The sequence below is a fragment of the Mercenaria mercenaria genome, chromosome 11, assembly GCF_021730395.1.
Source record: "Mercenaria mercenaria strain notata chromosome 11, MADL_Memer_1, whole genome shotgun sequence".
NCBI lineage: Eukaryota > Metazoa > Mollusca > Bivalvia > Venerida > Veneridae > Mercenaria > Mercenaria mercenaria.
The window spans coordinates 67,787,403-67,931,581 of record NC_069371.1 but is presented as its reverse complement, the minus strand read 5'-3'; the positions used below and the strand labels follow the sequence as shown (position 1 = coordinate 67,931,581).

Genomic DNA, 144,179 nt, shown 5'->3' with positions numbered 1-144,179 from the left:
ATTGACGTCCGGGACCAGAGTAACTTAACGGGGAATAGAAACGTGTATGTAATAATCAACATTATTGTCTCAATGTTAATGAAACTCTGATATATCGACGATCTCTTTTTCGTAATTCTATCATAGCCTAATGTATGCCTCATTACCTGAAGGCCGCAGGTATATTGGAATGCAAAAAGTAGTATAGCACATGGGGACTGGGTGATTTCACGTGACTTTTTACCGATATGCGATAGGCTTATCGCATTTATGGAACGCCGTTTTTGCAATATAGCTAGCACTCTTTATGATATATAGAGAAATGTTTGTGACCGGAATTCCTCATTCATTATTTCATATAATTTATTCAATCTTTCAGCAATGATTAATATTGCTACCATGTTGTGCATAAGGGTTTTTATGTTAATTGCTCTTTAATTTCCTGGATCATTATGGCTATGTCAAGCAAGTCCATGTGAAGGCATGAATCACATTTATGAAAGCTAGTAAAGTATTTCAATAGTCAAGGAATGCGACCAGCTGAGCTATTTAAAAGTTATGTTATACATGAAAGGGAAATATAGTTATTTTTCCTCAAAACAATAACTTTCAGAATTAAGAAATACATAGTTCATATCTACTTGTAAATCATGTAGAATGGAGTAATATTTCTTCCATTAAAGCGTAATGGAATAATAAAAAACATAAAACAAGTACGTTATTCACCCATAAGTTACTATAAAGAAATTCTGGTCTGTATAACTTCTGGCCGCAGGAAATCTTTCGACTTGCTTCCATCTAATATATGACATTACAATATGAAAACTGTACAATCAAAGTGTCAAAAACGAGTCCGCTCATCTATCTCCAAGACGTAGGTTAGTTATACGTGTAGAACAACTGTTGTAAACATTAGGAGCCAGGTCATTTTCATTTTGATTTGTAGCGATTACTGCAATAATTATTAGTGCAAAAGAAAAATATTTGGATATTAGCTTCAATCTGCTTAATTTTGACTGATATCAGCGGTGACTTGGAGCCGGATATTAAAATAAACAGAAATTACCAACAACCGCGCCGACAGCAGCTGTTTCTTCTGTGAATGATGATAAAGTTCCCGAGGTAAAGTCCGAGCAAGTCTCTGAGATGCCGGAAATGGATCAAACACTGAGTTGTGCCACGTAACGATTATATGAATGATGCGTTAGTGATTTATGTGTAAAGAATCTAGTCATTATTACAAAAAATAATTTCAAACACTTTGCAGGTTACAGTTTATTAGTACTCATTTACCAAATTGAATTAGTCGCGCGGCAGTGCCGCGCTAGACTAAATTAATTTGATAATTACTTATTAATTAACACTAACCTTTACGAAAAGTGGATTCAAAACTGCAGTAATAACATATAAACTGGTCCGTGACTGTTACGAGAACGAAAAAAATTATAACTGTTACTTTTTAACTGTTGGTTATCATATAACACAAAGTCAAATTATTGAAATATATGAATGAAAAGAAGTTTTGAATAGGCGTACAGTTTTTCGACTAAGCGTTCAGTCCGGATTTTAGAAACTGCGATTAGTGGGCCAGTAATGTATCGACTAGTGGGACAGTGTAATCGGCATATATGTCTAAGAAAAACACATTTTCCTAAAAACACATTCGTTAAAATAGAGCCATGCTATTATTTATCGATGCGTAAGATATTTATCTACGAAGTAGCAAAGATTTCAATTCTTTGCAAAAACTCAAGATACATGCATTTCAAAGAATTGATAGTTTTATTACAAAATCCAAAGTGCTATAAAAATAAATAGATTGGCAACTTGAAAGGCATATAGAGCAAATCTCGCCAAACTCCCGTGACAAAAAATCGGGATCTCGTTTACCGGAAGTTGCGCTTTCTCCACGCGCCATTTTGTATCAAAAGCAATTATTCATCGGTAAAATAATTATCACCGTATGACCACGCTTCTTTCGATGGCATAAAAAAACGTGTACTTCGTGTCTTAAGACCATTTCAAATTAAACTGATTTTGTTTTAAAAGCTAACATATATTTTAAATGTAGTTTTAAAGGTACAAATTGTAACTCCATGCTCGCCGATGTTTGTTTTTAGTAAGATAACGCCGAATCACGCTCTGACACGAGCTCACGCGAGATTACAGCCAGTTGCCATTCTGTGTATTTTATACTTCTTTGTTCCCGCCAAGCTCTGTTTTCGCGATTCATCTACATATTTTTTATGCCTAATTATACTGACGTTTGTTTGGTAGAAGTTTATCAAGTTTATTTTTCACAGGTAATCATATAAGTATAATAATTGTGGAAATCCTTCCGCATGGTTACTTGTTTACATTTTCACTTGCGGGGCTTCCGTTTTTATTGCGCATGCGCAACAAAGTCCTGTCTGGAGTGTTTTAAAATTAAGGTTACATGTCTTTACTTCACAACTGGCGGACGTTACACACACTTTCAACAAGAAAACTTATTTTCTTTGTGACAACATTGAGCAATACTAATTAATAAGCCAAAATATTTCATAATTTGTTCCATTCGCCAGTTATTGTCCATGACTTAAACATAATTATTCTATTTTCTGTCGTCGCAGTTTTCCGTGTGGCTGGGACAAATAAATTTGACGCAAACGTTCGATCTTTTTACAGTTATATGAAATATCATTTGTCATTTTCATAATTCCAGCTCATATGGGCAGTTCCCGATAAATATATTCATGAAAAAATGGTGTCCGGGCATTACTATCGATATTGTTAAAATTTGACGTTCTACATACTCCTTTTTTATGTACAGTGTATAGACTCTGTACGCCCAACCGGAAGTCGCCAAAAACTAGGCGTTCAGAAATCAAAACACAAATTTTTGCTGTCGTGGATGGCTTGGATTTTCATTGTTTACTTCGTTAATATCGCATAAAGTAAGTGTACTTTTAATCTACGTATTGTTTAAGAGCTACTGTTTACGTAGATACCAAACACGCCTATTAAAACTCTTAATATACTTCATTTCAAGTCAAAACACGTGTGGGTATTTGTTCGATTTTGCAAAGAAGTATAAAATACACAGAATGGCAACTGGCTGTAATCTCGCGTGAGCTCGTGTCAGAGCGTGATTCGGCGTTATCTTACTAAAAACAAACATCGGCGAGCATGGAGTTACAATTTGTACCTTTAAAACTACATTTAAAATATATGTTAGCTTTTAAAACAAAATCAGTTTAATTTGAAATGGTCTTAAGACACGAAGTACACGTTTTTTTATGCCATCGAAAGAAGCGTGGTCATACGGTGATAATTATTTTACCGATGAATAATTGCTTTTGATACAAAATGGCGCGTGGAGAAAGCGCAACTTCCGGTAAACGAGATCTCGATTTTTTGTCACGGGAGGTTGGCGAGATTTGCTCTATATGCCTTTCAAGTTGCCAATCTATTTATTTTTATAGCTCTTTGACGGGAACGTGTCCGGGGACTACTTCTGTCCGGGGACTACATACATGCCAGTAGTCTCTACACTTTTTCGCTGTTTTAATATTTATTACTTTTCTGAATAATGTTTTTTTATTTTATTAGATTTGTTGTTATTTCCTTTTTGCCATTAAATGAGCATTATGCTTGCAGTCATGTCTGTAAGACTAAAGTACCGCCATTACGCCGATTTTAAATCTACTAAATAGTCGTGTGACTGGATGAACCGTTAGGGCAGGTAACTTGAGTCACGAATTGGGACTTAGAGCTCAATTAAGCCGATTTTAAATAACCTGTGCTTGTCTTAACGTGACTCTGATCACGGACTAGATCTAGATCTAGTTAAATAAATTCAGCTCAGAAACTCTATGAAACAGCGCCAGTTAGGTTATGGTCAGTGGTCTGAGTGGAGAGCCTAGAGGGCCTCCATGGCCGGTTGGTTAAAGGTCCCTGACTTGAAATCACTTGCCACTCATCGATGTTGGTTCGAGCCTCACTCGGGGCGTTGAATTCTTCATTTGAGGAAGCCTTCCAGCTGGTTTACGAATGGAAGGTCGATGTTTCTACCCAGTGCCCGCTCGTGATGAAATAAAAGATGTACACGGAGGGGCACCTTGGGTCTTCCTCCACCATTAAAGCTGGAATGTCGCCATAGGACCTATCATGTGTCGGTGCGACGTTAAATCCAACCGTCAGTCGGTCAGTGGCGATAGGGCCTACTCAGTCATGGATGGGGACCAACCATCTAGAATCTATGATCCTATCTCTACCAGTCTAACAGTCTTATGCAGGTTTTAGGAGAAGAACAAGAACCAACCTGTGATAAAAGGGATGTCAATACTCAGCTCTGCATCATCACTGTCTAGAACGTGAAGATTGTCTCTGATCCTTTCTAGCTCCTTGTCAAACCTCTGCGCGGAATCCTCAAATTCCATCAACCGCCAGTCATCATCGAAGCGATGGAGCCATTCCGAAAATAAATCTCTCTGCCGATCAAAGAAGTCAAACTCTCTTCGAAATGTTGGCACTAAATTCCAATCTTGAGACATTTTTACTTTTAACTGAATTCTCTGGAAAGCATCCCTTAGATAACGCAGTTACCGATTATGACGTCATACTTCTAATGACGTCATCAAACAACAGCTATAGTATGGAAGGCCAAAGTAGGCCAACTAGGCATATTTAATATTTCAAAATTATAATATATCAATATATCTTCTGCGAAAATACGTCGTATAATTCACAAATAGATACAAAATAGAGCTAACAGAAATCAAAATTCAATTGCATTAGACTAGAGATAGACTTTGTAGATTCCGTATCTATAGAGGCTAGATTTAATGCTTTTAAACTTATACTAGTTGCATTTTTCACTTACATGTTTTATCGTTAGATAATAATTTTATATTAGATCTAGTTATCTATGTATCTAATTGCTTCATCAAATGAATAATACCCGACTAAATATTATATCTATAAATGGGGAAATTAGGGTAACTGAACCACTTAAGAACTACGAAGCATGTATCTTGCAAACAAATGGCAGCATCTCTCAAGTGTTATTATTTCAGTTGTTGGATACATGTTAATATATCACATTTCGGGCAAAATTACCCGAAACGCTACTTTGATGTTTTCGGAAAACTTGATTTGATGAATTGCCCAAAATGGCTCAGTTACCCAACATAGTTATGGTAACTGAGCCGCCTTTATCATGTGTACTATGATGAATGATAATAAACTAATTGCATTCACTTAAATACAATTTGTCGCACATCTTACAAACTGGCATGGCCCATGTGTGTGTGTTTTTTTGTTGTTGTTTTTTTTGCGCAAGCGCTTATGTGCATTTTCTTATTTTGCGTAGGACTGCGTCATCTTCTTTATGCATAATATGGAAACACATGACAAAGTGTACTTTTTGGCCTACAGTGCTACAATCATTCGAAGTGTATACATTTTTTTCAAAATAGTGTTTTTTTCTTTTATTTTGATATCCCAGTGTGTGCCTTTTTCGTATCATATAAGCTGTTCACATTTTGAAGAGTGCACCCAAATATCGTTCAATCCGTTTAAACCAAGCAACACGAGCTGTGTGCAAATTTGGTCAAAATTGAACAAGGCAGTCTGAAAAACAGTTTTTCCCCCGCCGCTGTTATGGATAGTAAAAGGGTTGATGGTAATAGGAGGAATCATTAAACATTTCAGATGTGACTTTGACCTTGAGCTAGCATGGTAGACTTTAAAGTACCCTGTCTTGATAAGGGGAATATTACGTCCAAATTATATTAAAATCCTTTAAAGTATTTAGGAAATACAAAGCGGACATAAAATGGAAGGCTCAAACCTTTGATTTTGAGTTGTGACCTTGAATCAATATGGCTGATTCCTAAGTTCTGCAAAATGTCTTGATTAGGTGATCATTTTACCCAAGTTTCATGAAAATCCTTCAAGGGATTTAGGAGATACAGGGCGGACACAAATTGGCAGGCTCAAACCTTTGACCTTGAGTTTTGACCTTGGCCCGACATGTCAGACTCATAAATTATGCACATCGTCTTGATGTTGTGATCATTTGATCCAAATTTTATAAAAATCCTTTAAGGGGTTACGAGATACAGAGAAGCACAAACTGTTACAGACGGTCGCAAGACGGAAGAACGAACAGAGACCATTCTTATAACCCACTACCACTCGTGACGGGGTATCAATGAATATTTACGCATTGATGTAATAATTGTGACCACAGAACAGTGAATTGTTGTTTGATAATTTAGTGGGCGTCCGGGTAAATTCGGACATCGGCATAATTCGTACAGTTTTAAAGTCAAATCTTTAATCGTATGTCCTCACATACGATAAGGCTAATTTATGTCTATGTTGTGAAATTGATGTCTCCGTGAAAATACAATCAAGTTATCAAACATCTTGATATCGGATATAACGTAACAACTGAAGTAATGACGTAGTACTCATTCTTTCTGCCAACAACAAAGATATATTTGAAGACGGGAATTTTTCGAAGAAGATCCAATTCATGTACATGTATCTTGCATAATATCATAATATTGCTCTTAACTTTGTATTCAGAATGGAAGATAAATATGTTAAAAACACAATAATATCTGTTGTTTTCCCCAAAACTCAAAGGATTGTCTAAAATAAGGCAAAAGTATAAGTGTCCGAGTTAAAAAGACCTGTTTTCTTATAGTAGGAAAAGTTCGAACATGCAGTTTTATGGGCCAGTGCAGACTCCCTGTACTATGTTGCTTTCTATTTTGACTAAAACAGTAACAGTCAAACCTGTGTTAAAGACCACCTCTGAACAGAGACCACCTGCCTCTAAAGACCGCATATTTTGTTTCCCATTTTAACATTTTCATTGTATTTCAACGAGTGAATATTGGCCACCTCCTAATAAAGACTCTCCCGAGGGTGGTCTTTATAGACAGGTTTGGCTGCATAGGAATAATGATGAATATCTATATTTTTCAGATGTTTGAACTTTCCTGTTTTTAAAAAACAATTTTAGTGTCCGAATTATTCCTACGTATTTTATTATGTCCGAATCATTCCTACATTGTGTCCGAATTTTCCTACCTCGGCCGAGTTATGCCGACTGAGGGCAGGGCCAATGAAATCGATTGTGTGACAACATTTTCAGATTACAAACCTAAATATGATTAGATATCGCATCTGTAGATATTCTTTTTCCTTACTACTTGGGTTTGTTAAGCAGCGAATCAAAATTAACTTCACAACAACCTGTCAAACTCGAACTGTCAAAAATCGTTCGAATTTACCCGGACGGCCCCTACTGTTTCCAGCCTTCTTTGTTTAACAGGAAAATGAATCGGATCGTGTTAGGATAAACAAAGAAGGCAGAAAACATTGAATTATTATACAACAAATCACTGTTTTGACATCACAATTATTACGTCATGGCGTCAAACGGCATAGCGGCGCGCTGAAAGAGAAACCGATTGGAAACGGACAAGTACTTAATGAATGTCATCAAGGGTGTATTTGAAAATCCTTGGTAACGTGTTAGAATCGAAATAATATATCTCATTTAGTGATTTTTTTCTTGAATAAGTCATTGTTTGTCGTTCAGATGCGTATTATTATATCACTCGGGCTGCGCCCTCGTGATATAATTCCTTCGCATCTGAACTCCAAACAATGATTTATTCAACGACAAATCGCTGGATGAGATATATTATTTCCTAAACACATTAAATATCTATAGACATTAATGTGGTCCTTTTTAACACGCAGTTGTACATAATAACACTGATAGCTCAGCAATTAAAATCGGGTCGACCAAAATACCGGTATTGCTAACAACACATTACTGATCTTGCACATACTCATTGAATATATCACCTACCCTAGTGTAGATTTTAAAATCCGGAAGTAAATCGATTTGATAATAAGAAAAAGAAAATGTTTACGGATATTTTTTGCTTTTAGATAGCTTCTATTCTGTATTTTCATTATGAGTGGATATAAGACAAAGTTGATTGTTGCTGCGATTGATTTCGGAACAACATATTCTGGTTACGCGCATTCTCTTAAAGTTGAATATCAAAAGGATCCGCTAAAGGTTGGACTTTAAAGTGTCATTTAAAAAAGCATAGGTAATAGTTATAGTATGTGTGAGAGTGTGTTACCAGGATATATCAGAGCTAGGGGTACATCGAGGATATTTTTCTCTGCACATGTCGTCGAGGCCGGTAGGCCGAGACAGATATGTGAAGAGAAAAATAACGAGATGTACCCCTAGCTCTGATATATCCTGGTAACACACGAGCATTACATATTATAACTGTTTTATCGCATAGTTTATCATTAAAATTTATATATTATTTTCATTTAAATTTGTTTATTATTATTTTTACTATTTTGATTCCCTTTCTGCGCCTCGCTGACTGAAACACTAAAACTTCTGTTTTAGAAAATGTGTTCCCCAGATAAAAGTACCCAACAAATTTCTGCATTGGTTTTAAATCTTTGCATTTCATTGGCCAGACATATTGTAAAACTTGTTGTTTTGTTTGTAAAAAAAATCAAAGAAAAAGAAACATTTGAGAAATCTCAGAATTTCATATATTTCATGTATTTCTGAATTTGGCAATAACTATCAAGTTTTTGAAATATTCTAGTTTATTTATTCTTTTACTTTATAAATGTAGGTGTTTGTGACAATTCTTTCTCTGTGAACTGTAAATTGGAGCTAAAATCATCTTTTCTTTGAAAGGAAAAAATTATACTCCCTTGATAGGACCTCAATAGAGAAAAAGTGTTCCGATATATATCGGAACAGTTTTACTGTGCTGATATATATCGGAACACTTTTTTTTCTTATGAAACTCCATAGAGATTTCCATGTTGATATATATCGCAACAGTTTTGTAAGATATCAGCACAGTTTTGTAGCAATAATGTGTGTTACTATGTATAACATGCTGCAAAGATCAAAGGAAAATTGCCGCACTATGCGATAAGCTTAGATACAGGGTGTGGTGTGGTCAGCCATATGCTATATGCTTTGTCCTGCCCTCCTCCAAACTCTTGACCCTCTGAACAATTTTATAGAGCATGTATAGTGCATATTTTCTGACCTGGCCGAGATATTTATAGAAAGGTCATCAATGGGCCATTTAGTTTAGGGTAATCGGCTACATCATTATATTTGGTTTCATTCTGTATGAATAAATCTGATATGCACCAAGTTACAGATTGATTTTAATGGTACAGCCTATGCTGAAAATATGTCCGCCAGGTCAGAAAATATGCACTTTTTTATAGATGCATTGATTTGATATGAGTACTACTGTCAACGAGGGCAAGAAAGTTTATTTGATTATTTATTTTTGTTGTCCAAATATATTAAGAGAAAATATGGGGTATGTGTAGTTGGCCGCCCCTACCTATATCCCCCGATTGCGATCCCGGACCACCTCGGTAGCTTAGTGGTACAGCGCCCGCTTTAAATGTGGGAGATCATGGGCTCGATACCTGGCCGCGTCATACCAAAGACGTTAAATAGTACTAGTAGCTGCTTCACAAGGCGCTCAATATTAAGAGGATAATACTAGGACTGGTCAGACTGGTGGCAGTATAATGTGATTGGGTGGGTATATCAGGTCAAGTGTCTACGGTGTGATATTCCATTGAGGCATCACGATAAAGTTTAACATTGTGCTCACTGCTATATATACACCGTCTTATGATTGAAAAATTGTTGAAAAAGACGTTAAATCCTAACACACACACATACATTCCCTCCCCCCTATCTCGACACTGAGGCCGCTCCCACGCAAATGAAAGAACATCAAAGTTTATGTTTATTATATTCTACATTAAGTCAATGTTTTATTAATAGTTTAAAGAAACATATCAATTTATCTACGAATATAAACTCATTCAGAATGATTTAGGTGCATTTCATGTATTAATATAAACTCATTTCTATTCCCCTTTAATTACACTGGTATCAGAAAGGTCAATAATTTTCCATACACTGACGTCTGAATTTCATATCGGGTGCCTGACGTAATACAGTGTGTGTTGTTGCACTATTTTTTCCTTTTAGTTCAGTATTGTCAATCCTATTCAGATTATTGAACAAATATTTGGTATTTACATTATATTCATACGTGTACATGCGTATGCAATAAAAACGTTATTACCTTTGCATCGGGAAATATGCACTCGTTCTTCAGCGGAAGAATATTGCGCTCCTAAAGTCGCACAATATTTCCACTGAAGAACTCGTGCATATTTATAGGTTATTAGCTTTGTATCGAGAAATATGCACGAGTTCATCAGCGAAAATATTGCGCGACTTTAGGAGCGCAATATTCTTCCGCTGAAGAGCGAGTGCATATTTCCCGATGCAAAGATAATAACCTTTTTATTATATACTCATCTACACGTATAAATATAATGTAAGTACTATAAATTTGTTCAGCAGCCTGAATAGGATTGACAATACTGAACTAAATAAAAGAAAATGGTACAACAGCACACACTAAATTACGTCACGCACCCGATATGAAATTCAGGCGTCAGTATATGGAAAAATATTGACGTTTCCAGTACCAGAGAAACTTAACTGGGAATAGAAATGAGTATGCAATACATTCCCGATACAAAGGTAATAACCTATAATTATATATAATATTATCAAAAAACAATTGTTTTTTAAAAAATCTTAAGATATGTACGAAAACCATTGATGACTATCATTTAACAAAAAATTTATGCACTGTTAATCTTTATTGACCAAATGAAGTAAAAGTAGTCATAATCTTACACCATTTATAAACATTGACTCTGTCATCAGACAGCAAGACAGCAAAGAAACCTTTTTGGTGTTTAAACATTGAATTATAGTTGTAGTTTTTATAATGTATATGAATAGATTGACATGCACACAACAATATTCACCACTTTATTATTAAATTGGACAACTGAGTATATCTTTATTAGATTAAATAGGCAGTAAAATTGCTATTGCTCAGACACTTTAAGTTTCATATATCATTTACTTTGTATTCTTTTTTATTTTCAGATTTATACTAATCAGGACTGGACAGATGGCTCCGGACTTATCACACTTAAGGCTCCTACCGTAGTACTGTTTGATCCGAAGGGGAATTTTAACTCATTCGGATATGAAGTGAGAAATGCTAATTTTAAATTACTTGGTATTTAACTTATTAGCTCGACACTTAAGTTGCACAACCGGTAATAAATACGATGTTAAAATAGAAATGTTAATGTAAATGGAGTGATGTTAACTATGAATAGAAACAGCATGACAGTTGCTTTTATTGATTTCATATTGATATTATTCAGGCAGAAACAAAGTATGCAAAGCTGTCTGAAGACGGAAATCATCACGGCTGGAAGTATTTCAGACGTTTCAAAATGATATTGCACGAAAGAGTGGTGAGGTTTATAGCTTTAGTGCAAATAATTATGTGTAAAATTGTTCATAAAAAACATTTCTAAAACTCCATATGTATAACCAGAAAAGCAAACTTTATATTAAAAAACATCTGATGTGGGACTGTTTTGAAATATGTCAACAGCAGTAACAGTGAGAATGTTTTACTGAGTACTAGCATAACATTTCTCGTCTCGTCACAAGATGAGAACCTGGTATGATGGTGTCTTAAGAACATTGCACCGTATTATTTGGATATAAATCGCACATACACACGTACATGCACGTACATGAATATGTATAGTCATATGATGCAAGAAGTTTCAAGGTTACAAATATCAAAGGAATAAAGTTTAGTATTTAAATGCTTTCTTCTTCTTATCAGAATCTTCGCCGTGACATGATGATCAAAGATGACCAGAAACAAAGAATGCCAGCAATAAATGTCTTCTCGGCAGCAATCGAGTATTTAAAGGACCATCTCATGAAGAGATTGAAAGACAGAATAAGAGACTTACATGAAACAGATATACACTGGGTTCTTACAGTGCCAGCTATATGGCATGATGGCGCGAAACAATTTATGAAAGAGGCCGCAGACAAGGTAATTTGCTACTTTTTTGTTATGAACGGTGTAGCAATTATACTTGTACGTGCAATGAGTCCCATTATTACATTTCCTTGGTGTCACAATGTTGACTTTATTTGGCTATGTTTTACACACTTGTTTATACAAATTATGGTTCAACATGGTGAAAATCGGCTTGAGTTATTCATTTTTACATGCGTTTATTGCTGGATTGTTCTTGGGGAATTTTCTTTTATAAAACGGGCATTTTTTTTCTTCCAATGTCCGTTGGTTAAAACTTACGTTCATAACTTTTCTTAGTCAGACCGCACTTTTGAATGAAAAATCTCTCCACATACAGGCCGGTATTCCCGAGGACCAACTAACTTTGGCGTTAGAACCGGAAGCTGCTGCCATTTACTGCAAAGAATTAGTCGTATCGAAAGCGAAAGAGCAAGGGAAGGAAGCACAGTTACAATCATTTAGTCCTGGTGCACAGTTCATGGTCTTAGATTTAGGAGGTGGGTGTTGCTGAACAGAAATGTTGTTTTTTGTTTCTAAAGCTAAAAGGCCGGTTTAAAACTAATCGTATCATCTCTTTACATGTTTTTGGTTATAATTAAATCTATTAAATACATATGTGCTTATCTTTTATTCGAGTGTATTAACGACTAAGTTACCAAAAGAGCCATATCATGAAACATTTTGTTTTCAAAAGCTCGTATCTATAAGAGATTGTTCACATTCGAGGAGGTGTTATTTTCGAAACAATTTGCGAGCTGACTCATGTTATTAAGGAACAGCATCTTTACCAGTCTAATTAGTTAAAACAAAGGGACGTACGTTTTAATTTAGTTGATACATAAAAAAAACAAAATAATACCAGGCATGGATTGTCATTGGCATAACGCAATACTAGTACGGTAAAATATCATTTTATTACTTCTGATACATCTGTTGTTGTAGGTGGCACTGTTGACATAACTGTACATGAGGTACAGACAGATGGTACCCTTAAGGAACTACATCCTCCAAGTGGTGGTCCTTGGGGAGGTACAGTAGTAGACAAGGGAATTGACGAGTTTCTAGACGAATTGTTTGGACCAGCTGTAATGAGGGAATTTAGAGACGAGTGTAAGACAGACGACCTTGACCTACAGAGAACAGTTGAGCTAAAGAAGAGAACATACAAAGACGAGGATGACAAGGTGAACCTTAAATTACCGATAGCTCTTTACGAATTCTATGAAGAAAAGACAGATGAAAGTTTTGCAGCATCATTACCAAGGAGCAATTTTTCCACATCTGTAAAAAAGAGAAGGGATAGGTTACATATTGATAATGAAATATTTTTGAGAATGTTCAAAATGTCAAAGGACAATCTGGTTACCTTCGTGGAAAATCTGTTACGGAAACCAGAGCTTAGAAACGTAAAAACTTTGATGATGGTGGGTGGATTTTCTGAAGCTGATATAATGAAGAATGCTGTAAAATCTGCATTTCCCAACAGGCAGGTTATCGTTCCTGAACAAGCGGGACTAGCAGTGGTAAAAGGTACTAAATATACGTTGTTGTTTTAAAAAACAAAACTGTTTGTATCACACAATCTTTAATAACTAGGGTAAAAGGAATTAGAATAAGCGCGAAAGCTTTGAATTAATTTCTGTTTTACGCAAAACAAAAGGTTGTAATGTTTTGGAGAGAATTTGTCCGCTATCAGTGTTATAAGTTTATTTCTGAAAATCGAAGAATTCTCATTGTAATTCTTAGAACATCCAAAAGAAGTTAATGCGCTACATGAAGTAGTGCAGACTGTGGTTTCAACGCCACTGCGCATGCAAGCTCACAATTTAGATGTCAATGATAAAGTAGCCCATGGTTACATCATTGACTGTTTTCAAAATGACTATTTAGACTACATGAATTCATTATTTTTATGACGTCGAACAGAGTTTTAAACTTAGATCTGAACTATATGTATTAAAGCTTTTTGACTAATTTATGTTTATCTCATAGCAAACCTTATTGATTATTAAAAACTTCGGCTTCGGAACTGTTACAAATAGATGATAAATGCATATCTACAAGTGCAATGTTCATAAAGCGGACGTTTAGTGTGAGTTAATTTTTAGAATTTCTTTTGTATCTCAGACGTTTTTAAAGTTGGTTTGTTTCTGTTCTTGAGATAAAAAGTGTCCTCAGAATCGTTTTATTGAATTGTATTTTGTACCATGGGCTTTACAATTGTTTAAAGACAAATTGTTAATGAACTTCCACCGGGTAAAATTTTAGCATACTATAATAGGCCTATAACAGTAAAAATTCTACACAACCCTGCCCCATCCAGACCTCTCAGTGCTTCAGTTTATACATTTAATTCATGTTTCTAACTTAATAACAAAATTCAATCAATTTGAAATCCAGAATATTGTTTAACAGTAAATAATAAATGCATCCAAATATAAATGGAGTTTTCTCTGTTTACGAGACTATATTTTCTGTTTTATGATCGTAATGATTACATAACTCACAGGCTGCATGAGTGCTCGTTCTCAACAAATACAGTAGCAATGCAACTGAAAACTGCGGTTTATATTTTGCAGGCGCTGTAATGTACGGACACAATACAGACTCTATCAGCTCAAGAAAACTACCTTACACATATGGTATATTTCTTTCTCAAAGTTTAAAACAAATTAAAAAATCTATTCTGTATGACTTCCTAACAAAAAGAAAGGCTGTTAATATTCTGTACAATGTAGTTATTGTATATACCAAGGGTAAATTGATTTCCGCCGCTTCCGAATTTGTAGAGATATTGTTTATTACATTGTGAATTCCATTACTACTGAAAAAATAAGTTTTTACAATTTCAAAAATAGTTAATCTTGGAACCATAAACTACTTCGACATTTTCTCATTTTCATATCATAGGTATAAGTACAGCTGTACCATTTGATGAAAGCCGGCATCCTAGCTCGAAGAAAGTCTTTCGCGATGGAATGTACAAGTGCGAGGATGTCTTCAATGTATTTATTGAAGCCGGAACCACAGTTGTACCACATAAAACAAGTATAGAGTATTCGTTCTGCGTGCCATTCATAGATACTTCAAGAGCAACAGTGGAGGTGTACAGAACACAGTCGGAGAATCCAATATATATATCAGATGATGGATGCTATCGAGTTGGAGAGATATCAATTTCTCTTCGTGAGAGACCAAGGGAAGACAAACAACTGTTGGATGTAGTGATGATGTTTGGCGATACTGAACTACATGTGACTGCAAAAGAACATGGAACAAACAATAAAGCGTCCGCAAAATTCAATTTTCTTAGATAGAATTACATGGATGTAAACCAACACTTTTGATTAAAACAAATAATGTGCTATTGATAGTACATGCATAAAGGCCAGGAAAGTAACAGCACACAGTTGTTCTAGTCAAATGTAAAGTGTTCAATGCCAGTTTTCTGCACATTTCTATTTATAGTCTAATTGTTCCAAATTTCTGTATCAGAACTACTTTTTCCCTGAAGTACTTAACAACGTCCTTGCATGGATGATAGCACCACCGTCCGTTAAAGAGGTATTCTTAAGTTATCCTAATATAGATCAGTGGTTTTTGGCTTCGATGTGAAATAACCAAGACGTTCGGCCACTATGAGATTTATTACAATACCGTATAGCGGGTTACTTCAGCGGGTTTTTTTATTTCTGCTTAATCTGCGGGTCGAGGCTGTCACTCAGAAATAAATTCCGCACATTGAAACAATCAGCAGATTTTTTCGACGCAGAAACAAACTTTAATATTTCGCTTGATATAATGACCCGTTATCTTTATCTCACGAGTTCTTCCTCTACTGTCAAGTTATTCACAGCGTATCAGTTGTGGTTGACTGTTTTTGTTACTGAATCAATTCATTGTCCACGAATGAATGGTAACCGTTTCGGGCGTGTAATCTTTACAAGTGTATACCACAAAACACTCTTGGTTTTTGAAAAGTTAAACAAACTAATGTGTGTTGTTAATGTTGTAACTGAACGGACTGTGAAGGGGCTTTGTACTAGATTTTGCATATGTATATATTTGTAAAAAATCGTAAATTTTTCCATCAGCAGTGTTACATTTTATGAAAATGTCTTTAAAAATGATTACCGGTTCTAGACCTACAGTTTTTATTTTTAACTCTGATTTTTATCATGCACGGTAATGAAAAGAATTAAGATTTAAACATAAATCAGCTGCGCCGACTTCACTGTTCTAGATTCCGACCTAGATAATGCCACAAAGACATAGCTGACAAGAACGATATGCATTTGAGTCGTTGATTATGACTGAGTAAATGCGGTATCTGTTTCCCATGCACAGAATTTACTTCCGGTGTATGCAAACCGCAAAAATTAGTTAGTTCTTCTGGTCGGAGAAATAAAAAGCGCAAAAATAAACTAGGCCCATTTTAGGACAAAACCGCAGATTTTTTTTGTCGGCAGAATTAACCCGCTTTACGGTATATCCAGTATATCTGAGCACGAATATATCAACAATATCAAATCATTAGCAGCGCGTTCTTAATTACTGCTCATATATATAAATATGTAAACATATTTTAATTAGAATTTATGTAATCGGATTTATCTAATTGGATTTATTCATTCGATAGTGGATTTTATTCAATAAAACGATTGGATGTGCAATAAAATAGATTGCTTTTACGTGTTAAATAGTGTATATTTTTAGTGAACACAATCTCACAACATAATGTGCTTTATAAAGTATAATAGAGACCAATTATTGAAATTGGAAAACATACCCAGAAGGTTTTCACGACCAGACAAAGAAACATTGAAAATTCTAAAGGATTATGATATTTTGATTTACAGATCTGCCAGAGGTTGTAATAATTGGGATATCAATCACGGGATTAGACTGGACAATATTAAAACATTACCTGAGGCAATTTCAACTGTAATATCAACAGATAGACCAAAGCATAAGAAAAAAATCAACAAAGAAGTGCTAGATTCGAAAAGAACAATAAATTTATCCCACATAAAATATGAAACTCAAACAATAGTTAAAGGCCAGAAAAATATAAAAAATTGTTGCATTAACCCAACATCCTTGAAAAACAAAACGACAGCCTTCTGTGACCTTATTGTCTCGAATATGATCTAGATCTAATTACTGTGACTGAGACATGGTTAGGCACCTCCATCGATAAAGCATGTCTAGGTGAACTGTTACCTGATGGGTACAAAATCAAGCATGTGCCACGCCCTGGTAGTAGGCGTGGAGGTTTATAGATCGGTGATAGATGTAAAAGTGATCTCTTCAACTAGTGACAATACTTTTTCAACATTTGAACATATTGAGTGTAATGTAAGTGTCAACAACTACACATTGCTCATGGCCGTTATTTACAGACCTCCTCCATCAAAGGTAAATGGTCTGAATGCAAATGATTTTCTGGATACCGAGTGGCCAGATTTCTTATCAAAATACGCCGCAGTTGACAAGCATATCATCTTAACTGGCGATCTGAATTTTCATTTAGACATTCCTTCTGATCGTGACACCATCAGATTTAACAGTGTGTTACAATCTTCTGGCATGTATCAACATGTGGAAGGGCCAACCCACGTCCACGGTCATACCCTAGACTTGGTCATCACCAGAGACGTAGATAAAACAGTATCAGCAGTAGAAGTGACTGATCCTAGGTTATCAGATAGCTCTGGAAAAATAGCCAAGGACCATTTCGCGGTAATGTTTAATGCACTTGCCGCGAAACCCCCTCCGGTAAAGAGAACTGTGACATACAGGAAACTCCGTTCGATTGACGTTGATACTTTCAAAGCTGATATTCCGATCTTTTGAATTTGTCACAGAGTACATCAGATGCAGAAACTCTCGTCTCATTATACAACAGTGAACTTTCAGTTTTAATTGACAATCTTGCGCCTTTGTGTTCAAAAACTATCACATTAAGACCATCTTGTCCCTGGTTCTCGGAGGAGCTCCACGACGCCAAATATTTGAAACGTAAACTAGAACGTAAATGGCAGACTTCAGGACTCACCGTTTACTACTTAATGTATATGAACCAATGCGCAATCGTTAACAAAATGTTAAAAAAGGCAAGAATTGATTATTACTCAGAGAAAATAGAATCAAGTGAACGAAACCAAAAAAGCTTGTTCAAAATAACGAAACATTTATTGAACGGTCCAAGTGAAGCTGCACTTCCATCAGGCAAGAACCCAGAAGTACTAGCACAGGAGTTCAGCGATTTCTTCATAGATAAAATAGAACAAGAGGACCATGATGGTCCTGAATCGATCACCTCTTCCCACATGATCCAGTTTTGAGTATGACGTCGTTTTTTCTATTATTTGACATAGTGACCTAGTTTTTGAGCTCATGTGACCCAGATATCATCAAGATAAATATTCAGACCAACTTTCATACAGATCCCATGAAAAATATGGCCTCTAGAGAGGTCACAACGTTTTTTCATTATTTGACCTACTGACCTACTTTTTGATGGCACGTGACCCACTTTCGAACTTGACCTAGTTGTCATCAAGATGAACATTCTGACCAATTTTTATGAAGATCCATTCATAAGTATGGCCTCTAGAGAGGTCACAAGGTTTTTCTATTTTTAAACCTACATACCTAGTTTTTGACCGCACATGACCCTGTTTCGAACTTGACCTAGATATCATCAAGATGAACATTCAGACCAACTTTCATGAAGATCCATTGAAAAATATGGCCTTTAGAGAGGTCACAAGGTTTTTCTATTATTTGACCTACTGACCTAGTTTTTGACCGCACGTGACCCACTTTCAAACTTGACCTAGATATCATCAAGATGAACATTTAGACCAACTTTCATACAGATCCCATGGAAAAAATGGCCTCTAGAGAGGTCACAAGGTTTTTCTATTATTTGATCTATTGACCTAGTTTTTGACGGCACGTAATCCACTTTCGAACTTGACCTAGATATCATCAACATGAACATTCTGACCAATTTTCATGAAGATTTCATGAAATATTTGGCCTCTAGAGAGGTCACAAGGTTTTTCTTTTTTTAGACCTACTGACCTAGTTTTAAACCGCACGTGACCCACTTTCGAACTTGACCTAGATACCATCAAGGTGAACATTCAAACCAACCTTCATACAGATCCCATGAAAAATATGGCCTTTAGAGAGGTCACAAAGTTTTTCTTTTATTTGTCGTACTGACCCAGTTTTTGATGGCACGTAACCCACTTTCGAACTTGACCTAGATATCATCAAGATGAACGTTCTGACCAATTTTCATGAAGATCTTGTGAAATATATGGCCTCTAGAGAGGTCACAAGGTTTTTCTATTTTTAGACCTACTGACCTAGTTTTTGATTACACGTGACCCAGTTTCGAACTTGACCTAGATATCATCAAGGTGAACATTCTGACCAATTTTCATGAAGATCCATTGAAAAGTATGGCCTCTAGAGAGGTCACAAGGTTTTTCTATTTTTAGACCTACTGACCTAGTTTTTGAAGGCACGTGACCCAGTTTCGAACTTGACCTAGAATTTACCAAGATGAACATTCTGACACATTTTCATAAAAATCCCATCTAGAGATGTCACAAGGAAAAGTTTACGCACGCACGGACGGACGGACGGACGCACGGACGACGGACGACGGACACCGCGCGATCACAAAAGCTCACCTTGTCACTTTGTGACAGGTGAGCTAAAAAATCAGAACTAATATTGCATCCCAGGATCAGAATGAACCATTTACTCCAAAAGACGGACGCACATCACTATGTGATACCGTGCGTTTGACTAGTTTCAGTCCAGCAACAGAGGAGGTGAAAGAGCTTGTTTAAAAGTCAGCTAATAAGTCATGTGAATTAGACCCTCTTCCTACATGGCTCTTGAAATCTTGTATAAACGAACTTCTCCCAATATTGACGAAAATTGTTAACATCTCTCTAGAAAGTGCAATCGTGCCAGAAGCATTTAAAACATCACGAATAAGACCATTGTTAAAAAAGCCAAGTCTTGACCAAAACACACTCAGGAACTACAGACCTGTTTCCAATCTGCCATTCCTCTCAAAAATCCTTGAAAAAGTGGTAAACAGAAGAACTGAGGAACATCTGACGAACAATCCAATCAATTACATGAAATAAACCAGTCAGCATACAGAAAATTTCATTCAACTGAAACCGCATTGTTAAAAGTTCAGAACGACATTCTCGAATCCCTAGACAAAGGTGACGTCACAGTACTTGTGATGTTGGACCTGTCGGCTGCATTCGACACCATTGACCATAACACCCTTCTTCACAGACTCGAATTTAACTTTGGATTCGCCGATAAACCCCTTCAATAGGTGGCATCATATCTAACAGACCGCTACCAAACAGTATGCATCGATGGCAAACTCTCTAAACCAGTCCTTATGAAATTCAGTGTGCCTCAAGGATCTGTTCTAAGCCCAAAATTCTACAAGATGTACACAAAGCCGGTCGGGTCCATCTGTAGAAACCACGGTCTAAACCACCACTTTTATGCAGATGACTCCCAACTCTATCTATCGTTTAAACCAGTTGACCAAGCATCAGAGGCAGCCACAATCACACGAGTTGAAAAATGCCTAAAAGAAATCATCTCATGGATGAATTCAAACATGTTAAAATTGAATGCGGACAAAACTGAAGTAATTCTTTTTTCGAGTCAAAAACACTCCAAACATGTTGAAAATCTAGAACTGAAAGTTGGCGAATAAGACTATCAAAAACTGTTCGAAACCTTGGTGCAACGCTTGATTCGAACATGCACATGGACCATCATGTTAATTCTGTGACTCGAACATGCTACGGCCAAATACGACACATTGGTCATATTCGACCATATTTGACAACTGAAGCCACAAAAACCCTTATAAACTCGCTTGTGACCTCACAATTAGATTACTGCAATGCTCTTTCGTACGGCGTGCCAAAATCAACAACGAGCAAACTGCAAAATGTCCAAAACACAGCTGCACGTCTTATTACGAAAACAACCCGTTTTGAACATATAACACCAATCCTTAAAGATCTTCATTGGCTTCAAATACAAGATAGAATCAAATACAAAATTCTCATTCAAACATTCAAGGCCTTGCATGGACAGTCGCCGGTGTAAATGAGAGGTGTACTTGCCAACTAGAAATCTGAGGTCAGCAAGTGCAGCAACAACCCCTGTGCCAAAAAAAATCGACTGGTTACCTACGGGGATAGAAGTTTCGGGGTTGCCGCCGCAAAACTATGAAACTCTCTCCCTGACAATCTCAGACAAGATTCATCACTTAACTCATTCAAAAGAGCTCTCAAAACACACCTTTTCAAAATTTTCTACAACACATAGATACCAACTGTGACTGTTTCTACCCATAATAAATATGCCATTGTTATTTTTGTAATACAGAACTACGGCAAATCATTCGTAGCTGACGAACATCTCTTAACTGTACAATTCATCATGTAATTAACTAAATTGAGAATTCACCTATCATTTCATCATGTCACATTTTAAGGGTTATAACACTGGTATCACTCCTAAACTCACACTGTGACTGCTGTGAACAATAATGGATTGTTGGTGCTCACGATTTTGAGAGACTGTGAAACTGCTTAAACTTTCAAAAACAAAACAAGAACAAAGACAAACACGTGAAAATCATGGACTCATATTCTCTGACAATTCATCACGGACTAACACTAATGACTACTGGGTATTGTTTAATTGATAAATTTAAATTAACGGGGTCATGGAAAAGTGTTCTGTTCTGTTTTAAGACACGTCATAGTACAACACTATAAACTTTATCAAATTAGTTTCTCTATATGGTTTTTATTTGCATAATTTCGTCCTTAAGTACAATTTATCACATTTCTTTCTCATCAGCACTACCTAATGGCATGGTTTTACCTCTTTTTGCATTATGAAATGAAAGTGTCATCAATTATATACATGATATATGTATCCTCTCAATGATATACTTTTGAATTACAATGCATTCATTTTGATACATTCTGTAAATAAAATGAACAAGACAAATCATCTAGCCTGAAAATTTACCCCGTGTCATTGCATAAATTAAAAGGTAAGGCAAACTACAACCCACTTACCAATTAATAGTTTACTGTTATTTTATACCTTTAAAATGCAAGATTGTGTTACATAAAATGAAAACACTATGAAATACAGCATAGCCATATATAGCCATATATTAAATACAAAGACCTATAATTTGTTTCAATGAAGAAATAATTTTTACAAATCATTAACTTTATATTCCTCGTCTTTTAAGAGTTACATAGATAAGAATTGGTCAGATGAATCTGGACTGATCACACTGAAGGCTCCTGCCCTACCGTAGTACTGTTTGATCCGAAATGGAATTTTAATTCATTCGGATACGAAGTGAGAATTGCTAATTTTTAATAACATGATAAGATGATTCATGTTACAAATATCAAAGGAATAAACCTTCACATTTATCAACTTTCTTTTCCTTATCAGAACCTTCGCCGTGACATTATGATTTATGACGACCAGAAGCAAATAATGCTAGCAGTGAATGTCTTCTCAGCAGCAATAAAGTATTTGAAGGACCATCTCATGAAGAAGTTGCAAGACAGAATTGCATGATAGTGCGAAACAATTTATGAAAGAGGCCGCCGGCAAGGTTGCTAATTTTACTCTAAACTATATTTCATTGCAGAATCTTCGCCGTGACATGATGATCTATGACGACCAGAAGCATAGAATGCCAGCAATAAAAGTCTTTTCAGCAGCAATCAAGTGCTCATGAAGAGAGTGCATGACAGAATAGGAGAAATACTTTCAAAAGATATATACTGGATTCTTACGGTGCCATCTATATGGCATGATGGCGCGAAAGAATTAATAAAAGAGGCCGCAGACAATTTGACGAATTCTATGAAGAAAAGACAGAAGAAAGTTTGGCAGTATCATTACCCAGGAGCATATCTTCATCATCTGTAAAAAAGAAAAGGGACAGATAACATATTGAAAATAAATATTTGTGAGAATGTTCAAAATGTTAAAGGACAATTTGGTAAATCACGTGGAAAATCTGTTAAGAAACCGGGAGCTTAGAAACGTAAAAACTTTGATGATGGTAGGCGGGTTTTCAGAATCTGTTATAATGAAGAATGCTATAAAAACTGCCTTTCCAAGCAATTTGTAATGTTTGGAGGTGAATTTGCCAGCCATCAGAATTATGTTTATTTCTGAAAATCGAATAATTCTCATTGTAATGCTTAGAACATGCAAAAGAATTTAATGCGCTACATGAAGTAGTGCAGACTGTGGTTTCACCACTACCTGCATGCAACCTCACAATTTAGATGTCAATTGTAAAGTATTATTATCATTATTATAGCAAATGGTTACATCACCAACTGCTTTCAATATTCCCATTTAGACTACATGTTCATTATTAATCTTTGATCTGAATTATATAATATTAAAGCTAGTTATTTATATTTTCCTCATAGCAAACTTTGGTAATGACTGAATACGTTGTCTTCAGAACTGTTACAAATAGATCACAAATGCATATCTGTAAGTACAATGTTCACAAAGCGGACCTGTATTGTGAAGCTTTTTAAAAGTTATTTTGTGGCTCAGACGTTTTTAAAATCGGTCTGTTTTTGTAGGGATAATACACGTTTTTTTGTGTGTATTAACATCTGCAGACGCCCGCGGGATTATTTGTGACCGAGGCCGAGTAAGAACTAAATCAAGTCTTTCTAGGTGTTGCTCAAAACTGTCAGAGAATATTATCCCAAGGGCTTCTGCAGACGTTAATAAACAAAACAAACGTGTATTGTCGCTATTCTTGCATAAAAACATTACGCGACGACTGAATGCATTGTTTTCATGTGATGACTACGATTCCGGTACATTTTTAGTTACCATTCGGTTGATCTTGGACACGGTAAACATGTTTTAAATATCCGTAACCGGGACACGCATATCAACAACACTACCAAAAGCGAAATTTGAAGGTTTTGAGCATCTTATTTTTATTTCTAGTTATTACAAACGTTACATTACCCATAATTGTGCTTTTAACTTAAACACTTGATTAATAGGAACACAAATTTAAGAATAATACTTTACATTCGAATTATTTTGAGTACGTACCCGTTTAGAGTACGGATGAGTACGAACGTAGAGACAAGCTTTCAAATGTTTTATCCGAATATTTCGCGAAATTAGATAAAAACAATCCGCCTGATACTTACAAAAATCATCAAAATGATTCCTAAAAACAAACAATTGCGCAAGTTACACGCAGTTCTTATACAACAACGGTTATCAACAAAAAAATGTATCGACTCCGACTTGCAAAAGGGGGTGTAAACAAGGGTGGAGCGAGTACGTACATTTTTGAGGGTAGTGCGTTTGGGTTTGGTAACTGATACAGCAAAACATACTATGGATTAGATCTTTTATGCTACAAGAAGAGAATATTATGGAAGAATCAAGACGCAGATACCAGATGTCAATCTGCGCAGAAATACATAATATACATCCCTGACAAAGCATTTAAAAAATAAAAATCATGTATTAACAGCACGCGAATTGCCTTGTTTGCACACGATTTTTCTCCAGTTAATACATGGGCGGATCAAGTAAAAAAGTAGTTTTTATGCAAGAATTTTCTTTTGTCCTTAGAATAGTTTTATTGAATTGTATTTCGTACAAGTGTCACAACTATCCTTTACAGACAAATTGCATTTCAACGTTGATTGGGTAAAAGACAGGCATACAATAATAGGCATAGAATAGTAAAAGTAAAGAAAATCTACACAACGCTGCCCCATCCAGTTCCCTCAATGCTTTGATTAATCTATCTAATTCACGTTTGTGACTTAATAGCAGACCTGCAATCTACATGTATTTGAAATCCAAAACATTGTTTTACAGTACTTGATAAATGCATCCAGATAAACATGTAATGATTTAAAGAACTTTCGAACTGGTACTTATTTCACAAACTTTACGAGTGTCTTTCTCAATAATACAGTAACAACTGCGGTTTATATTTTGCAGGCGCTGTAATGTACGGACACAATACAGACTCTATTAGCTCAAGAAAACTACCTAACACTTACGGTATATTTCTTTCTCGGAGCTTGAAACAGATTAAAATAGCTGTTCTATTTTCTAATGAACACAATGGCTACCTTATATTACTGTTCAGTGCAATGCAAATAGTTATTATATTTAGCAAAGGTAAAGATATTTATGGTTTTAAATCATATATGGTGTCGCTTTCGTCTTTGTAGATTTAAAGATTGTTTTTTTTACAGTATTGATAACATTTCTGCAGAAAAAATGACTGTTTACAATTTCAAAAATGGTACATTTTTTAACAATAAACTCTGAACATTCTAGTAGAGACGAAACTATACAGTTCGGGGTTTCTACTACTTTTAATTTTCTATAAAATCTTCTTCTATATGTGTAACACATGTATCAATTTGTCATCATGTAAACTATGGTACAGGCTTTTTAAATGTCTCTTCACTTTACATATACATACTCTGAATGGAATATTACTGTATTATCTCTGAATGTATCTGAAAACATATCTGTTTATCATCAAACCACTCGAGACGTGTAACATGTCCGGGTCTGAAACATACATAACAACAATAGTAAAAGATAGGTATGATATCAAACGGATATCATACAGATAATCATATATCATACATATAATAGATATCATACATACTATAGATATCAATTACGCTATAAACCATACCGCTTTACTTGAACATTTACATTGTATTAAGTAGAACCATTAATCAATCTGTTGTTCATTTAGAAGTTATCGGTTATACATTAATTACACAACATATTATAAATGATTTAAAAACAATATAAAACATATATCACATCATTGTTATCTAGTGGTCCAGTGGTCTGTATAGTGGCTAATACCTAGTGTTTCAAGTAACTGGCAAACTGCACTGATCTTGACTTCAATCACTCTATTTCTTCACACTAAAACACATGTATATAAAAACAATAGAATACTGACAATATAGCATACCTTATTTGTAGAATAAACACCCACATTACATGTAACAACACTCTCCAGTCTTCTGTCTGCTCACACCTGTGCCTGTGCACCAACACCCCCAAGAGCTGTAACTGTGCTGTAATGTGAATAGTGTGATATTCATGCTAGATGTTAAAACAGAAGTAAATGGCAGTTGTAGACCTGCGATTACAGAACTTTACGCGGATTCCAGAATGACAGAAAGAACGCGTAAAATGAACGAATACAACAATATCAACCGAACCAGAAGTAATACAAATCCATCGATATAATGTAGTAACATTATACGAACCCAATTCCTATATCTAAATAGACCATACAAACTTATAAAAAGTAAAACACTTGTTAAACCACTTTGCCTTGCTAACAAGAAATTAAACATGGCGGTCTCTACCGCAAACCAAGATCACGTGACCACAAAACAAACAATACTCCAATCTTATTGAACGAAACAAAGTGAAACTAGCCAATATAAAAACAATCAGTTGCGGAAACGGTGACAACATCTCAACTTTCTATACTTTAAAGGCCCTATGTTAGATAATAAATAAAAGATTTAAAGACCCATGATGTTGACAATTCTGAAATATGAGATGAGTTAAACTATTAAATGGACAAAATAATGCAAGTGTAAAAATGACACTGCTACATTCCCCCCCCTCTCCGGAAAATGATGTCTCATCATTTAAAAAAAAATAATGCAGTCATCATCTGAAAGAAAATCTACATTAGTAATATTATGAACAGTAATCCACAAAGCAATCTATACACAAAGCAATACTTCAAACATGTCTATTAGGACTGTTAATTTTAATCACTCAGCATAAATTCAATGCTGAACAGAACTAGATCTCATTCTATACATTTAAACTAAACTTGTATATTCTTATACATTCCAAGAAAAATCTATAAGAACTGTCTTCCTCCCTGATGCAAAAATTGTGCCTCATAATTTCCATATTTGTAATCTATCTGCTTTGTGTCCTGAAATTCAATCTACCATTAATCAAGCATACACATTATTACATAAATATTAAAATAAAAACAGAACATCACATATATTCGACTACAGTATGTCATCTTTTATCCATTTCATGGCAATTTAACAATAAAATTTCACATTTCAATATCAAAATTCATTACATGATTACAATTTTACATGGATATAGTTTAAAATCACTTCATCACAGCTTCCAATAATTTGTTTGCCATGTCCTTACTAACTGAATTCAAAATACCAGAATCTAATAGTTGATTCAGAGCTTCACTTCTGTCATCTGTTGTTCTAGTTATCTGATACATGAGATAATATTCCTGCCATTTTGGTTTCTTTGTAGATCTATCCGGTCTTCTTGGAGGCGGCACAGATCTATCTGGTCTTCCTGGATGTGGCTTTGTTGGTCATTTCTTCTCATTTGTTTCCTTTCTCTGTTCCTCAAGTCCTGCTGCTTCTGTATTTAATTCTTTCTTTGCACATTCCTCTTTTCCTCCACTAGCAGTTATCTTTTTCAATTCAGTTTCATCTTGATGCATATCTGTTATTTCTTCTGTGTCTCTTTCTACTGTTTCATCTGTATGACCACCAGTATCAATCTCTTCTGTCTCTGTTGAATCTTGTTTCTCATCACTATCCATGTCGACATGTTCTACTTCCACTGTATCTTCTATCATCGCTTCACCTCCTTTCATCTTGTCTAGTTCAGAAGTGTGAGCGTCCTCACTCTGATATGTTCTCAGAACATATTCTTCTTCTGACTCATCTGAATCACTAAATTCTCTATCCTCTAACCCAGTACTGGCTTTCTTCTTCACTTCATCTCTGTCATTCTTAGCAGCTGCTGTTGCCTTAGTCCTTTTCCTTGGTTTAGGAACTGGTCTGACATTAACATCTGTCTGATCCTTTGTGTTTTCTTCTCTATTGCTATCATTGGGTCCATTGTCTATGGATTCCACTAAAAATAGATTATTTCTGTGCAAAGTTCTACAAGCTCCATCTCCATTCTTTATTTCAAACACAGGAATTTAGGAATTTCAGGGTTTGGTTGTTTTGTGACAACATATGGCTTTTCCTCAAATCTGTCTGCTATCTTGTGGCGTCCTTCAAAGGCCAGTATCTTCACCAGAACTTTGTCACCAACTTGAATCTTTGACGCCTTTGCCGTCTTATCATAATGTTTCTTCTGTCTTTGTCTTGAATTATTTGTGAAGCGATTTACAAGTTCTCTTGATGTTTGGAGACGCTGTTGTAACTGTTCAACATACTCTGTTGTTGTCTGGTTTGTTGTTGCTTCTTGTGTGGCTTCGAAAACTGAGTCAATTGGTAATTTTGGAGTCCTACCAAACATAAGTTGAAATGGAGAAAATTTTGTTGATTCATGTTTGGTACAATTGTAGGCATAAACAAGTGGTAGCAAATGTTTCTTCCAGTCTGGCTTTTTGCTTGGATCAAGAGTTCCTTACATGTTGAGTAACGTTCTATTATATCTTTCAGAAATTCCATTACCGCTTGGATGATATGGTGTTGTTCTAGACTTTTCAATGCCGAATAATTCACAAAGTTCTTTGATGAGTGTTGATTCGAAATAATCGCCTTGATCAGAGTGTATTCTGGTAGGAATGCCATAATGAACGATGAAGTTTTCATAGAATGCTTCTGCGGTAGTCTTTGCAGTCTGGTTTTTTGTAGGTACTGCTAAAGCCAGTTTTGTGAAGTGATCAGTTAGTACTAAAATGTTGGCGAATCCTCCTGTTGATGGTTCCAGCGTTAAAAAATCAATACAGACAAGTTCTAATGGACATGTTGTTTCAATATTCACAAGTGGTGCTCTAGTGTTGGTGTCTGACTTTCGTCTGCGGCATCTATCACAACTCTTAATCCAAAGTTCACAATCTGTTGCCATTCCAGGCCAAAAGAATCTTTCCCTCAGAAGTGACATAGTTCTATCTCTGCCAGGATGACTTATCTCGTTGTGCAGACCTAAAAGCGTTGCTTTCCTGTAAATTTCAGGCAGAACTAGCTGTTGTACTTTCTCGTCGTTCCATGTCACTTCTCTATAAAGTACACCTCTTATTATTTTCAAGTTTTTGAAGCTCTTTCTCATGATGCTGTCTTCCTTTGAGAAATATTTCAAATGTGGTTGTCTGTTATCAGTTACATCAGTTACCCATTTGCCAATGTGTCTGTCAGCAATCTGATTTTTGCGAATGTCTCTCATTTCAATCTGCGCCATGGGCTGACCAGGCGAATCTATTATATTAATGGCTGCTGCAGGAAGTATGTCAATGTATGGGTCGCCTTGTATTGAGCTACAAATGACTTTTACTGTGTCTTGGCTGATCTTGATCATGTCTCCATCTATGTTTGTAGACCTCTCATGTGGGTAACGAGACATTGCATCGGCGTCAGCATCTTTTCGACCAGGTCTGTAGACAATGTCAAAATCGTACGCGGTAAAGACTGATGACCACCTTTGTCCTGTCGCGTCTAACTTAGCCGATGTCAGAATATGTGTTAGCGGATTGTTATCTGTGAAGATGGTGAAATGGTTCCCTGTCAAATAATCACTGAACTTATCGGTTACCGCCCACTTTAGCGCTAAGAATTCCAGTTTAAAAGCTGGGTAGGTTTTTTCCGATTTGGTTAAACTTCTGCTTGTATAGGCAATAACTTTGTTCTCCTTTCCATGACGCTGGTAAAGGCCTGCACCTAACCCTGTACCACAAGCGTCCGTGTGTAACTCAAACGGAAAACTAAAATCAGGGTATGCAAGGATTGGAGGTGATGTCAGGTTTCTTTTAACTTGTCAAATGTCTGCTGTTCTACTTCAGTCCATTTCCACTCCTTTTTCTTACTGTTACCCTTTTTCTTAGATGTTGTTGGTGGAAGTAGATCATTCAAAGGCTTTGTTATTTCTGAGAAGTATTTTAAATATTTGCGGTAGTATCCAGCGAACGCTAAGTATGAACGAAGCTGATCGGCATCTGATGGAACTGGCCAATTTTTCACTTTCTCAATCTTTTCAGGATCTGTTTCCACACCAAATTAACTCACAATGTGACCAAGGAATTTAACACGTTTTTGAAGGAAGTAACATTTGTCAGCAGATATTTTCAAATTGTCTTCTTGTAGCCGAGTAAGATCTAAATCAAGTCTTTCTAGGTGTTGCTCAAAACTGTCAGAGAATATTACCAAGTCATCAAGGTATATGACGCAAATTTTCATATTATAGTCGCCTTAACACTCTTCCATGAGTCTCTGGTACGTTGCAGGGGAGTTACTAAGTCCAAAAGGCATCTTGTTGAAATGATATAGTCCAAGAGGTCCAACGGTGAAAGCAGTCCGCTCTTTATGTGTTTCCTCAATTGGAACTTAATGGTAGCCACTTTTCATGTCAATAACACTAAACAATTTTGAAGAACCAAGGCAATCAAAGACTTCTTCCATGCGTGGCAAGGCGTAAGCATCGCGAAATGTGCGTTTGTTGATGAATTTTTCCATTTTTTTAGCTCGACTATTCATAGAATAGTGAGCTATTGCACTCGCCCATGCGTCGGCGTCGGCGTCGGCGTCCGCGTCCGCGTCCCGATTTTGGTTAAGGTTTTGTATGTAAGCTGGTATCTCAGTAACCACTTGTGGGAATGGATTGAAACTTCACACACTAATTCACTGTGACAAACTGACTTACATTGCACAAGTTCCATAACTCTATTTTGCTTTTTTACAAAATTATGCCCCTTTTTCGACTTAGAAATTTTTGGTTAAGGTTTTGTATGTAAGCTGGTAACTCAGTAACCACTAGTGGGATTGGATTGAAACTTCACACACTTATTCACTGTGATGAACTGATCTACACTGCACAGGTTCCATAACTCTATTTTGCTTTTTTACAAAATTATGCCCATTTTTCGACTTAGAAATTTTTGGTTAAGGTTTTGTATGTAAGCTGGTATCTCAGTACTTACTAATGGGAATGGATTGAAACTTCACATACTTGTTCACTATCATGATCTGACATGCACTAAGCAAGTCCCATAACTCTACTCTCTTTTTTTTTCAAAATTATGCCCCTTTTTCGACTTAGCAGTTTTTGGTTAAATTTTTGTATGTAATCTGATATCTCAGTATCCACTAATTGGAATGGATTGAAACTTCACACACTTGTTCACTGTCATGACCTAACATGCACTGTGAAGGTCCCATAACTCTACTTGGCATTTTTACAAAATTATGCCCCTTTGACTTAGCAGTTTTTTGTTAAGTTTTTGTATGTAAGCTGGTATCTCAGTATCCACAAATTGGAAAGGATTGAAACTTCACACACTTGTTCACTGTCATGATATGACATGCAGTACAGAGGTTCAATACCTCTACTTTGCATTTTACAAAATTATGCCCCTTTTTCAACTTTTGTATTCATTCAATTGACAAGGCTGTTGAATAGTCGAGCGTTGCTGTCCTCCGACAGCTCTTGTTCTTGCGTACTAGTACTATATTTGAGCCCAGGGAGACTTTGATTTGGAAATAACACCACTGGCTAACAGCTGTTCTAAATGTGAACGTACTTCGTCTATCGTTGCAGGAGGAATACGGCGATGTCTTTGTTTAAATGGGATTTCATCGACTAAATCAATGCGATGTTATATTAAGTCACAAAAGTCGATGTCTGTGTCACTTTTAGAAAAAATATCTACATGTTTCTTCAGAAGTTCCCGTAACTTGATATTTTGATCTTCACTTAAATCTGAATTGACATGAATCTCTTGAAATATCTTTGAATCTTGTTCATTTTCTAGCTTTTGAAAGACTGATTTTTGTTTGTTTTGGGTTTAACGCCGCTTTTCAACAGTATTTCAGTGATGTAACGGCGGGCAGCTAACCTAACCAGTGTTCCTGGATTCTGTACCAGTACAAACCTGTTCTCCGCAAGTAACTGCCAACTTCCCCACATGAATCAGAGGTGGAGGACTAATGATTTCAGACACAATGTCGTTTATCAAATAGTCACGAAGAACATACGCCCCGCCCGAGGATCGAACTCACGACCCCGCGATCCGTAGACCGACGCTCTACCTACTGAGCTAAGCGGGCGGGCTCTTTAAAAGACTGATTCATCCATAGTCACAGGTTGAATTTCACAAAGGATAGCCTTTGGTGATACTGTTATAGAATTTGTTGTAGCATTAGAGATGTTGACAAAGACTTCATTGTTTTTCTTGTATGAATAGTGTATGACGGATGGAGTTATGTCAACGAAATTTTGGTAATGAAGTGTCCTCTGTTTCTTGCAGTACTGTACAAGTGTCATGGAAATTTAACTCTTTATCTGTATAACCTTTTATATCTACTGACTGGTTTTTGTCCTATGATAATCATGCTTGGTTCTGCTGACCTTACAATGGCAATTCTATCTTTATTTCTTTTAAGCACTCTTTGTTGTATTGTCAAGCATCTAAATGCAAGGTACCAAGGTGTGTGAAGACTAGCTTTTTGTAAAAATGTTTCCCCAAAGTTGCCCTTGCAGTTTGTCAGAAGTCCATTCAAGATGTTTGTTGCTTTTGCACTGTACTTTGTTTCCGGTGTAATCAAAAATAAACATTGCTGATTTGTTGATTTGGGGATCCCATCTGTAGTTAAAGTTGCCTCAATTTGCGACTCTTGAAGATGTTCTTTGTAAAAGGCTTCACTGATGCTACTAATGCAACTTCTGCTATCAAGTAATGCAGTTGTTTTAATGTTGTTTATCTTAACTGTTGCTTCTGCTGAAGTTCCAACTAACTTAGGATCTTTGTAACTTTTTTCTGAAGTGCCCCTATTCGATCCTGTAATTGAGGCACCAACTAGTTTGGGCAGTTCCTAGCAAAATGACCCTTCCTGTTGCAGTTATAGCATGTGGGCTGCATATTTGAAGATCCTGCGGGTCTAGCTGGTCTGTAATCTCCACGACCTCTGCCTCTATCTCTGGGATTTCCTCTGAAGTTTCTTCTGAAACCACGACTAATGCCTCTTTGGTATCCACCTCCATAGTATTGGTGTTGTTGATTACTTTCTTCTTTCTCTTTTTCCAAACGCTCAATCCTTGAATTCATTTCCTTTAAAAGATCTTTCACTTCTCCAAGTTCAGATTTCTCCTCTATTTCAGTCGCTGCATGGCACTTTGCTTTAGAATCATTTTCTTTTTCTTCATTCATGCTGTTTTCTATCTTTCGTAGCTCTATCTTAAATTTATCGTAATCTTTGACTGTCTCAAATTTGTAATTTGCAGCTTGTCTTAAGTTATTTCTAAGCCCTTGGTATAGAATATTCTTAAGGATTTCTTCTTGTGTAGCTGCCAAAGCTTTCAATTCCACCGCTTGGGAGAAAATGTCTTCAACACGTGCAGCATATGTCGATACAGATTCTGTTGGACCTTGAGAACATGCATAAAATTTCCTAAGAATCGACTCTCCAGTTTCCAACATTGAATATGTAGAACTAAACTTCCTCAAAATATCTGCAACACAAGCATGTATGCCCATTCTGCATAATATATTTGCTGCCTCGCCTTTACATGAACGTCTGATTCCGTATTTGTTCTTGTTCCCTCTACACAAAGACAGTTCACTTCGTATTGCCATGTTAAATAATTTACTTCACCCTTGTCAGCTTCTCCGTAGAATACCGAAATTCTGGGTACTGAAGCTGTTTTTGTCTTTTCTGTTGTGGGATTTACTTCTTTCACATAAAATTTCATGTAATGTTCAAGATCCTCTGGTTCTTCTAATTTCACTGGTGGTTTAATTTTCAATTTCTCAAACACACCAAGTAGCTTCAAATCTTCCTCTGTCACATCTTCTATCTTTTTACTAGCCATCCTTGCTATACTTAAATAATGTATTTCTTTTTCAAATGTCTACTATTCTCCATTTGTGTATCCCTCCTCCTCTCTTTCTCAAGTACTATTCAATCAAATATCTGATTTGACTTTTCCAAATTATCAAAAAGTTCATATATCACAAAGTCTATTTTCACTATTCACTTATATCACAGTCTCTATTTCACTCTAATTATTCTACGCCTTTACCTCTTATCTATATCTTGCTTTTTTTGCAAAGTCTTTACTTTCAGAATTCTTCAAATTCTTTTCTCTATCTTTAAATTTCTACATCTCTCGTCTAAACTGAACGTCTATTCCCTATTTCATTCACTTATACTGATATCCAACTACTATTCATCTACAGTAGATATCACTTGTGCTACAATTCTACAGTCCATATAAGTCTTTTGTGCATTCACTTCAACAGTCTGTATTGCACTATCATGTAAGCTTAATGACTAAGTATCAACTTTCTTTAACAAGTATTTCAATTTAATTTCATTCAAATTTTCAAATTTATTTCAAGGTTCACACCAATTTCACTTCACTATTTCATCAATTATCTCCCTTTTCTAGTAATATATTGACTATCCTTTCTCAATGACTATCCATTAATCAATCTGCAGTACAATTTCAATGTAACACCGCAAAATATTCAACTGAATTAAATTTGTTTCAAAGTATAACAGCAGTTATTTCTCTTTCAATTTACTACTGATAAGCTTTGGGCTTTATTGACTAAGGTTCCCTTTTTTGTATTGTATACTTCACTATTACAATTTATTTCATTTATTATTTCTCACGAAGTGCTTTGAAATTCAACAAAGAAGTCTATTTTTCAATTTTTCAGATTATAGTAATGCTGATGAACCAATTAGGCTTTCAATGATGCTGCCTTATTAAGGTATTCAATTCAATTCAATACCGATATATAAAAATATCCGCACGCTATGTCGACTATGTCGCGATGGCCATAAGCTATTTTAACTATATATCTAAAGCAAGTTTAGTATTGAAATAAATTTATTTATTTCAATACAAAAGCATTCTGTATCCCCAAATCAGATACTACTGAATTTCTAAATTTATTTGCCGTATTAATCAGCTGAGCTCAACTATTTTTCTCAATTTCTGAAATTAATTGAAATTTGTAATTCAAATTTATTGATCAATTTCAGAATCTATTACTATTTCTGAAAAATGAAATGTTTATTTCAAATTCAGCTACAGTGCTCATAAATTTCTCCAGTCTATATTTTATAAACCAATGTACAACAGGACTATTCTCAAATTATCAACACAATGTCATGTATTATGTTTATCAAACACAATTTTTATTTATTTGCTTTATTGTCAAATATATTTCATCACTCAAAATATCATATTTTATTTATCAAGTCTAATAACCTGAAAATAAGAATAATTTATTTCATTTATGTCTAATTATCTGTTCTGTTTCTCTTTCTTCAGTTCTGTCTACCACTGAAAAACAAATACATGTATACACAATTGACAAGATAGGTAAATATAGGTCACACCTGTCAAACTATGATTTTCAGAAAATACAACCACCTGACTAAAGTCACATGACCTGAGATCCAATGAAAATACACTAAAGGAAAGTGTCACTGATATCACAATCAATCGAAATCTACAACCAGCAAGTGTAGTAAAATTCTATGAATGAAATATCACAATGGCCAACTGAGTATCACAAAGGTCAACCAAATAACCTTCCAATGAAAAAAATATGTAAACAACAAAACCTGACTCAATTCAGCTGAAACCTTGTGAATTTAGAATTTATTTTGCACTGTAATTGCGGTCTACATGAAACTGCCGGTTTAAGAGGATTAAAAGAAAGACTAATAAAGATAGTATCAGATATATTAATCAAAAGAGGAGATTTTTCATGCAAAGAGAACCGCCACCATGTTTATTACTTGAAAATGTGATTGTGGTGAATTTCTCTCACTTTCTTTACAATTGACACACTATAAAATAATTACACCCTGGGTCACAGCCTTAACTGATTAAAATAACTTTAACGAAAAGATACTGGTTCGAAAATCACTTGGCTCGATGTAAATTATCGTTTCTAATTGACAATATTCTATCACGGCTCGTACCGAGAGTAAGTAATACTGAAACTGACAACTATATTCACTATATATTCAAATATAGGTCTATATTCTAACTCAATCACTTAATTTGGTAGAAAACTCTTCGACTGTCTATAAAACAGTTTACTTAATTACAGTTTAAGTCTGTTTTCTAATTTTTTCACTTAAAGTTGAAAAATTACAAAAATGTGACCCAGGAAAAATTTATATACCGACTCACCAACTCTTGGTACACAAAAAGATCACTAGCCACTGACTGTCCTAATAAATAAACACTGATCACAGTCTGAAATGTTCCACCGGATCTTGAATCTTGCACGGATGTTGAAGCATAACGTCTGTAGATCCTCCACCATAAACAAATAGCACGACACGTTGAAGATGTTCTAACCATACGAGACAGGATGTCGAATAACGTCTTTAGATTCTACCACATTGTACCAGGCTACGTACCAATATGCTCCACTTTATCGTCGGGGCTTCGACACAATCAATCAAACTGTTAACTTCCAGAAATAGATCTGTAAAATACTTAAAAGTTTGTTTCATACACGATTTTCACGTTGGGCGCCATTCTAGTAGAGACGAAACTATACAGTTCGGGGTTTCTACTACTTTTAATTTTCTATATAATCTTCTTCTATATGTGTAACACATGTATCAATCTGTCATCATGTAAACTATGATACAGTCTTTTTAAATGTCTCTTCTCTTTACATATACATACTATCTCTGAATGGAATATTACTGTATTATCTCTGAATGTCTCTTAACACTTAACTGTTTATCATCAAACCACTCGAGACGTGTAACATGTCCGGGTCTGAAACATACATAACAACAATAGTAAAAGATAGGTATGATATCAAACGGATATCATACAGATAATCATATATCATACATATAATAGATATCATACATACTATAGATATCAATTACGCTATAAACCATACCGTTTTACTTGAACATTTACATTATACTAAGTAGAACCATTAATCAATTTGTTGTTCATTTAAAAGTTATCGGTTATACATTAATTACACAACAGATTATAAATGATTTAAAAACAATATTAAACATATATCATTATTGTTATCTAGTGGTCCAGTGGTCTGTATAGTGGCTAATACCTAGTGTTTCAAGTAACTGGCAAACTGCACTGATCTTGACTTCAATCACTCTATTCCTTCACACTAAAACACATGTATATAAAAACAATAGAATACTGACAATATAGCATACCTTATTTGTAGAATAAACACCCACATTACATGTAACAACTCTCTCCAGTCTTCTGTCTGCTCACACCTGTGCCTGTGTACCAACACCCCCAAGAGCTGTAACTGTGCTGTAATGTGAATAGTGTGATATTCATGCTAGATGTTAAAACAGAAGTAAATGGCAGTTGTAGACCTGCGATTACAGAACTTTACGCGGATTCCAGAAAGACAGAAAGAACGCGTAAAATGAACGAATACAACAATATCAACCGAACCAGAAATAATACAAATCCATCGATATAATGTAATAACATTATACGAACCCAATTCCTATATCCAAATAGACCATACAAACTTATAAAAAGTAAAACACTTGTTAAACCACTTTGCCTTGCTAACAAGAAATTAAACATGGTGGTCTCTACCGCAAACCAATCCTGAAGATAACCAATTTCAAGTTTTTAGAGATGATAGAACTAGTGGTAAAGGGGGTGGTGTAATGTTGGCTGTTCCTAATAGATTTGTTTGTGAGGAACAACCTGACTTAAAGACTGACCCAGATTGCAACAAAGTTTGGACAAAATTAAGCATTCCAGGGGTCAAATCTATTTATCGGCATTTTACAAACCTCATGAAATTGATCAAAATAGCCCGTTGTCCTTGTGGAACTCTTTGCAGAATGTACCTAGAAATAGCATAGTTTGGCGATTTAAACATGCCTGATATAGACTGGACGTCTGTTAGGGATTCTTGTAAATCTAAATCATTATATGAACAATTCTTGGAAAATCTTACAAATTTCAACCTGGATCAGGTAGTAAAAGAACCGACAAGAGAAAACAATGTTCTTGATTTATTCTTGACACATCAACCTTCTCAAGTTCATTCCACCAAAATATTACCTAGTCTTGGATCGTCAGATCTTAATATTGTCTTTCATGAAATGAACATCAAAATTGGCAGACCTCGGCAAGTAAAACGTGAAATCAAACAATTTAAAAAAGCCAACTGGGATTCATTCAAGTCTGATCTCAATGAATACTTTAATAATGTTTTTGTTAAACTCTCATCTAATGACCCAAACATATTGTGAGAAAAATTTAAAAATAAAATCAATGAATTATCGAGCAAATATATACCAACTAAAATGACTAAACCCAGAAGTGATCTTCCCTGGGTAACAAAAAAGATCATTAAAATGATACATAAAAGAGATAAATTACATACTAAATGTAAAAATGCTAATGGAAAAGAACGATACAGCAAAATGAGACAGCGACTTACTTTTCTTAAAGCCACCATCCAAAGAGAAATACGAAAATCTTATTGGGAATATTTAGAATCGGTAATCTTTTCTAATGACTCAGAATCTGGTAAAAACAAAAAAAAATCTATTCTTTTGTAAAACATAAAAAAGCAGACAATCATGGTGTAGCACCTTTAAAATCTGAAGGTAAAACTTATACCAAACCATATGATAAAGCAACAATTCTTAACAAACAATTTGAATGTGTTTTCTCAAACCTAAACCAGTCAGTCTTCAACAACTTTGTGAATTAAACCTCTTTGAAAGTGACAAATTTCAACAAGTTAATAAAATGTCTGACACTGATATAACTGTAGAAGGTGTTTTGAAAATGCTCAAGAATCTAAATCCCAACAAGGCGTCTGGTCCGGATCCCATGGAAAATATGGCCTCTATAGAGGTCACAAGGTTTTTCTATTATTTGACCTACTGACCTAGTTTTTGATGGCACGTGACCCACTTTCTAACTTGATTGAGATATCATCAAGGTGAACATTCTGACAAATTGTCATGAAGATTTCATGAAATATATGGCCTCTAGAGAGGTCACAAGGTTTTTCTATTTTTAGACCTACTGACCTAGTTTTTGACCGCACGTGACCCAGTTTCGAACTTGACCTAGATATCATCAAGATGAACATTCAGACCAACTTTCATACAAATCCAATGAAAAATATGGCCTTTAGAGAGGTCACAAGGTTTTTCTATTATTTGACCTACTGACCTAGTTTTTGATGGCACATGACCCAGTTTCAAACCTGACCTAGATATCATCAAGGTGAACGTTCTGACCAATTTTCATGAAGATCTTGTGAAATTTATGGCCTCTAGAGAGGTCACAAGGTTTTTCTATTTTTAGACCTACTGACCTAGTTTTTGACCGCACGTGACCCAGTTTCGAACCTGACCTAGATATCATCAAGATGAACATTCAGACCAACTTTCATACAGATCCCATGAAAAATATGGCCTTCAGAGAGGTCACAAGGTTTTTCTATTATTTGACCTACTGACCTAGTTTTTGAAGGCACGTGACCCAGTTTCGAACCTGACCTAGATATCATCAAGGTGAACGTTCTGACCAAAATTCATGAAGATCTTGTGAAATATATGACCTCTACAGAGGTCACAAGGTTTTTCTATTTTTAGACCTACTGACCTAGTTTTTGACCGCACCTGACCCAGTTTCGAACTTGACCTAGACATCATCAAGTCGAACATTCTGACCAATTTTCATGAAGATCCATTAAAAATTATGGCCTCTATAGAGGTCACAAGGTTTTTCTATTTTTAGACCTACTGACCTAGTTTTTGAAGGCATGTGACCCAGTTTCGAACTTGACCTAGATATCATCAAGATGAACATACTGACCAACTTTCATAAAGATCCCATGAAAAATGTGACCTCTAGAGTGGTCACAAGCAAAAGTTTACGGACGCACGGACTGACGGACGGACGACGGACACCGCACGATCACAAAAGCTCACCTTGTCACTTTGTGACAGGTGAGCTAATAAAAACAAGAGCACCACCTTGAGGGTGCAGATGCTCATTTGATTTTTTTGTCTCTGTATAATAGAAATATAGTCCTACCCATGATTTTCTAAGTCCAAAAAGGGCCATAATTCTTGCAAAAAGCAATACAGAGTTATGGTACTTGTTGTGCAGAGTTAGCTTTTAGTGGTGAATAACTGCTCTGAGTTTTAAAACAATAGCTTTGACCGTTAAGGAGAAAGGTTGACCTAAACGCAAAACTTAATCAAGAAATCTGATTTTCTAAGTCAAAAGGGGCCATAATTCTTGCAAAAAGCATGATGGAGTTATGTTTCTTGCTGTATTGGGTCAGTTTATGATGGTGAACTAGTGTTGCAATTTCAAAGCAATAGCTTTGACAGTTTAGGAGAAAAGTTTACCTAAACATAAAACTTAACCAATAAATCTGATATTTTCTAAGGCCAAAAGGGAGCATAATTCTTGCAAAAAGCAGAAAGGAGTTATGTTTCTTGCTGTACAGGGTCAGCTTATGATGATGAACAAGTGTTGCAAGTTTTAAAGCAATAGCTTTGATAGTTTAGGAGAAAAGCTGACCTAAACACAAAACTTAACCAAGAAATTTGATTTTCTAAGTCCAAAAGCAGCCATAATTCTTGCAAAAAGCAGGATGGAGTTATGTTTCTTGTTGTACAGGGTCAGCGCTATTGATGGTGAACAAGTGTTGCAAGTTTCAAAGCAATAGCTTTGATAGTTTAGGAGAAAAGCTGACCTAAACATGAAACTTAACCAGACAACACCAATGCCTACGCCAATCAAGTGATGATAATCACTCATCATTTTTTTTTCAAAAAATCAGATGCGCTAAAAGGACTGCAAAAAGTTAAAACACAAGTTATTTATCGTTACAACAAAGGAATTAAATCTTGAAAAAAAATCTTAAGTCAAAACAAAAATCCTTACCAGTAGATATATTAGGTCAAAATACACCTCACAATTGGATGTAACATGCATGTTGTACTACAGAAAAGTGATCTTGATTTTTCCCTATGACCAGTAATGAAAACATTACAATATAAGCTATTTATAGTTACAACAAAGGGAAGTAATTCATGATTCTTGTGCATGACACTCCGTCTCATAATGGTAAACAATTATGCCAAGTTACATAAAAATCCCTCTGTGCATGAAAAAGAAATGCTACGGACAAAATCATTTTTGTATCTGACATTTGACCTCTAAGTGTGGCCTTGACATCAGACCTAGGGATCTGGTTCTAGCCCATAACACTTTGCCTCATGGTGGTGAATATTTTTGCCAAGTAACATCAAAATCCTTCCATGCATGAAGAAGAAATGCTTCGGACAAAGTTGTCATTCTTGTATCCTTTGACCTCTGTGACCTTGACCTTAGACCTAGGGACCTGGCTCTTGCACATGACACTCCGTCTCATGATGGTGAAAAATTGTTCCAAGTTACATCAAAATCCCTTCATGCATTAAGAAGAAATGCTTCAGACAAAATCATTATTAAATTTGATCTTTGGCCTCTGCGATCTTGACATTTGAGATAGGAACCTGTGGTTTGCGCATGATACTCAATCTCACTGAGGTTAACATTCATGCCAAATATAAACAAGATTGATCCAAACATGTCAAAGTTATGATTCGGACAAATAAATCCGTAGGGACGCACACAGCGATGTACAATCAAATGCACAAACACCGAACAGCCATTTGTATGACTATGTCCTCGCTTCCGCAAGCGTGCTGGACAAAAATTACCAATTAAATTTTTATGTTGAGTCATAATCCTAAATTAAAAGTTAGGAAGAGGGAAATTAAAAGAGAAACAGCCTTTATACATTTATACTTGAACTTCATAACTGTCTCAACACATTAAACATTTTCACAGAAATGAATGGGGCAGATCAACTCAATAGGCTTTTAACAAACTGTTAAAGTCAACCAGTTACCTGGAACTTCTGAATACATTTCACCCAGTACTGAAATTCTGAAGTCAAGACCGTCATTATGTAAGCGTGTCAAAACGTTGAAAAATGTCTGCGGGTCTTTGTCATGTTCCCTGTAAAATTTTTAGAACAGGACATATATCAGACATTCAGGTTCAACAACTCAATGACTAGCATTAATTCAGGTACAATCTGTCCAAGCAATTTGCCAAATCAAGTCATTCTCAAAATTTGAAATACACTTTGATAGTTTTTCATAAGGTACAGACAATATGTTCAATGTGTGTAAGATTATTTAAAGTAAAGGACCTGCACTGAAAAGGTGGCTGGACTTAGCAACAACATTTTATAGCTCTCATTCAATGCAATTTAATGTAATTAAGAAATAATTTTTAGCAAAACAGTGCTTTATCACTATTTATACACGATGGGCGGTTATACGTCGGACGTAATAATTTCACGAAGGCGCAGCCCGAGTGAAATTATTTCGGACGACGTATAACCGCCAGAGTGTATAAACAGTGATAAAGCACTGTTTTGCTATAAATTATTTCGATTCTAATATGTTCTTTATTGTAAAATTTATATCAAATATGATGGAACTGTTTCTTCACGCAAGCATGGCACCAATAGTAGGTATTTGTTAAAACACGCCAGGATCGGAAACGGTAGTACGTCTTGGGGCAGAACTCAGTTTGAGCGTAAATTATTGCGAATTATTCAGCAATGCGAATAACTAATTCAGTATGTGTACAAATTAATCAAAACATTTGTGCAATGTGACATTTTGTTTCAAACATGTTATTATATGAAATATTTCATGAAATTTGAAAGGGCTATTTCTTGATGCGTACATGTCGTTAAATATCACGTTGGCGTGACGTCAACATAACATCGTTGTGATGATTAAAGCATTGTTAGCCATATTAGAATGTACAATAAAGTGTTCATTAAAATGTTTGTAAATTTTTAGCTATACAGAATGCTTAGGTTCAACATTATCTGTAAATGCCTAAGTCACATCACTTACCATCTGTGAGGCCAAAGGATATGCAAAGGTTGTGTATGTTCCATCATTTTGCTCTTCTTTGCTGGTAATTCCTCAGCTGCATCGGAGTACTTTCTACTTTGTGCATTACAATTTTCAACTTTAGCATCAGATCTATCTTCTACCTTTTCCCCTATATCAGTTATACCTTCAACTGTTTCAGTTTTACCTTCACCTGTGTCGGTTTTAACTACAATTGTATCAGATTTATCTTTATTTGTATCTGATTTTACGGTCAAGTTAGATGCACGGCTATCCTCAATATCACAATTTAAAGATTCAGTTAACACCTTGGGAACTATTTCTTTGCTTTCTGTACCATTTACAGTATTTGGTTTCTGCAAGGAGTCTTTACTTTCCCTCTTCATCTCAACATTCATATCTGAGTTACCTTCACATATTTCCATATCATTTTGTGAACAATCATCAAAATCTTTATTTCTTGAATCATGTGGTTGAGAATTGTTATCAAGTGTTGGAAAGATGATCGGATAATGAAGAACATGACATTTTGATCTGATCTGTTCTACTATTCCCTTTGGTCGATGGTCTGGTATCAGCTTCAGGTGAGAGTTTATGTTGCTCAGGAAAGAGTCCATATTGTATTTTGAGTTGAATAAAACTGCATCTGCAACAATACTGAAAAGGAACAAAGCAAATTACATGTAGCTTGTGTGTCAACATCTATTTTGCATAAAGTTTCTTTTGGTAAAAAATATAGCACTATTAGCACAGATCTAAACTTCTAGTCACAGACGACATATATACCTTAGAATTCTAGATGTGACCTTGACCCTCAAAAGGTATGGGCCAGAGACCTTGGCATAACACATAAATTCATTACTGAAAACATTTTTATTTTTCAATTGATAAATGATAGGATTACAAACAGCGTTTGAAACAGACTCAGTGTACTTTTTTAATCTCTAAGTATGAAAATGGTAATTTCTTGTCTGGATAGTACATGTATGTCTTTACAGGCAAACAAACAAACATTCCTGTTAATTTCTGGTTATAACTAAACTGGCAATCTATCATATATATTTTCTTTACCTTGAAAGTATGTGGTTATATCCAATTTGAAAATGGATATCTATTATGTTGTTTCCTTACCCATGAAAGTATCTGGTTATATCCAAACTGGAAATCTATCATGTTGTGTTCTTACCCATGAAAGTATCTGGTTATATCCAAACTGGAAATCTATCATGTTGTTTTTTTACCCATGAAAGTATCTGGTTATATCCAAACTGGAAATCTATCATGTTGTTTTCTTACCCATGAAAGTATCTGGTTATATCCAAACTGGAAATCTATCATGTTGTTTTCTTACCCATGAAAGTATCTGGTTATATCCAAACTGGAAATCTATCATGTTGTTTTCTTACCTTGAAAGTATCTGGTTATATCCAAACTTGAAATCTATCATGTTGTTTCCTTACCTTAAAGTATCTGGTTATATCCGAACTGGAAATCTATCATGTTGTTTCTTTACCTTAAAAGTATTTGGTTATATCCAAACTGGAAATCTATCATGTTGTTTTCTTACTTTGAAAGTATCTGGTTATATCCAAACTGGAAATCTATCATGTTGTTTCCTTACCTTAAAGTATCTGGTTATATCCAAACTTGAAATCTATCATGTTGTTTTCTTACCTTGAAAGTATCTGGTTATATCCAAACTGGAAATCTATCATGTTGTTTCCTTACCTTGAAAGTATCTGGTTATATCCAAACTGGAAATCTATCATGTTGTTTCCTTACCTTAAAGTATCTGGTTATATCCAAACTGGAAATCTATCATGTTTCCTTACCTTGAAAGTATCTGGTTATATCCAAACTGAAAATCTAGCATGTTGTTTCCTTACCTTATAGTATCTGGTTATATCCATACTGGAAATCTATTATGTTGTTTTCTTACCTTGAAAGTATCTGCTTATATCCAAACTGGAAATCTATCATGTTGTTTCCTTACCTTAAAGTATCTGGTTATATCCAAACTGGAAATCTATCATGTTGTTTCTTTACCTTAAAGTATTTGGTTATATCCAAACTGGAAATCTATCATGTTGTTTTCTTACTTTGAAAGTATCTGGTTATATTCAAACTGGAAATATATCATGTTGTTTCCTTACCTTGAAAGTATCTGGTTATATCCAAACTGGAAATCTATCATGATGTTTCCTTACCCTTAAAGTATCTGGTTATATCAAAACTGGATATCTATCATGTTGTTTCTTTACCTTGAAAGTATTTGGTTATATCCAAACTGGAAATCTATCATGTTGTTTTCTTACTTTGAAAGTATCTGGTTATATTCAAACTGGAAATCTATGATGTTGTTTCCTTACCTTGAAAGTATCTGGTTATATCCAAACTGGAAATCTATCATGATGTCTCTTTACCTTGAAAGTATCTGGTTATATCCAAACTGGAAATCTATTATGTTGTTTCCTTACCTTGAAAGTATCTGGTTATATCCAAACTTGAAATCTATCATGCTGTTTCCTTACATTGAAATTATCTGGTTATATCCAAACTGGAAATCTATCATGTTGTTTTCTTACCTTAAAGTATCTGGTTATATCCAAACTGGAAATCTATCATGTTGTTTCCTTACTTTGAAAGTATCTGGTTATATCCAAACTGGAAATCTATCATGTTGTTTTCTTACCTTGAAAGTATCTGGTTATATCCAAACTGGAAATCTATCATGTTGTTTCCTTACCTTAAAGTATCTGATTATATCCAAACTGGAAATCTATCATGTTTTCTTACCTTGGAAGTATCTGATTATATCCAAACTGGAAATCTATCATGTTTTCTTACCTTGAAAGTATCTGGTTATATCCAAACTGGAAATCTCTGTTCTGTTGTTTTCTTACAGGATATACCAACTGATTCTCGTGGAAATAAATCACTTTATGTAAAGCTGCCAAATCAGGTCTCAAGGCAGTGAGTTCTGCCAAATTTAGCACAGAGCTTGTAAATAGTGTCCTGTAAAACCACAAAAATCTATAAATATATAACATCTGAAAGGCACAAAGTCAAAGGAAGTATTTAGTTTTTGATACAAAGATACAAGAATTACATCATTAAACATTATACATATAATTTTGTTTGTTTGTTTTGGGTTTACCGCCGTTATTCAACAGTATTTCAGTCATATAACAGCGGGCAGTTAACCTAACCAGTGTTCCTGGATTCTGTACCAGTACAAACCTGTTCTCCACAAGTAACTGCCAACTTCCCCACATGAATCAGAGGTGGAGGACTAATGATTTCGGACACAATGTCGTTTATCAAATAATCACGGAGAACATACGCCCCGCCCGAGGATCGAACTCACGACCCCGCGATCCGTAGACCGATGCTCTACCTACTGAGCTAAGCGGGCTGGCTTATACATATAATATTTGCTATGATTGGTTAAACTTCATTTTTAACAGCTTTTAGCTAACCTACCCAGAGTTCCTGTATTCTGTACAGGTATTTATTTTTTTCCACCAGCAAGAGACAATTTCCCCACATGAATCAGAGGTGGTGGCAGAAAGATATCTTGTGTCAAACTGGCAAGAAAACATTCCATGTCCAGCAATGTCTTGTCAAGATTATAAAACCAGGTTGGCCACACCCTATTGAACTGGTTGTGTGTGTGTGTGTGGGGGGGGGGGGGGGGGGGAGGCAGCACATTGGAATTGAATGCTATCATTTTAGCTATATAATTGAATAGTACTGTTTTTGCTGAACATCAAGCTTGAAAGTATAAAATTCCTCATATTGCTATATAATTTACAATTTTCTAATCATTGAAATAAACTTAATAATATTCATATGAACTATAACAATTTTTTTTTAAATCAGATTTACATGTATACTAATCTTAACTATTTCAGAAACAACAGACATAAAAACTTTACCTAAAGTTGTGTTCTCTTGGTATAGCTTGACTGAACCACAGGGCTGATGTTCGAGCCTTCCAGTGCCATTTCTTGCCAGGAAGTGTCATCAGTTCTGTACCTGGAACTTCCTTGTGTAGAAGATCTATCAGTTGCTTATGTGAGCCCGCATAAAATGGCTCTATCAGAAGAATTTTTACCTTTTCCATAAGTTTCTGAAAAAAATATACAAATTACTCTTCATACAATATATAACTTACTGATACATTAAGGTATACTAGGACTAAATTTTATATTTGATAATATGAGCAAATACTATATTTTATAGTTTATGTAAAAAAACCTAACAAGTTCATTTGTATTAACAGTACTATAAATTAGGTTTACAATAGTACACACTTATTAAATACATATAATTAAAGACTTAATGAACTTTTTCTACCACTAAACTAGATGCCTACAGGCAACATGTCGAGCCCATCCTTTGACCCCTAACTGTGACCTTGACCTTTGAGACAGGAACCTGGGAATTGAACAAGACACTCTGTCTCACTGAGTTAAACATTCATGCCACATATAAACAAGATTCCTCAGTGCATGTCAAAGTTATGGGCCAGATTTAAGATCTGACATGACCTTTGGCCTCCAACTGTGACCTTAAACTTGGAAATAGGAACCTGGAGTTAGCATATGACACTCCGTCTCATTGCGTTAAACATTCATGCCAACTAAAAACAAGACTGCTCCATGCATGTCAAAGTTATGGTCCCGACAAACAAATCCAAACGGACACATGCACAGACGCACATACACCGGACAGCCATTTGGACGACTATATGTCACCAGACAGCCATTCGGACGACTACGTCTTCATTTCCGCAAGGGGGGGGGGGGGGGGGGGTCAAGAAAAACTAGAAGTTTTTTAACCTTCTGTTTCTGCCTAACATTTAGTTATATAATATTATGTGAGACTATAATACAATTAATCTGTAGATTTAGTAAAGATATGTGAATCTGATGAGGATTTTGTATTTTTAAAGATAGAATGTGTTAGTAAAAGATGGGCACTGAATATCTTTAAAAATCTTTGCCTATCTTTTTAACAAGTGCAAGTTTGAATTCATACGCCTTTTTGTTACTTCATTTTTACTTCCTGAATTCATTTAAATTCTTGGTATGACTCATTTACTAAATTAAATATAAATTTAAATTATTATGTTATTATAATAATTTATTTTGAAGGATAACAAAGGGCTTAGTTGTTAACATTCTAATTTTTACATGCTTAGGCAAGTGAAATAGTTTCTGACAAGTTTAAAGCCAATCAGCTAAAAATAGGCAAACATGAAAAATAATACATTAACAAGAAATACAAAGAAATGAAAAGATTGGACAGTTTTGCCTACATGTTGCAAAAATCAGCTATGTCTTCATTTTTCAGTTGCAAAACAAGTTGAGCATTGTGAATGCTTTCAAAGAAAACTCATCCTGTGCAACCAAATTTGCAAACCCAAAGAGCATTGAACCAAATGTGACAATTTAAGAATACAGTATTTTTGCAGAGAAGTCCAAAATTTTTGTTAGAAAATATTATCTGGGCGGGTAAAAATCCTACGATGATTAGATAACCTGTATGACATTATGTGACATAAATTGAAACACTGTTCTAAAAGGAAAAAAATACATTTATACAATGCAAAATTATTTTTTGTTGCCTGCATCGATATCACAAGTATGAGGGTTGTCCCTGAAAATTGCAAACTTTCTTTGTTAGATCTGTTTTGAAAATAAGCGACATATCAAATAATTATTTTAACTGATGTTATTTCAATATATACTCAACAGGACTATAGAGTTTAAAATTAAATATCTGTCATTATTTGAGTATTTTTTAAATAATGGATGACAGTCAGTGCTAGTCCGCCCATGCTCAGTTTTCCTCCTACAGTAAAAGCTACTTGCTCTTAAATTCATGTACATGTAACTTACCCTATATACATCTCACAGGATTAAAATTTATTTTGTCGTTAAAGACTATGTGTGGCACCTAAGTATGTTACATTAAAATAGTGACATAATTTTAAAAATAATGGTCAAACGCATTTTCAGAAATGGATTTATATACAAACAAAAAATCTTTTTAAAGGTGGATAATCAGATTTTGGCCATGTAACGGATTTGTTCGAAACTTTAGCATCTGATCATTTACACTCATTTATGTTCACTTAACACTTAATACAAATTAGATTTTCACTGGATGTATTTTTAAAATTTCATTTTCCTATCCTGGTTGCCCAACCAAGATAGAGTTATTTTATCATAAGTATAAATTTGATAAACATACTTTGCCTAAGAAAATGTATAAATATTAGACATATTGTAATATATTTGTAAAATATTTGCATTAAAAATTATGTATTTAGATGGAATTAATTAGAAACGCAAGTTTGAAAACTTTTTATTACCTCCCTTTGCCTATCTTGGTGGTTGCGCAACCAAGATAGATTGGAAATAAATGAATTCAGAAGCTACACACAACTTTAAAACTTGCATTTTGGTTCAGATTGTTCAATAGTTGATATGTCTATCAAATGCAAATGAAAAACTAGACATTGTATCGAAATAAAAAGAAATACCCAGCTTTTTATATACTTTCATATTAAAGGGGAGTATTTAAAAATTTTATAAAAATAATAAAATATACATTTCAAATAGGAATCTAACTCTATGTAATCGGTCTTTTTGTTCCTTAAATAATTCTCTACCAGAATATAAAACAAGAGGACCATGATGGTCCTGAATCGCTCACCTCTTCCCACATGACCCAGTTTTGAGTATGACGTCATTATTTGACATAGTGACCTAGTTTTTGAGCTCATGTGACCCAGTTTTGAACTTGACCTAGATATTATCAAGATAAAAATTCTGACGAATTTTCAAGAAGATCCATTGCAAAATATGGTCTCTACAGAGGTCACAAGGTTTTTCTATTATTTGACCTATTGACCTAGTTTTCGAAGGTACGTGACCCTGTTTTGAACTTTACCTAGATATCATCAAGGTGAACATTCTGACCAATTTTCATGAAGATCTCATGAAAAATATGGCCTCTAGAGATGTCACAAGGTTTTTCTATTTTTATACCTACTGACCTAGTTTTTGACCGCACGTGACCCAGTTTCGAAACTGACCTAGATATCATCAAGGTGAACATTCAGATCAATTTTCATGAAGATCCATTGAAAAATATGGCCTCTAGAGAGAAAGATTTTAATAATTTTAGACCTACTGACCTAGTTTTTTACCGCAGTTGACCCAGTTTCAAACTTAACCTAGATATCATCAAGATGAACATTCAGACCAACTTTCATACAGATCCCATGAAAAGTATGGCCTCTAGAGAGGTCACAAGGTTTTTTTATTATTTGACCTACTGACCTAGTTTTTTAAGGCACGTGACCCAGTTTCAAACTTGATCTAGATATCATCAAGGTGAACATTCTGACCAATTTTAATGGAGATCCATTCACAAGTATGGCCTTTAGAGAGGTCACAAGGTTTTTCTATTTTTAGACCTGCTGACCTAGTTTTTGTCTGCACATGACCCTGTTTCGAACTTGACCTAGATATCATCAAGATGAACATTCAGACCAATTTTCATACAGATGCCATGAAAAATATGGCCTTTAGAGAGGTCACAAGGTTTTTCTATTATTTGACCTACTGACCTAGTTTTTGAAGGCACATGATCCACTTTCGAACTTGACTTAGATATCATCAAGATGAACATTCAGACCAACTTTCATACAGATCCCATGAAAAATATGGCCTCTAGAGAGGTCACAAGGTTTTTCTATTATTTGACCTACTGACCTAGTTTTTGAAGGCACGTGACCCACTTTCGAACTTGACCTAGATATCATCAAGGTGAACATTCTGACCAATTTTCATGAAGATCTCATGAAATATATGGCCTCTAGAGAGGTCACAAGGTTTTTCTATTTTTAGACCTACTGACCTAGTTTGAGACCGCACGTGACCCAGTGTCGAATTTGACCTAGATATCATCAAGATGAACATTCAGACCAAGTTTCAGACAGATCCCATGAAAAATATGGCCTTTAGAGAGGTCACAAGGTTTTTCTATTATTTGACCTACTGACCTAGTTTTTGATGGTACGTGACCCAGTTTCGAACCTGACCTAGATATCATCAAGGTGAACGTTCTGACCAATTTTCATGAAGATCTTGAGAAACATATGGCCTCTAGAGAGGTCACAAGGTTTTTCTATTTTTAGACCTACTGACCTAGTTTTTTAAGGCATGTGACCCAGTTTCAAATCTGACCTAGATATCATCAAGGTGAACATTCTGACTAATTTTCATGAAGATCTTGTGAAATATATGGCCTCTAGAGAGGTCACAAGGTTTTTCTATTTTTAGACCTACTGACCTAGTTTTTGAAGGCACGTGACCCAGTTTCGAACTTGACCTAGATATCATCAAGATGAACATTCTGACCAACTTTCATAAAGATCCAATGAAAAATGTGACCTCTAGAGTGGTCACAAGCAAAAGTTTAGGGACGCACGACGGACACCACGCAATCACAAAAGCTCACCTTGTCACTTTGTGACAGGTGAGCTAAAAAGTAAAAATTGTCGTTAAATGTTGATTAAATGTGATTGACCACCTTTAAAAGATAAAATCAAATTAGACATAAAATAAAGAAAAATTATATATGGGTTGTTTTCCTAAACAGTTTAAAGGCAGTAATGTAACCTATTTCAGTTACTTTTTCAAGCATTTTATAACCTGTATTAGTTATAAAATAAAGTTAACACAGGTAAGTTATTAAAAAAAAAGCCTTTTTGCTGTTCTCACAAAGTGACCTATAAAGAGAAATTAGAAGCAAACTGTGGTTAATCAAAGTATCTTTTAGTCTGCTCATGTCACCTGATAAGCATAATGGGATGTTAAGAGTTTTATAGCTTTAATACTTTAGCGTAAAACTTTATCAGCCTTGCGTAAAAAATTTTACTGCATAGCCAGGGATTGAATTTAGCAGTCGCTAACTCGCAAAATTCGAGTAAGAATAAAAAAATGTGAGTAGAAAATCATGGCACTCAAATATTTTTGCGATCACGTTCGAAAATCTGGGAATTCGCTCAAACTGTCCTTTCCTCTTTTAAAACTCCTTTGGGGCAGTTTATTTACAGATAATCATGTGACTGCTTGTAGACGCTTGTCGCTTTATACTAATTATCAGAAATCTAAGTAAGCGTCTAGGCAATATTTCTTTTCATTTTGGTTTGTAATTTGCAAAGATCTGCGAAATCGAGAGGAAAATAACATGTTTCTTGGTGCAAAAAGGCCCGCGGAGATCTAAAATGCTAGCAAAACTAGGGGCAGTGACCTGAGAAAAACTTTCAAAAGTTCAAAGAATCATTGAGTACTTTGGTTCGTATCGTACTTTCAAAACCAGAAAGTCCCCGGCCTGTCCGGACCATGAACTGTTTATATGAAACCAAACAACAACAAAACAACTTAATAAATTCAGCACTTAAACAGCTTTTAAATAATTGCTAGTGGAACCCATCATTTTGCAAGTGGAAAAAAATTTGCTAGTGGAAAAAAAAGTTAAATTCGATCCCTGATAGCTGGAAAGATAAAACTTCAAGGATTCAGGAAATAATTGCATTAGTCTCATTCAAAGGAGGATCGAATTGGCACAGGAGGGCTTTGTAATATTTTATGATAACTGAAACAAGTTATGAAAGTATAAGCAATAACTCAAATGGGTTATAAACTGCGATAACTTGAAACAGTTACACCCCTGACTGTTAAAATAGTGAAAACGAAATACAAAAATGTAAACGGGTGTTGATTTTGCCAGATTCTATATACGCGGAAATCTAAAGTGACAGGCAAAATCAAATAATAAAATTTAAAGTATAGAATATTTTTTAAAATCCTTTTGAGCTATTATTAAGAATATAAAACTCTGATTGTCTGCCAATTTGAAAAAAATATAATATATTTAGTATGGTTTTGGAAAGAAAAACCGGTTTTGATTTCGCTTGTTTCTTTAAAGATACTAACCCAGAATGGATGATCAATAACACGAAATAATAGGGTAGGCATAAAAAAACGCTATTTCAAGTGAAATAAGTAAGTTTACAATAACATTTATGCATGTCCTAACATAAATTTGATGCTTCTTAAATACTTCCCTAATCCTAGCCTATCCTCATAGATTTGTCTACGAATACAGAACTTCCGTAATCCTAGAATCGGAGGCTAGGATTACGGTACCGTAACTGTAGCCATTGCCTTAATTTTAGGCAGTGGCTAGAGAACCGGAATCGGTTCCCTAGACAGCAAACTTATTCATCCGGAACCAGTTCTCTAACCAAAATACCTGCATAGGCTAGGGCACCAGAATTTTATTTCTATGCATTATGTTCCTTGGGAAGTGTCAAGCATATCATTATCTTAATAAATTTTAGCATGCCCTTGCATTTATCTGTGTTTACTGTCTCCAAAAGTGTACATGCTGCATACCGTGTCTACCATATTGGAATGATATGAACAAGTACAAATGAATGCGTGAAAACTACTTTGCTGTTTTTAGATTTTATTTGCTTTAAACATGAACTATGTTTGAATTATTCAAATATAAAATAATATTGATTTGTATCTGCGACATGTTTACAGCTTTACAAACTAATTTAATTGCCATTAAAACTTCATACAGATTCTTTCACCACTTTAAATAGTGGTTTGTAACACCTTGGCATTTCACATTCGAAGACATTTGTTTCAATTGTTTGTTTTATTGTACTGTATCTTTTAAGTTTTAATAATTTCAGCTTGCTCTATTGCCGACGATTTCCACATTCATTCGTACTTGTTTATTTTATCATTTCAATATGGTGGACAGTATGCGTTGAATACAGTTTTGGAAACACAAATAAAATGAAAGGGTATGGCTTGCTGAAATGGTAAAATTAATTAAGATAATAACCTGTATGATACTTACCAAACATGACGAAATGAATTTCGACAGCTTTATGCATAGAAATAAAGTTCCGGTTCTCTAGCCTATGCATGGTACTTTGGCTAGAGAATCAGTTCCAGACGAATAAATTCGCCGTCTAGGGAACCGATTCCGGTTCTCTGGCCAATGCCTTATTTTAACACGATATCGCTAGAATATAATAAAGGTAGGTTTAACTGTTTAAATTAAAGTAGCTCTATATCGTATATTTTACGTGTAAGAAAACGCTACATTCTACCAGGGGCGTCGGAAGTGGGGCCGCAGGGGCCGCGACCGCGGCCCCAATAATTTGCCCAAAAACGATTTTTTGTAAATTCATAAGTTGGAGTCGCAGGTCCGCGGACCCAATATTTTGTATAGTATATTAAATTTTGCTTCGCGTTAAACAATACACGCTGTCCAGATTAGTGTGTTACCGTGGTGACGGTGACACGATCGGGGGTGTTAATTGGAGTCATACACACGTGTCCGTGATTTGACTTAATTACGCATGAACAAATCAGTATGTTTTTAATTGGCATGTCTTTAGTCAATATAACGTTTAAGCTATACCCAGCCGCAAAGATCTAAGGTATTAACTTATAAAATTCAGAAAAAATAATTATCATGTTTTTAGTTAATGAAAGAGGTAAGTGTTAAGATTTATCACACCGCTAAGATGTAAGGAATTAATTACATAAATTGGTTTTACTTAAAAAAATGATATTTCAAACAAAAATAAGAAATGAATGTAACATGAAAGATTATTGTTCAATACCATTAAATACAAAAAAACCCTCTTTTAATTAATAATGTATAACGCAATACAAAGAATGCATGTATGTTTTTTTATGCCCCCACTTTGGGGGGGGGGGGGGGGGGGGATATAGATCTGTCCGTCCGTCCTTTCGAAAATGTTGTGTCGCGCGTAGCTCTGAAAGTATTTGATGTAGAGTCACAAAACTTTACAGGAATGTTGGTCAGCATGTGTAGTTGTGCACCTGGGGTTTCGCGTCCGGATTCATTCAGTCATGTAGAAGTTATGGCCCCTGACTTTGTAAAAATTGGTCATTTTAATGTTGTGTCGTGCCTAGCTCCAAAAGTATATGACCTAGAGTCACAAAACTTTACAGGCACGTTGGTCAGCATGTGTAGTTGTGCACCTGGGGTTTCGCGTCCGGATTAACCCAGACATGTAGGAGTTATGGCCCCTGACTTAGTAAAAAATTGGTCATTTTAATGTTGTGTCGCGCATAGCTCCAAAAGTATTTGACCTAGAATCACCAAAGTTTACAGGAATGTTGGTCAGCATGTGTAGTTGTGCACCTGGGGTTTCGCGTCCGGATTCATTCAGTCATGTAGCAGTTATGGCCGCTGACTTTGTAAAAAATGGTCATTTTAATGTTGTGTCGTGCCTAGCTCCAAAAGTATATGACCTAGAGTCACAAAACTTTACAGGCATGTTGGTCAGCATGTGTAGTTGTGCACCTGGGGTTTCGCGTCCGGATTCATCCAGTCATGTAGGAGTTATGGCCCCTGACTTAGTAAAAAATTGGTCATTTTAATGTTGTGTCGCGCATAGCCCCAAAAGTATTTGACCTAGAATCACCAAAGTTTACAGGAATGTTGGTCAGCATGTGTAGTTGTGCACCTGGGGTTTCGCATCCGGATTCATTCAGTATTGTAGGAGTGCTGGCCCCTGACTAATGTCATGTAGTGGGAGCATCTGTGTCCCATGGACACATTTCTAGTTTTGTTTTGTTTGTTTGTTTTGGGTTTAACGCCGTTTTCAACAGTATTTCAGTCATGTAACGGCGGGCAGTTAACCTAACCAGTGTTCCTGGATTCTGTACCAGTACAAACCTGTTCTCCGCAAGTAACTGCCAACTTCCCCACATGAATCAGAGGTGGAGGACTTATGATTTCAGACACAATGAAATCATTAGTCCTCCACCTCTGATTCATGTGGGGAAGTTGGCAGTTACTTGCGGAGAACAGGTTTGTACTGGTACAGAATCCAGGAACACTGGTTAGGTTAACTACCCGCCGTTACATGACTGAAATACTGTTGAAAACGGCGTTAAACCCAAAACAAACAAAGAAAAAAAACATACATGCATTCTTTGTATTGCGTTATACATTATTAATTAAAAGAGTTTATTAAACTTTATTTTGCTTATAGTCATGTAAATAGTAAGAAAATACTGGAGACTTGAGATGCGATTCAGTACCCTTAAATGCATCAGAACTCGCCATTTATGATCCTGTTTTAAAAAAAATTCAGGGGGAGGTCCCCCTTACCCCAATCCCGTACCTACCCCCCCCCCCCACCCCTACCCCCTCGCGGCCCCAATATCTAACACCTTCCGACGCCCCTGTCTACTGAAGTTAGGGCCCATCAGTGGTTCCACTAGACCTGAAAACCCAAGAGTCCCAGGACCCTTGGGCCCAAATTTTGAAGGGTCCTTTTCCAAAATACAGGAGTCCTGTCCCAACACGTCCATATAATTGACTATATTTTTTTTAGTAATACGTAGATCTTTACCTAAGAAAACAATAAACCCAAGATCATGTTACAGCATAATAAAACTGTCAGTTTCAGGTCATATATTGTAAACTAATATTTATCAAAATTCATGTTATTTTGATTAGGTTTTTCTTCTATGTTTCATTTAATTTTTAATAACAGAACAGTGCTATAACACTCTATGAAAATGTATCCAACATGTACTATCCGGATACTGGTACACTTTCGGAATGTCACCGGAAAGTAGTTTTTGCTCAGTTTACTTGGCAAACTAAGCTGAATCAGAGATAGTTCCTCAAATAATTATGCTACTTATCATTAAAAACTGCATTGAAAGTCAGTTTTTTTCAAGGAATTTTGGAAACATGCATCTAGATCTGCATATGACATCGGGTGTAATTAGACTCGTGAACGGACATTCTAATCTTATTTTTGCTTTCAAAATTCATCAAAATTTGTGAAGTTTCTTGTTGAAATTACGGTATGATCACTAAGCAATGGTCTAATTTAAGGTTTGCATGAAAAAATCTTGCAAGGCACTTTTCACACGCTCGGTAATCAGCTGCTTACGATAATTTAATAACTGGCGCCTTTTTTGACTGTCCACAGGATCAATACGCTTTATCAATTAATTTCAACACTTCATTGATTCTTGTTACCTATGTGCACTCGCCGTGACGTAACTTGCTGATAAAAAAATCAGCGAGGCATGTCTACAAGAGAAAGGGCAGGATTTAGCAGAAGATCAAAGGCAGGAGGGCATGACCGCGAGCGTTTATTTTGGAATACACGTGTCTATCGTGGAAATAGTTTTACTGAAGGAAATGAATGATAAGAGAAATGATTATCAAAGGAAAATGCCCCCGGGTCCCGAAGGACGCACAGGCAAGTATCATGCTGGGTCCTTTGAGGGTCTTTTGAAAATCTCCCGGGTCCGGACCCGGGGTCCCGGGTCAAATGGAACCCCTGGCCCATGCGAATAGGAGTGATCGCCGTGACGTCACACGCTAACATCTGTTTATCTGGTGGTTGGCAAAACACATTTTTTTACACCGTTTGCGTATGGAATCAGAATTTTTAATAACTTTTTTTGCTCATTTATGGATTTTCAAAATTCAAAAAGATTTGAAATACTATTAATTTTCATATTTTTGTATCCAAATATCTACTGTTTTAAATGACATCCAATTTTTAAAGCGGCATACTGTAGTGATGTTCAAAACTTTTAGAAAAACAGTGTAAGTTAAGCTTCATAATTGATCCATTTTATTTTGAAATAACAATTAAAAGTTAACAATAAATTGCTTGTTTTATAACCTTGCATTGATCAAAAAATTATTCAGATGTAATTTGTGTTTTAAGAAAGTTTAGATGTTAGAAAAACATCCCAGTTTACAAAAAAGCATGGACGATTGGCTTCTGCCCACCCAATCGCTGTCTTACCAGTTCTAACTAGAACTGTCACAGGAGTGACTCATACCCCCACCATACGGTCTTGTCACAGAAGAATGGCAACCATAAGAAATCTTAAAAATACTTAGTCTTTGGAGTACTTCATCCTGGGCTTCCACATGTAAGTAATACTAGTATAATACTAGTATAGTAATACCAGTAAATATATTAAATCTCTAATATTAGAGATACACTGAAAGTGAATACAAAAAAGTGTCTTACCGACCCATGTTACCACAGAAAAATGTATTTACTTTTTACACAGGACTTATAATAAAAAAGTTAGAAAAATACCTAAAATATTGAAAATCTAAAAATAAGATTTCTAAAAATAGACTAATTCCTGGAATTTAAGGTGAAGAAACTCCATACAAAAGTTAAAAAAAGGTTACTTCCCTTTGGCTCTAAGCCAATCAGAATGAGATATAGTGAAAATACATCAAAATTAACCTTAAATTCTAGGTAAAAGGGGACACAATTCAAGAAAAATTAGTGTCAGAGTTATGCACCTTGTGTCACATGATGTGGGTGATGAGGTGGAACATCTATTTTAAGTCTGAATCAAATCCATTCAGTAGTAACTGAGATATAGTGAAAATACATCAAAATTAACCTTAAATTCTAAGTAAAAAGGGGCATAATTCATGAAAAATTGGTGTCAGAGTTATGCACCTTGTGTCACATGATGTGGGTGATGAGGTGGAACATCTATTTTAAGTTTGAATCAAATCCATTTTGTAATAACTGAGATATAGTGAAAATACATCAAAATCAACCTTAAATTTAAAGTAAAAGGGGACATAATTCATAAAAAATTTATGTCAGAGTTAAGCACCTTATGTCACATGATGTAGGTGGTGTGGTGGAACAACTATTTTAAGTTTGAATCAAATCCATTTAGTAATAACTGAGATATAGTGAAAATACAACAAAATTAACCTTAAATTCTAAGTAAAAGGGGACATAATTCATGAAAACTTGGTGTCAGAGTTATGCACCTTGTGTCACATGATGTGGGCACATGATGTGGGTGATGAGGTGGAACATCTATTTTAAGTTTGAATCAAATCCATTCAGTAGTAACTGAGATATAGTGAAAATACATCAAAATCAACCTTAAATTCTAAGTAAAAAGGGGCATAACTCATAAAAAAATTGGTGTCAGAGTTATGCACCTTATGTCACATGATGTGGGTGATGAGGTGGAACATCTATTTTAAGTTTGAATCAAATCCATTTAGTAATAACTGAGATAGAGTGAAAATACAGCAAAATTAACCCTAAATTCTAAGTAAAAGGGGACATAATTCATGAAAACTTGGTGTCAAGAGTTATGCACCTTGTGTCACATGATGTGGGTGATAAGGTGGAACATGTATTTTAAGTTTGAATCAAATCCATTTGGTAATAACTGAGATAATAGATTTCGGGACGGGACGGGACGCGACAAAACTGACTCCTATATACCCCCCTCAAACATGTTTGGTGGGGGTATAAAAATAGAAAATACAACAGATTTGTATTATACAAACACAATCTCTCCTATTGGAAATAAAAAGTAAAATAATTAAATAAAGAATGTTGAACAGCTCCCAGAAAAGTTACAAATTAGCTATATAGCTAAATCTAGCTATATATAGCTATTTCTAGCTACAAAACCAATAACAATTGTTCAAAATATGTGAATATCAAACATAAAATAGTTATTATATACTCAACATCACTAATCTCGCGTCATCACTAATTTCGCGGTATTTGAGTTGCGCCACCTACGTGGTGTTTACCGGGGAAGTTCGTGGCCTATTTTACTCATGCTGGCGAAAAATGTTCCTACCTGCAGTTACATTGCTAAATATCTGTCAATATTTATTAAAATCGTATTTTTCACATATCTATTGCAAAAATCCATGAATTAAGCAAATATTTGCAATGTTTATAAGTTCGTTTACCAGTTGATCAGCATTTGTCCTCATTAATTATGCAAATTAAGTCCCGCCTATAGGTTAGAGGACACAAAATTTTACATAACATCCCCCAGCTACACAAAAATGAATGAAATATCGGTATCAGGCGAAACATCAAAACGTCTTAAGTCAACGGATTTTAGGGGGAGGAAGGGATGGGGGCCCCTGACCATCTCCTCAAAATAGACCCATGATACTGAGCAGTTAATTTTAACATGTTAGATAACTATCAAATAGAAAATATTAAGTAATAGTACGATTCTTAGGCTTCGCTACATTATGACCACGCCCGCGACTTTGTGATTTACTTGCAAAATATCTGGTGTGTCCGCTGCATAGAGGAGAATATTTTCGATAGTGCCAATGTAAACAGATAATATAAAACGTTTAAATTTGCTTTTAATGACTTTTGAGTGTTCCTGTTAGTTTGACTTAGATAGCTTTTCATTGTCTGAATTATATTTAGTGTTTTTAACCTATGACAGTTTGATTGACACAATTGTTGACCTATATCGCGACATTAGTGATGTGACGTCACATGATAACAATGGCTGACTATTGTTGTTCGAAGTACACATGGATGTTTCTTGAATGATATCTTATTCATTTTCACACAGTTATAGATGCATATGACATGAAATATTGTGGTAAAGACAAGAAATACACTGTTGTGTTGTTTCTTGTTTAATGTCGTTACGTCGAATGTCAAGTACCGCGACATTACAGATGAACGGTATACTATTTAAGTGGAGTATGAGACAAAAGACAATCACAAAGAATGGAGATCTATGCAGTTTCAGTTTCAATTCATGTTGCGAATTTCTGCGATAAGTCATTTATAAATTTGTCATATACACGTAGTCTAAATAATGAAACCTCGGGCAGACCGATTTTACATTTTGATATTTTACGTTGTCTACCTAGAGGTCTCAACCAGAAACAATCAAAACTGTGGTGGAAACTGTGGTCAATTGAAATTACGATTTATCTGTAGTCACGATTTTTCTTTAGCCCTTACTGCTTACCTGTTGTTTTAAATCATAAATAGTAAATAAAAAACATAAGAACAGGACATATTTATCAAGAATTTCTGTTGTAAAAAATTTAAACCTCTAACGTTTCAATCGTCTTCATGTAATGGCGGTCGGAGGCGTGACCAATGAAAACGCTTCGTTTATCGGTGATCGGCCATTTTCCAATATGTAGTACACTCGTGTTAAACCTTGGCTTTTTTTTTAACTGCCGTAGTTTGAATTTTTCTCAAGAAATCTCGGTAATATATACATCATTGAAAAGGAAAAATTACAGGCTTTCTATGTATGTATTTCTTTTTTTTATCCGTTGCATTATTATAACAAAATTCCCGCCCAACGGATTCCATTGGGTGTTACTTACGCAAAGAAGAGGACAGTGCTACCACATTCTTTACCTTTTCTGGTTTGTACTCGGAGGCGGATATCGACAAGTCAAAATAATATAACGATATTCAACTCTCGAGTACAATTATTTGGACTAATATACACGATGATTATCAAAAGTGAAAAATTCAGTAATGATTTATCGCAAAAATACTGCCGCAGTTATTGAAAATGTGACTATAAAGATCTTGGTTTTGTGTCATTGTCTTTCATCTTACAAACCTTTTGGACATGATTATGACCATTTTGCATCTTATTTTGACATATTTTGCCATATTGGTTTTATAGCTACTTCCGAGCATTTTTAGAATCTGTCCGTAGGTAAAATCTGCATAATTTGCAATATCCAGTACCTGTATGGTTTAAATAAAGGTAAGGCTTTTTTAGTTTGTATATTTCATAATTGGGGGGCTGCTGCCCCCCACATCCCCCGCATTTTCTAAACCAGGCGAGGAAAATATATCTATGCTACCATATCGATAAATAAAAGAATGCCCAAATAACGAGAATAGCTACGGACAGATTCTAGCCAAACAAAATTTCTGGACCTTTATCAATATTTGACAGTTAAATAAAGACACATTAAATTTCACCGATTGCATTCCTCCAAATGGCGTATTCTGATAAAAGGGAAGTAACTATTGAAAACTGTATTGTACTCATCTTATTAGGTTACACTATACCAATCCAGTTCCTTCTTTATTTCATATATTAAACGATGAAATATTGAGACCTCATTTTCAGTACTTTAGAGCATTTCACTAATATAAAAATCACATATAGATCTAGTCATTTAGAATAACAGGACTTCTTTATACCTAAAACAGAAAAAAAATATAAATGAATAAAACTATAGTTCTATTGAGCTGTTATGTTACTTGTATCACAGCTCGGTGTTTTTTCTAAACAAATTTGGTGCAGGTAATTTGTATACTCTGAGTACAGTGTGCGGTAACTAAAAGTGTGCAGGCATGCTAGTTACCGCACTGTTAGATAGGAAAGTGTGCCAGCGTGTTTGGAAAAGTAGACAGCAAAGTGTATTTTATTGATTTTCTGCTCTAGCATTGGTTTATTTTACCTGGGCTTTACACATTTGTAAAGCAAGGATTTTAAGTACTCACTGAACTGCTGTATATGGCAATGTGGACCGCCTACAACTACCATATATGGATGGCTATGATACAAAACAGAAAGAACATTAAAACTCTCGGGTAAACAATTTATACTCGGGGGATACGCCCCTTCGTACAACTCGTTTACCCTCAAGTTTCAATGCTCTTTCTATTACATATAGCCTAGCGGATACATGTAACAGTTTTGTCTTTTTGGGTTTAAACACCGTTTTTCAACAGCATTTCAGTTATGTAACGACGGGCAGTTAACCTGACTAGCGTTCCTGGATTCTGTAACAGTACAAACCTGTTCTCCGCAAGTAACTGCCATGCAACTTCCCCACATGAATCTATTCAGACACTATATCTTTTATCAAGTCGTTACGGAGAACAAACGCCTCGCCCAGGGCTCGAACTCACGACCCCAAGATGCGTTGATCTGCGCTCTCCCTAATGAGCTAACGAAAAAGTCAAACATATAAATGAGAGGTTAATACACGACAGAGCCGGGTCGGGAGGTGATAATCGGCCCGGAAAATGGGCCATCATGAATTCCGTGTCGATTATCACCTCCCTGTCCTGCTCTAACCGCCTCGGTAGCCTAGTGGTAGAGCGTCCGCTTCGAGTGCGGGAGGTCGTGGGTTCGATCCCCGGTCGCGTCATATCAAAGACGTAAAACAATTGGTACTAGTAGCTTCCTCACTTGGCGCTCGGCATTAAGAGGATAGTGCTAGGACTGGTCAGCCCGGTGTCAGTATATTGTGACTGGGTGGGGTATGCTACGTGTCTACGGCGTGATATTCCAGTGAGGCAGTACTATAAAGTTGGGCATTGTGCTCACTGCTACAAGTAGACACCGTCTACTGAAAAATTGTTGAAAAAGACGTTAAACCCGAACACACACACACGCACGCACGCACGCACTGCCCTGCTCTGGAGTGTATTAATGTCTTTAATACATTATGTTTGGTTGCACTACTCAAGTGGAGTAAGTACAACTCCTGACGCTAGTTTTCAAAATCTGTTTTTTTAAGTTTTCGTGTTTCTGACAGACTTAGAAATGTACATGTCAAGTTCCATGGGGGCGATGTCTTCGATTGCACTCGTCTCATTTTCCGTGTTTAACCAGTCCGTAAATCTCTTAATTAATTGGTCTTCTTCTTAGTAGCGGGATTTTACTTGCTGTCAATAGAATCATATGCATGTGTCCTTTTCCGACACACTTGTAACATTAAACGATTGTTTTATACCAATACAGTGAACCAGGTGGGTTAAACATATCTATCGACTACCGTAATATAGTTAGCAAGGCGGTCCTTTTATATCTGTCGACTAATGTAGTTAACCAGGAGGTTCTTTTGATCTGTAGACCAATATAGTCAACTAGGTTGTCCTCTGAGGTCTATTGACAAATATATTCAAGCTGACAACGAATCGGAAGATCAAACCAAGATATTGTTAAATATATGCAATTTATGTGAAAAAAAATATATAAATCGTTTTAAAAATTACTGTGTATCTAATATTCAAAATGTGGGATTGTCTGATTTGAAAATAAATGCAAAGATCTTGACTCACACTGTTAAGTAACTATTTCTGTTTAAAAAGTTTTCCGAATAAAGAAAATAAAGAAATGATAGAATACTTTTTACGTGGATATATGCACTGGTAAAAAAAAATGGGAATTTCCGATCCCCCAGACGTTTCGCAAGCATAAATACTCGGAATCGCTGAAAACTGAAGAGGCAAAACTAAGTTTGTTTATCTTTAAATGACTAGAAGGTGGCAGTGAAGCGGAAGCACGTCCCAAATACTCAACTATTTTCACTTGTATTAAATCAGATAAAAAGCAGTAGCACGTGTGTTTAATTCTGTGATATGACAGTAATGTGTGCTTCAAAATGACATTATTAATCAAAACCTTTGTGATCACTTTTAGAACTAATAGGCATTTAAACATAGGAAGCCACACCATAAAATCAAGGAAATCTGGGCATGTCAACACATGCTATACACTCATTTGTGTACTTAAATACAATTTGACCACGTTTACATAAATCAGTCCTTAGGATGCAAAGCCCTGCTAGGTAAAGTGTCTGTCTTACAATGAATATAAGGCAAAAAGCTGAGTCTATGACAATGTCTTCTGCTACAGAAAACATAAGTTGCTTCTTTAAAAATATCTACCCACAAAAGTAAGGATCTAGGTGCAGCCAAATATTTGCATCTGATATATATATTGCTCAGGTATGTACACTCTGATTGATTTCTTTAAGAATTAACTTTCAATAATCTAAACATAAATATTATTACACTTTGAATAAAGGTATTCGAAATATTCATGAAATCGAAGGGCCATAATTCGAAACTACTCCCTGACATGAAATGACCTGACCTAAATTTGTGTTTGTAGAACCTTCGCGAATTCTGGAATCTTCGTTGCAAGCATTTCAATTAATACAGTTCTAAGCTGAAAGTTATTACGGATTTAGGAACAGTTTCTAAGAAGAAAATAAAAAAAAAGCTGAGATATTTAAGGGAAACACGCATTATAAGGGTAATAATTATGTGTTGATAATATCATACAATATGAATCCATTACGGTGATAGGCTCATATATTAAACGGCTGGTTATAAATCCTAGTTTTGTGATTGTTTGTATACGAGTATATTCAAAGCCTGTCAAACAGAGTTGCCAGTTTACTCACCGGGCGAAACAAGCCTCTCTGTGATGATTTAATAAATAATAATTAAATTTTTATATCATTTTATAACTAGTGGTCGCTATATAACAGAAAAATGGCTTTAAACCATATGAAATATACAAAACGAACATAATGAATGTATTCATGTGTACGACACAGAGGTCATACTGCTTAAATGTTTTCATGTTCTTTTCATCAAGTTATAGGCGTTCTTTTCGTAGATCAGCATAGCACTATATGACAAGAACTTTTCAACTTTATATTTACAATGATGATAATGACATCACACTTTCTCCTCCTAATAAATATGGCTTCATTCTGACATAATATTACACGTTGTCAAAAAGTTTCAGCTTTTGTATTGCAGTATATTGATCAGGAATCTCCATAAGTGTTGCTAAGGCAATGGCTGCATGCGGATTTCTCGCTTCAGATTTGATTTTATGGAATTCTACAAACTGAAAGTTATCGAACACCCTGCGAGGGAGTTTGTCATCGAAATCGTTCATATTTTTCCATGGTCCATCACCAACACCAATAACAACTATAGACAATGGGTAATTAGACGCTTTCACAATAGCTTCCATAGCTTCTTCTTCATTGTCAACCTTTCCGTTACCAACAATCACCAGAATGTGGTACTGAAAATCAAAACAAAACTGGTTGTAACTTTATGCAAAGATTCTTGTAATAATTAAATGGACAAGATTAACTTTTGAAAAAAAGCTGGTCAGCTGCCTGTTTATTATGCTAATAGAATAGAACAGAACAGAATATTTTTATTTTTCTAAATTGTCAATTCATAACAGCAGCTGAGCAAGTACAACAGACTAGTAACTGAGACTGAATTATCTTTGAGTACACCATCGGTAAACCATCGACTAAATCGCAGAAAAGGAAACAACGTTCAGTTAGAAAGTTTTGTTTGTTTTAAATTTAACGCCATTTTCAACAGTATTTCAGTTATGTAACGGCGGGTAGTTAACCTAACCAGTGTTCCTGGATTCGGTACCAGTACAAACCTGTTCTCCGCAAACATATCCACATAAATCAAAGGTGGAGGCCGTATGATTTCGAACACAATGTCTTTTATCAAATTGTCACGGAGAACATACGCTCACATAGAAACAAGGTAAAAGGCCTCAAAGGGATTCGAAAGCTTTGATATATTTAGTTGTTTTTAGCAACGAAGCTCTAAATTGTAATATATTAGAGTATTTCAATAAAAAGGTTGACAGGTACGTTAAGCTTTACCTGTTTGGTCCTAGTCACAATGTTTATGGCATTTTCTATAAGTGGAGCAAAATTGGAAGGACCACCAAGCTCAATTGTTGGCGTGATAGTGTTGTATGTTTCAAGTACGTCCAAAAAGCCGTCACAGTTGCCCTGGAATGTTAAACACAAAAATGCAATCAGGAATAACAAGTCCCTTGGAAAGAAAAGCAACTCCATGATATGCATAAATATGTGAGAAAAGAATATGTAAACAAAATACTATATACAATGTATAATATACATGAATACACAAAAATGACAAAACAGTGAAAAATGAACGTATTTGGGCACCGAATTGAAACGGTCAGTTGAAGAATACAAATTGGAAGTCTAACTGTGCTTGACTCCAACTACTGTCCGTGGTTCAGGGTAAGGTACCGTCACACGGTAAATCCCTTGGACATAAAATGAATACCACAGTGGCTCTCATGTAAATATTTATATATAATATAAATGTATGTATATACAAAAAGATAACTTAACGAACTGTATTTTATTTAGCATGTACTCAATGACATTGTAGAAGGAAGATCAACAAGAGCAACAAAATTTAGGGCTCGAAAACAGGACAGAAGACAAACATAAAATATTTCAGTACTTAAAAAGTTTTCAGAAATGCCTTTCTTGGAGGCAGGTTGTGAAATATCTCGTGTCTTTGGATTACAATCAAATTTACATCTTACCTTTTCAGTATCTAATAACAACAGATTTCCTGCTGAAGGAGTTTATGTGGATTACGTATACTCTTCCTATATATTTATGAATGGTTAACATATACAGATAACTATTTGAGAATTGATTTGGTTTATTAAACTGGAGCTCAGACTGGATCATTTATTAAGAAATATCATGCAGGCATGAAATACTATATAAAGAAGCATCCCATATGTTTCATGAATATGAATATACAGAATGTGGAAAAATTATCCTGTCCTATTATGAATTATACAGAAACACACACTGTAGATAGTTGTTGTCTGGGAATGTAATATGACTCGAAATAACATTGGATAACTATGCAGAAATTACTCAAAATGCAGGTCTGAGTGATACAGCTAATATATAACGAAAGTAATTAAAGTAAAGTAAAGTGTTTGTTCATTATAGTGTCACCCCTACAGAAAGGGCCATGCGAGTTGGCTTATGAGACACCTACATACATTAAACAGCATTACTTCCCGATTCCTATTTTTTAATGCCAGGCACCAGGCAGATAGGCAATCGGTACCATCATTTTACTACCTGGCGGCCCATAGACCGGTCTTTCTTAAGTAACAAGTACCGCCTCTGACAGAACTCAAACAGTCAACCTTCCGATTGCTGGGCAGGTGCCTTATCAATTAGGCCACCGCAGCTCGAGTAGGAGAAAGAAATGTTAAAAAGTGCTGTAATGTATGAATTTTACATGAAGTTAAGATATTTTTCGTAATTCATAGAATCTTAAGGAAACCCAATCTTACCTCCCCTTTCAGAGGAAATATGCTCTTGTTTTCCATATTATCTTTGCCGCCAAATCCAAATGACGGTATGATTCCGTCGTCATCCAAAGGTTCAAGAGTTTCCCCAAGAATACATATCACCTGAAAATTTAAAGACAGTTTGAAAAAAAACGACAATGATATTTGACATTAACAAATCTTTCTCCTGTCTATGTATATCTTTATTTTTTTTATTAAAAAGCTTTTTATAACCAAAAGGGAGGTAAAATGTTGATACAGGGCAACTGTTCGTCCGTCTGCAATTTCATTTCCCCACAATAACTTAAGGTAGCAAGGTACTCTTAGATGCGAAAATTTTTGGCACGGACGGTCTTACATGTAGCGAGTCGCACTATTGCACTTCTCCTATGAGCAAAATTTGGGTGGCTATTTTATAAATTGCGTGCATGTTTTGTGCTTTTAATTAATGGCAAGATCAGGATTCTCATACAAGAATAAAGAAAGTTATCAAAGCGAAAGGTTTACATCATCCATGAAAAATAGCGTGCCAAAATCATCAATTTTGCACCTTTTGAACAGTCTACAATGATCCCGCTGCAAGAACACTGTCCAATTTTATTGCATTTCTTGATTTAATAGTCCTTACTGAACGTCAGGACATAAACGGAATGGGGGCCCATCCAGCTCGTTTTTTCGGAAAATAACGAAAACGTTCCCGAGTATCAATCAACAAGCACAGAACCCTTCCGTGAATTGAATTTTTCCGCGAAATGGTGTCTCATTGATCATACAAAGCTACCAGCAGTTAGTTTTCCAACTGACATCAGAATTTTACATGTATCGGCTGTATAAATTTTCTAAAGAATTAATAATCATTATCTCTCACCTTAATTTACAGACATCCAAAATCACGATGTTCTCTTTATAACAAAATTCGAAAGTGTACCCTGCTACCTTAAGAATGATTTAACCTACGCCGGCCAAAATTGATACACACTTACTTCTTGGCAGTGGATATCACCTAGTGGGTCAAAGTTATTTTTAGTAGAAAAAATGTTTCTGCTTAATTTCAATTCTCGGACTTGGCAGGCACATGGACTGTGCATGTTTTCAATTTCGTTTCCGCTAGATAACACCAGAATACTTTCTAAAATTTGACAGGTATATTGCTACGGGCGTATTTTGTTCATATTTACAAAAAGGTTTTAACGATAAATGGAAATAGTGTCGTCATTTAAAATTGGGCATTCGTATATTGAGCACGTCAATGATTGATTAAACTTTTAAAAATTTAGACCAATTCAAATTTGTTGAGCACATTTTCGTTGTAACATATTGACCAAAATAAAACAAAATTTTGTTTTGTCCTCATGTTTTAACATTGGAGTAATTTTATAGTAATGTATTTATACATACCTTTTGTAAAAGATTCAAAAGCATACGAAACAAACTGTATTATGGCTAGCGATGATAACGTACCTCCTGATAGGGGTTTGATCTCTGCTTGGATATTTGATGAAGACTACGTCCACCAAATGTATTTTTCCCACTATATATGTTCTCTTTTGTATAGTCTATACCTTAAATATGCACACAATAATTACTTGATAAGAAAAACTCGATTTCTAAATATGATTTACTTTAGTACAAGTAAGTGAAAAAGTAGAAATAATAGAAAGAGTTCTATTATTATTGTGTATATGTGTGCGTGATGGCAGTGAACAAATATAGAGTAACAAAAGAAACAAGAAACAGCAACACTATTGAATGTACTCTTTAATTTGGACACAGAGTGTGCTAGCTGGAAGAGCAGGTTGGGCATGAGTGATACCTAGATAAATAATGTAGTAAGTCAAGAAAAAGATAGAAAGAAAAATTCTTTATTGGTACAGAGAGACGAAAAGGATTTCAAACTTGATTTGTTAATTATTGAAATAGGATAATGATTCAGTTTTAAGAAAAATGTAAGAATGTTAATTTAAGGTGTAAGTTTGATACCATAATACCTGAGTAGAGTAAGGAACAATAACCTAAAATCCTTCTGTTCCAGTTTCGGACACTGAATCAGGACAGTAGATAGGACGAGTTCTGTCGGATACAAAGAAACATCAGGAAAGTATTATTCGAAGGCAAATGTCAGTATAAGGATCAGATAGGGAATTTATCCTAATAGTATGTAACATTGACCTTATTGATGGAACACTAAAACAAACAAAAAAGGACCTGTCTTCCTTCTAACTAGTATCCAAGTGAGGTTTGATAGAGCTATTTTTATACACAGTACGATTGTAAACCGTGCAATGAAACTATAACTAATATTGTTGTACAATATCTGACACAATTTACCCACTTTAAACCCCTTTATTCCTTAAAAAGATGAGCTTGAAGTAACACTTGTGAAATATGTTCTTTATTTTTTTATTTCAGAATTTATCAGATATATTAGCAATAATAATTAAATTAATTAAGAAAAATACAAACAAACTTGGGATGATTTCCAAACACATGGATAATACAATATTTACTATGATAAACAATACTTTGGACTTTTTACACAGTCCTTCATGATGATAAACAGAACGAAGTGTGATATATTTTACGAATGATGAGCAAGAATCTTGGTTCATACAAAACATTATTTTTGGGGTAAAGATCTTACCAAATATAAGCCCGCAATTAGTGAGCCCAACATCTTTAATTGCTTTTGTGACGGCACAGAGACTATCAAACCGATCAACAATGACTTGAAAAGTTGCACTGCTTTCTGTTAAACCAAAGTCGTCTGCTAGCGTCTTGAAGAACGTTTTGCTTGAAATTTAATATTTTCAATAAACACGTATTAACATAGCCAATAATTTGTCGACATTAAATTTAATCTTGATTCATACAAAGAAATCAAGAAGATAGTTATCAGCTCTTCTTTCAACAGTATCTTAAAAGGCAGTAACAAAATATTTCGAAACTTATTATATTTAACATTATATTACTATACAGCAAACGAAATAGAATTTGGGAAATAATACAAATCTTCCTCAGTGAAGTGTTACTAAAATGTCTCTCAATGTCAGATACAGGAATTATATTTGACAGTTATATTCATTGCATTTGTATTATAACTTGGTAGTAAATTGACATACACTTTCCTGGTGCTTAAAAAGACACAAAAAACTAATCATGGTTAGGTTCCTTAAATTCATCAATTCATAAAGCAAAAGAACAGTCACACATTCCGTCAGGTAGAAATACAATAGTGTGATTGTTAAACAAAACGGATTTACTGACACATTTATGCATAATACCATTTAACAGTAAATCAATATTTTAAGATTGTATGAATGAATATCGCATTTATAAAGATCATATTTCAAAATCAGAGGTAGAGTTATTATTTTGTAATACAATAGACTACGTAAATTTAAGATTAAGGAAAATCATGGAACTAAAGTTTACCTGTATAAGGGTGTCACATTTTCTATATTTTGCACCTGTTGTTTCATCAAACTTTGTGCTTTATCCATACTTAAATTACATTCAGTTAGTATTTGTAAAATCTTAACTTAAATGACTAACGCTGATCATATTGAAAAGAAACGAAGATAGCGGTATAAACCTCTCTATCAAAACCTAAGTTAATGAATGTTGTAATATTATATTGGGACCAAAATAGAAAAATAAACCAGTTAAGAAATGATCTATCGGGTGAATCGTAACTTTATCATGTTTACATTGGAACATGTTTTAAATATACACTACGCTTATAAATATTTTCAAATTATCATGAAACATGGATTCTCTTATCAATTTAGATTGTAAACTCAAATGTGATCAAGTTAACACTTTATGAACTTAGCATTTGCAAATAAAAAAGGGTAACAAACATCGTAAACAATAATAACACACATTAAATTGGTATATTTGTTAGCAATTTGTAGGCAGATCAAATATCAGTATATGTATCACGTTTTTTCCCATCCCCGCATATATATATATATATATATATATATATAAAATATATATATATATATATATATATAAAATATATATATATATATATATATATTAAAAAAGTCAGTAAAATCCTTGTGCAGGTATAAAATATATAAAAGTTCAATTTGTAAGGATATATAAAAGTTCAATTTGTAAGAAAGATATATGTATTGAAAGCGCTTGCAGTGAAGAATTAAAATAATTGTAAAACACAGAAGTCTGCTGCTGTTTATTCCTTACAAATTGAACTTTATATATATATATATATATATATATATATATATATATATATATATATAAACAATGTTGTTTTATCATTTTCTCACTATATAATATCAATTTGCGAACTGGCTACAATATTATACTATTTATAAAAGAAAATTTCATCGCCAAATAAAACACTGAACCTTTCCAGCTTTTTAGTTTACAACTTCAAAATTATATAAGACAGGCATTTTCAGGTTCCTGAAAACATTGCCTAATTAATACAAGAATTATACAGGTTTTTGCGAAAAATAATATTAGAATGATCACACAATACTATCTAGTGTCAGTGCCTGCGTGACACTTTTAACTAATGGTAGAATTATCTTCCTAAAGCGTGTATTTGTATTCTATTTGGCGAAAATTATACTGATAGTTAGCATGAGATGAAACATACACATAAAAGCAAATACAAATAACAACGGTAAAGCAATCGCCAACCTAAAACAGTACGTATGATAAATATGTCTTATTAGTTCGTTATATTTCATTGTATTTCATGTTCAGGAAAATAGACTTTTCCGCGAATACTGCAATTCGTAGATAAATTCTATGGATGTTGCCATTGTTTTTTTTTTTCATCGCAAAAAATTAAACTTTGCCGATATTTTGTTGCCGGTTTCTTGCTCTTTCGCTTCGACATGCAATTCTGTATCTCCAAATTTCATGATAATGTCCACTCTAGTTGATTCTCCAGCAGTGCCACTAATGTCGATCTCGCCAACTTTTTCACATCCGGGATCTGTTATGAAAGACGGATGTTCAGAGATAGATTTATATATCTCTACTGAAGAGCTCTTAGCTGTGTTGAATGAGTGGGCTACCTGAGTTTTGCCTGTGTCACAAATTGACATACGGGCCTTATTTTATATGTAGTGTAAATGCAGGTATTGCATCATCTTTTTGTAAATTTTTGAGTTATTGAGGTAAATGTCAGATTTCACGCATGAAATACCTCTCATGTTTTTCTGTATTTCATAACTTAAATTTCCATGTAAATTTCATTAAATTCTGTTCAGTAATAAGAAAGTTGATATTTTATAAACTTCAGTAATTTATGTTTTTATCCCCAAAACCACTATAATGGGCCTCAAATTGTCAATTTAAATCCGCGCCAAAGTAGTTAGATTCCCCGGCTATATCGTGAATCCCGTGAAAATGACAATAGTCATAGCTCACGGCTTAGCCGTGAATCCCATGAAATTTAGTATTTGGCGGGACATTATCCTTTAAATAGACTGGACTAGATATGCCTTGCGCACACCACCTTACGACTTTATAGACGAATCTATGTCTGAATTATTTTCTTGCTAGAAATTTATGCTCGATCGAGGTAAGAAATTTATTTGTTAGATTTTTGTATGATTTTTGCATTACGATTTTTTTTTGGATAAATTTTTGTTCATTCTACAGAATTCTGTAACATTTACTTTTCGGCATATGATTTTTGCTAGTTTCGGTATGTCAGGATGATTTATTAAATTTTTCAGACTTTGTAAATTATTTCGAAAGAGGAATCTAAAATGTTTCATTTATATAAGATGTAAAATTTGTACTGAAATTTGTATCGTGATAATTGTAAAGCACTGTTTCAAAAACTTATGTCAAACATTTTGTTAATTATGGAACGCCATTACTGCATTGTATTGTTATGTATAAATCTATATGGCAAGTCTTGTGCCATGTTTGTAATATATTATTGTAATTTGTAATTGTGTGCCAGTCTATAGCACATCTAATTAATGTCCGTTGTAGTGTATGGCATTAGATATTATATGGATGCCAACTCTCATATAACGTTTGATTTACATTGAATTTTGTTAATTTGTAGTTGTTAAAAATGGCTGCAGTTTATCATTTCCATTACTATAATGTTTCATCATATACTTTTCATATCTTTTTCATACTTTAACTTTAGTCTTTTAAGTAAGTAATCTTTGTAATAATGGAAGTAATAAGTGACGTATTTTAATCATGTGACGTATGAACTTAGTAGCACATATGTTTTGTATAAGTAGCACGTATTATTTATGGGAGCCTACGGAGGTATGGTGTACCCAAAGGAGCAGTTTTATGCCCTGACTTATTTGTTTTGCTATGGTGCTTACCATATGTTATATATTTTAGCTTCTTCCGCCAGACGATTTTACCTGGTGATGTCATAACCCGGAAGTACAATGCCCGAGGTTCACTTGTCTTCACTCGCCTGGATGTGATATTCCCAGCGCAGAGCTTTCGTCCCATGGTTGTGCCGTAAACCGCAAAGACGATGATTTTTGTTATCCTCTGAAGTCAGCTCAGGGATGCAATCACCTATCACCATAGGGAGCCAACACGGAATCAACGTATTCACGGTTTAAAGGGACTGTATTTTGAATTTAGAAGCTATGTTTTGTTTGTGCTACTTAAAGTTCACAATTACATTAAAGACCTGTGTCACGTCAGATTAGAATGGACTATAAGAACTTTTGTATCTAGAGATACTGAACTTTCTTTTTTTTTCTTTCTTCTAATCAGTTTTTTTTTTCTTTTCATATCTATTCATTGTTAATAATCATCTTATGTAAATAAATTTGTAAATATTGTAAAGGGTGTTGATTTGTTCTGATGGTTACTGTCGCCGGTACGGCCATTCCTGTCACAGCCTGGCACAATTTCAGTTCCAACTGGTATAAAGACTTTGAATACATCTTCACACATATCTCTGTGCCTGTGCTTAGCTGGATGAACTCTGGAGTCAAATGGCACTGCGGTGCTTATACCTGTGAAATTAAATAGCAGAGTATTGTTATAAAACTTGTAAGACCTGAATTAATATTTTACCTCCAATGAATTTCTGCTTCATTCCACAAAGTCCTTGGCAAGACATACACATGACGAGAAATGTCTGATAGAAATTGATTTGTGGTTAAATGTAAATACAGATCTCATTTATGCAATAAGCTGTGCTTAAACTATATTCATGGTATGTACAGTAAGAGGAACATCACAGTCTGTGACACAGGTGCACACCTACAGGTTAGTCACGTCCGAATAACATCAGGTTTGCATGTGTTCTCGTAAGTAATAAAACGCAATGTCCCCCTTTTTTGATACAATCTTCATTGACTAGTTTTTACTTAAAATATTAAATAAGACTTTGTTTTTGCAATATCTCAATTCAAGTACCAGAGAACTTTTTTTGGCATATATAAAAAAATCTAACGATCGTTTAAAAATATGAACCGAAGTACTCTTTCGTTTCCATTTTGTGTATATTACATTAAATTATGTTGTGCTTCGTCATACAAATATGCATTACCATATGTGCATGGAGCTCTCCTTGAATCGATTATATCAGGATCGTGTCCAAACAGAACAGCACCTGAAGTATTTCAAAGAATATAAAAAGTTAGACCCAGAACATAAGTAAACTTCATCAAAATATCTAAACAGAGTCCAAAATCAAAAATATTTTTTGTTAAATTATTAACAACTGACTTGCAAAAAACCATTGTTGTATCACACTGATCATACGTATAATTAACACTTGCACAGTTTGGAATGAAATATAACATTTAAACCTTTGGCTACGGCGCTTGAAGCCTCTTCTGGAATAATCATATGCTTGTCTGTGAAGATGTCTTTAATAGATTGTTTTAGTACATCACATTCTGAATATCCACCGACCAGAACAAAGGTGTTCACCCCAGCCATATCATGTCTCCTACATATTGCTACCAAATGTTCTGTCAGATTATCAATTGATTCTGTGAACAGTTTATGAAATATATTTTGATCAATAATCAATCTTCCCCATTTCTTCTGAACCTTATTTGAGTACAATCTTTCTAGCCTATCCAGGAACCTTTCTTCACGATTTTCTTCTTCATATATTTCATACAGAGAACCTGGTACTGTTAAATTAACTTTCCCATCATCTTCATCCGTGACTCTGAACTGGCGCTTCTTCAACTCTAATGTTCTGTGCATATCGAGGGTTTCAGTAGTGCTTTCCGTCTTCAGTTTTTCTAGAACCTTCCTTCCAAAAAGATTTTCCAGAAACTCATAAATGTGGTCATCGACAAGTGTGCCACCCCAGGGTCCACCACTGGGTGGGTAAACTTCATGTAATTTCCCATCATTTTGGACCTTATGAACGGTGATATCAACTGTACCGCCTGATAGAAAAAGTATCAAATGTATTAAACAAGAGATGTTTGTAAAACACATATGCCACCCCACAACGGCCTTTCAGAGGTTACTTGGCATGTAATGATCAGTCTCAAGTACACTGTGACCACTACATTTGACCAAATGACTCCTGGCCAGTAAGATTATGCCTAAGGAATAAGCATTCTCAAGCTATTGACCATTTCAGTCTGAAGGTCACTGTGTCCTTGACTTTGACCTACCAATCAAAGAAAAATATACCATCGAATGACCATACTGTAGGGTCAATTGTTTTCCTGCTATTGTTCAGAAAACATTTCTAGGGGTGAATGCAAAAGAGGTCTAAGTGCATTTACTATGTAAAGAGGCGCGTAGACTTTTTTCGCTTCACTGTGTCCTTGCCCTTTGATATACTATTCCCCAAAAACAATTGGTGTCATTTGCCGATCACAGGCAATCCTCATGTGAAGCATTCATCAGTTAATGACAGATAACCATTTTAGTCAGAAGGTAACAGTAACCATAACCTTTTACCTAATGACCCTACAAAATATGGTTCATATATTAACCACACACAATCATCGTGTGATTGAAGTGTGACTATTGTATACCTAAGCGTTCTTCATTTATTGATCGAAAACCGTATTCAGTCACAAGACCGCTGTGAACTCGACCCTCTACCTACTGATTCCTAAATGATATGGACCATCTACTGGCCACATGTATTATCCATTCAAGTTTGACTACTATAGGCCGATGCATTCTTTAGTTGTAGATCGGAAATCAAATGTCTATCGATGGACATACCAGCTGGCAGGCAGACACTCAAACATTTATGAACACGTTAATGATATACAACCGCAGAATTTGATCGATGAAAAATAACTTTACAGGGCCGGATCCAGGGCCGGGCCGAGGAGGCACGTGTCCCCTCCTCCAAGTTGGCTGAGAAATGACCTATACACATCAAAGTTGCACCCAAATATTTTGGCAAAGGAATACTATTTTCGCAAACTTTAGACAAAAAAAATGCATGTGGCCACCCTTTCATACCTATATTTCAAGACTTTTCAGGGGGAGAGCCCCCTGACCTCTAAAGATTGGGGGTACATCCTCTCGTACTTCAAAATCTAGACCAAAAAATGCATATATTCCAAAATTTCCAGGAGGAGACCGACCTGATACCCCTCTAGGTGCCATCAGCCTCGCCGGTGACGCCTTCGTTCTAGACTGTTACCAACCTCTCTCCCTCAAATCTTAAATATTTCTGGATCCGGGCCTGCTTAAGTTAAATTATAATAAGAGAAACAAAACAGATGCATTTTAAGGAAAACATATCCCATTAACTACGATAGGTCGAATCATTCAGCATATAGATGGCTTTATTGAAAAATATGAGAATATAAAAATCATCTGACAAATAGGGAATGTAAAATAATTTACCTCCAAGGTCGATCACCATAAATTGCGAATCGTTCTCGAAGGCACCTGTCTCATCGCTGTTGTTTGTAGACAGTACTGCTGTTTTAGTGAATATTGCTGCAGCTTCTGGTTCTAAGGCAAGAAAAAGCTGTCCCTCCGGTATACCTGCCTGTATATCGAAAGCGAATTTATATGTGCAACATACTCAACCAATATATTTCTCTCCCCCCATCTCTCTCTCTCTCTCTCTCTCTCTCTCTCTCTCAGTAAAATTACGCATTAAGCGGCATCTTATTATCATGTTACATTCTATATTGTATTCAGTATAATTCAACTTTGTTTCTTCTTATGATCAATATAAAAATAAATGAGATGGATTTTACGTCAAAAGGACACCAAAGGTCATATATCAGCGAGAAAATGTACATTGAAAAACTTCAATAAATATCATTCATGTATAACAATATAATTATAGTGTTAAATATTAGTTGTAAACACAGCAATATCGCAATCAATGTAATTAAAACGATAAAAGTTTTATTATGTATTGATCAATTTACTCAGAGTAGTCATTATGTCAGTCCTATGAGATAAAAGAGTCCATTTATAGTGTTTTAGAAAGACAGTTCCGCATATGTAAATGTTAGAATCTGTGAGGGGTGTTGTGCATTCCATTTCTTCTCATGCGCATACTCGATTTTATCGATTCTGCTTTTATTTTCTTGTTTGTGTCCTATGATAAACACAACTGAGATCTCTTTCAACGTTATCCTTATCACTGTAATGGCAAGTAGTTGGGCTATTAATATAAAAGCAGTTTTTGTTGATACAAGGCTTCACTTTTTATGGTCATAACGTTATCTTTTAAATCATTTCTACTTAAGGTACTGGACCCGTAATAGAGTACCTCCTTTTTGAAGAGTATTCAATTCCTACCATAAACCTACTTTGACTGCAATTTTCAGGGGGCGTAGGTTCAAGCCCCACTGGGACCAATTTTTTTCCATATTTTCCATTTTTTTTAGTAAGTTTTTACTTCTTTCAAGAGTTATTATAGATGCATTGTACAAAAGTGGAAAATTTTCATTTTAAAAGCGATTTCTTGCTGTTCAAAGTGAATTTACCTGAATCAGGATGGGTCGAGTTAGAAATCTTTAAAAATACTGAGTTATAAGCGGTAAAAGTTCTCTATTTTGCCTTCATTCTTTAGATTACATATTGTGAAGAATGCAGGTAGGTTTTACTTCTGCCCCAAGGCTATTTTTAATGAAGTGAGCAAAATTCAAAACAGACCCACAGAATTCGACCTTAATTTTTCAATGTTGGGAGTTAGAATTCTGTCTCATTAAATCTGAGTACTTGAGGCACCCTAGAAAAAATGATATTCAAAGTTTTATTTTGTGTTTTATAATTGTTTAACAATAGTTTGATGTTTCTTTTATCAAAATTAATGCTGTAATGAATTCTCTGCAAACGTTTTAGATAGTGGCCATCACATTGAAATTTGTCTCTACTTGAGCTTGAGGAAATACCATAAATTATACAAAATTTACAAAAAACGGCACGGTAAAAGTTGTTTAAAATTTGCAACACAGTGCGAAACATGGTCAACTTTAAGAATATACCAAGCAAATGCTATGTTTTAAACATTACTATTAGGGGTCCAATACCTTAAAACTTACATGTACAGATGCTACTCTCATGAATTCATTTCTATTCAAAGTTTACTAAAGTATGGCTACGCAAATATATCATTTCTACTTAAAGTTTACCATGTGTAAAGCCGCTATTCTCATATATCATTTCTACTTAAAGATTATCTGTACAATTGCTACTCTCATCATATATCATTTCTATTTAAAGATTGCCTGTACAACAACTACTCTCATATATCATTTCTACTGAAATTTTACCTGTACAACTGCTACTCTCCTACATCATTTCTACTAAGAGCTTACCCATACAGCAGCTACTCTCATGTATCATTTCTGTGACCGCCTCGGTAGCCTAGTGGTAGAGTGCCCGCTTCGAGTGCGGAAGGCCGTGGGTTCGATCCCTGTCCGCGTCATACCAAAGACGTTAAAATGATGCTAACAGCTTCCTCGCTTGGCGCTCAGCATTAAGAGGATAGTGCTTGGATCGGTTATCCCGGTGTCAGTATAATATGACTAGATGGGGTATCATGTCACGTGTCTACGGCGTGATATTCCAGTGAGGCAGCACTTGTGCTAAAGGCTACAAGTAGTCGTTTATATGACTGAGAACTGTTGGAAAAGACATTAAACCCGGACACACACGCACGCACGCACACCCATCCGCCCTCCCGCCAGCCTGCACGCACGCACGCACGCACGCACACACACGGATTCGCCCACACACGCACACACATCATTTCTCCTTTATCTGCGCAGCTGCTGCACTCATGAATTCATTTCTTCTTAAAGTTAAGCTGTACAACTGCTACTCAAATATTTTCTACTCGAAGTTTAAATGTACAGCTGCTACTCTCAAATATCGGTTCTATTTTGAGTTAACCTACACAGCTGCTACTTTATGGTGGCTGATTTTTGCCATTTCGTGTGTTCGTGTCGGCGAGGCGAAATGTCGAAGTAACGAAAACACGAAAGGTCGAAAAAATGCTTATTTGTTCGTGTCGGCGGGTCGAAATGCTGAAGACACGAAAACACGAAAGGTCGAAAACTACTTAGTTGTCGTGTATTCGCCTTTCGACTTTCGAGGGGAACACAAGACGACACGAAACATTGAAGGCAAAATTACGAAAATTCAAGGGCGAACTTTTGTATCTTTCACTTTTCCTGTCGGCGGGTATCCTTGGAAGTCGAAAGGCTAACACACGACAAATAAGCAGTTTTCGACCTTTCGTGTTTTGGGAAAATCTCACAAATTTGACTTAGTTAAAGAAGATACGACAGTAATTAATCAAAGTCAAATGCATATGTAATTAAAATTTCGAAAACGTATGAAAGTAAGATGACATTGATCAAGCATTCTCAATATTTTATAGACTTTGCGTTTACCTTAGAATTAGTAAATAAAAATTGCGATCATTTCATTGCTTATGCTTGAGCACATCAATAATAAAAAAATAATAAAAAAGAAAGCCTACATACATTACGCCTCTATATACTACTTTGTCGTCATCATTTGGTCTGACTCAGCTGTGAGTGCTATCTCGATATTGATAATGCGTTTTACCACACATAAAATAGTTACCTATTATTAATTAACCATAGAAAATCTTTTATACTCGATAAAACGTGTCACTCAGCGGGTATATAAAATATATACATACATTAAACCTCTAAAAGCTTTACTGATGATCATAACTTAGCTCTAAATGTGATCTGTATAATATGTTTAGCGCATATGAAAAAATATTTCTCATTAATTTATGAAAGATAATGATTTATATTCCATAAGATGTCATTGTGCAAGTATTTTATTGCTGGTATTAAATCTATACATACATTACGCTTTCAACAGTCTTACGGAGCATAATTACGCCGACCTGAACTTTGAATGCTATCTAGTTAATGTATTTCACCATTTATAAAATTACATTTCTCATCAATTTATGAAAGATAATGTCTTGTAATTCATAAAAGATGTCATTGTGCAAGTATTTTATTGCTGGTATTAAATTTAAACATACATTACGCTTCTACCAGTCTTACGGGATATCATTACGCCGCCCTGAGCTTTAAATGCTATCTAAATAAAGTGTTTTACCATTTATAAAATAATATTTGTCCTAAATTTATGAAAGATAATGATTTCATTCCAAAAAAAGATGTCATTGTGTAAATATTTTATCACTGGTATTAAATTTGTACATACAGTAAGCTTCTATCAGTCTTACGGGGCATATACCTTTACGCCAACCTGAGCTTTGAATGCTATCTAGATAATGTGTTTTACCATTTATACAAAAAAAACCCGTCTCAATTTATGATAGAAAATGTTTCATATGCAATAAAACATCGTCACTCTTCAAATATTTCAGTTCTGGTATTAAATTGGTATATACATTACACCCCATTTTGCGCCATTATGCATCATTTTGCTACATTACTGTACATTACTGTATTAAGGCAGACCCTACACGAAACATTTGCCGTGTTTTCGTGTCGGCGGGTCGAAGTAACGAAAGGTCGAAAACAGCTCAATTGTCGTATGTTCGCCTTTCGCCTTTCGCGGCGAATACACAACAAAAGAAGGGCGACAACACAAAGTTTTAATACTCGCCGACACGCAAAGTAATTAATACAAAAGTTCATGTGATCGCCTCTGAAATTTCGTTATTTCGCCTTCAATGTTTCGTTACTTCCTGTATTCGTCTCGAAAGTCGAAAGGCAAACACACGACAAATAAGCTTTATTTCGATCTTTCGTGTTTTCTTTACTTCGACATTTCGCCTCGCCGACACGAACACACGAAATGGCAGAAATCAGCCACCATAGCTACTCTCATATATCCATTCTACTTAACGTCTACCTGCACAGCCGCCACTCTCATAAATTGTTTTGCTGAGTCACTCCATATAGCTGGAACTGTTACGATCCAACGTATGTCCTCATTCATGTTGATATCAACGTCGTTATCGGCTGACTTGCCTTTAACCGATTGCTGTCTGTTATAGTAAGATTCTGTCAACTTGTTAATTAGGTGTGTCTTTAAGTATTCGATAGCGGCAGAAAATATCTTTATGGCAGGCATTGTCTTCCCCTGGTCATCACGTAGTTTTGTTTTCAACCTAAGGTTCTTCGATGGATGAAATAGAAGTATTGGCACCGTGACAGATTGTGAGTTTTATTTTTTTTTCAATTAATTCGGCGGGAAGTGTTAAACGTCTGAACTTTCTAGCCTAAGAATGGTTAGCTTTCGAAGTTTGGAAACAGAATAATTTAATGGGGGATGTGCAACATTTTGCAACGGTTCCTATTAGTAAGGACCAGGTAAAACACTAACACTGACAAAAGATTTATGAAAATCGGACTACAAAAAAAGATAAAAACATTTAAATAGAGCTACCATCTATGCAATGAAAAGGCAGCCACTGTGATAGCGTCATTTCCTAATATGGGTATTACCATATATAGTTAATCAGTGAATAATGATTTTAAGAATCATATTTTGTAGGTTATGATATAATATAAACCTAAGTTTATGTGTTAAAGTGTGCACTTAAATTGAAGGTCCATGTTTAATCGTATTTATCATATTTTTGTCAAAAGTACCATATTTGGTAATGCAAATATAGGGAAAGAACGATGACGTCACTGTGCCCGAAATGGCTGCAGCTTCATTAAACTTGTAATATTTCAATTGCCATATCTTTTTTGTTTGTAGTCAAATTTTCATAATAATTTTTTCGCCAAATTATTTGTGCCATTAAGCTCTTTCTACACAGGTACATTGTTAAATGTTGCATATTCCCCTTTAATACCAATGTTTTACCTTGACGTAAAATAAACGTTCTTTATAAAATAACTTACTGACTTGGTACATGATTGCAAACATAAATATTCGACTAATATGAATAAGTATTTTAATATAACCACTCCCGTTGGTTTTCAGATGTAATCAAAATTTACTTACAGATCTGTTATGAAGAGTCATTTTGAAATGTCGGAAGTACTTCCATCCGATATGTTTTTCCGACGAGGAAAGTCTTGCATACCTATCCTCTGCCTGGTACAAGTAAAAGAAGACCATTTTGACTTTGGAGTTTTTTAATGGGTTAATACTACTAACAAAACTTAACAGTTCTCAAACAAAAATGAAATAGAAAATATACAAGGAAAATCAGCTTGTAAAAAGAAATATCAGGTATATTCAATATATAATTGAAACGTTGCTTTAAATGGCCGTCATAAATGTACAGAAAAAATACACCACACAGAATAATGCTAACCGATAACATGTTGAGGTTAAGGATTAAGCTTGGAATGGTTAACTACTTAGTTACTACGAAGCGAAGGAAACGAACGTTATGCGCCAATGAATGGCTAGCTGACCTCACATGCACACTTTATAGGGAAATATTAATCAACCGTAAACAACGATTTGATTACTATTGTAACTGGATCGAAAACTATAGCGACAGAATATCAACATCTGTTAATTGGAGTTTGCATTCCGAAATAAATTTCTTAAAACATTTGCTTTACAATCAGCCATCTTAAAGGTGCATGATCGTTGTAGTTAAAGCACCCTATAAAGCGATTGTTTAATTTCTGAAGAAATCACAAGATTGAAAACAAAGACAAAAAAAAAATGAACAGGAAAACCCACATTCAAACAACGCAGTCGCTCAAACATCATTCCGCATACCTGTAAATGCATACACGTGTTTAACGGTTGAGCACAAATACATGCTCTAATAAAACAGCACATACAGACACAAAATTCCTGAAAAAGGAGACACTGGAATGGTCAGTGGCTAAACGACATGGAAAGTTAAAACTACTTTACTTGCACTTAATCTCACTCTTAATATAACCCCATCATGTTCCTATTTTACAAGACAGTGGAAACAAGTAAATGAACTGTAGCCATGCAATATCCTTTCCGCAGCCTTAACGTACTAAAACGTATTAACGTCTGATGGCCCTTTCACGCTTCCGTAGAAACAACATTTATTACACGAAACTTATTTTGAAAATATTTCTGAAATGTCTAGGTCTGCAGGTCTTAAATACGGTTATATCTTACATCTGAGGTATATACTGACACTCTCAGACAACATCAAAAATGACATTTTGAGCGATTTGATGAAGTTCCAAAATTATCAATATACCCTTGGTCCGTTACGGACCCCTGTGGGATTTCTGTTTATCCAGAGCTCAAATATTTTTTCATAGATTAAAAGCTGACATGCTGTACTAAAGCCCAGGTAATTTCATTTCGTAATAAAATGCTGAAAATTGGCTTCCCAATAGCAAAAAAAAAAAAAAAAAAAGGAGTACACGCGCATACATTTAGACGGGGTGACCCCTGCGCGTGACCCCTGACTATCTACGAATCAAAATGCGGCTTTCGTTTTCAAGTTTAGCATTTCTACTTTCATTTTATTTACTTCCGGAAATAGCTGAAGGTCGAGTGACGTCTTTTTCTGTGTTGTCAAAAACATACATATGCCTGGCGAGATTGCATAAATATGTGCTGGCCGTCCTAAGGTTATAGAATCCCATACCAAAATTGGACTAATCTAAAATGCAGCATATAATGATCTGATATCTGTCAATGATGTATTTATAATATTATGGTATATAAACAATATATTATTGTGCAACATGTTTTGATTTGAATGTGCATGTCTGAAAACCTACAGTTGTTAATTGCTTTAAGCAAAAATAGGGTTAGTAGAGACACTAAATCGTAATTTTACACATTATCATATTAATTTTGTAGAACAAACGAAAAATCTAATTTCGGTCCATATGAAACCACAGCTTGTTATTTAAATATCCGTCCATGAAATAAGCTACTGAATGGACAAGAAAAATTACATAAAATCTTTAACTTCTAAGTGTTACCTTGATCTTTGAGCTAGGGGTTGAAGCATTTGAGTCAAGTGATATTCATTTTTTTTCTGATGGATGGAAGATTTATGAAGGGCACATTTAACAAACCCTGTTAACATTTATCCTCCATGTCTGACCTTTACATTTCAGATGTAGGCTGTTGCAAAGGACATATTTATTTGTTACATGGAACATCTATGCCAAGTACATGTAATAGCTATTGAACAGACATGAAATGAACTATGTTAACATTTGATCACAAGATTGACACTGCTCTTTGTGCCAGTTATATCATACGCCCTGGATTTGCGACACAGTTTCGGAACGTACAAACCACAGGCAATACAGGTATTACAAGTGTCTGGATTTTACACAAGACACATTGTGTTGTTATTGTTAATGTGATTATCACATTTATATGAATATCAATTCATTGGCCTCTAAGTGTGACTAACTTTTGCCTTTACGCTAGGCCCAAACTTGATATAGTTGCACCAGTTTTGTATATACGAAAATACTAATCATAAAGTGAAAGCAAATATTTCGAAATGATTTAAATCTTTGTCTTCATCAGGCTAATGGTTACTTACAACATTTATTAACCTTACCTACCTCGTAACCAAACGCATTAAAGACTCCAGCTTTATCAAAGAGGACTGTTGTTGGCACTTTGGGGGTGCAGAGTCCTTGTCCATCTGTCCATGAATGACTGAATATCTATAGTTAAAAGAGAAAGGTCATGCTAACAATATGAATAACTTGAGAGGAGAGGCGTACTAGCGTTTCTGGTGTCAACCAGGACGTCTTGGATTCGAGCCCCAATTGGTGACGGCCATGCCTTCTCATATAACACCGGTGCTGCTCTTTCTAGGACACGGACTCGGACTCGAGAGTGATTCAAGGTAGCTTCAAGATTTTATATGAACTAATTGTCCACGGCCATTCGTAATCCCGCTCGAAAGTAGTTGAGAAATATAGCCACATATACCAAAGTATTCCTTGGTCCAAGACAAAAATAATATGTATGTATCTCTTCCGGGGACCGCGACTGGATCCGGAAATGACGTCATCAATATGGAGACCGTTTACGAAAATAATACTGCTGAATAATAATTGAAAATATTAGTAAAATTGCTTATAATATCGAATATGATGTTATTAAACAAAACAAGCGAAATGGACATATCAAATATATTATTTTTGCACTTTCTCAGTAGAAAGTATATTTAAGTTATTTTAATTGTTTATTTTGTACCCCACCCACCTAATTTACAATGCGTTTTTAAATGTCGCATCTACCTCTTGAAATAAAATATTTTCGACTAATCTTATGGCGTTGAATCTGAAATAAGATTATTTCCAAACGTTACAAGAAATATAACATACAATAACGGAAAGTACGTTATTAATAGCTGGTTTAATCAGTACCTAGAAGGAAAGGATTTTGTCGAAAATGCAATACAAATCAATGTCGGCACAAGTAATTGTCTATGCTGTTATTATTAGAACATGTGCATATTACATGCATTGTTTGTAATTTTATTAAAACAAGATTTATTTTCTTAAAGTTAGATTCATAATAGTCACCTTAATTACTCAGAATTACTGGTTAATCATATGCATTCAAACTTGACATCAACACTGAAAGCGTTTTACTTGATTCGTCTTCAGCTCCGCGATAACAAAAGTAACTATAGACAATATTATTTATCAAACCTGCACTTAAACGTTTAGTATGGGCTTTCCGTAATTATGTTTAGCTAACTGCAGGAGGAGGGGCATCAGGGGCAGGGGATAATCATTTCATTTTGTTTTATTTCATCATTCTTTCTCTGAAACTGAAAATATATCTCAACATATCCGATTTGTGATAAACTCTGATTCATGTTAATCTTTGAACCGTAAAACTCTGCAGCAATGCATGTATAGGTTAGAACATGATAAATACATAAACTAAGTAAAGCCAATAGACAGAAAGCCTAAAACCTAAAATAAAGGAACGTAGTGCGGCAAAGACTTGGAACGGTCAGTTGCAAAACAATGCTGGTGTGCTTAAACAGTAGTTTGGCAATGATGCTCACACTCTATATATCCACCATATTCCAATATTATAGAACATTATACGTAAACTTAATCCCCCGACCGCTGAGTGTCTTATTCACGCAAGGGAAACTGAGGGCACACTATTAATTGAAACACAAAAATGATCGAGTAAATATCTACATTAAATATTTAAATAGCCTCCGGTCCTTTAGTATTATGAAGTTCGTTAAATATCATTATAATATAATTCAGCTTAAGCTGGTGCTAAAGGGCATGATATTTTTTTCACCTTTCTAAACCTCTCAGGAACAAACTTAGTCAAACCAAGTATTCTATTATCTTGATTATTTGCGTTCTATACTTTCAAGGGATCTTCTTAAAGCTTTTAACAAATCATTTGCGCATGTTCTCCATGTCGTTACAGAAAGCAGAATACCAGCAGAACATTATCAAGGATCCGACAAATCAGGAAAGTAGAAAAATATCAAAGCAGCTCTGTCCCAATGGCCTTTAAGAACCACCAGTCATGGCGTGGTCCACCTCTTTTGTTGGTCACGATCAAAGAGGAAAGTGTAGCATCCAGCTGACAAAGGAATGAACACCGAATATGCAACATATCTCCAAATAAGAGGGTCAGAACCGCATATGATAAAACATTTAATCATTTGTGAAAATTTTCATTAAAATTGATAAATAACTACTGTTTTCTTACACTTAGTAATAGAAGTGTTTTTAAATTGCTATTAAACTTAAAAAAAAAAACCCACATAAGTCTGAATTACAATCGTGAAATTTAGTATAATATTCTTGCACTTGATAATAGCAGTATATCTGCAAAAGGACATATTGATAACGTTCATTGAATTCTTGAAAGTCGCTCTTGCAAATATATGAAGATTATATAAATTTAAGGAAAATGTATTTATTTAACGTCGCATATAACCGACAAACATCATGACCTACAGCTGATTGTGACAAACCACGTGTCTAGTAACAGATAGTTATCTAACTTAAAGCTGATATACTTGCAGAAGATTGTATGGGGAACATCCCCATTTGAATAGAGAAAAACTCCAGTAAATAAACTTAAAAGTGTAAATCAATTTAAGATATGGAGATATATCAATCCCAAGCGATGCAGTATTGTAGTCTTTGAATTGTTAGTTTCATTTAATAACTACATCTCCCTGACATAAAAAATGAGAGCAACAACTGACTGTTTGTATTTGAAAACTTTATCAAGAATGCGTGAATTATTGTTCATATAGTAGCCACACATAACTATGTTTAACGTTTTCTAAATCATACGACAAGCTAGGCAGAAGTAGTTCTCATGGATTACTTATTATCTCTCGAAAAACCGCATTCCCTTAATAGACATCTTTTAATAAGAAGATGCTTTGACAAGCTGCCTCACAGGTTCACATGGAAAATAATTTTTAGCAATGTTACAAGCAGAAAAAGGCTTAACTGAAATTAAATACACAAGAAAAGGCTTTTAATTAAAGCAGTTCCTTTGTAATTCATTGGATTATTTGGAAAATAGGTATAAAGAGTAAAGGAATCATCTGAAACTACGGAACAACACACCCTGTAATTGCTGGATTTTATTTTTTCTGGGAAGGTTTTTTTTTTCAGAATCTGCATATACTTTGTCGCAATATTTTTTTTCACATGAGGTAAATATCAGTTCGACATGAAGTTATACGATTTATTAAATTAGAAGTGGTACATGTATTAGAGGTTACATTATCTATGAAACGTGCATAACCTAATTGTATATGCAAATAAGGAATCGAAAATAATATTGCTGATCATATATGCGAGCTTTGCTTGAAAATACAAATGAAGGGATGTGATTAGTGACCAAATCCTGTTAATTGAAAGGACTCAAGGTGTAGTTTTTAGTATTATAAACTTTCTTCTGCAAAACGTAAATATACTGTAGCGCTAAACGACGATGACATCATAGACCACTAGTATGCTGGACAAAAACTTTCTTAGAGAAATCTTCTGATGATTCCTTTCGTAGATGTCTTTAACTTAGTTTTACTGGGAAGTATGTATTAATTGATTGGATTTATCAATGTCAATAGGAGAATGAATTGCACTACAAAATAGTTTACAACAAGCTGTAAATGCATTAGAAAAAGCATACTTAAAATTGTAACAGGTATTTTTTCTATTGATTTTGAGTTCTGACCACAGTGTCGGGACATTAAGCTGAACTGATACACTCATACAGATAACAAGGGTATATAGATACATATAATTATGCTAATCGACTATTGTAGTGATAGATTATCAGACTATTTCTATTTTAAATCGAACATACTGCGCCATCAAATAGACATTTGCTCACTTAATATCGTTATTCAGTCGTTTTAGTCATTTTTTGATATTTATGGATATTTATTTTTCATTTTAAGCATAATAAATTCCATCCTTTTCCATAAAAGTGTTTTATCTGCTAGAATAAACATTACTTTCACGAACTATATCAATTTTGCAGTCATAACATAGTTTTCAAAGATGTTGTCACCTGTAATTATTCAGCAGGCTACGTTTTTTTACTTTCTCTTAAGCCGCCATATATATGACGTCATAATTTTTTCCAGTCGCGGGTCTGGAAAGAGATACATGGGAAATTATGATAACTCACTTTAATCTACAATGTGGTATAGGTCTCTATATTTCTCAATATTTTTCTCACGGCGGCCCATATTCCCACAAATTGACATGCACTATAATATAAACAATTTGATCATTATTCAAAATCACACCATATTTACCATGTTATAACGTTACCGATCGTACTATAATTGTGGTAATGACATTTTGACACATACTGCAAGCAAAGAAGCAGTGCTCTTATATTTTTACAGTTATAGCCAAGACTTGTAAAATTATTGTTAGTTTTTGTCCTCTTTCTTTTATTTGCAGTTACGTGTCCCGTTGTTTACTTTTATTTGTGTTTGAAAAATATTTAATGATTATCAACAAAAAACAAGCTGTATCAAATCAAATAATTCTGTCGCTGTCACTCTGTTTTATTATCACACTTTTACCAAGGGTTTAATCGGTTTTTCTTCGCCGGTTTATCTTTCTGAATATGTCTAAAACCAACAACTTTACAGATAGTACAGAGAGCACATTCCTACATATCTTTGAAAAGTTATGAATAACTTTTATATAGGTGCTTATGTTTTTATGACTTGTTGATATTATTAGACAGAAACTATACGTAAAAATCGTTTCTCAAATCACATGATATGTAGCAAATCGAAACTACTTGAAATTTCACATATCTTTCAAACAGTGTAATATTTTACCTGAAGCGGATCTCGTTGATAGTGATCTTTAAATGAATAGGCGTATCCAGAATATGTCGTTCCAAAATCAATAGCCGCAACAATTAAATGCCCTGATTTTCTAGTCTCAACAGCAACTCTCTGAGACATTTTAAAGCTTATCAAGACGGAAGTAAAATAAAATTTAATCGATATGATATAATAAATCACGCAAAGTGATATATCTCTATTTCGTAAATAACAGATAAAAGTTTTTGTTGAGATAATGGTAGGTAAAGAATTCGACACTTATTTTTAGTTCCACGGAATTTCTTTATACTAAACGTTTTCAGATGGTATATGTTCTGAACTTTTTCTACAAAACCGTATTAGGCACTTGCCGTGGTGTTAAAATGTTACATTTACTTTATGTAAATAACAATCATTAATCTTAAGGTAGCGGACCCATAATGTCAATCGGCAATGTCAGTGCGATTGCGTTTTCTCCGTATGGCCGAAAAATGCCGAAATCGCATACGGAAGATACGTAATCGCACGGAAATAGCCGATTGTCATTACAGGTCCACTACCTTAAATAGTCCATTTATATGCTGCGATAAATAGTCTTTTGTCTAACATTAACATTGAACTTGAAACTGTTTTGTTTGATAAACATTAAACTCGGGTTTCGGGGCGTGAGGAGTGTTGCATTTTTTAATACCTCTCATAAACAGACTCAATCAAACCGGTCTGCTATCACTTTGTTTGGTTGCATTCTATGCTTCCATAGGATCTTCTTACATATTTTATTAACTATCACAACATTAATGTTTAAGGGCCGTGTGGCGGCCGTAAATAGTATCCCCGTACACAGTGTTATTATATTTCTGGTCTTTTGGGATCATGGAGTCAGCTCAATGTTCATTGGTAATAGAATTCCGCATAAGCCGGTGCTAGGGGGTAAAATCACTGACAACTGGTAAGAAAATAATAGATATCTTTATTACATGTCTTTCCTCACAAGAGGCAATTTTTGCATTTTCTCCGCACTGAGAACACATTTCCTATTGACGTTTGCGGAATCCGGAGGCAAATCATTATACTTAATCCAATTTCTGAATAGTCATAAAATGTCTTTAACAAACTAGCGAAACATGCAATGTTGGAAGAAATTGATAACAATTAATATTAAGGACATAAGATAGTTGTGCCCATTCATCCTATATAGATGACCAGTTTCGTATTTGTCCAGAACAAACTTTTAAACATAGGGTCACAAAAATTAATGACGTGCACTAAGTACGAAACATGGCAATGTTTGACAAATGCCTGGGAAATGTGAAGGAACTTGTATACAATACTGATTAACTTTTCATAATTCACGCCAGGTTACACTTTGTATTTGGTCTTACTTTTTAAACTTCTGTCATTCGTTTAAAGATCACGTAAATTAAACATGTCATGCGATATGTGTAAAAAATCAGGCTTTTCCCGGTGAACAAAGAACGGGAAAACATTGCGTACTGCTTAAATTTAAATCATGACTTCAGTTCTTTCCCTTTTAGGAATCTCACAAATAGACCCTTTCAAAAGAATGGTTCATGTTGTAAAAATATATGAATTGCTTTGCACCAGGACATTTTACAACACTTTTAAATTGCGGAAGTATTATTATATTAAGATAAAAAGTAAACGTCTGATTGAAACAATGTATTTGGCAAAAAAAAAATGCTTACATGCATACTGATATTTGGGCAGAAAATTGCTTCTTTTGGCAACAGTAAGACATTTAGTTTTTAAATCGTTTACGTTTCCTAAACTGTAGAAAAACTAATACATGGTGTTATTTTCATAATCTTTTCGATTTCATTTTTTTGTGTGAAGATGATTGTAAAGAATTTTAGCAAAAGAGCGTAATGATGTTTACCACTTGTTCACAAATTACAAAAAAATATATTTACACTTTTTTTTCCAAATTTCTTGCCAGTTTTGATAATGTGAGAAGATGTTATGAATGCAATCATTCTGATTAAGATTAATATATTATTATTAATGTCAAATAGAAAATATGGCCTCCAGAATGTTAATAAGGCTTTTCCATGACATGACATCATGACAAACGTTTGTTTCTTTGGCCGAGCGGTGGACGCCAGATCATCAGCCTTTTCTAATATCTCTGTCTGAACCTATGGTTCAGTTCAGATGAAAACATTTTAACAAAAAGTGGTTTTGTGTTTATACGTATTGTTCAATGCTCAACATCTCATTCCAGATATATTCACAGCCACAAAGGTATGAGAGAGGAGAAGCCAGTTTCTATTTTACTGCTGATAGCTAAGCTATGAATTTCAAACCGCTTATACATCGGCATGACGCGGCCAGAGACAGGTTAACAGCGGTAAAACAATCGCCACAATAGAACAGTATGTATGATAAATATGTATTATCAGTTCGTTATATCTCTCTATATTTAGTTTCATGTTCAAGAAAATAGTTTTTCCCGAATACTATAATTCTTGGATATATTCTATGGGTAATGCCATTATTTTTTTCATCGCAAAAAGTTAAACGTAGCCGATATTTTATTTTGAGTTTCTTGCTCTTTCGCTTCAACGTGCAATTCTGTATCTCCAAATTTCATGATGATGTCCACTCTAGTTGATTCTCGCAGTTCCACTAATGTCGATCTCGCCAACCTTTTCCCATCCGGGATCTGTTATGAAGGACGGATGCTCAGAGATAGATTTATATATCTCTACTGAAGAGCTCTGCACTGTGTTGAATGAATGAGTTACCTGAGTTTTTCCCTGGCACAGTTTCAGTTCCAACTGGTATGAAGACTTTGAATACATCTTCACACATATCTCTGTGCTTTTGCATAGCTTGATGAACTTTGGGATCAAACGGTACAAGGTCGGATCACACTCGGCGCTTGCGCGCCTTGTCAGATCCGAGCTGGTAAAAAAAACAACACTCGAGCCGAATACAGCATCCCAGATCGAGCTACTGTTATAATAAATCCTTCTATATTAGACTTAAAATATAAGTAAATTTCACCAAATGTCTAAGCAGAGTCCAAAATCAAAAATATGTGTTAACATCATTCTTAACAACTGACAGGCAAGAAACATGGTTTTTCCAAATTGAACATACTTATTTTTGTAAACAAATGAAAAACAACCACCGCTTGCACAATATAGAATGAAATATAATATTAAGACCTATAACTAGGGCGCTTGAAGCCTCTTCTGGAATAATCACATGCTTGTCTGTGAAGGTGTCTTTGATTTCAGTACATCACATTCTGAATATCCACCGACTAGAATTAAGGTTTTTATCCCTGCCATATCATGTCTCCTACATATTGCTTCTAAATGTCTCGTCAGACTATCAATCGATTTCATGAACATTTTACGAAATATTTCTTGATCAATTATTAATCTCCCTCTTTGCTTCTGAACCTTATTTGAATACAGTCTTTCTAGCTTGTCCAAGAATCTTTCTTCAGGATTTTCTTCTTTATATATGTCAAACAGAGAACTTGGTAATGTTAGATTTACTTTTCCATCATCTTCATCTGTGACTTTGAACTGGCGTTTCTTCTACTCTAATGTTCTGTACATATCGAGGGTTTCAGTTTTGCTTTACTTCTGAAGTATTTGTAGAACCTTCCTTCCAAAAAGATTTTCCAAAAACTCATAGATTTGGTCATCGACAAGTGTGCCACCCCAGGGTCCACCACTGGGTGGATAAACTTCATGTAATTTCCCATCATTTTGGACCTTATGGACTGTGATATCAACTGTTCCGCCTGACAAAAAGTATTATATGGATTATACAAGAGCTGATTGTAAAACACATATGACACTACATTATTATACCAGTTTTATACAGCACCCTTTTCATGATAAACACGTTCAAAGGCGATTTATATACAGCAAACGCAGCCACACATGGGGCGATATTTATCCGCTACTAGTATAGATACAGAGCGATCTGACCAGAGAGACAAAGTGAGATAAATCCCCTAGAGCATATAGAGAGAAATCCCTTTTAGATACAGGCCTGTCCGGCTAACTTAGCCTAGCTCTTTGCGAATAGACAGTATGATTCATTAACGTGCCCGGTGTATAGTACCGATATACGCGAAGCCGTCTTTCTTTCGAAGAACCAGTATAGGCTTCTATATATTAGCTAGTTAGGTGGGAAACACTCAAGAGCATCTCAGACATATCCAGTGCCTGGACCGGGATTAGATCCCCGGACCACTAGATTGACAGTCAAGCGTGTTACCACTAGAACACCTGTAAATGACGGCCTGGTATGTAACTTTCAGTCTCAAATATGCTGTTATCTCGACCTTTGCCCAAATGACTCCCGACCAGAAAAGGTATGCTTTAGAAATATGCATCCTCAAGCTATTGACCATTTTAGTCTCAAGGTCAATTATTCTTCTGCTATTGTTCAAATACCACTTTTCAGTCTCAATGTCACTGTGTACTCGCCCTTTGACTAACTGACTTCAAAATCAATGGGATCATTTAATGAGCACAGGCGATCGTCCTATGAAATTTTACAGTCATAAACTAATGCATTTTTCAGTTATTGATCGATAACCATTTAATTCGGATGGTCAAAGTGACCTTGATATTTCATCGAAAAGAATGTGGGTCATGAAGTTATCAAACATCATTGTGTGATTGAAGTTCGATTACTTAGGCCGGAGCTTTCTTCAATTATCGACCCTAAACCGTATTCAGTATTCATAAAACCTCTTTGACCTTGACTTTTGTCCTACTGACCCCTTAACAATATGTGTCAGCTACTGGTCACAGACATTATCTTTGGAAGTTTCACTACTATAGGCCAAAGCATTCTGTAGTGAAACATCTGAATCGAAAGGTTTACCGATGGACATACCGGCTGACGGGCAGACACATGAACAGATATAAACAAAACACTATACTCCTCTTCCCCGGTCCATAACAACTAAACATAAATGATATATCACAGAAAAACAATGGATGTATTTTAAGGAAAAACATATTCTATCTAAATATGAATAAATACAGAACATATATGACGCTTTTTAAAAGCTACGATAAGATCGAATGATTTTGCATAACAATTCCTACTCTATGAAAAATATGAAAATGTATATAACATCTGACAAATAAAAAATCTGAAACGTTTTACCTCCAAGGTCGATCACTATAAACTGCGAATTTTTCTCGAAGGCATCTGCTTTGTCCCTTTTGTTTGTAGACAGTACTGCTGTTTTGCTAAATATTGCTGCAGCTTCTGGTTCCAAGGCAAGTAGAAGCTGACCCTCCGGTATGTCTGCCTGTATATCCAATGGAAATTTTAAGACAAGAAGGACCAACTTGTGCCATCAAATGTTAACCTTTGATAATAATGTAACATACTCAACTGATAAATTTCAGCAAGTTTAACACGAAATACCTACACATACACACACACACCCTCTCTCTCTCTCTCTCTCTCTCTCTCTCTCTCTCTCTCTCTCTCTCTCTCTCTCTCTCTCTCAGTAAATTTAAAACTAAGATGTAATAGTTGCATGTGTAGGCTAATCGTAATCTGTAATTGTAATCAGCTGTTATCGATAACGTTTGCTCAAATCACATGTAATCAGTAATTTGACACATTTTTATTATATGTAATCATAATTTAATTGATTACATAATAAAATCATATGTTATCATGACTAACGTTTGATTACACCTGTTGAAAAAATAACATGGTTATTATAACTCCGTTATAAGGTCAATTACTAATTATTACTACGCAACAAAAACTAGTTCTGTATAATTAATTCCGATGTCATTGTCTGTATACAACAGTAACGGCTTAACATTTCAACGAAAGTCCTTCAAACATGTCATCACTTTTACTTAACGTTTAGCTTTACATCTGCTATTCACTTATATCATTATTTCTTAAAGTTTTCATGTTCATCTGTTACTCGCATACATCATTTCTACATAAAGTTTACCTGATCAGCTGCTACTCGCATATGTTATTTCTACTTAAACTTTACCTGTACAGCTACTATTCGCATATATCATTTCTACTTAAAGTTTATCTGTACATCTACTACTCGCATATATCATTTCTTCTTAAAGTTTACATGTACAGCTGCTACATGCATTGATCATTTCTACTTAAAGTTTACCTGTAAAGCTGCTACTTGCATACATAATTTTTACTTGAAATTTACCTGTACATCTATAACTCGCAGATATCACTTCTATTTAAAGTTTCCCTGTACATCTGTTTCTCCCATAGAATTCATTTCTTCGTTTACCTGTACAGCTGTGGTTGCAGATATCATTTCTTCTTGAAGTTTACCTGTACAGCTGCTTCTCGCATGAATTGTTTTGCTGAGTCACTCCATATAGCTGGAACTGTTAAGTCCCAAAGTATATCATCGTTTATGATTATATCTTCAGCAGCTGCATTGCCTGTAACGGATTCTGTCAACTTTTCCAATAAATGTTCCTTTAGGTAATTGATAGCTTCAGAAAATATTTTTATGGCTGGCATTGTCTTTCCCTGGTCATCAATTAGTCTTGTTTTCAACGTGAGGTTCTACGATGGATAAAAAGAAGTATGACTGATTGTGAGGTTCCAATTAATTTTGGCGGGAGAAGTATCAAACGTATGAACTCTCTTGTCTAAGAATGGTTTTCTTTCAATGTTTGGAATAATTTAATGGGGGAATGTGCAACCTCTTGCAACAGTTCCTATTAGAGAGATTTATATGAAACATTCACAATGACGATAAACTTGTAAAAATCGGACTGAAATAAAAATAAATATAGCAACTGTGAATACTATCTATGCAATGAAACGGGCGCCACTTTGGGCACGGTGATGTCGTCATTTTTTTCTAATATGGGCATTACCACAAATAGTAGGTCAGTGAATAATGTCTATGAAAATCATATTTTGTAGGTATTGATATAATATGAACCTTAGTTTGTGTATAAACGTGTATTTAACATATTTTTGAAAAAAATACTGCATTTGATAGTGCAAATATAGGGCAAATATAAGAAAAGAACGATGACGTGTCTGTGCACAAAATGATTACAGTTTCATTAAATTAATAATGTTTAAATTGGAGTATCGTTTTGGTTTGTAGCCCAGTTTTCGTAATTCCATTCAGCTCTTTCTACATAGTTATTTTGTCAAATGTTGCATATTCCCTTTTAGTACCAAATATCAAATTACGTTTTTCCTTGACGTAAAATATGATTCAACGTTCTTAATTGAATAGTAACTTACTGTCCTGGTCCTGATTGTAAACATAGTAATTTGACATTGATAAATAAGTATTTTAATATAATCACTCCCGCGATCAAAAAGTTTACTTACAGATTTATTATGAAGAGTCATTTTAACATGTCGGAAGTACTTCCATCCGTTATGTTTTTCCGACGAGGAAAGTTGTGCGTACTTTTCCTCTGCCTGTAACATATAAAAGAAGATAATTTGACTTTGGATCTTTTTTCAATTTAAGGCGTTAATATAAAATAACAAAAGTTAATAGTCCCCAACGTCTTCAGTGAAGCAAAATGTTCTAAAACATAAAAGAAATAGAAAGTACGCAAGAAAAATGTACATGTCTAAAATCACCTGGTAGAAAGAAATATCAGACAAGGCACTTGTTAACCAGGTATAGATGTAAATAATAACTTTATTACAAATACCATGTCATACTATTGTAATTGGGGAGAAAAAGGCAGGAGAATAAACCAATATCTTTTATTTAGTCCGACTACACACATTTTAACTGCATTCGGAAATGATAACATTTGCCTTAAAATCAAACATTTTAAAGGCATAAAATTCCTGTAGTTAAAACATCCTATGAATAAAAGAGATAATTTTATTTATCAAGAAATCACAAAGTTTGGAACAAGGACAAAAGCTGAACAGGAAAAGCCGCATTCAAACAACGCAGTCGCTCAAACATCACTCCACATGAAAATAGGTGTACTTGTAAATGCACAAACATGTTCAACGGTTGAGCACAAATACATGCACTAATCCACAAAACATACAAACACAAAATACCAGAAATAGGAGACACTGGAATGGTCAGTGGTCAATCATGTTCCTAATTTATAAGCAAAGAATGAAGTAAAATTATACAATACAGAGTCTCATCAAAGAACCTGATTAATCTAAGCAACAACGCAGCCTTATGATCTGGAAAGTCGCCATATGACTTATCATTGTGTAACCGCGACTAAGACAAAATAATAATTATGCTATATGTAAAATACGTTATAGTGCAACATGTTTGGATTTAAATTTTCATGTCAGAAAATGTACAGTTGTTAATTGCTTTAAAAACTTACTTTTTATCACAATATATGTTTTAATTAATAACATATTTCTTTTTTAAAATTAGTGGTAAAGAAAATGCACCAGTAAAAATTTAATTAGGTCCATGTGACACATCAGTTTGTTACTCATATATACATCTATGCACGAAAACGTTAATGAGCATACAATCTTTAAGTGTTATCTTGACTTTTGAGATGGGAGTTTGTGTGCATTTGTGAATCCTTTGATTGATGAAAGATTATGGTGAGGCACACCACAGGCACTGTTAACGTTTGGACTTCAAGTATGACCTTTGAGCTAGGGGTTGGGTTGTATATCACACATGGCACATTTACCCATCACATAAAACATATATGTCAAGTAATATTACAATCCCTTAAAGGATAACACAGTTATTGAGCGTCAGAAAACAAATCCTTTTATCATTTGCCCTCAAGCACTATTGATCTAGAGGTATGGGAATAGCACATGGTACATTGTCACATGATTGAGACCATTTGTGACAAGTAAATGTACACACCATCGACTGATGTAACAATTTCGGAGCAAGCACAAAACACGCACTGTTGGCATGAGAGCCTGTGTCTTGCACAGGACACATCGTTTTTTATTGTTAATACATTAGCTAATATATTTGAATGGTAATACTTTTGTCTCAAAGTGTGACTTTGACCTTTGCACTGGGTCACACTTGATATTATTGAACCAATGCTGTTTATACGAAAATAAACGCTTTCTTTTTTCCAAGCAAAATAGTAAATATTTGGAAATGACTTTAAATTTTGTCAGCGTCAGGCTCGTGGGTATTAACTTTACCTACCTCGTAACCGAAAGCATAAAACTCTCTAGGTCCAAACTTGATATTATTGCACCAATGATGTATATACGAAAAAACTAATCATAATGAGAATGCAAATATTTGAAAATGATTTAAATCTTTGTCGACATCAGGTAAGTGATTACATGTTCTTACAATATTTATTAACTACCTACCTCGTAACCAAACGCATTAAAGTCTCCAACTTTATCAAAGAGCACTGTTGTTGGCACTTTAGGGGCGCAGAGTCCGTGCCCATCTGTCCATCTGTATACTGTATACTGTATATCTGATTGTCAAAATTGAACCATATTTAAAAAGCTATGGAAATAATATAAACAGTTTGAGGAGAGCGGTGGTCCAGTAGTTAAGTAGTCAGCCGCTCACCCAGCACGTCGTGGGTTCGAGTCCCGCTGCATAAAGACCATGTCTTCTCATATAACACCAGTACTGGTTTTCCTAGGACGCGGACTCGAGAGAGATTCAAATAAGATTCAAGCTCTCGTCACCATTTAGCTAAAATAAATTCTTATGAACTATAAGAAACAACTCGATTATTATTCAAAGTCAGGCCGAATGTAGCATGTTATAATTTTACCGATCGTACTGTATTTTGTCTGATGTGTTTTTACACATAAAAGCATACAAGAAAGCATTGCTCGCGTGTGTTTTACAATTACAGGCAAGGGCTGACCACATTAAATATTGATTCTTTGAAAGAACGTGAAGTAAAGGCACTTGAAAATACTTGTAAAGTTATCATTTTCCCCGTTTCTTTTACAATTACTTGTTTACTTTTATTTATGCCTGAAAAATATTTAATGATTATCTACAAACAGTATGTGGTATCAAATTAAAAATACTGTCACTCTTATGCTGTTCATATATCACGCTTAGAAAAATGTTTAATAATTTTTTTGGCGGGTATTACGTTCTGCATATGTCCGAAACTGACTTCCACAGTCCGTACAGTAGAGCTCTTAACAATTTGGTATAGCTGTGTATTAACTTAATTGGGCGAATTGTTTGTATCGAAGGACACAAACATTACGTAATTAGATCGCTATTCAACTCATATGATCTGATATAAATCGAAACTACTTGAAATTGCACGAATCTTTCAAACAGTGTAATATTTTACCTGAAGCGGGTCTCGTTGATATGTATCTTTAAATGAATAGGCGTATCCAGAATATGTTGTTCCAAAATCAATAGCCGCAACAATCAACTGCCCTGATGTTCTAGTGTTAATAACTGCACTATGAGCCATTTTAAATTTAACCAAGAATGAAGTAATTTCAAACACGCGATGTGATATATTGCGTATATTGATATATATTTACGTGGTATTTACAGATAAAAATAATCGCATTTTTGTTGAGTTAATGGTAAGAAGAATACGACACGTTTTCAAATGCTCTGGATGTTTTTAATATACAAAAACCGTATTAGGCATTGTCGTGGATTTGAACTTATAACAATTCTGTATAAATAGGGATAATATCTTAAGGTTGTGGCCCCATGATGATAATTAGCAATTTCCGCGCGATTAAGTATGCCCCGTATGTGATTTCGACATTTTCCAGTTGTTATGAAAAATGATTTTCTGTTATGACTAAAGAAGTCGCATAAAGGAAATACGTAATATCACGTAAATTGCCGATTGTTATTACGGGCCAATTACCTTAAATCGTCCATTTATATGCTGAGATAAAATAGTCTTATGTCTAACATTAACATTAAACTCGGGTTCCGTAGATAGATAAAACTCCATCACAAAGACCAGGCGAATGTTGATTTGTGAGCATTTTAACAGCGCCGCAACGAGTACAGCTCAATTTACGTACATTACTTTCTGAAGAGCTCCTGTCAACATATGGAGTATGTGGCGATCATCCAATATCAGCACCAAACCAAAATCATTATCGTCAAGGGCAACACCACTGGAGGTTTCCTATATAGTGCCGAGTCAAAGAAAGTGACCAAGAACATTACAGAAAAACTTGATGTGTTCCAGACAAGATATCCAGGAAGATTCTAAAAGTCTGTAGGCCAGACGTCCAGAAGTAACACTGATTTATGTCAACGAACCACAACATCAGCTTTCTCTGATTTTATCAGCATTGACCCATTTCAAAAGCACTGAAAACAAGCGAGAAAATGATTATTATCTTGATTATCTTGAGACAGTTTGCGTTTTTTTTCCGCACCGAAAGCACGATTCCTATTGACGTTTGCTGATTTTAGGGGGACAATACATTGAAATATATGAACACAAAAAGTTTCTTTCTAAATTAATGTTGTTTCCTTTTGCGTATACCATTATTATATTACTTCACAAATCTCCCAGTCTCAATTATGTAGAAGGGTAATATCATAAACGGGCCACTTACTAATTTTATCGATGCACCGTAATTTAAACACAGGTAATGTATCTTATATTGAGGAAAAGTCTTACCGTACTGTGATTAACAAAGTTATATTTTACACTTCATAATAGCTTTACGCTTCATAATAGCCGTCTAATAGCTTCTGTCTGAAAATCGAATCTTAAATAGCATGGTATATGTTCTAAACTGTCTAAAACATTGCAAATCAAGAAAAATAAAAAAGAAACACCCCCCACCCACAAAAACAATAAAACAACAACAACAACACAATAATATGCCATAGTCGGAAATCGAACCGGGAATTTCCAATCCTAGACGTTTCGCAAAGCATGAATATTCGAGAATAGCTGAAAACTGAAGTGTAAAAAATAAGTTCGTTTATCTTTTACTGACTAAAAGCTGGCAGTGGAGCGGAAGCAGGTAATGTATTTTCAAAGACGTTTTCATATATCAACTCTTAGGATGCAAAGCCCTGCTTAGCAAAGTGTCTGTTATACAGTGAGCGTTGGGAGAAAACATTGTCGTTGTGCTACAGATAACACACTGCTTTGGGCAAATCTACCTCCAAAATAAGACTCACAAAAGTTATGGAACTAGGTGCAGCCAAATATTTGCTTCTGCTGTATATAGCTCATACATGTATACACTCATATTTTTGTATGAATTAACTTTCAATAATTAATACACTTTTAAATATCGTCCACTTTTGACAATTTTAATTTAAGGGAAACACGCATTATAATGAGGAAAGTTATGTTTTGGTGAAATAATACAATATAAATACATTACGGTGATATGCTGCTACAGTAAACGGCCGATTATAGGTCCTTACTCTTTGAGTGTTTGTATACGAGTGTATTCAAAGCCTGTAAACAAATAGTTCCCGGACGAAACCAAGCCAATCTGAAATGATTTAAATATTAGCAGTACTGTTTTTTTTTTATCTCATTTTATTCGTCCTCCACCTCTTATACACATGTATGTAGGGATTTACTTACAACTGGCGGCTGCTATATAACAGAGATGTTGTTGACAAATGGCATTTAACTCAACACATATAAAACAAACAAAACGAATATAATGAATGTATTCATGTGTATGACATAGAAGTGATACTCATGCTCTTTTCACGAAACTAGACGTTCTTTTCGTAGAGCAGCATAGCACTATGATATGAACTTTTAACTTTATATTTACAATGTTGATAGTGACATCACTTTTTCTCCTCCCTAATGAATATGTCTTTATTCTGACATAATATTATACAATTATCGACTTTTTTCATAGGTTGATATCCGCATTTATCAACCCGAAGAAAGTTATATTCACCGAGCCGAATAATTGTTTTATTACATGAACAGATGTATAGTCAGTCTTGTTATAACAATTGTATCTTTAATAAAGAAATAAGGAATAAAAATGAATAAGTTCAATAAACATGGATTTTAATAAACATGTTTTTTTCTGATCATTTACATAGATATAATATGTAACTAAAACAACACTTTCCCAACAAATTTATAAATTTTAAAGTTACTTTTTCACGCGAAAAGTCCATTTCAACACTTTCCCAGCAGATTTATACATTTTAAAGTTACTTTTTCACATGAAAAGTTCATTTTTAAAATGACTTTTAAATGTAGTTAGTTTATCTCATTGAAATAACACTCTTCAAACAGATTTGTTTATAATTTGGTACCCTGGGTTAGTTTTTCACATTGAAACTGATGTTAATATTTGAACAACCATGGAATACAGGCTTTGGAAAGTTACATGGTCCGGTAGAATACAAAAACTGCTGACGAGCAGAATTGTATGTAGTGTCTACATTTCTATATAGATTGGTGTCCACGGTCTTCAGAATTTCATCCAGATCGGTGTCATCAGCGTTGAGATCAGTTACTAATTTATCAAACTGTGAACCTGAAAGAGGTACCAGTTCAGTGTCCAAAGAAGTGAATTCATTTTCTTTGTTTTCATCCCTGGTTTCAACCTTTTTTTCTTTTATTTTGTGTCCGACATTTTTCTTTTGATGTTTGGTGTAGTGTAACCGGTGTATGTCTTCAAAGAAGATTCAGCTTTATGACCAGTTACACTTGTAATGTGAAGACCCGCAAACTTATTACTGTCAAGAATATGAACAGTACTAGACCTAAGAGAATGATTAGTATAACGTTTTGAAAGTCCGGCTTTAGAACTTATAGTTGGCATCATGTCACCAATGGCATTGTTGCCAAGTGGCGCGTTACTGTACCAATTACAGGGCTCTCTTCTTTATTCAGGCGCTGAAACTGTCTGTTACATTTCGAGTTCAGGTGTCTTTTGTATTTCATGAAAGATTTGACTGGACACAGTGGATCATCTGAAAAAGATAAGAACAAAACTCAGTAAACTTCTTTCGTAAGAATTGAGATTAATTATATCTCTTGTGTATCATTTGTCAATTAGATACAGTTGTCGCAACAGGCACGTAAAATAAAAAATGAGATTTAATGCACACCATTTTATAAGATCTATTTAATAAAATTTCCACAAGGTTCCATTTATAAAAAAAATGTTTCCGGTAACATGCCAGAAAACTAGGGTATAAAGGTCGGACATTTTTTGAGGAGGATTTTTTTTTTAACAATGAAGAAATAGCAACAGTTACTACCCTGAGAAAAGTATAAAAAAAGTGAAAATGTCCAAAAAATCCAACGCCATAAAAACATTTAGGGCTGTGACAAAGTTTTACGGTAGTTCGGGATACCGAAAAAAACGAACAATTTTTTAGGCCTTATATTCAGTGAGATTCTTTGTTTTTTTTAACATATCGCTTTTTCTATACATCCTGCTATCAGCACTGTTTGGATCATTCTGGTGATTTTTGTCTGCTCATCTTTTGTTAGATAAATGAAGACGCGCCTATCTGAATCGGTTGTGGCTGCAAAGGCACCAACTGTTAGTTCATGTATATTTTCACTGTCTCTTCTACCAAAATACAGCATTATGACAACAAATACTTTTTGTTGAAGTTTAACATTGTCACGAGTGTCAAAATATTCATAAAGTTTCTTCAGGTCACTCTCTTCTACTGGTGGATAATGTGTAATTGCCCCCTTTCCTTCACGTTTCAAATCTATGGCCACAGCTTTAAAAAGTTTCGGAGACACTTGAAATGCAGAGTCTTTGATAATGTCTACATTTTTGGTGGGTGAGAGATGACTGCTAGATCAATATCGTATAGAATACAAACTAGATATTTGGTATTTTTCACCATTTTCTTGTCGAACCTCTACGTAAAATTCAGACAGAATATCATCAAGCACTTCATTGCTGTAGTTTTCAAAGGTTTCCGGCAAATTCCTGACTTTAAGGTATTGTCTAAAAAAATCATTTCTACATTTTCTGTAGCTAATAAAAGATTTCCTGCTGAAGGAGTTTATGTGGATTACGTATACTGAAGTCAAAACTTTCTACCTATATATTTATGAATGAATATTATTGTACAGATAACTATTTGTGAATTCATGGTTTATGAAATTAGAGTTCAGACTGGATCATTTATTAAGAAATGTCATGCAGGTATGAAATACTGTATAAAGAAGCATCCCATGTGTTTCATATGAATCAATATACAGAATGTATAAACTTATCTTGTCCTGTTATAAATTAAACGGAAACACACACTATAGATAGTTGTAGTCTAGGAATATAATATGACTCGCGATAACATTTGATAACTATGCAAGAATTACTCAAAATGCAGCTCTGTGTGATACAGCTAATATATAGCAAAAGAAAAGAAAAGAAAAAGAAAAAGAAAAAGAAAAAGAAAAAGAAAAGGAAAAGAAAAGAAAAGAAAAGTAAAGTAAAGTAAAGTAAAGTAAAGTAAAGTAAAATGTAAAGTAAAGTAAAGTAAAGTGAAGTAAAGTAAAGTAAAGTAAAGTAAAGTAAAGTAAAGTATTTGTTTATTATTGTGTCACCCCTACTGGCTAATAAGACACCTACATACATTAAACAGCATTACACCCCGATTTCTATTTTGTAATGGCAGATACCAAACAGGTAGGCAGTCGGTAAAGATTTTTAAGGTAGCTGGCGGCTTACAGACCGGTCTCTCTTCAGTAACAAGTCCCGCCTCTGACAAGGCTCGAACCTTCGACCTCCCGATTGCGGGGCAGGTGCCTTATCCATTAGGCCACCGCTGCTCGATTAAGAGAAAAAATAGTAAAAGCTGCTGTATTGTATAGATTTTAAATGAAGTTAAGATATTGTTCGTAATTCATGGAAATTTAAGGGAACCAAATCTTACCTCCCCTTTCAAAGGAAATATACTCTTGTTTTCCATAGCTTTGCCGCCAAATCCAAATGACGGTATGATCCCGTCGTCATCCAAAGGTTCAAGCGTTTCACCAAGAATACATATCACCTGAAAATTGACACAAGTTAAAAAAAAGACACTGATATTTGACATTCGAAATGATCTTTCTCCTGTCTATGTATTTCTTTAACAGTATTTATTAAAAAGCCTTGTAAACCCCAAAGAGAGTTATAGTGCTGGCACAGGTCTTCTGTCCGTTCGTCCACAATTTCATGTCCCCACAATAACTTAAGAATGATATAACCTACGCCGGCCAAACTTGATACACAACTTATTCATTGGCAGTGGATGTCACCTAGTGGGTCAAAGTAAGTTTTAGTAGAAAAAATGTTTCTACTTAATGTCTTGAGAACCCTTTTAATTTCAATTCTCGGACTTGGCAGGCACATGGACTGTGCATGTTTGCAATTTCTTTTTCCGCTAGATAACACCAGAATACTTTCTGAAATTTGACAGGCATTGCTACGGGCGTATTTTATTTATATTTTAAAAAGTTTTTGAGGATAAATGAAAATAGTGTCGTCATTAAAAGTTGGACATTTGAATATTGAGCACGTCAATGATTGTTTAAACTTTTAAAAATATCAATTCAGACCAATTCAAATTTGTTGAGCACATTTTCATTGTTACATATTATTATTAAATATAATGCAATTTTGTTTTGTCCCTCATGTTTTAGTTCTAACTTAATGATTTATACATACCTTTGTAAAGATTCAAATGCATACGCAACAAACTGTATTATGGCTAGCAATGATAACGTACCTCCTGATAGGGATTTGATCTTTGCTTGGATATTTGATGAAGATTACGTCTACAAAATGTGTTTTTCCCACTATATATGTCCTCTTTTGTATAGTCTATACCTTGAAGATGCACACGCTATTTACTTGATACGAAACATTCGATTTCTAACTATGATTGACTTTGCTTGGGAGTTCTATTTCTAGTACTTAATATTGTCTGAATATGATGAATATTAAAAAAAATAGATGAACTGTCTTCGTGCGAAAATTCCAAAACAATTGCCTCTAGAGAAGTGGAAAGTGAAAAGGTAGAAAATGATATAGACAGTTCTATTATCATTGTGTATATGTATGCGTGGTGGTAGAAAAACAATAAAGAGCAACAAAAGAAACAAGAAACTGCAACACTTTTGAATGTACTCTATAATTCGGACACAGAGTGTGATAGCTGGAAGAGCAGGTTGGGTTTGAGTGATACCTAGATAAATAATGTCAAGAAAAAGATAGAAAGAAAAATGCTTTATTGGTACAGAGAGACAAAAAGTATTTCAAACTTGCTATGTTAACTATTGAAATAGGAAACTGTAAGATAATGATTCAGTTTTTAGAAAAATGTAAGAGGATTAAGGTATAAGTTTGATACCAAAATACCTGAGTAGAGTAAGGAACAATAAACTAAAATTCTTCTGCTCCAGTTTCGGACACTGAATAGGGCAGTAGAAAGTATCGAGTTTTGTCGGATACAAAGAAACAATGTAGAAAAGTATTATTCGAAAAAGGTAAATGACAATATTAGGATCGGATAGGGAATTTATCCTATGTGGCATTGACCTTATTGATAGAACCCCTCAAACCAAACCAGAACCTGTCTTCCCTCTAACTAATATCCAAGTGAGGTTTAATAAAGGTTAAGAATATACAGTGAAATTGTAAACCGTGCAATGAAGCTATAACTAATATTGTTTTACAATATCGGACACAATTTACCCACTTTAAACCTCTTTATTATTAAAAAAGACGAGCTTGAAGTAAACACTAGTTTGAAATATGTTCTATTTTTTATTATTTTCGACTTCAGATATCTGATATGTTAACAACAATAATTGAATTAATTAAAAAAAAAAAAAACTGGGATGATTTACAAACGCATGGATAATACAATAATTTTCTAATTTTCTAATACTTCGGACTGTCTACAAATGCGTGATTTACACAATTCTTCATGATGATAAACAATACGAAGAGTGATATATTTTTACGAATGATAAGCACGAATCCTAGTTCATACAAAACATTATTTTGTGGGTAAAGATCTTACCAAATATAAGCCCGCAATTAGTGAGCCCAACATCCTTAATTGCTTTTGTGACAGCACAGAGACTATCAAACCTATCAACAACGACTTGAAAAGTTGCACTGCTTTCTGTTAAACCAAAGTCGTCTGCTAGCGTCTTGAAGAACGTTTTGCTTGAAATTTGATATTTTCAATAAACATGTATTAAAATAGTAAATAATTTGTCAACATTAAATATAATCATTGATAACAAAGAAATCACGAAGATATTTATCATCCCTTCATTGAACAGTATTTTATAAGGGAGTAACAAAATATACCGAAACCTATTACATCAACATGTTTACTATATAGCAGATCAAATAACGTTACAAAACAATACAAACCACATTCAGTAAAGTGCTTTTTCATAAGAAAACTAAAAAATCTCTCAATATCAGATACATTAATTGTATTAGTCTTGTATATATATAAATCTGGTATAATAATAATAATAATATATCAATTACATTGGTATTATAAAATAGTACTGATATATATATAAATATATATAAAAAAGTCAGTAAAATCCTTGTGCAGGTATAAAATATATAAAAGTTCAATTTGTAAGGAATAAACAGCAGCAGACTTCTGTGTTTTACAATTATTTTAATTAAGAATTAAAATAATTGTAAAACACAGAAGTCTGCTGCTGTTTATTCCTTACAAATTGAACTTTTATATATATATATATATATATATATATATATATATATATATATATATATATATATATATATTGTTCCATTCTAGTGCTTAAAAGGATTAAAAGATCTAACGGGTGAATCGTAACTTTATCATGTTTACATTGGAACATGTTTACATTGGAACATGTTTTAAATATACACTACGCTTATGAACATTTTCAAATTTATCATCAAACATGGATTTAAAATTCTCTTATCAATTTAGTTTGTAAACTCACGCGTTAACGTTAACACTTTATGAACTGTCACCTTCAAAGAAAAAGGGTAACAAACATCGTAAACAATAATAACACACACTGACTTGGTATATTAGTTAGCAATTTGTAGGCAGATCCAAAATCAGTATATGCAACACGTATTTTCTCATCCCCGCATATTTATTCCTTCCTATATATATAGATATATTTAAACAATGCTATTTTATCATTTTGTCAATATGTAACTGGCTGCATCTCCCATAATTATCCTATTATCCTATTATATAAGAACATTTTCGCTGCCAAATAAAACACCGAAATAGTTCAGCTATCTGGTTATCAACTTCAAAATTATGTAAGACATAGGTGTTTTCAAGTTCCTGGAAACATCGCCTTATAAATGCAAGAAGTGTATAGGTTTTAGCGTAAAATACTATTAGAATGATCACACAATACTCTCTGGTGTCAATGCTGGTGTAATACTTTTAAACTATTGTAGAATTATCGTCCTAAACCATATATGTATATACTGGCGAAAATTATACTAGACTGATAGTTGGCGTTAGATGAAACGGCACACACACATAAAAGCAAATAATGTACAAGTTAACAACCGTTAAGGTAAAACAAACGCACGCCTAGAACAGCATATATGATAAATATGTCCCATCAGTTCGTTATTTCTTACTGTATTTAGTTTTTTGTTCAAGAAGATTTTCTTCCGCGAATACTGCAATTTGTAGATATATTCTATGGATGATGCCATATTTTTTTAACGCAAAAAGTTAAATTATCCTCCTAAAGCATGTATTTGTATTTCATTTGGCGAAAATTATACTGAATGTTAGAATCAGATGAAACATACATATAAGAGCAAATACTATACAAATTAACAACGGTAAAGCAATCGCCAACCTAAAACAGTATGTATGATAAATATGTCTTATCAGTTCGCTATATCATTGAATTTAATTTCATTTTCACTATATGGCGAGTTGTTGGACTATTAAAACAGTTTTTGTTGATACAAGGCTTCACTTTTTACCATCTTTAATACTTAAAGCTTACATGTACAGGTGCTACTCTCATGAATTCCTGTCCGCGTCATACCAAACAGGTTAAAATAGCTTACTTGCATTAAGAGGATAGTGCTAGGGCCAGTTAGCTCGATGTCAGTATAATGTGATTAGATGGGGTATCATGTCACGTGTCTATGACGTGATTTTCAATTGAGGCAGCACTATAATGTTTGGCATTGTGCTCACGGCTACGAGTAGACACCGCCGTTTATAAATATGACTGAAAAATTGTTGAAAAAGACGTTAAACCCGAACACACACACAAATGCACACACACACGCACCAATCCTTGCACACATGTACACATCATTTCTCCTTTACATGTACAGCTGCTGCACTCATGAATTCATTTCTTCTTCAAGTTTAACTGTACAATCGCTACTCAAATATACCATTTCTACTCGAAGTTTAAATATACAGCTACTACTCTCAAATATCGGTTCTACTTTGAGGTTACCTTCACAGCTGCTACTCTCATATATTTATTCTACTTAAAGTCTACCTGCACAGCTGCCACTCTCATAAATTGTTTTGCTGAGTCACTCCATATAGATGGAACTGTTAAGATCCAAAGTATATCGTCATCTATGTTGATATAAACGTCATTAGCGACTGAATTGCCTTTGACCGATTGCTGTCTGTTGTAGTAAGATTCTGTCAACTTGTTAAACAGGTGTGTCTTCAGGTATTTAATAGCGGCAGAAAATATCTTTATGGCTGGCATTGTCTTCCCCTGGTCATCACGTAGTTTTGTTTTCAACGTTAGGTTCTTCGATGGATGAAACAAAATAATTAAATGAGGAATTTGCGCAACACTTTGCAACGGTTCCTATTAGAAAAGACCAGGTGAAACATTAACATTGACAAAAACTTATAAAATTCGACTACAAAAAAAGATAATCATTTAAATACCATCTATGCACTGAAAGGGCAGCCATGGTGACATCGTCATTCTTTAATTATATGGGCATTGCCATATATAGTTAATCAATGAAAAATGATTTTGAGAATCCTATCTCGTAGGTTACTATTTAATATAAACCTAAATTTATGTGTAAAAGTGTGCACATTAAATCTAAGGTCTATGTTTAATTGTATTTTACATATTTTTGATATTTTTGTTATAGGTCCATGTTTAATCATATTAAACATATTATTGTCATAAATACCATATTTGTTAATGCCAATATAAGGAAAGAACGGTGACGTCACTATGCCCAAAATGGCTGCAGCTTCATGAAACTGGAAATGTTTAAATTGCCATATATATATTTTGTTTGTAGTCAAACTTTCATAATTCTTTCGCTAAATTATTTGTGTCATTACGCTCTTTCTACACAGGTACATTGTCAAATGTTGCTTATTCCTATCTAATATCAAACATCAAATGACGTTTTACCTTGACGTAAAATATAATTCAACGTTCCTAATAAAATAAAAACTTACTGACTTGGTATGTGATTGTAAGTGTAGGTTACTAACCGAGTAGGAGGTGTTCATGAAATGAAAATACCCGCGCTCGTGGGAATCGTGACACCGAGAGCGAGTAGCGCTCGAGTTGTTACCGCACGAGCGCGGGTATTTTCATTTCATGAACACCGATCTAAAAGGTAAGTAACCGACTAACACAACGTCATTTTAATTATGTTAGTTTTTATTTATTTATTTATTTATTTATGTATAAGTCTTTCCTTCTTCCAGTCAGAAAATAATTTTTTTTGGGAATTACTTTAACTTCAGCAGGTAAAATGAAATATGTAAAATGATATTAAAAAGTTGATGAAAGTTCTGCTAATTCGCCAATATAAATGCATTTATTGTTTGTTGGAAGATTTTTTATCTTTTAATGCACAACTTCACACTTCGGTTGCATGTTTATAAAACACTTTTCATGATAAACTTAGTTTCGGACTCTGCATTTACGGTTTCGTCGTGATAGTTATCATTATCATCATCATCTAACAACAATAATTAAAATGATTATCTTCTTCTTCTACTCCTCCCTGTAAAGTACTGAGCCGTGAATGTAGCTTGTAGATGAAAACATGACGATAGTAATTCAAAGGTCAAACTATACAATATTTAAAAAAAAGTATACATGTGTAAATTCTACTTGACGCAGGTATTGTCTATTTTCCGTAAGTATTGACCTGGCATTCATTTTTCTTCGCCAGTATTTTCGGGGGTTCCATTATTTTACGAAATATTTGTATCCTGAAATAACCAATATAAATAACAAATGGCACGGTGGCATAGTGGTAGCTTTCTGACTGCCACGCACGATACCACGAGTTCAAAATAACCTCAGACCATTTCTTTTAAATTCAATGTAATGTTGTTATTGATGTAACTTTTACTCTTACAATATCTGTGTAACATATTTTACGAAAGCTGATTGTTTTCTCTTGTAGATATAGTATTCATTTTCAGGAAACGCTGGTGAGAAATACTTTGTCTTTTTATGTAAGATACTTTGAAATATGTATTATTCAACATTTTCCATAACGTTTATAGACCATAAGGTTTGATCAGATAAATATGGCAATATTTCTACCGATAAAATTTTGGGGAAAATGGTCAGCACGCTAGAGTTGAACAAAAAATGCAGTCCAGCAGCTAAACGTTTTGTCGGCATAGCTATTTGCACATGTGACATTGTGAAAATTATAAAGAAATATATACGCAATATTTATATCGCTATTTAACTTCAGACACCGAGAATTAATTTACGGAAAATATACGGAATATTCTTGAGTGTCAGGTAAATACTTAGGGACAATAACATGGCATTAAATAAACATTACAGTTTGAACTCATCTAACATTCTTTTCACGTGCTCAGGTATGGTATGATACCTGTGCACGAGCGCAGGTATGGTATGATACTTGTGCACGTGCGCAGGTATGGTATGTAGGTATTCATTTTGGTTATTTGACATTTGCGAATTAAGTGTACGTAGACTGTGAACACCTAAAACTATCCATTTTTCAAGGTGACCGTCTCAACATGATAATTTCAATTTATGTTTGGTAGGAAAACACTCCTATAATGATGGTAAGGTCTGGCTTATTATGTCACTGAACAGGATAAAATTTGGATTTGTCTTTCCGTTCGTCTGTTCACCAGTGAAATGTTTTGTTATACATAACGCAAAAAGTATTTGATCTAGCGTCATAACACTTTTCTGAAATGTTCTTTGATATAATAAGTTGAGCATCTGCGTCAAAGTTAAAAAGATGAGCTAGTCTGATCGCAATGTATCCATATTCCATCGTCGTCGTCGTCCGACATGAAAAAATCTAAACTGGGTCAGCTGGAATCAAAATGTAGGTCAGTAGGTAAATCATTGTGAAAACTGTAGGAAACGTAATAGCGTGCGTCTCCATTGCTTTGTTGTTATTATACACCCGAGGGGACGTATTTTTGGATACAATAGGTGCCTGTCTGTCTGTCTGTGTGTGTGTCCGTCTGTCCGTTAGCAATTTCGTGTCGACTCTGCTCTGTAACTCGTAATGGGGATTATTTCTTCGCGTGTAGACTTTGATAGTAAAAAAGTATTTTAAGTTTCAAGTCAAAAGCTTTAATAGTAATAGAGATATTTGACTTTATAAAAAAATGAAATAAAAAATTCTAAATAAAACGGGTGCATAATTCTGTCAAAACTCAAATCAGAGAGAGTTATGGGGATTGTTTTTCCTGGTGTAGACTTCGATAGTAAATAACTGTTTTAAGTTTCAAGTCTATAGTTTTGATAGTAACAGAGATATTTGACTTTATCACAAACTTAAAACAAAAATTCTTAGTTAACTAGAAATGTGGCAATGGGACACAGATGCCCCCACTACATGACAAAGGACACAGATCAACTTTGGGAAAATAATATGTTGCTATTTTAAAAAGATGCAAAAAAGAACCATATATAATGTACATATAAACATATATGCTTTCTTGGGACGCGAAACCCCAGGTGCACAATTGCACATGCTGACCAACATTCCTGTAAACTTTGTTGGCTCTAGGTCAAATACTTTTGGAGCTACGCGCGACACAACATTAAAATTACCAATTTTTACTAAGTCAGGGACCATAACTCCTCTACGACTGAAAAGATCCGGACGCGAAACCCCAGGTGCACAACTACACATGATGACCAACATTCCTGTAAAGTTTTGTTGGCTCTAGGTCATATACTTTTGGAGCTAGGCGCGACACAACACTAAAATGACCAGTATTTTACAAAGTCAGGGCAATAACTCCTACACGACTGAATGAATCCGGACGCGAAACCTCAGGTGCACAACTTCACATGCTGACCAACATTCCTGTGACGTTTTGTGACTCTACGTCAAATACTTTGGGAGCTAGGCGCGACACAACATTCTCGGAAGGACGGACGAACGGACGGCCAAGGGCAAATCTATATGCCTCCCCCCGCAAAGTGGGGGCATAAAAAGGGGCATAATTTTATTAAAATTAAAATCAGAGTTCTAGAGTATGTTTCTCCTGGTGAAGCCTTTGAAGGTAAATAAGTATTTTAAGTTTCAAGTCAATAACTTTGATAGTAACAGAGATATAAGACCCTATCAAAAATTTTAACCTTAAAATTCTAAGTTAAAAAGGGACATAATTTTGTCAAAATTAAAATCAGAGTTATTGGGAATGTATTTTCTGGTGTAGACTTCGATAGTAAATAACTATTTTAAGTTTCAAGTCAATAGCTTTGGTAGTAACAGAGATATTTGACTTTACCAAAATTTCTAATTTAAAAGGGGGCATTATTCTGTCAAAATTAAAATCAGAGTAATGAAGATTGTTTTTGTAGACTTCGATAGTAAATAACTATTTTAAGTTTCAGATCAATAGCTTTGGTAGTAACAGAGATATTTGACTTTATCCAAATTTTAACCAGAAATTCTAAATTAAAAAGGGGCATAATTCTATCAAAATTCAATCAGAGTTATGGGGATTATTTCTCCTGATGTGAACTTTGATATTTATTAATTATTGTAAGTTATAAGTCAATAGCTTTGATAGTAACAGAGATATTTGACTTCATCTAAAACTTGAACAAATAGCGACGCCGACGCCGGAGCGAGTGCAATAGCTTTACTTTCTCTTCCAAAAGTCGAGCACAAACCAGGCACATCCGAATTTATATCACCTACCGCATAGTGATATATAATAACCCAAACCCTATTGCAGTTATTAACTCATTTTCCTACCGCGCATAATATAAATAAATTATGTTGAGACGGTCCCCTTGAAAAAATCTATCGTCTTAGGTGTCCACAGTCCACATAGACTTAATTCGCAAATGTCTATTAACCCACAGAGAACAATAGAACAGTTGTGAAAGCATAGTGGTTTGGCTTTGATATAGAAGTTTTACAATATAATCACTTCCGCGGGATTTCAGATGCAATTAAGGTTTACTTACAGGTCTATTATGAAGGGTCATTTTGAAATGTCGGAAGTACTTCCATCCGATATGTTTATCCGACGAGGAAAGTTCTGCGTACTTTTCCTCTGCCTGGAACAAATAAAATAAGACCATTTTAATTCGGGTATATTTAACGTGTAAATATTAATTACAAAAGTTAATAGTAATTTTCGTCTTCAGTGAAGCAAAATCTTCTCAAACAGAAATGAAATAGAAAATAAGCAAGAAATATTTTATATAATATAAACTCAGCTTGCAGAAAGAAATATCAGACAAAGTAGTTGATAACCATGTGTAAATTGAAACACAATACAATAAATCGTTAAAAAGTTGCTGCAAATGGCCGACATAAAAGTTCAGGAAAACATATAACAAGTTTGGAATGGTAAATTACTTGATTATTACGCAGCGAGTGAAACAGACATCTTGCGACAATGTATGGCTAGCTTACCTCACACTTACCTATTGTTCTTACTGATAGATTTGGCAATGTGAAAAATCCGTAAACAATATTTTTTGTTTACAAATACCATGTCCTGCGTGAAAAAATATATAGCAGGGGATCGAATATGCCTATCTATTAATTCGAGTTTTATTCAGTCCGGCTACACACGTCTAATCGCATTCCGGAAAAAGCTTTCTGTAATCATTTGCTTTACAAACAGTCATTTTAAAAGTGCATGTCCCATGTGGTTCTGGGACGATCTGTGTATAAAAAGAATTGGAACCACTGCCTTACCCTTGCATGATCGTAAGAGGCGACTAATAGGGTCTTAACATTTGGTTTTGCTGTAACTCTGTGATTCCAGCAGGTATGCAAATTTTGATTCCATACCTCATGTTTTTATTTCGATGTAAATGAGATGTGAAACCAAAATTTGTAGACTAAGTCCTGTTTGGCGCCATATAACCTTTACTGTGTTGGTGCGCCGTAAAACCCAAATAAATAAATAAATAAATAAAAACACCCCTATAAGGCGATAATTTTGTTGATCAAGTAATCACAAGCTAGAAAACAAAGACAAAAGCTAAAAGGAAAAACCTCGTCGTTCATACAGAACACTACGTGGAAAAAGAGGTACTTGTAATTGCATACACGCGTTCAATGGTTGAGCACAAAATTAATACAAACACTAATTAAAACAAAAATTACAGACACAAAATACCTACTGAAGGAGACAATAGAATGGTCAGTGGCTAATCAACAACTGGGAAGTTGAAACAACTTTACACCAAATCTCATTTATTGACCCCACCATGTTCCTGTTTTACAAGGCAGTGGTAGCACGTGGATAAGTATAGCCATACAATACAGAGTCACATACTAGAATGAGTTCGACTAATCTAAACTACAGCATAACATGATGATCTGATACATGTCAATGATGTATATATAATATCATTTTATATAAACAATATATTATTTTGCAACATGTTTGGCTTTGGATGTGCATGTCTGAAAATCTACCGTTGTTAATTGCTTTAAACAAAAATAGGGTCGGTAGAGATACTTAATCGTAATGAAACACATTATCACATTTATCAAAAGCAATTTTGCAGAAAATACACAAACGATTTCTTTCCACATAACACATCAGCTTACTTTTTAAATATCCAATCCATGAAAAAAAGCAACTGATTAGAAAAATTACATAAAACTGTGTGGCCTTAACCTTTGAGCTAGGGGTCTTGAAGGTTTTGCCAAGTGATTTTGTAATCATTTGATGGATGGAAGAGATATGGAGAAATGTAACAGATCCTGTAAACATAGGTTTGAATGTTGCACAGGACGCATTTACTTGTGACGTGGCGCACCTATGCCGAGTAGTATCGTATTCCCTTGATTGATGGAAGAGTTATTGAGCAGACTTTAAATGGACTCTGTTAACATCTCAAGAATGACACTGCTCCTTGACATTTGGGTTTGGAAATAGCACATGATGCATCGTCTCATGACTGGGAACATTTGTGCCAAGTAATATCATACGCCCTGAATTGTTGACACAGTTTCGGAGGTACATACCACAGGCACTATTGATATTGTGAATGTGTTATCACATTTATATGAATATCAATTCTTTGGCCTCTATGTGCGATTTTGACCTTTTCGCTAGGTACAAATTTGATATTATTGCACCAGTAAAACATAATGACTCAAATATTTGTCGACATCGGGTTAGTTATTACTTACAGTGTTTATTAACTACCTACCTCGTAACCAAACGCATTAAAGTCTCCAGCTTTATCAAAGAGGACTGTTGTTGGCACTTTTAAGGTGCAGAGTCCGTAACCATCTACCCATGAATGACTGAATATCTGATAGTAAAAAGAGAAAGGTCATAGAAACGGTATGGACAATCGGAGAGGAGAGATAGTCTAGCGGTTCTGGTATCAACCAGGACGTTTTAGATTCGAGCCCCACTGGGTGACGGCCATGCCTTCCCATATAACACCAGTGATACCGACTCGGACTTGAGAGTGGTTCGAGGTTTCCTCAATGTTGAACTAATCATTATTTAAAATCACACCAAATTTATCATTTTATAACGTTACCTATCGTACTGTGATTGCGATAATGACATTTTTACACATAGTGCAAGCAAGAAAGCAGTGCTCTTTTATTCTTACAATTATAACCAAGACTTGAAAAATTATTGTTATCAACAGAAAGCAACATGTTTCCAATCAAATAATTCTGTCATTGTCTTTCTGTTTTAATATCCCGCTTTTTCCAAGGGTTTAATTTTTTTTCGCTGGTTTATCTTTCTAAATTCAGCAGCTGTACTGTAACTGACTTTCACAGTTAGTGTCAGTGCATATTGCACAGTCCTACATATTTTTGTTAAGCTATGTATTACCTTAATATGGGCACATATGCTTTTATGCAGATTTGTTTATATGGAGAGAAACCACACGTAAAAGTCGTTTTTCAAATCACATCATATGTAGCAAATCGAAACTACTTACATTTCACGTATCTTTCAAATGGTGTAATATTTTACCTGAAACATTGATATGTATCTTTAAATGAATAGGCGTATCAAGAATATGGCGCTTTTACCAAGGGCTTAATAGTTTTTTCGCCGGCTTATTTTTCTAAACCCAACAGCTGTATTGTAATTTACTTCCACAGTCAATGACAGTGCATACAGCACAGCCCTATTTGTTTATATATATGGACAGAAACATTCCGTAGTAAATCAAAACTACTTGAAATTTCACGTAACTTTCAAACAGTGTAATATTTTACCTGAAGCGGGTCTCGTTGATAGTGATCTTTAAATGAATAGGCGTATCCAGAATATGTTGTCCCAAAATCAATAGCAGCAACAATCAACTGCCCTGATTTTCTAGTCTGAACAACTACTCTATGAGCCATTTTAAAGTTAGTCAAGACGGAAGTAAAATAGATAATATATCACGTCTACTGACATATCTGTTCCCGGTATTTTACAGATAAAAATAAGTTTTGTTGAGATAACAGTAGATAAAGAATTCGAAACTTATTTTCAGTTTAACGAATTGTATTTTTACTAAACTTTTTCAGATGCTATATGTTCTGAACCTTTTCTACAAAACCGTATTAGGCACTTGTCGTGGTTTTAAATTTTTATCAACTTTAACTTTATGTAAATTGGAATCATTACACTTAAGGTTGTGGACCTATAATGACAATTGGCAATTTACGGGCGATTACCTATTCTCCATATGCGATTTCGGCTTCGTTCGGTTGTTATGCAAAAATCATTTTCCTTTATGGCTGAAAAGTACCGAAATCGCATATGTTATAATACGAGAATTGCCAATCCTCATTACGGGTCGATTAACTTAAATCTTCCATTTATGTGCTGAGATAAATAGTCTTATATCTAACATTAAACTCGGTTTTCGGGACGTGATTGGTGTTGCATTTTCCACTACCTCTCATGAACAGACTCAGTCAAACCGAGTCTGCTATTATTTTGCTTAGTTGCGTTCTTTGCTTCCAAAAGATCTACTTACAGATTTTATTTCACAGTTAAATCAAATTGTATCTGCAAGGACAGGCGATTGTTTATCTGTGAGCATTTTGCAGCGCTGCAAAGAGTACAGTTCATTACATAAAATACTGTCTGAACAGCCCTTGCCAATCTAAGGAGTATGTGGCGATCATCCAAAATCAGCACCAAACCAAAATCAATATCTTCAAGCGTTCTGCTATATGGTGCTGAGTCAAAGAAAGTGGCCAAGAACATGACGTAGAAACTGGATGTATTCCATACAAGATACCCTGAAATCCCGAAAATAAGCCGGTTTCGATAATAAGCCGGTCTCGAAAATAAGCCACCATTTCACTACAGGCAAAAAGGGCTCATAAATAAGCCGTACTCAAAAATAAGCCGTTCACCTTTTTGTATCAAAGTTCCTTTCCCCGGAATTTGAACCAGCAAGCTTTTGTTTTCAGTCCTTCTTGTATAATTTCAAGAAATTCTTGATGTAACTGAGATTCCATGTCTGGAAATAAAGCTCTCCGTCCCGAACCGGTACTTTTAGAATCCTTTAGGGAGTTTTTAATGTCCGCTTGAGCTTTCAGCCAACGTCTAACATTAGTTTCTTCTATGTTAAAATGTCGGGCTGTGTCTATTACTTTATTTTTAACATTTCCAACTGACAACGTTTTGTAATGAGACACAAGTTTCAGTTTGAATTCCCTCATATAGCTCCTACGATTCTGCTTTGGCGTTTCCATATTTTACAACTTGTAAAACATCATTGTACATGTAATTATACCGCTATATAAGAAAGCCTATAAAGCTGTTAAATTGATAGCACAATGCGGTGATTGTCACGTATTGTGTAAGTTATTCATACCCGTTCACGGTTTGGCGATTGAAACATAGGTGTATTTGTTTGTTAGGCCAGACAAAACTTTTTCTATGGGTAATTATGTCAGAAGTATAAGTATTTACCGACATCAATGTTTTTACTAAAAATCAAATACCGGTATGAAAAAAATGGCACTCGAAAATACGCCGGTTTTTAAATCGTTACCGGATATAAAATTATACACTCGAAAGTTCGCCGGACTCAAAAATAAGCCGGTCGCGAAAATAAGCCACCAAATCCTTACGAAAATTTAAAATAAGCCGCGGCTTATTTTCGGGATTTCAGGGTATCTATGAAGGATTCTAAAAAGTATTTTGGTTCAACACCCATAAGTAACAATGATAATAATGATTAACTTTTCATAATTCACGCCAGGTTACACTTTGTTTTTGGTCTTACTTTTTAAACTTCTGTCATTCGTTTAAAGATCACGCAAATTAAACATGTCATATGATATGTGTAAAAATCAGGCTTTGCCCAATGAACAAAGAACGGGAAAACATTGCGTACTGTTTAAATTTTATTCATGATATTAGTTCTTTCCCTTTTAGGAATCTTACAAATAGACCATTTCAAAAGAATGGTTCAAGTTTTGAAAATATATGAATTGCTATGTACCAAGACATTTAACGACAATTTTAAAGTATACAAGTATTATTATATTAAGATAAAAAAGTAAAAGTAAAAGTCTGATTGAAGCAATGCATTTGGCAAAACAAAAAAGAAAAAAAAGAAAATACTTGCATGCACACTGATATTTGAGCAGAAAATAATATAGATCAGTTTGTTTCAAATCTGCTTCTTTTGGCAACATAAGACATGTAGTTTTTAAATCGTTTACGTTTCCTAAACTGTATAAAAACGATTACATTGTGTTTTTTTCATAATCTTTTCGATTTCAATTTCTTTGTGAAGATGATTTTAAAGAATTTCAGCAAAAGGGCAAAATGATGTTTATCACTTGTTCACAAATTACAAAAAAAAATATTTACATTAATTTTTTTCAAATTTCTTGCCAATTTTGATATTGTGACAAAATTTTATGAATGCAATCATCCTGATTAAGATTAATATGATTTAAGGTCAGATAGAAACTGTGGCCTCTAGAATGTTAACAAGGGTTTTCTATGACTTGACATCATGACAAACTTTTGTTCCTCTGGCCGAACGGTGGACACCAGTTCATCAGCCTATTCTAATATCTCCTTCTGAACCTATGGTTCAGTTCAGATGAAAACATTTTTGGTTTTGTACGTATTATTTAACGCTCAAAATCTCATTCCTGATATATTCACATACACAAAGGTATGAGAGAAGAGAAGCCAGTTTCTATCTTACTGCTGATAGCTCATCTACGAAACCGCTTATACATTGGTATGACGCGACCAGAAACAGGTTAACAGCGGTAAAGCAATCGCCAAGCAATAGACCAGTATGTATGATAAATATGTAGTAACAGTTCATTATATCTCACTCTATAAAGTTTCATGTTCAAAAATATTTTTCCTTGAATACTATAATTCTTGGATACATTCTATGGGTGATGCCATTAAAGTTTTCACCTCAAAAAGTTTAACGTAGCCGACATTTTATTTTGAGTTTCTTGCTCTTTCGCTTCAATGTGCAATTCTGTATCTCCAAATTTCTTCACACATATCTCTGTGCTTGTGCATAGCTGGATGAACTTAAGGATTAAATGGCACTGCGGTGTTTATACTATAAAATCAAAAAGCATGGTATTGTTATAAAACCCTCAAGACCTGCAAAAAAATATTTCACCTCCGTTAAACTTATGCTTCATTCCACAAATTCACCTGCAAGACTTTCATTTAGTTGGAAACGTCTACAGGAATTGATTTTAATTTAGTGTACACAGATCCCAATGATGCAATATACTGTGTTTTAAGTCTATTCACAGGTAGAGGATCATGACAGTGTGTGACACATGCGCACATCTACAGTTTAGTCACGTCCAAATAAACACCACTTTTTAATGTGGTCTTCATTAATAAAACACAAAGTCTCCCTAGAACAATTATACGCATATACGAAAAAATACAATCAAAAGTACTTATACATTTACATTTGTGTATATCACATACTATCATGCTGTGTTTCATGATATCAATATGTATTACCATATGTGCATGGGGCTCTCCTTGAATCAATTATATCAGGATTGTGCCCAAACAGAACAGCACCTGAAGTATATCAAAAACTCATAATATACAATTATTATATACCTATATAAATTCTTTAAAAATATCGGCTTGTATTTCACAATTAAATATGAACAGGCAGAAATAATTCCGTATCGTACCTTTTAAATTCCATATTGTACCTTCCTATTGTATGCAGCCGGACTACTTTCATTAATATGCATGACCTGACACAGTTCTATAAATAGTGAACATGAAAACAACTTCACTTAGTTCCATTTTAATATCGATAAACATTGAAGATTCCGTTCAATAACAAAACAACAAACAAAAAGTAGAGGTATATAATAAAAGGGTCATTATAACAGTAGCTACATCTGGAATTTTGTATTCGGCTCCCGTGGATTTTGAAAGGTCGGTTCACACTCGGTGCTTGCGCGCCTCGTGAGTTCCGATCTGGCAAAATTCCACTCGAGCCGAATACAGCATCGCAGATCGAGCTACTGTTATAATAATCCTTTTATATTAGACTTAAAACATAAGTAGACTTCACCCAATGTCTAAGCAGAGTCCAAAATTTAAAAAAAATGTGTTAACATCTTAACAACTGACTGGCAAGAAATATGGTTTTATCAAACTGAATATATTTCTTTATGAAAACAAATGAATAAACCACCGCTTGTACAGTTTGGAATGAAATATAATATTAAGACCTTTGGCTACGGCGCTTGAAGCCTCTTCTGGAATTATCACATGCTTGTCTGTGAAGATGTCTTTGATAGATTGTTTCAGTACATCACATTCTGAATATCCACCGACCAGGATTAAGGTTTCTACCCCTGCCATATCATGTCTCCTACATATTGGTTCTAAATTTCTCTTCAGACTATCAATAGATTTCATGAACATTTTATGAAAATTATCTTGATCAATTATTAATCTCCCTCTTTTCTTTTGAACCTTATTTAAGTACAGTCTTTCTAGCTTGTCAAAGAACCTTTCCTCAGAATTTTCTTCTTCATATATTTCAAACAGAGAACTTGGTAATGTTAGATTTACTTTTCCATCATCTTCATCTGTGACTTTGAACTGGCGTTTCTTTAACTCTAATATTCTGTGCATATCAATGGTTTCAGTTTTGCTTTCCTTCTGTAGTATTTGTAGAACCTTCCTTCCAAAAAGATTTTTCAAAAGCTCATAGATTTGTTCATCGACAAGTGTGCCACCCCAAGGTCCGCCACTGGGTGGGTAAACTTCATGCAGTTTTTCATCATTGTGGACCCTATGAACTGTGATATCAACAGTACCGCCTGACAAAAAGTATTAAATGAATTAAACAAGAGCTGATTGTAAAAAACATATGGAACCACATTATTATACCAGTTTTAAATAGCGCCCTTTTCATGATAAACACGTTCAAAGGCGCTTTATATATAGCAAACGCAGCCACACAGGGCGCGATATTTATCAACTACTAGTATAGACACAGAGCGATCAGACCAGAGGGACAAAATGAGATAAATCCCCTAAAGCAGATAGAAAGCAATACCTTTTAGATACAGGCCTGTCCGGCTAACTAAGCCTAGCTCTTTGCGAATAGACAGTATGGTTTATAACGTGCCCGGTGTATAGCACTGATATACGCGAAGCCGTCTTTCCGTTGAAGAACCAGTATAGACTTCTGAATATAGCTACTTAGGTGGGAAACACTCACAGGCATCTAAAAATATCCAGTGACTGGACCGGAATTAGAATCCCTGACCTCTAGATTGACAGTCAAGCGTGTTACCACTAGACCACCCGCAAATGACGGCCTGGCATGTAATTTTCAGTCTCAAACTATGCTGTTACCTCGACCTTTGCCAAAATGACTCCCGACCAGAAAAGGTTTGCTTTAGGAATATGCATCCTCAAGCTACTGACTTTTTGAGTCAATATTTCTGGTCAATTATTCTTCTGCTATTGCTCAAATACCACTTTTCAGTCTCAATGTCACTGTGTACTCGCCCTTTGACTAACTGACCTCAAAAACAATGGGATCATTTAATGACCACAGGCGGTCGTCCTATGAAATTTTACAATCATAAACCAAAGCATTTTTCAGTTATTGATCGATAACCATTTTATTGGGGTGGTAAAAGTTACCTTGATATTTCACCGAAAAGAATGTGGGTCATGAAGTAATCAAAAATCATTGTGTGATTGAAGTTTGATTACTAAGGCCGGAACTTTCTTCAGTTATCGACAGTAAACAGTATTCTGTATTCATAAGACCTCTTTGACCTTGACTTTTGTCCTACTGACTCCTTAACAATATGTGTCATCTACTGGCCACAGAAATTATCTTTGCCAAAGCATTCTGTAGTGAAACATCTGAATCCAAAGGTCTACCGATGGACATACCGCAGACACATGAAGATATATGAACAGAACAATATACTCCTCTTCCTCGGTCCATACTGATATATCACAGCAGAATTTGACTAAAGAAAAATGACTCAGTTTAATTATCATAATAGAAGAACAATGGATGTCTTTTAAGAAAAAACTTATTCTATTTAAATATGAATAAATACAGAATATATATGACGCTTTTTAAAAGCTAAGGTAAGATCGAATCATTCTGCATAAAGATTCCTACCCTATATTGAAAAAATATGAAAATGTATACTAGTACTAGTACATGTATAACATCTGACAAATAAGGAATCTGAAACGTTTTACCTCCAAGGTCGATCACTATAAACCTCTTTGTTCCCTTTGTTTGTAGACAGTACTGCTGTTTTGTTAAATATTGCTGCAGCTTCCGGTTCCAAGGCAAGTAGAAGCTGACCCTCCGATAGCTTGCTGTGCACAAAATGGTTACAGTTCCATTAAATTAATAATATTTAAATTGGAGTGTCGTTTTGGTTTGTAGCCCAATTTTCTTAATTCCATTCAGTTCTTTCTACATAGTTACTTTGTCAAATGTTGCATATTCCCTTTTAGTACCAAATATCAAATTACGTTTCTCCTTGACGTAAAATATGATTCAACGTTCTTAATTGAATAGTAACTTACTGTCCTGGTCCGATTGTAAACATAGTAATTTGACATTGATAAATAAGTATTTTGATATAATCACTCCCGCGATCAAAATGTTTACTTACGGATTTATTATGAAGAGTCATTTTAAAATGTCGGAAGTACTTCCATCCGATATGTATTTCTGACGAGGAAAGTTGTGCATACTTTTCCTCTGCCTGTAACAAATAAAAGAAGATACTTTGACTTTGGATTTTTTTTTCAATTTAACGCGTTGATATTAAATAACAAAAGTTAAAATCACTGAAGCAAAATTTTCTTAAACATAAATGAAATAGAAAGTACACAAGAAAAATGTTACATGTCTAAAATCACCTGGTAGAAAGAAATATCAGGCAAAGTACTTGTTAATCCGGTAAAGATGTAAATAATAACTTTATCACAAATACCAAGTCATACTATTGTAATTGGGGAGAAAATGGAAGGAGAATAAATCAATATGTTTTATTTACTCTACAAACATTTTAACTGCATTCGGAAATGAAAACATGTCTTACAATCAAACATTTTAAAGACATAAAATTCCTGTAGTTAAAACTTCCTACGAATAAAAGCGATAATTGTATTTAAGAAATAATAAGTTCCCAAACATTGTTTATCGTAGAATAACCCGTGTTTTGAGTTTTTATGAGTAAGAATATAGGCCTGAGTATATATTGTTTCGCATATGAACAAAAACCTCGGGTTATTCTGCGACAAATCACACTTGGGAACTTGTTATTTCGATTCTAACATGACATACTAGTATCAACAGTGTTAGAAAAAATGGTAACTACCTTTTACGACCGTGCTACCCACCTGAATCGGATGACGTCATTGCACGCGAGTGGTTTATTGCAGAATAACCCGAGATAGATTTTGCTCTACATGTATGTAGGTTATTTGCTGGTCGTGTTAAAATTATCATGAAATCACAAAATTGGGAACAAGGACAAAAGCTGACAGGAAAAGCTACATTCAAACAACACAGTCGCTCAAACATCACTCCACATGAAAAAAGGTGTACTTGAAAATGCACAAACATGTTCAACGGTTGAGCACAAATACATGCACTAATTCACAAAACATACAAACACAAAATACCTGAAAACGGAGACACTGGAATGGTCAGTGGCTCATCATGTTCCTAATTTATAAGCAAAGAATGAAGTAGAGTTATGCAATACAGAGTCTTATCCAAGAATCTGATTAATCTAAGCAACAGCACAACCTTATGATCTGGAAAGTCGCCATATGACTTATGATTGTGTAACTGCGACTAAGACAAAACAATAATTATGCTATATACAAAATACGTTATATTGCAACATGTTTGGATTTGAATTTTCATGACAGAAAATGTACAGTTGTTAATTGCTTTAAAAATTTACTTTTTATCAAAATATATGTTTTAATTAATAACATATTTTTTTAATCAGTTGTAAAGAAAATGCACCGGGTCCATGTGACACATCAGTTTGTTATTCACATATCCATCTATGCACGAAAACGTTACTGAACATACACTCTTTAAGTGTTATCTTGACTTTTGAGTTGGGAGTTTGTGTGCATTTGTGAATCCTTTGATTGATGGAAGATTATGGTGAGGCACACCACAGACACTGTTAACATTTGGCCTTCAAGTATGACCTTTGGGCTAGGGGTTGGGTTGTATGTTACACATGACACATTTACCTATCACATAGAACATTTATGTCAAGTAATATTACAATCCCTTAAAGGATGACAGAGTGTTTGAGCGTCAGGAAACATATTCTTTTATCATTTGCTCTCAAGCGCTATTGGTCTAGGGGTCTGAGAATAGCACATGATACATTGTCACATGATTGAGAACATTTGTGACAAGTAAAAGTACACACCATCGACTGATGGAACAATTTCGGAGCATGCACAAAACACGCACTGTTTGCATGAAAGCCTGTGTGTTGCACAAGACACATCGTTTCTATTGTTAATACAATAGCCATTATATTTGAATGGTAATACTTTGACTTTGACCTTTGCACTGAGCCACACTTGATATCATTGAACCAATGCTGTTTATACAAAAATAAACGCTTTCTTCTTTCCAAACAAAATAGTAAATATTTGGAAATGACTAAATTTTTTTCAGCGTCAGGCTCTTTGGGTTAAATTTTAAACCTACCTCGTAACCGAAAGCATAAAATCTCTAGGTCCAAACTTGATATTATTGCACCAATGATGTTATATACGAAAATACTAATCATAAAGAGAATGCAAATATTTGAAAACGACTTAAATCTTTGTCGACATCAGGTAAGTGATTACATGTACATGTACTTACAATATTTATTAACTACCTACCTCGTAACCAAACGCATTAAAGACACCAGCGTTATCAAAGAGCACTGTTGTTGGCACATTGTCGGTGCTGAGTCCGTGCCCATCTGTCCATGAATGACTGTATATCTGAATGTCAAAAGTGAACGATATTTATAAAGCTATGCAAATAATATAAAAAATTTGAGGAGAGGGGTGTTCAAGTAGTTAAGTAGTCAGCCGCTCATCTAACACGTCGTAGGTTCGAGTCCCGCTGCATGAAAACCATGTCTTCTCATATTACACCGGTACTGGTTTTCCTAGGACGCGGACTCGAGAGAGATCCAAATTTTTTTACACACAGAAGCATACAAAAAAGCAGTGCTCGCGTTTGTTTTAAAATTATAGGCAAGTCTGACCACATTAAATATTGATTCTTTGAAAGAACGTGAAGTAAAGACACTTAAAAATACTTGTATAGTTATTATTATCCCTGTTTCGTTTTTTTGCAATTAGTCTTACTTGTCCCGATGTTTACTTTTATTTATGCTTAAAATAATATTTAATGATTATCTACAAACAGTATGTTGTATCAAATTGAAAATACTGTCACTCTTATTCTGTTCATATATCATGCTTAGAAAAGGCTTAAATAATTTTTTTCGGCGGGTATTACGTTCTGAATATGTCCGAAACTGACTTCCACAGTCCATACAGTAGAGCTCTTAACAATTTGGTATAGCTGTGTATTAGCTTAATTAGGGCGAATTGTTTATACCGAAGGACACAAACATTACGTAATAAGATCGCTATTCAACTCATATGATCTGATATAAATCGAAACTACTTGAAATTGCACGAATCTTTCAAACAGTGTAATATTTTACCTGAAGCGGGTCTCGTTGATATGTATCTTTAAATGAATAGGCGTATCGTGAATATGTCGTTCCAAAATCAGTAGCCGCAAACAATCAACTGCCCTGATGTTCTAGTGTTAATAACTGCACTACGAGCCATTTTAAATTTAACGAAGAAGGAATTAATTTAAACACTCGGTGTGATATATTACGTATATTGATATATATTTACGTGGTATTTACAGATAAAAATATTAGCATTTTTGTTGAGATAATGGTAAGAAAAATACGACACGTTTTCAAATGCTATATGTTCTGGATTTTTTTTTCTACAAAAACCGTATTAGGCATTGTCGTGGATTTAAACTTATAACAATTTTGTATAAATAGGAAAAATATCTTAAGGTAGTGGCCCTAATGGTATTGCGGCCAAGCGGCGCATACTGTGAACTTATACATGTAGTTAGCATCATGTCACCAATGGCATTGTGGCCAAGCGTATTACTGTACCAATTTACAGGGCTCTCTCACCTTTATTTGGGCGCTGAAACAGTCTGTTACATTTCGGGTTCAGATGTCTTTTGTATTACATGAAAGATTTGACTGGATACAGTGGATCATCTGAAAAAGATAAGAACAAAACTCAGTAAACTTCTTTCATAAGAATTGAGATCAATTATATCTCTCGTGTATCACTTGTCAATTAGATACAGTTGTCGCAACAGGCTCGTAAAATAAGAAATGAGATTAAATGCACACCATTTTATAAGATCTATTTAATAGAATTTCCACTAGGTTTCATTTATAAAAAAAATGTTTCAGGTAACATGCCAAAAACCTAGGTTATGAAGGTCGGAAATTTTTGAGGAGGGATTTCTTTTTTACAATGAAGAAATAGCAACAGTGACTACCCTGAGAAAGGTATAAAAATAGTGAGAATGTCCAAAAAAATCAAACGCCATAAAAACATTTAGGGTTGTGACAAAGTTGTACGGTAGTTCGGGATACCGAAAAAAAAAACGAACACTTTTTTAGGCCTTATATTCAGTGAGATTTTTTTATTTTATATATCGCTTTTTGCATACATCCTGCCATCAGCATTGTTTGGATCATTCTTGTGTTTTTCTGTCTGCTCATCTTTTGTTAGATAAATGAAGACGCGCCCATCTGAATCGGTTGTGGCTGCAAAGTCACCAACTGTTAGTTCATGTACTTTTTTCAATGTCTCTTCTACCAAAATACAGCATTATATCAACAAATACATTTTGTTGAAGTTTAAATCTACAGCTTTAAAAAGTTTCGGAGACACTTGAAATGCAGTGTCTTTGATAATGTCTACATTTTTGGTGGGCGAGATATACCTGCTTAGTCCATATCGTATAGAATACAAACTAGATTTTTGGTATTTTTCACCATTTTCTTGTCGAACCTCTATGTACAATTCAGACAGTATATCATCAAGCACTTCATTGTTGTAGTTTTCAAAGGTTTTCGGCAAATTTTAAGGTATTGTCTAAATATTTTAATAGCATTATTTGTTGATCTCCGTGTGTTTTTAGCATGCTTTTCCTCTAATATCCTTCTAAATTCTTGTTCATCAACTGTCGGGAATCTTTCCAGCGTTCTTTTGTCCGACATTTTTGTTTTTTATTGGCCGGTTTCTGATTGGCTGAACAACAAGGAACGTCTAATTTAAATGGACAATTGAAATTGGAAATAATGACGTCTATTTTTAGCCAAAATCAGGTTGATATTGGTTTTCCAAGCACCTACTTCGATCTATTTTTATTATCGCACTATTTATAACCCAAGATAATTTGAGATGATATGTACTCAATACTTTTCGAACCGTTTTTAGCCAATAAGAGAACCATAGAATACAATCATGTAATAAACACACTGTCAAATAGTTTCAGCTTTTGTATTGCTGTATATTGATCAGGAATCTCCAAAAGTGTTGCCAAGGCAACGGCTGCATGCGGATTTCTCGCTTCAGATTTAATTTTATGGAATTCTACAAACTGAAAGTTATCGAACATCCTGCGAGGGAGTTTGTCATCAAAATCGAACATCTCCTTCCATAATCCGTCACCAACACCAACAACAACTATAGACAAATGATAATTAGACGCTTTGACAATAGTTTCTATAGCTTCTTCTTCATTGTCAACCTTTCCGTTACTAACAATCACCAGAATGTGGTACTGAAAATCAAAAGAAAAGTGGTTGAAACGATTCTTGTATAATAGGTAGTCAAGGTTAGCTTTGTAAAAAGCTAGCCAGCGGTCTGTGTATTATGCTAATAGAATAGATCATAAGAGAATAATTTCATATTTCTAAATTGGCTATTTATAACAGTTACGATAACTGAGCTAAAAAACACATAACGAAGCCTTAATTATCTTCGAGATATATACAGGTATATCATCATTAACCATCATCAAAATACGCAAAAAGGAAACAATTTCATTCAGAAAGAGTCTCCTTGGGTTTAACTATTCCAACAGCTGGTTCTCAGCTTGCCGATGCATTTACAACTGCTTGCATAGAAAGCAAGATAAAAAAACCTCCGTGGGATTCGGAAGATTAGATCTTTTTTGTTATTCTTAAAGAATATCCTATCGAAATACGGGCCGAATAAAATAGATAGATGAAATCAGGTTATGACACTAGTTCGAATACTAGGTAATACTGATAGTACAAATACCAACAAATAATACATAGAGGATATTTTTTTTTGTTTTGAGTGAATATGGAATATAACTCCCTGAAAAGTGAGAAAATTTTAAATATTTTCATGAGCACGTAGTGCGAGTGAAAATGTGAACATTTTCTCACTACGAGGTGAGATATATTCCATATCCGCGAAAAACAAACAAATTTTCTTTTTTATTTTATGCTCAATTACGTTGAGATGTGCATTTTGCAACACTTTTTTCAATCTCAGCGCGGGAAACAGACGCGCGTAAATAGACATGACGACAGACGTGTTGTGACGTTAGAAAGACGCACACAACATAACGTTCGATTTTATTTTATTTTATTGCTGCATAACGTTATAAAATTCTCATAAAGTAAAATAATTTGAAGCGAGAAATGTACTATAAAGAACAAAGTGCGACTACAATTTCCATCCTGTTTTAAGCAAATTATTTAAAAATCATAACACAATGTATGAGGAGGTGGAGCTATATCTCTCACAGTGTGAAAATATAGATTTCATATTTTCACAGTGTGAGTGATGAATTATAAAAAAAAATATTTAACTGATAGAATACAGTATTTCATTAGTTCAAATAAAAAAAATAATTACAAATAAGATGCCTCTCCATTTACAAATGCAATTTGACTTTAAAGTCACCAATATAGGTAACAGCAAAGGACTGGCATTTAATTCAGTGCCTGGCAAGATGAAATTTGATTAACAACGTAGCTCTAAGTTATACTTTATATTTGTTTAAATATATGAATAAAAAGTTAACAGGCAATTTAAGCGTTACCTGTTTAATCCTAGTCACAATGTTAATTGCATTTTCTATAAGTGGATAAAAAATAAAGGGACCACCAAGCCACAGTTGCCCTGGAATGTTAAACACAACGATGCAATTAGGAATAAGCACGTTCTAGTAACGCATTCCCCTTAGAAAGAAAACCAACTGCATGGTATGCATAAAGATGTGAGTAATGAATATGTAAACAAAAATGCAAAATACAAGCTATAACATACATGTACATACAAAAATGACAAAAAGTGAATAAATGAATACATTTGGGCACCGAATTGAAACAGGGTGAATCCCTTGGACATAAAATGGATACCACAAAAACTCTCATGTTAATATTGATATATACATGTAATAAAAATTCGTGTATGTACAGAAAGATAACTTATTAACGAACGGTATAAGCATGTACTCAATCACATTTTATAAGGAAGATTAACAAGAGCAACAAAATTCAGGATTCAAAAAATAGGAGAGAAGACAGTCATAAAATTTTCTGTACTTACTTTATTAAGAAATGTCACACAGGTATGAAATACTATATAACATCCCATGTGTTTCATATGAATCAATATACAGAATGTATAAAATTATCTTGTCCTGTCATAAATAAAACGGAAAATCACACTATAGATAGTTGTAGTCTAGGAATATAATATGACTCGAAATAACATTTGATAACTATGCAAGAATTACTCAGATTGCAGCTCTGTGTGATACAGCTAATATATAGCAAAAGTAAAAGTAAAGTAAGGTAAGGCAAGGTAAGGTAAGGTAAGGTAAGTAAAGTATTTGTTTATTATTGTGTCACTACTACCGGCTGATAAGACACCTACATACATTAAGCAGCATTATATCCCGATTCCTTTTTTGTAATGCAAGGCACCAAACAGGTAGGCAGTCGGTAAAGATTTTTAACTAGCTGGCGGCTCACAGACCGATCTCTCTTCAGTAACAAGTCCCGCCTCTGACAAGACTCGAACCTTCGACCTCCCGATTGCGGGGCTGGTGCCTTATCAATTAGGTCACCGCAGCTCGATTAAGAGAAAAATGGTTAAAGCTGCTGTATTGTTTGAAATTTAAATGAAGTTAAGATATTATTCGTAATTCATGGAAATTTAAGGGAACCAAATCTTACCTCCCCTTTCAAAGGAAATATACTTTGGTTTTCCATAGCTTTGCCGCCAAATCCAAATGACGGTATCGTCATCCAAAGGTTCAAGAGTTTCACCAAGAATACATATCCCCTGAAAATTGACACATGTTAAAAAAAAGACACTGATATTTGACATTCGAAATGATCTTTCTCCTGTCTATGTATTTCTTTAACAGTATTTAAAAGCCCTGTAAACCCCAAAGAGACTTAAAGCGCTGGCACAGGTCTTCTGTCCGTTCGTCCACAATTTCATGTCCCCACAATAACTTAAGAATGATATAACCTACGCCGGCCAAACTTGATACACAACTTCTTCATTGGCTGTGGATGTCACCTAGTGTTAGTAGAAAAAATGTTTCTACTTAATGTCTTGAGAACCCCTTTTTCAATTCTCGGACTTGGCAGGCACATGGACTGTGCATGTTTGCAATTTCTTTTTCCGCTAGATAACACCAGAATACTTTCTGAAATTTGCCAGGCATTGCTACGTGTGTATTTTATTCATATTTTAAAACAAGTTTTTGACAATAAATAAAAATAGTGTCGTCATTAAAAGTTGGACATTCGAATATTGAGCACTTCAATGATTGTTTAAACTTTTTAAAATATCAATTCAGACCAATTAAAATTTGTTGAACACATTTTCATTGTTACATATTGACTTAAATGTAATGCAATTTTGTTTTGTCCCTGATGCTTTAGTTCTAAATTAATGATTTATACATAACTTTGTAAAGATTCAAATGCATACGTAACAAACTGTATTATGGCTAGCAATGATAACGTACCTCCTGATAGGGATTTGATCTTTGCTTGGATATTTGATGAAGATTACGTCCACCAAATGTGTTTTTCCCACTATATATGTTCTCTTTTGTATAGTCTATATCTTAAAGATGCACACAATGTTTACTTGATACGAAACAATCGATTTCTAACTATGACTGACTTTGCTTGGGAGTTCTATTTCTAGTAATATTGCCTGAATATGATGAATATTCAAAATTTTTAGATGAACTATCTGCGTGCCAAAAATTCCAAAACAATTGCCTGTAGAGAAGTGGAAAGTGAAAAGGTAGAAAATGATATAAACAGTTCTATTATCATTGTGTATATGTATGCGTGGTGGTAGAAAAACAATAAAGAGTAACAAAAGAAACAAGAAACTGCAACACTTTTGAATGTACTCTTTAATACGGACGCAGAGTGTGATAGCTGGAAGAGCAGGTTGGGTTTGAGTGATACCTAGGTAAATAATGTAGTAAGTAAAGAAAAAGATGCTTTATTGGTACAGAGAGACGAAAAGTATTTCAAACTTGCTATGTTATCTCTTACCCTGCTAAATGTCTATAATGAACTTGTCCATCTTTCAATTTGGACAGTACCATTAACTGTTAAAAGGTGTGCTTACCAAAAAATACACACTGAACGGCGAACACTGCAGATAATGATCAGACTGCATGGATGTGTAGGCTGATCATGATCTACACTGGTCGCAAAGGCATAATCAGTCGTGTCCAGCATGATAAGGGTTATTCATTGAAATAGGAAACTGTAAGATAATGATTCAGTTTTTAGAAAAATGTAAGAGGATTAAGGTGTAAGTTTGATACCAAAATACCCGAGTAGAGTAAGGAACAATAACCTAAAATTCTTCTGCTCTAGGTTCGGACACTGAACAGGGCAGTAGAAAGTATAAGTTTTGTCGGATACAAAGAAACAATGTAGAAAAGTATTATTCGAGAAAAGGTAACTGACAGTTTTAGGATCGGATAGGGAATTTATCCTATGTGGCATTGACCTTATTGATTGAACACTAAAACCAAACCAGAACCTGTCTTCCCTCTAACTAATATCCAAGTGAGGTTTAATAAAGGTTTAGAATATACAGTGAAATTGTAAACCGTGTAATGAAGCTATAACTAATATTGTTTTACAATACCGGACACAATTTACCCACTTTAAACCTCTTTATTATTAGAAAAGACGAGCTTGAAGTAAACACTAGTTTGAAATATGTTCTGTTTTTTTTATTATTTTCGACTTCAGATATCTGATATGTTAACAACAATAACTGAACTAATTAAAAAAAACTGGGATGATTTACAAACGCATGGATAATAAAATAATTTTCTATGATTAACAATACTTTGAATTGTCTGCAAATGCGTGATTTACACAATTTTCATGATGATAAACAATACGAAGAGTGATATATTTTTACGAATGATAAGCACGAATCCTAGTCCATACAAAACAATATTCTGTGGGTAAAGATCTTACCAAATATAAGTCCACAATTAGTGAGTCCAACATCCTTAATTGTTTTTGTGACAGCACAGAGATTATCAAACCTATCAACAACGACTTGAAAAGTTGCACTGCTTTCTGGTAAACCAAAGTCGTCTGCTAGCGTCTTGAAGAACGTTTTGCTTGAAATTTGACATTTTCAATAAACATGTATTAAAATAGTAAATATTTTGTCAGCCTTAAATATAATCATTGAAAACAAAGAAATCACGTAGATAATTATCATCTCTTCATTGAACAGTATTTTATATGGGAGTAACAAAATATACCGAAACCTATTACATCAACAGGTTTACTATATAGCCGATCAAATAACGTTACAAAACAACACAAGCCACATTCGGTAAAGTGCTTTTTCATAAGAAAACCAAAAAAATCTCTCAATATCAGATACATTAATTGTATTAGTCTTGTATATCCATTACATTGGTATAATTATAAAATAGTACTGATATATTTATTGTTCCATTCTGGGGCTTAAAAGGAAACAAAAACAGAACGGTTAAGTTCCTTCCATTCATTAGATTCATACGTCTAAAGTACAGTCGTACATTCATTCAAGTAGAAAAATAAAAGTGTAATTGTTGAACGAAACGGATTTATTTTCATACGAAAGTCGTTAATATCATTATTAGTAAACAAATATTCAAATATTGAATTTATGAATATCTCATTTAAGAATATCACATTTCAAAATCAGAGGGAGAGTTACAGTTATGTCTGCCTTATAATAGACTGCGTAAATGTAAGATTTAGGAAAATTGTGAAATTTTACCTGTATAAGGGTGTCACATTTTCTATATTTCGCATCTGTTGTTTCAGCAAACTTTGTGCTTTATCAATACTTAAATTACATTTGATTAGTATTTCTAAAATCTTAACTTTAATGACTAACGCTGATCATATTGAAAAGAAACGAAGGTAGCGGTATAAACCTCTTAATCATAACTTAAGTTAATGAATGTTATAATATTATATTGGGACCAAAATAGAAAAATAAACCAGTTAAGAAATGATCTATCGGGTGAATTGTAACTTTATCATGTTTACATTGGAACATGTTTAAGATATACTCTACGTTTATGAACATTTTTCAAATTTATCATCAAACATGGATTTAAAATTCTCTTATCAATTTAGATTGTACACTCACATGTGTTAAAGTCAACACTTATGAAATCCGACCTTCAAATAAGAAAGGGTAACAAACATCGTGAACAATAATAACACACACTGACTTGGTATATGTGTTAACAATTTGTAGGCAAATCAAAAATCAGTATATACAACTTCTCATCCCCGCACATTTATTACTTCCTATATATTCGTATATAGATATATTTAAACAATCCTGTTTTATCATTTTCTAAATACGTAATATCTATTTGCAAACTGGCTGCATAAATATATATATATATATATATAATACTACTTATAAAAGAAAATTTCATCGCCAAATAAAGACTGAACTAGTCCAGCTATTTAGTTATCAACTTCAAAATTATATAAGACATAGGTGTTTTCAGGTTCCTGGAAACAGCGCTTTATTAATGCAAGAACTGAACAAGTACTTGCAAAAAATAATATAAGAAAGATCACACAATACCATCTAGTGTCAGTGCCTGCGTGATACTTTTAAATTATGGTAGAATTATCCTCTTAAAGCATGTATTTGTATTTCATTTGGCGAATATTATACTGATTGTAAGAATGAGATGAAACATAAACGTAAGAGCAAATAATGTACACATAAACAACAGTAAAGCAGTCGCCAACCTAAAACAGTATGTATGATAAATATGCCTATATATTTTTTTTTTCATCGCAAAAAATTAAACTTCGCCGATATTTTGTTTCCGGTTTCTTGCTCTTTTGCCTCGACATGCAATTCTGTATCTCCAAATTTCATGATAATGTCCACTCTAGTTGATTCTCCAGCAGTACCACTAATGTCAATCTCGCCAACCTTTTCACATCCGGGATCTGTTATGAAGGACGGATGCTCAGAGATAGATTTATATATCTCTACTGAAGAGCTCTGCGCTGTGTTGAATGAATGGATTACCTGAGTTTTGCCTGGCACAATTTCAGTTCCAATTGGTATGAAGACTTTGAATACATCTTCACACATATCTCTGTGCTTGTGCATAGCTGGATGAATTTTGGGATCAAACGGCACTGCGGAGCTTATACCTGCAAAATCAAATAGCATGGTTTTGTTATAAAGCTTGTGTGACCAGCAAAAATAGTTCATCTCCAGTAAATGTATGCTTCATTCCACAAATTCCTCTGCAATACGAATATTTAACGAGATCATGTAAAGAAATTAATTTGTAGTTTAGTGTCAATACATATCTAATTTATGTAATATGCAGTATTAAACTATTTTCATATTAAATATAGTTAGAGGATCATCACTGTCTGTGACACATACAGGTTAGCCACGTCCAAACAAACATCACATTTCCACGTATTCTCGTAAGTAACAAAATACCCCAGTTTTTGATACAATCTCCACGACTAGTTTTTACTTAAAATGTTAAAGAAGGCTTTGTTTTTTGCAATATCTCAATTTAAGTACCAGAGCAGTTTTGGCATATACGAAAACAAATCTAACGATTGTTTCAAAATATGAACTAAAGTACTCATATATTTCCATTTTGTGTATATTACATAATGTTATGTTGTGCTTCGTCAAATCAATATACATTACCATATGTGCATGGCGCTCTCCTTGAATCGATTATATCAGGATTGTGTCCAAACAGAACAGCACCTGAAGTATATCAAAGACTATCAAAAGTTAGACTCAGAACATAATTAAACTTCATCAAAATGTCTGAACAGAGTCCAAAATCAAAAACATTTGTGTTATCATCTTATCAACTGACTGCCAAAAACCATTGCTTTATCAAACTGAACATACTATTTATCTGAAAGCAAATGAAATAACCACCACTTCCACAGTTTGGAATGATGTATAACATTCAAACCTTTAACTACGGCGCTTGAAGCCTCTTCTGGAATAATCACATGCTTGTCTGTGAAGGTGTCTTTGATAGATTGTTTCAGTACATCACATTCTGAATATCCACCGACCAGGATTAAGGTTTTCACCTCTGCCATATCATGTCTCCTACATATTGCTTCCAAATGTTCCGTCAGACTATCAATCGATTTCATGAACATTTCATGAAATATATCTTGATCAATTATTAATCTCCCTCTTTTCTTCTGAACCTTATTTGATTTCAGTCTTTCTAGCCTGTCCAAGAACGTTTCTTCACTATTTTCTTCGTCATATATCTCATACAAAGAACTTGGTAATGTTAGATTCACTTTTCCATCTTCTTCATCCATCACTTTGAACTGGCGTTTCTTTAACTCTAATGTTCTGTGCATATCGAGGGTTTCAGTTTTGCTTTCCTTCTGTAGTATTTGTAGAACCTTCCTTCCAAAAAGATTTTCCAAAAACTCATAGATTTGTTCATCGACAAGTGTGCCACCCCAAGGTCCGCCACTGGGTGGGTAAACTTCATGCAATTTCTCATCATTGTGGACCTTATGAACTGTGATATCAACTGTACCACCTGACAGAAAAAGTATTAAATGTGTTAAACAAGAGCTGATTGTTAAACAAATATGTTACCCCATGACGGCCTTCATAGGTAACTTCGCATGTAAAGTTCAGTCTCCAGTACGCTGTGCGCCCAACTTTGCCCCAAATAACTCCGGACCAGAAAAATTATGTCTTAGAAATAAGCATCCTCAATCTATTGACCATTTCTTACTGGCTGGCAGGCAGACACACGAACAGACATAAACAGAACAATATACTCCTCTTCTTCTGGACATAATATTGACTCAACGTAAATGATATATTAACGCAGAATTTGATTAAAGAAAAATGAATTTAAGGCCAATTATCATAACAGACTAATAATAGAATACATTTTAAGGAAACATATTCTGTCTTAATATGAATAAATGCAGAATATATAACGCTTTCAAAAACTGCGATAAGGTCGAAACCGTCTGCATATAAATTTCTCTGCTAAACTGAAAAAAAAAACAAAAAAACATCTGACACAAAGGTACGCTATAACACTTTACCTCCAAGATCGATCACCATAAATTGCGAATCTTTCTTGAAGGCACCTGCTTCGTCGCTTTTGTTTGTAGAAAGTACTGCTGTTCTACAAAATATTGCTGCAGCTTCTGGTTCTAAGGCAAGTAAAAGCTGACTCTCTGGTATACCTGCCTGAATATCGAATAAAACGTTTAAGACGTGCAGGTCTTGGTTGAGCCGTCAAATGTTAAGTTGTGTGTATTTGTAAAATACTGAAGTAATAAATTTCAGTAACATGATCTCTCTCTCTCTCCCTCCCTCCCTCCCTCCCTCTCTTTCAGTAAATTTAAATCTAAGGTGGTGCTAGAAGTTGTGAGGGATGCAGACCTAGGGAAATCATAATCTGTAATTGTAATCAGCAGCAATCTATCATATTTATTGAAGTAGTAACATGTAATCAGTAATCAGACACATTTTTGCTTATATGTAATCCTAGTGTAATTGAATACATAATAAAATTATGTGCAATAATGAGTCCTTTTTAGTCACATTTATTTCACACCTGTTGGAAAAATAGTATACTTCTTTGATTGACCTTAAACAATTTAGAAAATTTTGTCAATATGCTTCCGTTATATCATGTTGATGAAATTGCAATGAGTCAATATTCTTCATTTACATATTATTCAATAACTGAAGTGACTCTGGCACAAATTAGATGTCGTCTGCACCAGAATGTGGTGGATATAGGGTAGAAACCAGTTTTAACTAACATGATCTGCACAAATCCCTGCAAATGAGTTTAAGACATCCACATCTATGAAAAACATAAAGCATTTAATGTGAAACCATTTGAAAATGCTTCAGACTGAAAGAAGGTCTAGCCCAAGGTTAAGCAGTTTAAGGTTCTAGTTCATACAATATTAGCAGAATTGCCAAAAACGTATGAACGATATATAAATGGAAATTATGTTTTTTTTAAAGTGAAGCCTTCTATTTTTAACCTACATATTTTCATTTTCCCTAAAGCAGTATCGCAGCGTAATAAAGATCTTGTTTGCTACAATCTGGTATCTTTCCGAGACAGCACTTTCAGATTTTTACGGAATGATACATTTAGTAAATAATAATTTATAAGAGAAGTTGTTGATAGTTATTACAGATTGTTTCTTTTTGGATTTAGGGAAATATTATTAGCAACTGATTTTATTTTTATTGGAGTATACATCAACACGTAACAGTATTTGATTAATTCGTTGATTGATGATAAAATAACCGAGAATTGAAATAGGTAAAGACCTATCTGGCAATGATGTATAAACAATATTGTACTATATAATCAATATGTTATAACACAACACTTGGATTAAAATTTGCATATATAAAACCTACAGTTTTTTTTATAACATCTACAAATATAAAGTGTGCCAGAATGTCACAATATATGCCCGTCATAGCAAATTTCTTTACACTAGCACCTGTATTTAGATATGGATTTTTGGTTATAAAAAAACTAGTTTTTTTATAGTAACAACAAAGGGAAGTTAATCCTAAAAGCCCCTTTACCACGTAGAGAGAGGTTAAAACACACCTAAATTTTGGATGTTAGACATATGTTGTAGGACAGAAAAGTTGCCTCGATTTTTTTCCTATGGCCAGTAATAAAAAAGTACAATATAAGCTATTTATAGCAACAACAAAGGGAAGTAATTCTTAAAACAAGAAATGCCTCATAGTGGTGAACATTTGTGCCAAGTTGCATCAAAATTCCTTCATTCATGAAAAAGAAATGCTCTGGACAAAGTCATTTTTGAGTCTGACCTTTGACCCCTAAGTGTGACCTTTACCTTTCAGCTAAGGGCCCGGGTTGTGCGCATGGCACGTCTCATGCAGGGGAATATTTGTGCAAACTGACATCTAGATCCTGTTGTGCATGACTTAGTTTTAGACCGGACACGAAAAATCCTTTGACCTTTGATCTCCAAGTTTGGCCTTGATTTTTAAGCTAGGGTTCTAGGTGTTACGTCGTCTCATCATAGGGAACGTTTATGCCAAGTAATATTTTATTCACTTGGATGACAGAGTTCTGGACCGGACAGGAAAAACAACTATTGACCTTTGACCTCCAATTATGACCTTCACATTTGTGCTAGGGGTCAGGGTTTTGCGCATGACACGTCGTCGTCTCATCATGCGGAACATTTGTGCCAGGTTATATAAAATCTCTTCATGGATGACAGAGTTATGGACCGGATAAAAAAAGAAACCTGTTGACCTTTGACCTTCAATTGTGACCTTAACCTTAAGGTAGGGCTCCGGGTTTTGTGCATGACACGTTATCTCATCAGTGGAGACATTTGTGCCAAATAATATTAAAATCCCTTAATGAAAGACAGAGTTATGGATCGGACATGAAACAGACCCTGTTCATATCATGTTAAGATTTGACTGCTAAGTGTGGCCTTGACTTTTGAGCTAGGGATCTAAAAGACACATCGTCTTATTATTAGGTATATGAATTCCACGTTATATTAAAATCCCTCCATTGGTGGCAGAGTTATGGACCGGACAGGAAAAATAGCCTTGTTGAACTTTGACCTCCAATTGTGACCTTGACCTTTAAGCTAGGGGTCTGAAAGTTGTGCATGGCACATCGTCTTATTATGGAAAACATTTGTGCAAAGTTATATTGAAATCCTTTCATGAATGACAGCGTTTTGCACCGGACACGAAATTGCGGACAGACGGACGGACGGAATGACGGACGGACGGAAAAGCGCATTCCTATAGTCCCCGAAACTGATTTTCAACCAGTAGGGGACTAAAAATGAGATAAAAGCTGACCTCTAAGTCTTCCGTTTGTATGGTATTAAGTAACTAAAAATACAGCTTCCGAGTGCTTTATTGATTTTAATAAATACCTGCGCCCAGCAAGCATCTTTTTCTGTCTTGGGAAGAGGAAAATGTCACCAGGACTTACATTTGGTGAATAAGCGGGATATTTGATTTTTACCACTTTTTTATCTATAAGAAACTTTTATAAGATGGCACTTTATGAGCCGCAGCTGTTTCATGCATCGATTGGAAACCTCGAAAACCAGTCCTTGGACGCATTGTTTTGTTAACAGCTTTCAATACTTTGTCTCTGTAAGACTTGCAAGCGACTTACTTTCTTTGAAATACGTACAACAGTATACCTTAAGGAGGTAGGTGACCTTGTTACAAGGGTAAATTCAAATTAGTTGAACCGCAGCAATTTTTTGTGTTTCGTGTAATATGAAGTTTTAAGTGCTACAATCTCAATTTTGTTTGTCTCTGTCTCTTCAAGTTCAATTTTTATCCAGGTTTGAAGAACATGACCCTCCAAAGGTATTTCATATTGAAAGAAGAAGGAAAATACGGATATTTAACACTTTTCAGTGTATTTTAGTTTCATTGATAACCGTAGAAGTCTGCGTAATTGATAATTTTACTAGTTTGCACGTTAGCTTTTTAATATAAGCTTTAAATGTATATGTCGCGGGGCTCGTGTTTCCATGGTAACGCAGTTTCTCTCATTTTTAATCAACTATGTACAAAAATAGGGGTTTTCGACGGCTTCGGTGCCATTCTGTTAATGGCCAACATGGAATATTTGGGAAATATTATTAGCAAAATACCAAGCACTTTACATGGTACCCTATTTTTCTTAAAGTTTACAGTAACCATGGCAACAGAGATGTTTAAAATAGCTTATATCTTGCG

The 144,179-nt window shown here is 34.6% G+C and overlaps 7 protein-coding genes and 1 long non-coding RNA gene across 8 annotated transcripts in view; 3 read left to right on the top strand and 5 right to left on the bottom strand.

Annotated features, from left to right (window-relative positions):
- Positions 1–4,554, bottom strand: part of LOC128546642 (heat shock protein beta-6-like) — a 6,352-nt gene extending 1,798 nt beyond the window's left edge. Inside the window, exon 1 of the mRNA XM_053517646.1 lies at positions 4,283–4,554. Coding sequence (XP_053373621.1) covers positions 4,283–4,514 — 232 coding nt within the window. The 5' untranslated portion in view covers positions 4,515–4,554. The remainder of the gene's footprint in view (positions 1–4,282) is intronic.
- Positions 4,555–7,896: 3,342 nt separating this feature from the next.
- On the top strand, positions 7,897–11,487 carry LOC128546813 (heat shock 70 kDa protein 12A-like). Its single transcript, XM_053518168.1, has 3 exons — positions 7,897–8,071; positions 11,045–11,152; positions 11,332–11,487. The coding sequence occupies exons 1-3, from the start codon at positions 7,964–7,966 to the stop codon at positions 11,485–11,487; spliced, it is 372 nt and encodes a 123-aa protein (XP_053374143.1). The 5' UTR covers positions 7,897–7,963.
- A 354-nt stretch (positions 11,488–11,841) lies between these two features.
- LOC123531820 (heat shock 70 kDa protein 12B-like) lies at positions 11,842–16,700 on the top strand. The gene is made up of 5 exons (XM_053517645.1): positions 11,842–12,026; positions 12,352–12,511; positions 12,957–13,544; positions 14,594–14,656; positions 14,925–16,700. Exons 1-5 carry the CDS (start codon positions 11,853–11,855, stop codon positions 15,329–15,331), a joined length of 1,392 nt encoding a protein of 463 aa, XP_053373620.1. The 5' UTR covers positions 11,842–11,852; the 3' UTR covers positions 15,332–16,700.
- Positions 16,701–35,473: 18,773 nt separating this feature from the next.
- LOC123531951 (glycosyltransferase-like domain-containing protein 1) lies at positions 35,474–61,771 on the bottom strand. The gene is made up of 8 exons (XM_053518167.1): positions 61,690–61,771; positions 47,089–47,282; positions 45,998–46,165; positions 43,151–43,807; positions 42,124–42,233; positions 37,373–37,478; positions 36,879–36,953; positions 35,474–35,489 (listed from the first exon to the last, which is right to left on the bottom strand). The coding sequence occupies exons 1-8, from the start codon at positions 61,717–61,719 to the stop codon at positions 35,474–35,476; spliced, it is 1,356 nt and encodes a 451-aa protein (XP_053374142.1). The 5' UTR covers positions 61,720–61,771.
- Positions 61,772–65,329: 3,558 nt separating this feature from the next.
- On the bottom strand, positions 65,330–71,970 carry LOC123531786 (copine family protein 1-like). Its single transcript, XM_053517643.1, has 6 exons — positions 71,449–71,970; positions 70,658–70,806; positions 69,478–69,578; positions 68,020–68,139; positions 66,539–66,670; positions 65,330–65,925 (listed from the first exon to the last, which is right to left on the bottom strand). The coding sequence occupies exons 1-6, from the start codon at positions 71,514–71,516 to the stop codon at positions 65,614–65,616; spliced, it is 882 nt and encodes a 293-aa protein (XP_053373618.1). The 5' UTR covers positions 71,517–71,970; the 3' UTR covers positions 65,330–65,613.
- A 289-nt stretch (positions 71,971–72,259) lies between these two features.
- LOC128546640 (heat shock 70 kDa protein 12A-like) lies at positions 72,260–119,530 on the bottom strand. The gene is made up of 9 exons (XM_053517642.1): positions 119,402–119,530; positions 118,363–118,467; positions 116,149–116,241; positions 111,214–111,480; positions 77,845–77,992; positions 75,813–76,409; positions 75,551–75,613; positions 74,895–75,011; positions 72,260–73,084 (listed from the first exon to the last, which is right to left on the bottom strand). Exons 1-9 carry the CDS (start codon positions 119,528–119,530, stop codon positions 72,828–72,830), a joined length of 1,776 nt encoding a protein of 591 aa, XP_053373617.1. The 3' UTR covers positions 72,260–72,827.
- Positions 73,381–74,780, top strand: LOC128546641 (uncharacterized). The gene is made up of 2 exons (XR_008366122.1): positions 73,381–73,582; positions 74,377–74,780. It is a non-coding gene; the product is annotated as an uncharacterized LOC128546641 (long non-coding RNA).
- Positions 119,531–136,071: 16,541 nt separating the features above from the next.
- LOC128546639 (heat shock 70 kDa protein 12A-like) overlaps positions 136,072–144,179 on the bottom strand; it is a 12,522-nt gene continuing 4,414 nt past the window's right edge. Inside the window, exons 5-8 of the mRNA XM_053517641.1 lie at positions 140,480–140,627; positions 139,360–139,956; positions 139,080–139,142; positions 136,072–138,559 (exon numbers count right to left, since the gene is read on the bottom strand). Coding sequence (XP_053373616.1) covers positions 138,186–138,559; positions 139,080–139,142; positions 139,360–139,956; positions 140,480–140,627 — 1,182 coding nt within the window. The 3' untranslated portion in view covers positions 136,072–138,185. The remainder of the gene's footprint in view (positions 138,560–139,079; positions 139,143–139,359; positions 139,957–140,479; positions 140,628–144,179) is intronic.

Excerpts from the sequence above, each read along its gene's own strand:
- LOC128546813 (XM_053518168.1), top strand. The coding sequence starts at position 7,964 with ATGAGTGGATATAAGACAAAGTTGATTGTTGCTGCGATTGATTTCGGA. Across the intron at positions 8,072-11,044 it reads ATCAAAAGGATCCGCTAAAG|ATTTATACTAATCAGGACTG; the intron begins GTTGGACTTTAA and ends TTTTATTTTCAG. Across the intron at positions 11,153-11,331 it reads TTAACTCATTCGGATATGAA|GCAGAAACAAAGTATGCAAA; the intron begins GTGAGAAATGCT and ends GATATTATTCAG.
- LOC123531820 (XM_053517645.1), top strand. The coding sequence starts at position 11,853 with ATGCCAGCAATAAATGTCTTCTCGGCAGCAATCGAGTATTTAAAGGAC. Across the intron at positions 13,545-14,593 it reads GGGACTAGCAGTGGTAAAAG|GCGCTGTAATGTACGGACAC; the intron begins GTACTAAATATA and ends TATATTTTGCAG. Across the intron at positions 14,657-14,924 it reads AAAACTACCTTACACATATG|GTATAAGTACAGCTGTACCA; the intron begins GTATATTTCTTT and ends TTCATATCATAG.
- LOC123531951 (XM_053518167.1), bottom strand. The coding sequence starts at position 61,719 with ATGCAAAATGGTCATAATCATGTCCAAAAG. Across the intron at positions 42,234-43,150 it reads ATCCTTTGGCCTCACAGATG|GGAACATGACAAAGACCCGC; the intron begins GTAAGTGATGTG and ends AAAATTTTACAG. Across the intron at positions 36,954-37,372 it reads GTGTTTATTCTACAAATAAG|ACCCGGACATGTTACACGTC; the intron begins GTATGCTATATT and ends TGTATGTTTCAG.
- LOC123531786 (XM_053517643.1), bottom strand. The coding sequence starts at position 71,516 with ATGGATAAAGCACAAAGTTTGATGAAACAACAGGTGCAAAATATAGAA. Across the intron at positions 70,807-71,448 it reads AATGTGACACCCTTATACAG|CAAAACGTTCTTCAAGACGC; the intron begins GTAAACTTTAGT and ends TTAAATTTCAAG. Across the intron at positions 68,140-69,477 it reads GATCAAACCCCTATCAGGAG|GTGATATGTATTCTTGGGGA; the intron begins GTACGTTATCAT and ends TTAAATTTTCAG.
- LOC128546640 (XM_053517642.1), bottom strand. The coding sequence starts at position 119,530 with ATGGCTCATAGAGTAGTTGTTCAGACTAGAAAATCAGGGCAGTTGATT. Across the intron at positions 77,993-111,213 it reads TGAGAGTGGCAGCTGTGCAG|GCAGGTATACCGGAGGGACA; the intron begins GTAGACTTTAAG and ends TTCGATATACAG. Across the intron at positions 73,085-74,894 it reads TGGAACTGAAATTGTGCCAG|GCAAAACTCAGGTAGCCCAC; the intron begins GCTGTGACAGGA and ends TTTGTGACACAG.